The sequence below is a fragment of the Sinohyriopsis cumingii genome, chromosome 14 (genome assembly GCF_028554795.1).
Source record: "Sinohyriopsis cumingii isolate HCF-2022 chromosome 14, ASM2855479v2, whole genome shotgun sequence".
In the NCBI taxonomy this organism is placed as follows: Eukaryota; Metazoa; Mollusca; class Bivalvia; order Unionida; family Unionidae; genus Sinohyriopsis; species Sinohyriopsis cumingii.
This window is the reverse complement of record NC_142974.1, coordinates 107,155,928-107,300,106: the sequence shown is the minus strand read 5'-3', so window position 1 is coordinate 107,300,106 and position 144,179 is coordinate 107,155,928. Positions and strand designations below refer to the sequence as shown.

At 35.0% G+C, this 144,179-nt stretch overlaps 1 protein-coding gene across 1 annotated transcript; it reads right to left on the bottom strand.

Moving 5' to 3' along the window:
- Window positions 1–34,578: 34,578 nt before the first annotated feature.
- LOC149784574 (uncharacterized) lies at window positions 34,579–104,594 on the bottom strand. The gene is made up of 4 exons (XM_089932649.1): window positions 104,539–104,594; window positions 92,558–92,719; window positions 42,392–43,204; window positions 34,579–40,519 (listed from the first exon to the last, which is right to left on the bottom strand). Exons 2-4 carry the CDS (start codon window positions 92,628–92,630, stop codon window positions 40,491–40,493), a joined length of 915 nt encoding a protein of 304 aa, XP_089788775.1. The 5' UTR covers window positions 92,631–92,719; window positions 104,539–104,594; the 3' UTR covers window positions 34,579–40,490.
- Window positions 104,595–144,179: the final 39,585 nt, after the last annotated feature.

The window sequence follows — 144,179 nt, the reverse complement described above, 5'->3', positions numbered from 1 at the left end:
ATATCAAGTTATATATATATATATATATATATATATATATATATATATATATATATATATATAGTCAGAACAGCATAGGATTTTAATTAAAATGTTTGTTAGGATATATTGTTAACATAATATACAGTCAATGTAACAATGGGGTTTTTAACAAAAAGTAACATTTATGTAGTTGAAGATATTAACTCAAACATAAGAAAAAGTTTTTATTTTAACTAAATTTGATATTACTTACTTTCTGGAGAATATCAGCATGGGCCCTATAGACTCCACATAATTTGGAGCACAGGTCACCTATGGAATTCTTATCATGTTTGGAAAAATATGTTTGAGAAATTTACAAATATGTTCCTTGAATTTTTTAAAACATTTTTAGTTGAACAGTATTCAGATTGTTAGATTTGCAATTGTAGTTGCACTGGAATTTTGTATCACTACAGTGATACATTTATGTAGACTTGAAATTCTAGGGCTCTTTTCCCTCTAATAAAGAAAAAAATAAACTCCAAGCTGGAAATGTTGAATACATGTACCATTTCAGTGATACAATATACAGTGTAACTGCAATCTTAAGTGTAAATATATGTATCGCTGTACTGATACAATATACACTACAACTACAGTTACAAGTCTAAATATACCGGTCCGGTTGCCTAGTTTTTAGAGTGTCAGCCTCAGAAGTGGAAGGTCATGGGTTAGAACCCCAGACTAGTCATACCAAAGACTTTTAAGAATGGTGCTGGCAGCTACCTCCCTTGCCAATCAGCATTAAGAGGTTAGTGTTAGTATTGGTCAGCCTGGTGTCTGGGTAATGTGTCCATGTGGGAAATGATGCCATATATTTGTGACACCCACCCAGTCACATTATCCTGACACTAGGCTGACCAGTCATAACACTAGCCTCCAGTTTATGTTTTGCGGTTTAGTTGAGGGAGAAAAAATAAGCCAAATGAAAGCCAAAAAGATTGTCTCTGTGTAAAATATAAATCATTTTGTTTCAAACATGCCAAAGTAAATTTCTTTGATTAAATTTGCTAATTTCTCCATCAAATACATTATTCAATTTACATTGATGTTAGGGAATTACTTCTAGTACCTCCAGAATTCATCCCTCGCATAGACTTGAAAAGTCTTGGTCTCTCTCTCTCTCTGTCTCTCTGCAGTTGTATACACAAAGGGAAGTAAATCTTACCGATTACTTTCCCTTAACCCACTAGTTGGCTATCTGTATACAGAATATAATCAGTTTGAACATTTGCTGCCAACAGTCAACAAGCCTCTGAACCATCCAATATTCTTTTTGTTGGTACAGTAAGTAAAACAATCATACTGCATTGTATAACTTAGTGAAATTTAAGACATTTTATATGAATTTGTTATTGTTTCATAAGACATGTTTATATGGGTAATGTGCTTTAAAGCTATGTGGTGATGCAATGCCACTCTTCTTGTGCAAATTTTGCCTGGTGACAAATATATTTCAAATCTGCGCATCTAGTAATTCTACGCAACATTACGTCATTTCTGTAAACTTTTGATCACGTGCTATTCTGGGTCAAATATCCATTTCGTATCAAGAAAGCACAATCGTGCTTTAACTAAGAAGTGTGATACTCATAAAGTGTGCAAAAATATCCCATATTTCGACTTGAAAGGCACATGCAAAAATATGATTTCTAAATGTCAACATGAAGACCCACTCCATGACCTTCTTAAACCTCTAACCCAGAAAATCATATTGAATATGTTTCTTGAGAATCATTCAAATAAATAGATTATATAAAAGATGGAAATGTATACCTTAAAAAGTTTTGCATGTTAATCCAAGTTTCCAATTTGCAAGAAGTTTGTCCAACACGTACAAAATCGTCTGCTACACAATGTGTCAACTTGCCGCTAGAACGGCATTCCCAAGAAATTTCCCAACGTATAGTCTGTTTTTAAATTCTTCAGTAATTCTTCCCCATAAACAAGACGTTGTAAACACATTACATCCTATTCATTGTTGTTTTTCTTCCACATAATAGCTGATTTTTTAAAACTTTACTAATTTTTTGACAAGATCGGTTTAGTTTGCTTAATTTATCTTGCCATTTATTGGCATTTTTACGTTTAATTTTGTAAAACTAGCTATAAACCTGACCTTTCCTCTACTGAAATGCTAACAAAAACAGTAGAAAGTAATGTATTTCATTTCTAAAGCCCGATAGATAAACATTACGTCTTTTCAAAGCTGTGCGCATAATAGGCTGACATAACTCGAGTCATGAAAACATAGGGGTGATATCCTGTGTGTCCCAAATTAATATTATTCTGAAGAGAATATTCTGGTGACAATTGCCACTTTTCAAATAGTAAGCATACAGTATTTTATTTTCCTCAATCGGTTGAATTCGGTAAACATTTTGCTTCAATATTGGAGACAGAAACCTTAGGTGCACAGAAATGCCTGACAGCATATATATATATATATATATATATATATATATATATATATATATATATATATATATATATATATATATATATATATATATATATATATGATCAGTATATATTTAATTATCATTTCATTTTATCCTTGTAATTTGATCAGTAACTGTTTTCTTTATCCTTTGACCAACTATTTCTGATTTAGGACATCCAATGGAAATATACATTCATATTTTAAAATTCCATTGCAACTGGAATCTAGAAATGAGGGTGATTAATATCACAAAGCTTTGTCAGCAAGAATGTTGACATGCAAATATGATGAAGTTGGGTGTAAATCCAACTCTGCACCCAGACATGATATAGGCTATTAATGACTTATTTCTCACTCCAGTTGTTAACCAACCCATGGAACCAACTGGACAACAACCTGACCACAGCAATATATGTTCAGCCCCAACTACTGACATAATCATAAAGTCATTCAGAGATGATAGATATGATACAGGTTCAGTGAGCATTTTGTTCTCTGTAGTGGCCAAGTCAGCGTGCCAACACTTCAGCTGTCCTTTTTGTCATAAAACCAATGAAGCCACACCCATAATACTGTTCCATGCAAGGTGGAAAGGTGATAAGTTATGGGTCACTGATCTGTTCAGTTGGACAACAGATGTGCCCAAGAAAAATCATAGTGACCCCAAAGCATCAAAAGCAGTTGTGGTGTCTAATGTTTTTGCCCATGTCTGGAGAACTTTCACTTGATGCATATATCTTGTTTAGCAGACTATGTGCAGAAAAACTCAAATGTTTTCAGTTGTTTCAAGGATCACATCAGTTTGATAGTGATCCACATTTAAAGAATAAAATATGAAATTATCATACAAGACATCCTTTCTGATATTAAACTTGACTTCGACATAAAGAGCATTTGATCTGCATGCTCTGAATGTTGGCCTTAACTACTGACATATTTATTCAGAAGGTTCATAGGTTTCATGACATAACCACTGTTATCACTGTGAACCGGTTTCCGTCTACTTGCAACCATAAAATAATGTTATGACCCATCTCATATATCCGTCATTCGATAGAGGCAAGGACCTGATACATGCTCTCCAAAGAGCCTGAATTGTATCTGGTTTGAATACCAAAGGTTTTTCTTCCCCCTGAAAACATGGAAAAATGATGTAATCCCACAAGCATTATCATCCTAGCTAAAGGGAGTCGCCCAATCATAATGTTTCCAACATATTCAAATTTCTCACAGAAATAGGTACATATAATGAGCATTTTGGCTCACAAAATAAAAGCTATTTCTATGGTGTCATGCCTTTCAACTCATTGTCTCATTAAATACATAGTAGAATCAGACATTTGGCATGACTTACCGTCACAATACACGGAGTTGAATCTACCGTGTCCCTTGATGGCTGCCGAGATAGTCGTCACACCACACCACTCCTACCAAAGACTTATAAAAATGGTGTTGACAGCTGCCATGCTTGATGCTTAGCATTAAGAGATTGGCGTTAGGACTGTTTGGCCTGGTGTCAGGATAATGTCATTGGGTGGGACATCATTTTACATGTCTGTCATGATGCCCCAGTGCTAAACATCACTATAAACATCCGCACTATAGACACTATAGTGATAGGACTGAAAAATTGTTAAAGCGATGTTAAAAACCCAAATCACACACAAAAACAATACACTACAAGCATTCTGTCTGAGACAGTACTTGAAGTAAAAAAGGGCAGATAGTCTGTAAGAGTTACTTCCCTTTTTGTCTTTACATGGCATTGACAGATACTTCAATTCTGTGGGAGGGCCTGGTTCTGGAAGTAGTAAAAGTAATTTCCTTCCTTTAATATGATGTAAGCATTTGGGGGAAAACATAATTTACTACAAAATTTGTTATTTATCCACACTAAAATAATTCTTTTTTTGGTATTTCTTTTGGCAGACTTGAATAATAGATTTTAGGTTTATTTGTATAATCATGTCAGCATCCTTCAGTTCCAGAAGAGTATGGAACTGTTCTCTGAAGTAGTCTGTCAGTTGACAACAAGCGTCCTGGATGGAGAGACTCACTCAGTAGTTTCAATCTCTGTTGAATGTTGCCCTTGAATCTGATGTCTTTGGTTTCCTCTTCTGCTCAGCTAATTTACATATAATGGAACTGAGTAAAGTATTTGGAGCAAATACATTTTATAGTAAATTCTTTTTCTCTAACAATATTTCCCAGTCACATGATAGGGCTATGCTGTTGATAACATGCTTCAGTAGCTCCAGTTTTTGATTGGCACTTGTGTCAAGTCTGCTGAAGTAGACAGCAGGTTAAGGTTATCACTGTACAGTTGTGGCTGCCATTCATCAGCTTGGGTGATGACATTGATACAGGGATTCCCTTATGTTTCAAACAATTCAATTTCTTTGAAGTGTGACCTTACTACATACCAAGGAATGATCCATGATGCAGTGCTATTGTAGTTGCAAGAGATAAGGATGCTGGTGAGGCTGGTGCACTTGGTATTGATCAAGCTGATTCTTGTGGCCAGATGTGAATGTCTCCACGATATACTGTGCTGAGGCTTTGTCTGAAAGTTCACATTTGTGATGCAGATAGTCATGATAGAAACAATGTTCAAGTAGTTTCTGTCCATATTTGATCATCTTCCCAGTGCCATGATTCAATGTCCTAGACAAGTGGGCAATGAGTCTCGACCAGCATGTAATTATGCACTAAAATCTCATAACGGGAACAGGTGCAGACATGCTCGCAGGGTACATGATCGTGTGATTCATGCAAAATTTGTACAAATTTGTGCACTTGGAAAACAGATATGTGAGAACTCTCACAAATTAATTTCAAGCCAAGCATATGAAAATGTTTTCTGCCCGGGATATACCTTTATTGAGTCATTTACCCTTTCAGTGGTTATAGAAATGGTAAAAAAATATTGTAGAACTTGTTGTGATATGTAGTTTAGGTTTACACTTCTGGTTTCTTCACTGTGACATGAATGGTTGTTAAACTAAATTGATTGGTACATTGGGGTCTGGAACAAGCATTGTGCGGTAGGTTGAACCTTCCATCAAGGACGTTTTACAGCTACGTGTTTATAATACAGGCTATCGAGCAGACACAAAATGGCCAAATTCCACAATTGTTCTCCTTGAGATGATGCGTTTGTTAGGCAAATAATGGTTGATCATAATAATGAAGACAATTTATTTTTAAAGTTAGGAAATATATCAGCTTGTAGGAACTATAAATGTCTTTATGGAAATACCAGTGAGTGATTTTGAACTCAAAAATGTCACTAAATATGAAACCAGCATAAACACTAGATGGGCAAAAATAGATTGCATGCCAGTCAACCCTCAATTCAGTTGGTTTTCCAAATCAAATGTAGAAAAGGCAGATAAACAAGCCAAATTAAAAAACCGACAATTTAAAAGTACATGTTTTCTTTCTTTTCTCGTCAGAATCTAGCCCAGCAGGATTGTGTGCAACAAAACCATATAGCCCTGGCATAACAGTTAGGATAAATCTAATAAATGATAATCTAAACTGAAATTAAAATGTAAATGGATGTATTAGATCAGAATACCTTTGTTTGAACAAGTAGACTGGCATTGATGGGCTTCATAAATCATAATACAGCATTATGGAATAGTAAATCTAGCATGGTACTTTAGTGGTCAGTCGGGTGTTTACAAAATGCAAATACAACATTATGGAATAGTAAATCTGGCATGGTACTTTAGTAGTCAGTTGTTGTTTTAACGCCATTTTTCAGCACATGATAGGCTATACATGGCAGCCAGTATTAATGGTGGAGGAAGAACCCGGGAAAACCCTGGAAAGAACCACCGACCCACAAGAAGCTACTGGCAAGCTTTCTCACATACCCATATTAGCGGAATCCAAGACTCGAACCCACGCAGACAGAGGTGAGATGGCAGTGATCGTTAACAGAGAGCGCATTAGACCACTCGGCCACTCTGGGCCACTTAGTAGCCAGTAGAGTACGTACAAAATCCTAATACAGCATTATGGAATAGTAAATCCAGCATAGTACTTTATTTGTCAGTAGATTGCTTACAAAATCGTAATACAGAATTATGGAATAGTTAGTCTAGCATGGTGCTTTAGTACTCAGTAGAGTGCTTACAAAATCCTAATACAGCATTATGGAATAGTAAATCTAGAATGGTTATTTAGCAATAATATTAATAATAATGAAGACTTTCTATCGCGCCTAATCTTTAGAAGCTCTAAGCGCTTTACAACATTAAACACCTATAACATAAAATGAATATATAATGATATGATTACAAAAAACAAACACCAAGAAATTAGAAAACAAAAAACATGCTAACTATATTTAAGGTAGGAAACATTATTAGGTCTATAAGTTTGTTCTTGCAGTCGAAATAAGTGTGTTTTAAGAGCACTCTTAAATGGGATCACTGTCTTTGTGTCACAGTTCAGTGGGCAATTCATTCCACGTTGTTGGTCCTGGTATGCAAAAGATCGTTGTCCATATGACTTCGTTTTCATGGTGGGAATAATGAGTATACGATTGTCAGAAGAGGAGTAATAGTATCTTGCTGGAGTGTACACATGGATAAGGTCGGATAGGTATGTTTTCACTGGAGTCGGTCAGTGAAACGTAGCACAGAGAACAAATTTTGTGTTTGATTCTGAATCGAATGATAGCCAGTGTAAGGTACAGAGCAGCGGGGAGGTGAACTCTGATCGTGGTACTCTAAGTATGATCCGAGCAGCTGCGTTTTGAACTGTTTGAAGTTCCTGGAGTAGATATTAAGATGAACTCGACAGAATTGAGTTACAGTAGTCCAGTCTTAAAAGTACAATGAACACACCAGTGTTTTTGTGGCATCAACTGAAACATATTTGCGAATGGAGCTGATGCGTCTCTGCACAAGATATGCAGCCTTGCATATGTTCATGACATGTTGGTGCAGTGTGAGAGTATTCTCCAGCGTAACACCTAGGTTTCATACTGACTGTGTGAATTTAATGTTGGTGTTGCTGATATTTATTGTATGAGGTAAAGGATGTGAATGAGAAAGTCTTTTTGTTGTGATCAGAAGAGTCTCAGTTTTATCGTTATTCGTCTGCAGCTTGGTACATGTCATCCATGATTTTACATCAGAAATGCACTTCTCTACACCTTGGATGGTAGCATCAACTTCATTTGGGTGGCTATATTTGTATATTTGGGTGTTATCAGCGTACAGTTGGTGAGATACTGTATGATGATTTATAACACTTGAGAGCGGCTGAGTGTAGAGAATGAAGAAAACAGGTCCAATAACAGACCCCTATGGAACTCCACAACATAGATTAACTGCGCTGGAGTGTATTCCATTTGAAGACACAATTTGTGTCCTGTTGACCAAGTAGGACTTGAACCACAGTAAGGCTGTATCATGAATGTCAAATTCATGCTGGAGACGGTGAAGTAATATATCAATGCTAATAGTCAGTAGATTGCTTACAAAATCCTAATACAGCATTATGGAATGGTACTTTAGTAGTCAGTGGATTGCTAATTCAAGAAAGTTAAATTTTGCAGGGCATATGTTAGTGAAAAATCTTATTTTATAGCAGATTTATCCAAAAAACAGTACATGTGAGCTGTCAGAGGGGGTTCTCAGTACATAATGATTCATACACAGATAAGGAACTAATTAAGTCGAGAAACAAGGTACGAATTAATGATTATACAGCAAAAGGCAGCATGTTTTTTTTTAAAGAGATTTATTTCAGTAGGTATCTCACATAATGGAACATAAACAAAGAGATATGGATATTAAAGTGTTATAGAAATACTGAACTATGATTCTTTCCTCCTTCCCCTCATTTGTGTTCTACTCCTCCATTATTTTTGTGACATGGGGGGAGACCCCATATACAATCCTGGCATCATCTCTACAAGTGTTAATGTTTTAGTATTTCGTTGATGGTAGTTTCATCATAGAACTGATCCTTTATTTTGGAGGACAAGTGACATGTTGGGCCATACATACTTAAAATATTTATGGGAACCTTTGAAAGTTAATGAGTGCAATACCATAATTCTGTCTGAACCACTTGTGTGTAGGTTTATCATCCATTAAGTATGTTTTACATTGCAAATCCTATTCTCTTGAGTCATCTGGACCTTTTATTTGCCAGAAGAAGGTGTAGTCTTTATAAGTGACCTAGTCAATGTGAGGCATGTTTCTTGAATAGTTGCAATGTCATTGTTGTGTTTTCAACTCATCATGATCACGGCAGATTTATGTGTGTCATTGATCCGTTTAATGTCTTCAGATTGTCCAGTTGTCATGTCCATGACATTCCAACATCCTAATCTTAGGGCTGGTTTCTTCTTTCTATTCATCTTTACCTTGCCTGGTACAATAATTTCAGTCTGTTTGTCTAGTATAGCCTCTATCCTCCAAGCAGCCATTGAAGCTGTTGGGAAATGGTGGGACAATGCCTTATTGTCTCGGGACTAACCAGCTTTGTGGCTGACAGAACCTGTCCATTGAACTGAAATGAACTCTCCTCTCATGCCCATTCTCTATGCCAATCAAGTTAACTGCTGCCTCTAGTGTTATGTCAATGGTCTGAAACTAGGCCTGAGTGACTTTTCCAGGGCACATGCTTCAGCAGATTAAAATGGTTGTCCAAGTATCATGAACATCTCTCAGAAGTGTGGGTGTTTCCCAATAAAATGGGGAAACCAATACAATTTGAAACAAGTGCAAGTGCTGGAGTTGCCAGCAAGATGTCTATAATGACACCAGACTGTCTTTGCGGCTCCTCTCCAGATTATCTTGTCAGGGCTTACTCTCTTATTTATTTATATAGTTACATTTGTATATATAGACTATAAGTGTATTTGTTTAATAGATTTTAGGTGCATTTGTACATTATAATAAGGCTTAATAGACAATAGGTATATTTGTATACTAGACAGTAGTTATATTTGTATAATAGGCTTTAGGTATAATAGTAGAAAATGGGTATATTGGTATAATAGATTATATGTATATTTGCATAATAGACAATAGAAGTGGTTGTATAATAGTAGAACATGCTATATTTGTATAATAAATTTAAGGTGTTTTTGTTTAACAGGCTTTACGTATATTTTTATACTAGAATTTATTTATGTTTGTACCACAATACCAAGTGAGTTTATGGTATGGCCCTGAATCTTTTGTCTATCTGTCACAAATTGTTTGTCATCATCACAGGTATATTCATTATTTTATGACATTTAATTTAATTATACAAATAATGTATATGTGTATCAAACTGTCATGTTGTTGAGTGATACTGAGATTGTATTCTCAAAATGGAATACAGTTGGGTCTTGCAATCATTATTCACTTTTGGTAAATCGAGTGCGATAAGCAGGTTTATAAGATCTTATTCTGACCAACCAATATGTGTATGTCTTCAACATGAAACTGGAAACACTCATTTTGTGTTATGTATAATAAAGGTTGTGGTCACTAAGGGTTCAAAACAGTATTCCACCCCATGATTTCACTACATATTTGGATATGCTTTCACAAGTTTATATTTGCCAGTCACCTAGGTGAGTGATGTCAGGCTCACTTGGGCATCTTGTTCCAAGATGATTTGCTCATTTGTTTGGACCGATACAGAAAGGAAATAAAATATTCGGTAAGCAGGATGCTATATACCACTACTACACGTTGGATTGTTTACCATTGTATGGAGAATGAGAGGTTCCGTTGCATATGGTTATACATCATTAATATCAGTTGGATTTTCTTTTTCTGGTCATTTGTCAGGCACTATCTGTTGGATTTTCTACTACTGATATATATTTGTCATTTATCCATTCGATATCACATTCCATATGGTTGTTGTTTCTACCACTTATTTCTACATTCAGTGAGAGATTATGCAAAAGGCTGTAAAACTCAATGTCTAAACAAAACATGCGCAGCTGTTTTTTCTTTATGTTTAGGAAACTGCAATGCTCTTAAATGATAAAGCTTCATGACACTTCTTGACATTTTTATTCCTAAACTAAAAGGTTCATCAGTTACTTGATGTTAAATACAAACACGTAGTTGTATCATCATCTTAGTTTTCATGATAAAATGAAGAAAAACGTAAAAGAAAAGAAAATAAAGAAACGAAGATTATACAATTTAGAACTTTAATTATGATTGGAGATTTATGCCTACAATATTTTGTACAGGATACAAATCTATAGTCACAGCTGATGATTCACATTCACTGCAGTCATCATCATTATCATTGGTATTATTTAAATAATTTTGGTTGTTGCTGTTGCTTATGATTGGTCCTTGTATAGTATACTGGAATAAAACGAGGAAATTATTTTTTCAAACTAGAGTAATGCTGCCAGGTATACTCAGCCACCATCTTCACAGTTGTTATAGGGAATAATACTGAATTTTCATTAGTAGTAGTATTAGTAATAGTAGTTAAGGATTGTTTCATTGACCATCATCAGCTGAATATATATTAGAAGATTAAAGAAGTTGCATAATGAGATCTTCTGACATTTTGTTATTACATTAATCATTACAAATAACACATCCTGCTTTAGCTGCAAGGATTCTACTAAGTGCACACAATAACACTATGGGCATCAGTGGGAATTAATATCACTGCTGAAATGTTGTGCCCGTAATATTTTGTCAAGAAATGACGCATGCAAAGGAAATGTTGCATTTGCTTGTAATGGTACAACCTGAATACAAAATTAACAGAACATTTCCAGCTGGTCTTCAACTAATAGTGGACAAACATTTTTTCATTCTTTCTTGAAAAGGGTAGACAAATGTCACAACGGGCACAGAGGAACGCTAATATTTAAAATACCAATTGGTTGACCAGTACTCACACTGACCTATACTAACATCTACTGACCAACACATGCCTAATGACCAGTGCCTACAATAAGTCCTGAGGTAATAGATGGTGTAAGGCTGAAAGAGATATAAAACCCATAGAAGCAGAATTAAACTACTCCAATACAATCCCCATATAAACAAAATTAACTATTCTCTGCTATCTCTATAACCAATATAACCAAAGACAGCTGACGTTAGATGTAATGAATGAGAACAGTAGACATATTTACACACAAACATGCCATCACTGATATGTACCTATTCAAATATGGAGTAAAGAGGAAAAGGGTGGAATTATTAACATGCAAATATACCACCACTCTCTTGCACCTATGCAGAAATGAAGTGATGGGGTAAATGGTGAGAATGTTCACACATGCTTACATAAGCATGTGAGTGATAGAGTATAGGTGTTGTGTAAGGAAAGAAAAGGATAAAAATGTACACTTACATATAACTGTATTTATGAACTGTCACGTGTGGTGTAACATACATACATACATACATACATACATACAATGGAGTGAAAGGGACAAAATGGTATAGATGATCATGCACCAAATAACAACCTTGGACCAATGCAAAAGGACGTTTTTTGTCAGTTTTGTTGTCACTAAAATGATCCTCAGTAAATAATTTACTTGCAAAACTGCAAATAAATATTGCATAGAAGAAGACATATTGAAATAAATCATTTTTAAGACATTTTACTGTCCGGTTTAAAATGAATTAGGCTCATTTAGATGCACTTAAAGTTTTAAAAAAAATGAAAACTCTGTGACAAGCTTACATAATACATTTTTGAACTAGAATGGGTGTTTTGCGTTTATAATACCATGTACGTGAGTTATTTCTGAACAGAATAAAACTATGGCGAGGATTTTGGTTTTAATTAAAAATATTGATGACTTTATTATATTCGGCCTAACATATGTACTTTTGAAAGTTTGAAAGCACCTTATATCACGATGTATTCTAGAACATTTCTGTTCAGCTTTTTTATCGGAGGGGAATGCATGGAGAAAAAAACATTTTGTCTGATTATTTGTGGAATTGGTTGTCAAATGTATTGCTGTATCGTATTATTTTTAGATAAACTTACACATTCTTCATGATTTGATACCTTCTGTGGATTAAGTAAAATTTGATTCAACGGTGTTAAAAAGTTACAGGTTTCTACTTTAGCAAAACGTCGGCATTTGTGAAAACGTTTTTGTTGTTATTTATGGCAGCCATATTTGATAACACATCTACTGGAGTTGTACAAATTCGAAAGCTCTCAATGCCAAGATGTATTTCTACAATTTGATCAATTTCTATTATGCGAATTTTATATGTTGGGGTGGGTTAGTTTGTGTGGTTTTAACAATAGGATCTTATTTTGAATGCTGTTCATTATTATTTGTATGTTAAGATACATGCCAGGATGATGTATGTCCATTCGTCAAACTCTGCTCAGTAGTATACTTTTCAAACTTTTGTGTAACGACTGCCATAGGAAGATCGGCTAATTTTTTTACAAAAAACTCTTAAGGTTTCCGTGCCAGGATGCTTTCTGTCAATTTGGTCAAATTCTTTTTCATCAGTTTTGGAAAAGAAATCACTGATGGGTTCATTATAGAGTGGTTTCTCATGACGAAGACAATTTGAATTTCGGATACAAAGCATCTGTCCCGCTATTTAGCTACACATTGTTTGGTTGCGACAGTCACTTATATATCAATACTGTTTTAGAAAATGACATAAATAAGGTGGCAAAAGTCGTACCTAACAAAGATGCAAAATATTTGTTCATTCAGCAACAATTTCATTCTTGATAGGGGCATACAAGATGGTAAGGACGTTACTGTGTAAGGACATTACTGTGTAAGGACTTGACTGTGTAAGGACATATCTGTGTAAGGACATGACTGTGTAAGGACATAACTGTGTAAGGACATAAATGTGTAAGGACATTGATCTGAAAAGAAAAATTTGATTTATGGATTCCATCAGGAATTTGGACCAACATGCCTAAGAATCATTTCAAAATATGTCAATTAGAGGTAGGGGATGGGGTAGAATAAAACAGGTGAAATATTCCCATCGGCATAACGTTGTGGCCCCCGAGTCACAAATTATAAATGAACTGAAAGCCCCTCGCTATAGCATTGCATGCACATACTGGGCCTGAACACGCGAAATACGACGTGCAACTGACTTTGTACCATAGAATACAAAGAGGTGACACACGAACAATTTAACCACATACATTCCTACTGATTATGAAAAACGAATTTAAATATGCAGCTAAAATGGCCTCTGCCCATTTGATATTGTTTATTTATTATTTTTATTTTCTTGGACGACGGTGTGACCAAGTTAGGGAGCGAACTACAAACATTCTAATTTTAAATGGGGTTTGTGCTGTGGCTCATGCCCATCATTATGAACGATTCTTCCCTTCCTTGTACCATTACTTGGCAATAATATTAGTCATAGATATTCTCCAAATCATCATACACTATAATAATAATAATAATAATAATAATAATAATAATAATAATAATAGTATTATTATTATTATTATTGTTGCTGTTGTTGTTAGATGGCAATGATGATGGTGGTATTGCTGCTGTTGATAACTGTATTGGCAGTGGTGGTAATAATAATAGTGATGGTGGCGGTATAATAATTTGTTCTGGTTTTGTTGTGTTGTTGTAGTTATATTTTTTAGTGTATTTCTTGCTGAGGTATCCATTTTCAAGAACTTACCTATTTTTTCTTCTTCTTTATATCCGCATCATGAAGAATAAAGTCCACGGTTAATTGTGTTAAATACCTTTATAAGTACGAATGACATAATGAATAGTAACTCTGAACATTACATTACAAGGAGTATCAATAACGTCATACATGTGACGTCATGACGTTCATAACGGCAACGTCCCTAGTTACTGTTATCATTTCCTATTTACCATTCGCAGCGAAGGAACGTGCATTTTTAGTTCCGATAATTTGTGCTGATGTTATTGAACATAATTCATAAATGGACACAGTTCTAGTACAGAAGATTACACCATGCCGTTCAAATACCTTCATAAATGGATACATTTCTAGTATAGAATATTGCACCATGCTGTTTGAATACCTTTATAAATGGACACAGTTCTAGTACAGAATATTGCACCATTCTGTTTGAATACCTTCATAAATGGATACAGTTCTGTTACTTAGTATTACACCACGCTGCCGGGAGAGAAATGCGTAAGTTTTTAACGTTTTCTTCAATTTCTTTCGAAAATATTCAGAAGTACACAAAAATCTAATTATTATATGTAAACTAACATATTGTAATGAGGCGGGTTGGGGGCGTTAATTGACGATATAACTTGGGTAAGGATATATAACTATGTATAGGGTTCACAATACGAAAACGCCAGCACAATGCTGGAGATACAGAAATGAATACAATTAAAAAGGCATACATAAAGAATAGTAACATACTTCAAGTAAAAGGAACCCTTACATGTAAATAAAAACCTGTAAACAATCTAAAAATGTGAGCAAGATACGAAGCAAATAGGCAAAAAAAAAATATCCGTAAAGGGTATATCAAATAAAAGATAAAGGCCCAAGTTATAAAATCTTAAACATACACCGTATTGGTCAAGTTTCTATGGCTGCATATAGATTTCAAGTTATCGTATGGAATATTCAATCACACCCTTCAGCCGTGCATTCTAATTTAAATTCACGATGTTACATCGAAATATACAACGAAATAATAGGTCCTAGAAGGCCCAACTACTGCAGACTTTGTAAGTAATCAAATGTTGGCCGATCAGCAAGGGTTGTATAAAAATTAAACCTCTCGTTGTTATTGTACTCTTTGTCTAGTACTCGCGAACTCGAATCAGCGATTGACGAGAAAAAGCCGTTTCAAACGCTCTATATCTGAGTAACGTCAGCCATATTGGATGGCGGATGATCATCATTTATAACAACTTGAGAAGTATCTATGCCAGATTGTTTTCCCTCTCAAGTTTGGTAAAATTCAACTCAGCAGTTTTGGACGAAGAAGCTGAAAAAAATATTTTACTTCCATTTTTTTTTGTAACAGGGGCTTTCCAATTTTGTAACAGCGGTCATACTTTAAGGTTTTTAATGTTCTGGGGATTGACACCATTTTTCAAAATATGATAGGCTATCATGACGGCCGATATAACTTGTGGCTGAATAACTTTGGGAAGAACCATGGACCTATGGGAAGCTACTGGCAAACTTGCGCATGTACTCATATCGGCTGAGCCCGAGACTCGAACCCACGCAGACAGATGTAAGAAGCAGGGACATCATTTTTTAAGGGGGGATTTGCAGCCCCACCCCCTTTTGAATTTGCATGTGCAGTAAAATGTAAAATTGTTATTGCCAAGTTTTGCCCCACCCACCCACGAAAAAAGCTGAAATGACGTGCCTGGTAAAAAGTCAGTGATTCGTAACGGTGAGCGCTTTAGATCCGTCGGCATCCCGTGGCCCCTACTTTAAGGCGGTGAGGCATCTTTTATATAAACTGATGCTTTCTGTCAAAATATGTGTTGCGTATTTGAGAATAATGCGTTTAAAGTAATTTGATAACTTTTAGTAACGGCATATGTATTTGACGACGGATCGATAATTGTGACAATGTTGCCCTTCTTGTTCAGGATTATATGTACCAAACTGGATTACAATACCACGTGGTTTTGAAGACGTTTAAAATAGCAATTTAAACATTTTAATAATAAGAATACTTGATGTATGAGAGAGAAAAAATATTAAGACAAACAAGCCATCATTTCTTAACAGACAAGTATAGAGGTGATCATAAAAATAATTATTTGATTTGCTGATAATTTCGGTTGATGGGCTTGTCTCGACGATAGTTGAATACAAATGTTAAGGTCAAGCTTGGGCGAATTTTCAAAATAAAGTTTGTTATAAAATACCATTAAGCGGATATTTTTAAAGAATCCAGGTGTCCATTATGTAAATGAAACCTCATACTTGCAAGGAAATCCAAGTTTACAATGCATTAAGCTCAAGTAGTGTATCGTGTATATGCACCGAACTTGATTGTATGAAACCTGCACTTTTTAAAAAGAACATCTACCTACACGAATATATGTGATTTGTGATTTTTATTTTTAACGTAGCTTTAACAATTGTTCAGTCGTATCGCTTCGATGTCTGCAATGTGGCAGTTTATAGTGATTTCTAGCACTGGGGCATCATGCCGCAGACATGTAGCATGATGTCCCACCCAGTCAAATTATCCTGACACCAGGCCGACCAATCCTAACACTAACCTTTTAATGCTGAATGCCAAGCGAGGCAGCTGCTAGTACCATTTTTTAAGTCTCTGATATGACTCGGCCGGGGATCGAACCCACGACCTCCCGCATCCGAGGCGGATGCTCTATCCACTAAGCCAACGGAGCGGCCTACACGAATATAAGGATCGCTACAATCGATCCGTGAATCATATATACCACCAAAAGAAAATATTTTCTTATCCATTCATGATTCAAACTTAACAAATTGTCATTACAAGATCATGTATGTATTTGTGTATGTATGTATGTATGTATGTATGTATGTATGTATGTATGTATGTATGTATGTATGCATGCATGTATGTATGTGTTTATATATATATATATATATATATATATATATATATATATATATATATATAGAGAGAGAGAGAGAGAGAGAGAGAGAGAGAGAGAGAGAGAGAGAGATCTAAAGATCTTAAATACAGCAGGGTTTGTTTAAGACCAGTTTTCAGTTAGACAAGATACATTTTTCATCAAGGCAAAGTCATTATACGAGACTAAAGTCATCTGGTGTAGAATTAGAACTGTTGATATATCGTGACATATCTGAGCAGTGAATTCATAACGAGAATAGTATAATGCCTTTGTTGTGTACGTACATTAAGGACCATGACAACCACCAGATCACAAAAAACATACAGTAGCGAAAGTTAAATATCTTTACAAGATGAAGGTTTACTGAGGATCTGAAGATACATGGTAGATTTACGATATTCATTATCTGATTTTTTGTTGAAGAGATAAAGGGTATGTAATGTAATTTATCAACCAGTTATAATTGTACGGGTCTTTAATCTAGGGGATGATCTGACTGCGAGGCACACGCTCTATATGGAATGAGACTCAGGACTTTATCCTATATACCCGTTGATCGGGACGCTTTATATATCGCCCTCACGATCTCATCGATTTTCTTTTGACTGTTTCATTTTAGCAACGCTGGTCGATAATAAACCTTGCATCAACTGTAAATAATGTTACATATATAACCTTTTATATGCGGCTGAAAAGCCCTACAGTGCTGGTGAGCCGTAAACCACAATCAATCAAGCATCTTATATAAATAAAAGAATAGCGCTCAAGATATTATACTAACATTTTCCAACCTATCTGGCTTGTCCGGATCCTTTAGTGTAGTGGTATGTGTGACTTAATACTAAAAATAAAATACTTGGTTCGATAGCTATAGAATATACAATCTCAAGGTCGTGATAGATTGTATTTGTTGATCTTGTAAAACTTAGTAAGTCCAATGAATATTTAAATAAATAATTCTTCTCGAATTATACCTGAACACATCTGTAAATTCTGATAACAAATGGATCTTAAAGATAGGAAGGAATATTTATCTTACTCAGCCCCTACATATACACATATCCAATTGACTTAGAAACGAGTCGTGCTAATGGTAAATTCTATCAAATTTTATACAAATCTGTTACGACCTCAGAAAAATATGTTAGCATCTCATTTACAAGTTATAATCATTGTACAACGTTAGCTATGCAAACATGTTGTTTAGAAAGGACCATTACTATAAAGTGCAATATACAGTCAAGGGCAAAAGTTAAACATACAGTACATATATACATAAAAACGTATACATTCTAACACTTTCTTGTTCGCTCTTGTCAAATTTGCAGTTTTTGATTTTCAAATAGATCTTAAAAGTTTCATAAGTAAACTCTGTCTGTCTGTCTGTCTGTCTGTCTGTCTCTCTCTCTCTCTCTCTCTCAATGGACAGAGTACCCTGCCAGGTATTATTATTTGCAAGTACCTGGTGATCTACCTGCTTACCATATCCATGTTGAGGTAAATTTCGTACTTTGTTCAATATAGAATAAACAATTTAAATATCTTAATAACTTAAAACGTGTTTAAACGCGTCATTCATTTATTAAACTCCTATTAAAGTAGCACAAGAACAGATCCGTCTTCCTTGTTTTTCCTTATATCTGAATCACTGTTTACAACATGTTTATTATGCAATAAGGATGCACGTGCCTTTTGTATTATACAGTTACAGAAAATATCGTGTTATGACAACCTTTGAAACGTGTACATTTTCTCAACAAAAACAACATTCCTGTGTCTCTTTATAATATACTGACCAATTTACGCTGAAGATATATGTGTGTGTATATATATATATATATATATATATATATATATATATATATATATATATATATATATATATATATATATATATATATATATATATATATATATATATATATATATATACACACACATAATTATATATATATATATATATATATATATATATATATATATATATATATATATATATATATATATATATATATATATAAGCTATCGATATATGCTACACGTAATCTTCTGATGAAATAGTGTTGATTCAACAATAAAAAACATTTTTCTTTGCAATTATCTCAAGCTTCTTATATAATAATCTGAGTAGTGACGTGTCTATATTTGTTTGAGTAGTGACGTATCTATATTGATCTGATTAGTAACGTGTATATATTGATCTGAGTAGTGAGTTATCTAAATTGATCTGAATAGTGAAGTGTCTATGTTGATTTCAATAGTGACGTGTCTTTATTGATCTGATTAGTGACGTATTTAATTTGATCTGAGTAATGACGTGTCTATATTGATCTGAATTGTGTCGTGTCTATATTCATCTGAATAATGACATCTCTATATTGATCTGATTAGTGCTGTATCTATATTGATCTGAATACTGACGTGTGTGTATTGAACTGAATATTAACGCGTCTATATTGATCTGATTAGTGACGTATCTGTATTGATGTGAGTAATTACGTGTCTATATTGATCTGAGTAGTGAGGTGTCTATATTTGTCTGAGTAGTGACGTGTCTATATTTGTCTGAGTATTAACGTGTCTATATTGATCTGAACAGTGACGTATTTATATTGATCTGATTAGTGACGTGTATATTTTATCTGAGTAATCACGTGCCCATATTGATCTGAATAGTGACGCGTTTATATTCATCTGAATAGTGACGTCTCTATATTCATCTGATTATTGACGTATCTATATCTGAATAGTGACGTGTCTATATTGGTTTAAGTAATTATGTGTCTATATTGATCTGAGTAGTGACGTGTGTATATTGATCTGAGTAGTGACGTGTCTAAATGATAAGAATAGTGACGTGTCTATATTGATCTTAAAAGTGACGTGTTTTTATTGATGTGATTAGTGACGTATCTATATTGATATGAGTAATACAGTATCTATATTGATCTGAATAGTGACGTGTCTATATTCAATTGAATAGTGACGTATCTATATTGATCTGATTACTGACGTATCTATATTGATCTGAATAATGACGTGACTATACTGATTTCTATAGTGACGTTTCTATATTGATGTCAATTGTGACGTAACTTGTCTTACAGCTTACTTTCTATTATTGTATCAGCTCAAGTTTCTTGTTTGTATGTTCACCTGAATTGATGCGTTTATTTATTTCATCCTTCTATCATTGCATCAATTAAACTTAATTATAGACCTGAATAGTCATATTTCTTTATCTATCATTTTCTATTCTTCTGTCAGTAAAATTCCGTTGTCTAAATATTAACCGGAATAATTCCACGTCTTTTTATCTTTCGTGATATCCTTACATTAACTAAAGTCAATCGTTAGGCCTTGACCTAAATAGTAATATTTCTTTATCTACAACCTTCTAATCGTTTTTAAGCAATAGGCAGTTGTCTAAATATTAACAGGAATATTTCATTTATTTTGTCTTTCTTTCTATCCTTGTAATAGCCAAAGTCAAGTGTCTTAGTTTTGACCGGTATAGATACATTTCTTCTTCTCTTACCTTATAACCATGTAATAGCCAAAATTGGATGTCTAAAAATTTACCGGTATGGATACATTTTTATCCAACTTTCTATCATTGTAATAACCAAAGCAAATTCTTTAAATATTGACCTAAATAATTACATTTCTTAAACCCTTTTTTTATCTCTCATTAAAACAACTAATGCCATTTTCTTAAATATTCACATGAATAATTAAAGTTTTTTTTTGCCTCCTTCTTATATTTATTTACTGTTCCATTTATATGCTTCCATGGTTGACGTACACTCGGCATTTGTTAAATGAAATTAAAACATTGGATTCGAGAAACAAAAACACATTATCATGGTTTACAATGTCTAAATACATTGTCAGGATAAACAAAATACAGTAAGTAGTACATCATGGTTCATGGAATGTGAGGATTCTTTGTCAGCGACAAGGCAGACATTAGGTATTACATTATCGTTCATGGCATGTGAGAACTTAGGATCAAAACAGAATAGGTATTATCTCATGGTTCATAGAATGTGAGAACTTTTGATTAAAACAGATAGTAGGTAGTATATCATGGTTCATGGAGTGTGAGAACTTAGCATTAAAACAGAATAGGTATTATCTCATGGTTCATAGAATGTGAGAACTTTTGATTAAAACAGATAGTAGGTAGTATATCATGGTTCATGGAGTGTGAGAACTTAGGATTAAAACAAACGATTTGCACATAATTGAACCCCTGACAAATGTGTGGATTAAGAAAGCCAAGTTTCGTTGCTCTGAAAAACGTCAGGGTGCTTTTGATAAGTTAATGGCCATACTTGAGAGTGCACCAATTATTTCAGCTCAAAATTTCAGTCTGTCATTTAAATTGTATGTTCATGCAAGTGACGCGGGAGTTGGTATAGTATTGATTGAAGAAGAGAAAAAAGGTGTAGATCATCCAATGTGCTACTTTTTTTCAGAATTAAACAAACTCCAGAAAAAAATATTCAAATATCGGCAAGGAATGTTTGGCTTTGATATTGGTTTTGCACGACTTTGAAGTGTATATTAGTTGAGTTCCTTCTCTGTGTATTGTGCTTAGTGATAGCAACCCTCTTACCTTCATTGGCAACATAAAAAATAAAAATTAGAGATTATTAGTGTTAAGTTTGATATTGCAGGAATACCACATAGCCATCGGGCACGTCAGTGGAAAATACAACGTGATGGTAGATGCAGCTTTTCTTGTATATACATATTATATTATTCATGTTTAATTAGTGCCATTCATAAGATTGCATCTGATGTAAATTTCTGATACATGTACATTTGCTTAAATCTTCTTTCCTTTATGAAGGGAGGTGGTATGTATAATAAATTTGCATCGTTTGTTTTTCATGATAGGCTTTGGGTTATGTAAAGTTGTATCTTGTAGCTGACCTTGTCTAAAATTAAGTTCATTGTGTACACGACCAACACCATTGAATTTTCAAACTCTGTAAACAACTAGCACAGCTAATATTGTATCTAAGGGTTTAATATTATGATAATTAGTAATATAAGTAAACATTTATCTTGGTCTAATTCAATCCGCTTGCTTTGTTTCTTATACCTCTAGTAACATACCTTCTACTTTTAAATAAGATTGTATCTTGTAAACTTCTTCTCTCTCTCAATCTCTCTCTGAAAATTGCAAAGACCTTATATATTTATTGTTAGGTATATTGTATTTATATTGTCTGCTTGAGTTTTCCGTGATTGACGGTGGTGAATGAAGATTTTGCCTACTTGACTTTTGCCATGGTTGAATATTGAAACTGAATTTATTTGACCGTGTGCGACGTAAGTGATAAGCAACATGTTGACTAGAATCTGCCTTCTAAGTTTAGCCTAGTTTACGAGTTCGTGTAATTACACATTGAAATTGCACAACATTCTATTGCATCATAGACTAAATGGGGATGTGTATACATAAATCAAACTAATAACAAAATTAATTCATTCATTATCAGACCAATCTCTGAGTTTACAGTTGTGTTCAATCGCAAATCATTTATCTAATTTATTATATGTACTAAATTGCTCATTGACATTCTCGGATTATTCCATTGCTTTAGAGATTTGTGAATTTATTGAAAAATATTCTGGACTACATTTTTAATATGTCAGGACGTTCATTGAACTGGAATTGATTCAAATAGTTTATATTCTTGGACATTGTTTAAGGAAATTTCAGTTATTTTAATTAATAACCGTGTATTTTGAATTTTTAATTTGTATTCTGCTGAAAGAGATCATTTGTTGAATGTTTTTTAAATTGATTGTTTCACTTCCTTCTTGTTTTATATTTAAGGCACAGAAAGTGTAGGGTTATCTGGACAATAATTTCTTTAAAACATTTCGGAGATAATAAAAGTTGGTTTTTAAAATTGATGCTGACATTGTTTTGGTATTTTCATTGTCCCTGGTAAATATTGTAATCTCAAATATTTGAGCAATCTCATGTGAAACAATAAAACATTCACAATGTCATCTATATCGAGAACACTGTTTTAACTCCTACCCAATAAAGACTAGAGTCTATAGAAAAGAAAGAGCTACTTGCGGTTGTCAGACATTAAGATATTTCTGAAGCGGAAACATCTTGGACAAAACAGATAATACATATATTTTCATTCCGTATGTGGTATCTGGTGGAACAAATATTTGGATAATAATCTGTGGGTGTGATAAGTTAGTCTGTATCTGCTTTCGATGGGAAATTAAACGAATTACAACTAAACAAATAAAAGGAATGAGAACTATAATAAAATTGAGCTTCAAAGGAAATGTAAATCTAAATGCAGAGAGAGAGAGAGGAAAAGGCAGCGAGAGGAGATTCCATAAATGAATGCTGTTACAGGGTACGCGCGCTCATAATATGGTTTATCAATCGCAGTCAGCACTCCTGGTTTGGAATGTTTACTCAGCATGACAGCTTTTCCATTAGCAAGGACAGGGTCGCGTTTGTCAGGGTAATCCATTTATCTGTTTCTGTTAGCACGATAAATTGTACTCTGAAAAAATATTTTTGATCAAGGGGGAGGTAGTCGATAATCGTTTTCGCTAGTGCATCGTTCATTGTAGCGTCCTTGACATCGTCGTCGCTTATAATTTTGAATGTAGACCACATGTGAGATGCTCCATCATCACGAAATTTTTTTTGTTGCATCTCTGATAATATCAATCAGATCAGTCAAGGCTCGCCTAAGCGAGTCAGGGGTTAGTCTGTCAAAATCAAATCTAGAAGCTTTCCAGGGCTTGATTTTGTATAATCTCTCAAACGCATCCATATATAATTAAGACAAACATTTAAATACAACATATTATACATACAATGTCTCAAAGAAGAGATCGGTGAAAGTGGCTTAAAGTAGGATATGTGACTCCGTGTGGCAAATCCTGTGTAAACAAATTATGCGGGCAACATTCACACTGTGTTCGTAATGGAATCTTAGGTCCAATACCCTGCTTACCATGTGGTGTCGGAGTTAGAGGAAAAACACAGTTGTGTTGCGTGGAACGGTGGTAAGCGATACAGGTAACTCAAAAGACATTATGATAAACAAAACAGACTCTGTCCCTGACAAAATCAGTGGTAGAGTTATAGCGTGTGAAGAGGATTATTTAAATAAGTTTTCAGACAAATTACAATTTAAACAAATTCGATATTGTATTAATGAATCAAAAATTTGTCAGACACCCCATCGTCAAGGATTATGAATCGTCTCGTGATGGAATAGTTAGACATTGTAGGCTGAAGAAACCAGTTGGTGTTGCTGATAATGCTGGTTATCTTAGACTGACCGTTGGGAAGAAAAGTTATTACTGTCATCGTTTCATATTCGAATGTTTCTTTGGGAAGATCAGGGATGGTCTTGTGATCGATCATATTGACAGAGACAAACTTATTTACTCTTTACAGAATCATCGGGACATCACGCCGAGAGAAAATTCTGTACGAGGTAACGCTAAAAGAGCATTGGAAATAAAGCAGTTAAAACTTTAAATATAGCGACCGGTTAAGACAGAATGTTTCAATCAATGTACGCGGCTGGCAAGTATTTCGATATTCATTCGATGTCAGTCCGACGTGCTGCAGATAATATAATCAAATCAACGTTTTCATACCAAGCTGGAAGCTGGGTTTCGTTTTCCTATGTAGATGCAGATAACGGAGATAACTCTGCAGCGATTGTGTAAAAGTAAATGATACAATTACCTCCCTGAGATTGCGCAGTACTCCTTGAGATTGTGCAACACACAGTATTACCTATTTTACAGATAATCCAGCGCGGCAGAACTGTATATAGTTATTTTTTTTACAGCCATTTAATTTCGTGGTGTAACCGTGCATACACACTGCACCAGTAAGGTTAACACTTCCCTGTTGAAAAAATCAAGAATTGTAAAGGCAGATTTTTACGGCTAATGTTTAGAATTAAAATCCAGTTCAGAAATAAAATTCAGCTGCAAATTGTTAACTGTCTGTAAACAGTTAACTATATAATAATTTTCAAATCCTATATCTGTAGATTAGAGCCATTGACGCTAGTGGTAGAGCGGCTCACTTTCTTTCCTTGGCGTTGTCAAGGGGTCGGCGGTTCGAGTCTCGTAACGGGCATATTGTCGACGGTACCGATTTATAGGTTGTTTCCTATATAAGTGTGGCGTCAGCAACAGCAATCTCACGTAAACACCCCTCTCATCACGTCAAACCTTGGTGAGTGCGTCTTCTGCACTTGCCCCGGGATTTGATCTTGGGGGGTACGCGCACAGACATTTCGTTTCGCTGGCGCCCAAAATAAACAGTAGCGTGGATGCATAAGCTCAAAGTCACATTGGTACCCTACAGAACGAATATTTGGCCCTTGACAGGGTCAAGGAAGAAACGGTCATGGGAGCCAAGAAGATCAGAAAAAAGATCTCAAACAAAGACACAAGTCTCAAACAAATGACTCCCGTGAAAGACACACAGGACCCAAGACTGATAACCGCTCATCATAGCTACTGTTCATTTTTGGTCTAAACTATTTTTCTTTTAAATATATAATATTCGGTATAATGAATTACGAAAATATCAATGATATAATTGTTGCTATTAAAAAATTAGAAGAATAATGGTATACATTTATCCGATGAACTAAATCCTGAAAAAATCAGAAATGATTTTGAAACACTACAACAAAGAAAAGAATACGGAACATACATATTGCCGGCTCAGTATATATTTTTAAAGAAAAGTACTCATCACAATAAGCAAATCAGTCGATTTCCATGATTTTGACTAGTAAATACCCTATCAGAATTAGCATATCAGTCGATGTACACAATATATATATATATATATATATATATATATATATATATATATATATATATATATATATATATATAGATATATATCATATTTTTACGGCTGCCCATGCACAAAAAATAAAATTATTATACTCGCCTATGAAATCAGTCGATGTACACGATTTTTACTAGTAAATACCCTATCAGAATTAGCAAATCGGACGATTTGTACGGTTTTGACTAGTAATTACCCCTTCAGAATTAACTAATCAGTCGATGTGCATGATTTTGACTAATAATTACCCCTTCAGAATTCACAAACCAGTCGATGTGCATGATTTTGACTACCTAAACACACTTCAGAATTAAACGAAATCGTGTGATGCGCAGTTAAAAATAGATTTCTTATAGTGCACTTGCAGATTTCAATATTTACTTGTATCAATCTGATGAGTTAGATAATAGTTTCTTAAGTCGATCAGATTTAATGCAAGAATCTGATCTTTATTACACAAGACCATAGAAATATGTTCTCGCTGTAGTTTATCCAACTGCGATTGTGTCAATAAAAAAATCTTCGTTACCGTATACATCAATAACCAGATCAATTGGGCCGACTAGAAACTGTGTACACACTTTCTTGATGTAGTTTTCAAGTACTTGCTTGTCGTGTATGAAAACATTCGCGTGTTGGTACATTATATGATACTTGCTTGATTAAATTAAGGTATAAATCAAGGTCTGTCAGGAAAAAAATAAATTTCTTTCAGATATTAACTGATTTTTAGTGCCACGTTCAGGGTAGCAGACGGGACATCCGTGAAATAAGCAACCGTTAAACTCGTACACGATCTTGGGTTTTTCTAAGTCCCAGCCGCCCACCGAATACGTTCCAATGGTCTGTTAGCCCCCTACGTTGCGGGCATGCTGAATCCATTTGTCTTCCTTGTCGCACAAATAATGTAACCAGCGTAGGGCTTTGACCGAGTATTGACGTTTGAAAACGTTGGTCGTTCGAGGACTGAATACATCCAGGGTCCTTTCAGGCATGAATCGTTGTGGGTACACTAAGGAACACGCTTTGACAATGGTGCAGGCTTCTTTCAAAGGATCGACCCCTCCGTGTTCCATGAACAGTTCCCGACATTTTCCACAACAATACTTTAACATTTCTTTCTGATAGTCGAAAGGGTCCGAAGCGTAAGCCTGGTACCAAACGTAGAAATCTTCTTGGTGTTTTGGTGCGCATGTTGACGGGGTCGTAGTCTTTAGCCTCAGGCAAATGGGGTAGAACGGCATGTTGATTGGCTTCCGTATTGGAACAGTGTGGAAAGTAACCTTTGTCCATTTCTGTCATTCCAAACGTTTTAGGCATTCGAATCAAAGGCATGGCCAAGTAACTCATCGAATCTTTAAACTGCACTTGTCCCACTTGCATGGAAATGATTTTGGCTCCTTTCAAAGTGACTTTAGGACGTTCGGTGCCTTGTTCCGTATAGTACCTCAAAATAAACTGTCCATCCTATCCCGAAATATTGTGCGTCATCAACGTGGCATGGCGATGACAATCTCCATAACGTTCGATATCCTCTTGGCTCCACGTCTCGTCGATGGAGTCTAAAATCCATCGGGCGAAATTGGCCAGCGTGTTCGGTCCTCGAAATATTTTTTTCACGTCCTCCAGGAATCTTTCTGCACTGAGGGCAATGACTAAAGATAGGTTCTTGGATGCACTTCTCGCACGCTCGATGAGCCACACAGAAATTCGGAATGTGAATACCAGTCTCTTGCATGCATTCTAAATCGAACAAGATGAAATTGCCTTTCTTCTTGTGGTAATCTTCCTCTTCCTCTTGTTGGGGCTGGTATTTTTTAATGTAGTATTGGTGTTCCAAGTCCACGATTTTGTGACAAATGTAACATTTTTTCTTGCCTGAACATATGTGTTCCTTGGCACTGTTGCTAAGTATGCCTTGTCCACACGTAGGGCACAATCTCAGCAGTTGACAAGCACATTTCTGCTGTGAACCTTGCGTCTTTAGATGTTACTGGTTACAGGCAGGGCTGACAAAAGTGCGCTGACAAGCTGGACATTGCACTCATTCTTGTCCTTCTTCCAGACAGGGTTGAGAGGCCAAACATTTCGATGCACAATGTTTGTGTTGCTCTCGATTTTTATAGTCATAGTCACATGTCTCACAGTAATATCTGTATCCCAAGAATCCGGTGCTACTGGTAATGGCATCGAAATGTTCATGGTGATGATAAACGTGAATGTATTTTCCATCTTTAAAATCTTGGCATCGAAACAACAAAGGTCCGCGCACTTGTTTAGGGTGCACTTTCATGTGTAGCGTGAAGCTACGACATCTAGCAACTTTTGCATTTCAGGAATGCCACAGGGTATGTTTTTGGACAGGCCCGCTTGTTGTAACAGGAGTTCTGCTTCACTTCGTTGTTTGGCCCGGTTCGATTTTTGAATGTTCTCCCACGCTCTTTTCCATTCTGCCGTGTCGTTCTTGTTGACATACGTTCATCCAACCACGATGGCTCGGACTAAACACATCTGGTAATGACGGTTATTAATTCGGACGAGGCTTGTTTTCTTGTTACGAAGGTCGTCCACCAATAAGACCTTTTTGCGTTCAGTCCCTTGAGGAGGAGATACGTGGGTCATAAGCAGTGTCACTCTTCCATCGGTGATGTGAAATTGGTCATTGGATTGTTGTACCTGTTGCATATTGTCCACGAATTTGGAAGGTGTCAATTCTGCGGGGCTGCTAAACTCGATCCAAACAGGGAATTTCAAGCTGTCGTGATGTATGGATTGTCTCAAGCGATCGTCTTCTTTGGCTTGATATTGGTGTTTCAGTATGGTTAACAAAGAATCCCACACCTCGGTGATGAACCCTTCTGCTTTCTCCAATGGTATGTCGGACTTGAAATCTTTAAACTTCACCCAGTAAGTATAAGCCGTAGTTCTATATTTTCTAGAGGAGCGCTTTTCCGTCTCTCGACGGTTTACTGGTGAACTTTGGCTAGGTGCAGACTCTCTGGGCCTTGATTCTGGTTCACTCATGTCATCTTCAAAATCACTGGCATGAATTTGTGCCAAGACTTCAGCTATTGCACGAGGTGATGGATCACGTTTCTGCCTTTTACTTTCTTCTCCTTTCTTCACGAATGGATGCGATCGTTTCATCTTGACTGCAAAATGTCAGATGACTACTTGTTAAACACCATGGGTCACTTTATATACATGACAGACCAGCTGTTATAAAGGGTGTATGTATTGCCCTTCCACTATTAATTTCACTCTCAAACTGAGCAGAACAATGTAAGAGCCTACACAGATCGAACGTTTGATCAGAGTTTTGCGAGGGGTCATAAACTTTTCTCAGACAAGCCAACGGACTACTTATCCTCCTTTCGAGATAAAAGTCGATACTTGCTAGATCTGAAAGAAGAAAGGGAATTGATCTTCAGAGTGTCCCAACCATCAAAAAAGCAAAACAGGGGCTAGAAGAGACCAAAGTTAAATTTATCCAATTCTTCTTTCTGTTTGAAATGATCAGCGAGTGGTAAAGAAGGAGAAGGTACTGGCAAATGTACTGGTACCGGAACAAATTCTTGCGAGGTAAGAAAATCCACAAAATTCCAATTAAAATTAGCCTTTTCTTGACGTAGGTCCGTGTTCACTACGATAGTCGCTGCTATTCCATTGCTTCTCGTCTCCAAGACCGGTGCACCCCAATTCATCGTGTTTTTAGCCTTCTTTATGATTGAAAACGGTGTCTTATGGACTGATTGCGCACAGACGCTGGCGCCTCTATATAGGGGATGTGACGTCACAGACTGCTTTCTTCAGATTAATTGGACGTGGGGTGACTGAATTTTGTAACGCGTGTTTGGATTGGTCAACCAACTCAATCCGTTTCGATCCTCCCTTCTCCAATAAATAACCGCAGTTCACTGCATTCCTTCACCTGTTCTCGTCACCAACATGTGGACCGACGTAGAATCCTCTATTCTCGTATCGTCAATGTTGTTCCGTACGGATATAACCCATGTATGTCTGATCATCGTGGATCATTGTCAGGAGGACAGATACAAGCGTTTGAAAAGAATATTTTATGTAGAGAGACAAGGCTGTTTAAAGAGAGTTATGATCTACGGATCAGAAGTCAGACAAAGTCGGTGGAAAAGAAGGAGACATATGCCATGACCTCTGTGTCAACGAAATGATGTTAACATAAGGTCCTTTTCAGTGCCTTCATACGCTTCGTAAAGAAATTGCTTTCTTGCCTCCCCCACACAAAAGAATTGTTTCATGTTGTATCAGTGTTAGGCTCTTGTCTGTGTTACCTCTGTCTTATCTCTACTGTAATGTATTTTCCCCATTGTCTCTAGACAGACCCAATACCTTTTGTCCCTCTAAAGTCCCACCTATGCTAAAAGTCCCATTGTCCCTAGACAAGCACACCATGTTAAAGTCCCATTGTCCCTGGAATTAATATACCCTTTTTAAATATTTAAGTCCCATTGTCCGTAGACAAGCCCACCGTGTTAAATTCCCATTGTCCCAAGAGTGCATGGCCCGTTTTTGCATGGTAGGTCCCATTGTCCCTAGGGTGGCCCCATTCACCACTCAAAATGAGCTTATGATGAAGAGAGGTTGGAAAGACAGCTCAACGGGCGTATATTATACAATGCCGTTCATTCTTGCCATTGTATATTCTGATGTGCTGTCACACAACGCATTCCTACATACATTAATACATAGCCTTCAAACCTTAGGGTATAATTTGATTTATGTCGTTTGTTTGTTTTTTGTTTAAAACAATTTTACGCACATCATAAGATATAGATGGGGGACAGTATATGTGGTGGAGGAAAACCGGAGAAACCCCAAGAAGAACCACTGACCCACAGAAGCCACTGAGAAGTTTCCCACATATTCACGTTGGCCGAGCTGAGAATGAAGCCCACGTGTACAGAGGTGGAATGTCTGTTATCTGAAGAGGCTAGCAACTTAGATCACTCGCTTAACGGGTGCTTGGATATTAATGAGGTAGTCTACATATACGCACAGTGGTGTTTAAACGTTGATGCAGCGCATTCGAGTTGGGATGTGGTTTTGCATACTTTTTTAATAACTCGCAAATTTTGAGATAAACATGTTTGAGAAATGGTGTCTGTAATTAACGACCTATGTCTGAATACATGTCGAAAGTGAGTATAGAATGATGCCCAGGTGCCAGGTGTCAAAAACCACTGACATCCCCTCCATATAACGATATATATATATAACTATACATATAACTATATATATATATATATATATATATATATATATATATATATATATATAACTACACGGCGAAACATCCCCTCTCAAATCTTCGAATGTGGCAAGGCAAGCTTTTCAATTGTGAAGGTAACTAAATCTTGCTTTTCTTCTGCGCCTGTATCATTCCGAAATAGAAGTGATCCATTTGGAACAATTATAACATACTGTTGTTTATAGACAGGTATTGTTTTATAGCACTCCTTCCTGACTGAAGTATTGTTAATATCCATTCTCTGTTAATTTCGCCATTTGATTTATCTTATTTATGTCATATTCATTAAGAACCAAACCCAAGGACAACTATACTAGTGCAAGTATTACAAAGGAAATGAATTCTAAAACGTATCACTAAAAATAAAACAGTATGTGTAATTGTGCGAAATGTGTTCACAAGTACGAATTATAAAAAGAACAGTAACACTACACAATCCGTTACGATGGGCGTCATTAAAATCATTAACACCAAAATGAGCAATAAGATAAATGAATCTAAACAGCATAATTAAAAATATAAAACCAAGGCTAAATGTGTGTTAGACAAAACAATAAAGTTGAACAGTACCTTACGATCAGCATCTTTAACATGATAAAAAGCCAACGTCATAAAGTTGCTAAAGGCGATGTTCTCGGACACCGTTATTATTTCCTATGCTTTATTCACAGCAAACAGCCAGAAGGGCATGTGCGTTGGGTTTATTCCTGCACCGCGGGATGCTAAATGTTCCTGGGGGAAGGAATTAGTGCCAAATCCCCCAGGCGTTTATGTGCTCAAAGACCACTGCTAATTTTCCCGTCAGGTCGTAAGACTACATGTCTATAACGGCCTGAATGAACGGCTTTCGTGAGTGGGAATGGGCCGATAACACACTCATGTTAGCAATGAATTTATCTCAGTCCGCATTTTCTGTACTAGGTGTCGACCCAATCAGTATGTAACGCCCGTTGCGATTGGTCGCAACGATGACGTCACATCCGGACACCTAGCTTTCGGCGGGTGTAAACTGTTACACATCTCCGCCGTTATACGATGTCCGAAAGAGGCAAGAGGGCAAGGAACTCGCTAAGCCAGCCCGTACTTAGTCGAATTTACTCTAATTGTACTAATGGATAACAAAACACTAATATGTTAGCCACCGGTGCAACTGGGTCAAATCAAAATAAGTTGTACAATTTTCCTATGTCCTTACAATCGTATAAATTCTAGTACATAGTGTACCGTGTAGAAGCCCTACAACATTTTTTATAACTAATATGTCTGAGCGACATATAACAGGTTTGATCTCTGTTAGGCCATAAAAGATTTGAATTTTGAACCGGTGGATTGACCGATTAGGTTAGTGTACATAATAGTTTTATCGAAATGGGATACCAATCCAAAATGATTTCCTGGATAAGAGGCAGTATTGGTAGCCCTATAAGCATACGTTTCCAGTTTTTCTTCCGCTTCTTTACATTTCAGCACAGTCCTTTTTCATCTCAATTAATTTCTGGATAATGGTAGGTGTGTAGCATAAAACTGTAGTTATCTGCTTCTGCTAGCTGCTTGACTGGGTAGTTTTTGTAGGCATCTTGATATAATTGTGTAAAGATTCTGACACCCTAGTGCCACTCGCTATTCATTTATTTTTGCTTTATTTATGTTAGGTGTTTCATGCGCGCGTTGCACGCTTATTTGTGTCGTACTGAGGCAAGGGAGGTAGTGACCAGGAAGCAGGCGACCATCTGCAGGCAAGAGTCCGCTCATGGGTACTGGTCTAAATGGATGTACTTGCACGAATGTTTTGGTTCCTGTGTCTGAATTTTTTCTAAACATGAGATAGGTTGCATTGGATGGAAAATTGTGCTGCTTTAGTGTTAGTATGGTCTATATAACAGAATTAGGCCGCATTATTACTTTGGCTGTCTTTCATGTTATCGCAAGGAGGAGAGCAGGTAAATATGATTTTGTTTTAAAAATTGTTTTGTTTAATTGTAAGGATATATTTGGGATTTAAGAGCACGGGAACCTTTGCTGAGTACTGAGGTCCCTAAGGACGTATAAAAAGCACCCGTATGTCTATGTATAATTATCTAGTTTTAGATAGTATTTGGGCGGGTTGCGTATGTTTTACAGGTTGTTATTTTTAAGTTCTAGGGACACCCTTTTTGAGAACTCAAGTCCCCCATGACCTCTCAAAGGTGCCCATCTGTTGGTGGAAATTTATTTTTAAGTGAGGTCGGGTTGTTTATTTTATGATTTTAGGGCGTCTTATATTTTTTCCTTTAGCTTGCATGTGTCTAGGAATTTAAGTATGTTTTGGTAGCTCATATTTATGTTGGGATTGTTCTTTTTAAGGAAATCTAAGTGGTAGAGGATCGTTTTTAGCTTCCTCATATTCTGAGTAGCTATTGAATATATGTGGCAGGTCTTCAATGGTTTTGCAGTGATAGCAATTTATATTAGCAGGCTTGGGTCCTAGATGTTTGCCAAAACTTCCTGCTAATTTTGTTTTTCCGGTTACGATGCGATTGTTAATGTTTTCGCCCAGGCGGTTCGCTTTGGGTGGTTTGATGGACCTATTGTTTCTTTTATAATGGAGCAGAGTATACTGACTTTGGTTGTGGAGTTCCAGTGCTCCTGCCATTTCTGGTTAACATAGTTTCTTGTTATGTTGTTGGCTTCTGTTATGCTATATCTGAGTGCGGCAGGGTTAGGGTTCCCTAACATGTTTTTTTGTGACTTTGTCGGCTAGCTCATTACCCAGAATTCCTATATGCGAGGGTATCCACATGAATTCAACTATCTGATCTGTGGTGGATAATTCCTTAAGCATATAGAAAGCTCTAGCCATGAACAGTTATCTTGATTTGGTGCTGTGAGATTTGATGGATTCTATTACACTAGGTGAGTCGCTGATGATAACTGCTTTTGGAACCTTTTAGTCTTTAATCCATTTTAATGATTATAGTATTGCCCAGAACTATGTGGTGAACGTAGAGCAGTGGTCTGGTAATCTGGATCTCTTTTGTATGTTGAATTCGGGAATAACCACTGCAGCTGCTGTTCGGGGGGGGGGGGGTCGGCTGTTTTGGATCCGTCAGTGAAAATTATTACGAATTTAGAGTTTGTGTGTTGTATTTCCATTGCTACGATGGTTTTAAGTTTAGATTATTTTTCCAATTTGTTTTCATAATTGGTGACCCTAGTGTTGATTCTAGGGGCGGGGTCAGTCAGGGGAGTGAGTGTACTCTTTTTGTAGAGCAAGTGTTGGCAGCTTTTCCCTGAATTCTAGGATTTGTTTGCCACCGGATGGTTTAGGAACTAGTTGGCGAAGAAATGGTTTGTTGCATTTGCTAATGGTTACTTTTGTAGCATGCGAGTCGGGGTGATTTGCAAACATCACATCTGTCATAGCTCTCATAACTTTTGCCACTTTTATTCAACATACTTCATAAACGAATACAATTATAGCACAGGGTATTGGGCCAAGCTGACTGGAGTAAGTAATTTGAAGTTTGTTTGAATTCCTACTGAAAAATATTGAGCATGAAAAATGTCATAGAAGCACTATCGCATTGTAATAGGATGATTGTGTGAGTGACGACACAACGTTGGGAAAGGTTCATATCTAAATATAGCACAATACTGGCTATATAGTGCCACCCAAAAGTATAGTTACAAAAATACAACGATAAATAATTGCAATAGAACATTCCGAAAATGTATGCTTCAAAGTATATGTAAATATGAAGTAAAATAGATAAAGGCAAGGTAATTATGTCAAATATATGTTAGAAAAAGAATATAAAACTAGTAGATAGAAGTACAAATGCAAATTCTTTCGTTTGCAGCTGTTGGAAAATGTTACATAGATAAACTATGCATTCATAGTCATGTTATCGATAAATAATTATAGCAGATCATTAAACAAGATAGTAATTTCTTAAATAATTTCTTAAATAATAGTTAAATAATCCACTAATAAATCCAAGTTCTCGATCGCTCTTATTCATACTACAAACATGCTTGAAAATACAAGCCAGCAGTATGTTTTTTTTTTAAAAAAAATAACAAGCCTGTATAGAATAGGGTTATAAGATAATTATCAGCTTTATTCTAGCAATCTTTCGCTACAAATACAATGTATCTTCTTTCTGTCCATCCAGTAAAAGTTGTAGAGATTGCACATTTAAGTAACAGCTATAAAGTGAATGAATTGTTCCCACCTGCCAATCTAAAAGGGCGCATTAATTATTTTGATCACTAAAAATTTGGCATCAAATTCGCTGTGTAGTTAAGCGTTTCTTTTCGCCATATTTGCTCACTAGCACAAGACCATGCTGGATTACTTTCTATACATGTACTTCACTCCTGATAATATTGGAACGAGAAAAAATATGAAAAAATATTTCGTCAGTAAGTTTATATATCTGACGCGTTGGTATAAAATAAATTAATTAGTACCATAGTTCATATATAAATACACAAAGATGTTTCACAATAATGACATCCACTGTGCTTGTGAAATGTTTTAATGCAATTAAATGCCAATTTAATGCATATATTCGAATTGTTTATCCTGGACATCATTTTCAAAATTTTAAATTGAATTTTATTAAAATAATTTTGCTGTGTAGTATTATGTGTATTATTTGGAGAAAACGAAGAAAATGAAAGGAAAATTCAAAATGTCAATGATGCTGTTTTTGAAGATGAAGATGCCGATGAAAATGTGCTATTCTTTTCGCACAAGTCGCAAGTAGAACAATTGTCAAATGTACAAGAAATAAGGTATTTATGCGCAAAGCAGATCCAAGTTTGGAACTCTTAATAAAAGTGTCTTCAAAGGAAGAATGAAATAAACACTCGGTATCACAGGTCTTAAGGATACTGATAAAACTTTTATATGGAAGAAAAAAATGAATGGTCGATTACCTGAACGTTTACATAGAACAAATAATGTTCATGTGGCAGAAATGTTGTCGGAAGACATCTATACTATATACCCGTTTCCGCCTCGCAGCAATGTTACTAATATAACATACAAATTTACTTTCTTTTCGATTCTATAAGGACCATACGACTTAGACAGAACATGGTGATTAGGCACGGGCAAGAGAGCCGGAACTCAGGCTGAAAACTCTCTTCCTTTTTATTTATGTCATACCATACCTTCAATTTTGACTGAGTAAAGGTGAGATTAGTTATTGCATCTTCAGATGACATCGACAACTTGCATTTGAAATCAGAGACACACTCGAGAAGATTAATCTTTAAATCTCCAATGGTCCACGGACTGTCATTCCAAAACCCAGTTCGAAATTACTGAAACCCAAAGAATTTTGAACTGCTTCGTAGCAGAAACCACTAGTAAACGAACACTCCCATCCCAATCGTTTCTAGTATCAAGGCAATATGACCGAATCTTCGTCAAAGCTGGCTGAAATCTTTCTAAACCCCTTGACTTTCAGAGTGATGGGCAGATATTAAATACTGCATATATTAGCTTATCGATTTTGCTGCAATGACCTGTTGTCTGGAACATATTGCTTGTTCTATTGTAAAATAAATTTCGGATGTCTATCATTAATCTTTTTCATAACTCTTTCAGGCGGTAGAAAATTTGTCCTTTCTTGCTGAACAATGGTTGGAACATAATTCATAAGAGTTTCAATTTTCTGGATGTGTATCCGCAGTACAGTTCTAAGGAAGGTAGTCCTGTGTTATGTATATCAATATTGCACGTTTACATCTTGCCAATGATTTTAGATTGCAAGTTTCATTTGCAAAACACCATATTGAGTAGCTAACTTTTGGCAATGATTGTCGATCATAGTTCAAGATAATGGAAAGATGTTGACGTGGTCTTTGACGTTACATGGTTCCAGAATGCGTTCTTGTTTTTTTTTTTGCTTGCTTTATAAATTATGAGTTTGTTTTACTGATATTTAAGTTCAAAGCCTAGTATGATACTGTTCTTGACAAGAACGTGTTTACAAGTTTGATCAGAAAATTACTCACATTCAGGTTATCTTTTTATGTCTTTTTATATAAGGTTTTGAAGTAAACAAAAGTCTTAATCCATGCTTTAAGGTGAGCAATACAATCATTGTTAGTTGTGTTGAGATGTAGTTTGAGACGAATCAATTATGACCTTCACAGTTGTATTTATTCGACAGAAGCACTGTCATTGTAAAAAGGTAGGATACTTGATTTGGTTGGTTACTTCAGATGGGATACATGATAATAAGTTAGTAGAAGAGCTATATCTGATGATGTCATGGATTTAGAGACAAACATAATAGAAAACGAACTGATGAGCTGTGAAAACCCATTATGAAGAAAGCATATGAAGATTTGAAATCAAAGTCACGTTAACATATATCAACGACTAAATCACGCAGCAATTTATTGATATTTCAAAATGTTATACAGGATGATGCTAAAGAATATTTAAGTTTCAAGACTGGACCACCATACAAAGAAACATGCAATGTAGATAAATCGTACAGGAGTACTTAGACAATGATAGGCCACCAACTGTATTTGGAATATAAGTAACGATGGTAGCAATGCTTGAAACTCATTATGCCAAACCAATCTGGTATGTGAATATGTGTGGGTGTACAATAGCATTACTAGCTACACAATATTCTAAATGAGAGTTTATACGATATGTATGTCAAGTTGTAAATTACTCCCTATATATAATCAACGATAAGTCAGATTAAAAAATATGGACTTGATAATTTAGAGAGCGTAATCTGAGTTTTCATTGTATATCATTTTGATTCATGTCATTAGATGTCTCAACATTTATAAATCCTTTGCCAATAAAACTCACCATATGCAATGTATTAGTGTTCACAAATAAGAAAATAAATTGCAAATGATAAATCTAAATCGCAATAAAATATAGATCTACTGATATGTACACCGTAGTAGGCTCGACAGGCACTAATAAGATTTCTACAGTTAATATGTGCTTCTGAAAAAGGGGCAGGTATTTAAGTGAAATAAATTCTATCTGCAACGTGCATAATGGGGACAAATGTTGGCATACCTTTATGCTACTTTCCTGTGGCTATATTTTATTTACATGTGGTAATACTGAAAATCAAGCACCATCTAAGGCAACAGCTGGTCAAAAATTGTACAATTAGATCAAAGTGCACCTCATTTGACTAGTTTCAAAATAAGGACAGTGAAATACATATATATATATACTATTTTTAAAACAAATTCATGTTTTTTTTAAATTAATTAAATTAATTTCCAAATTACCTTTGCTGTCTTGGACGAGAACACGACAAAACCGAGCAAGCACAGCCAATCTGTATCTTGTCCATCACAAATTATACCCATGACTCACAGATCAAAATTAAGGGAATTAAATTTAAATTATTTAAAGTTTAATTAAATAATTCCTACATTATACAATGTCTTTTGTAATAGCTAGGATTACATTATCTTTAACAATCAAACTCTATATACATTACAAAACTGAAGAGTCAAACCTGAAGATTCCTGTTTCTGTCCAAGTTTGAAATTCTTGGTATATTGTGGTTTTAGTAACCTATAGACAGACAGGCACAAATAAAGGTTCCTGGCCTGCCAATATTTAGGATATACAGGTCTCTCTGATCAGTTCATAGTAAAACTATCAGAATAAGCAATGCATTCTATATAAAAGAAATTAATGTTACCATGCCAAATTAACTTTTTCAGTCCCATAGATTTGAAAGTGCTGATTTGTTAATTAAAAATGCAACAGAACATGGCCTCATATCAATGTCTGTCAGATGCATAAAACTGTAGATGCAACAATGAGCAAAGTAATCAAGTAAAATATTACTCAGTTCGCAAAGATTATAACCTTCAAATTTCTTAAGTACGTGAGACAAATCAATAATACATAAAAATTATAATATATAAAACATTTGTTGCAAACACAGTCACATGCATGCATATCCCTACACCTGTAACATGTTTTTCTTAATAGGTTAAAAATTGCTGGCAATCAAACCTACATAATCACTCCGTCTCACATTTGGAATAGGAACTCTAAGAATATCCTCTGCAGATCAATTAAAAAGATGTGATACATCTTTATCTTCATTGAATTGTTGATTTCCTCTCAAATGGTCTAAAAAGAAACAAAAGCTGATCATTTATTGGGGACTGGTTATTTTTTAGGCCCTCATACAATTAAATTATCCTGGAGTCAGTCCCAAAGTTAAAACTTTGCTTCAAATCAACAAGAAGCACATATCTACCCTTCACATATAAAACAATTTAAATTCTCCAAGGATTGATTTGTCACAGAAGGATGGATATATGAAGACTGATAAATTCCGTCTGGGTATATCACATGCTAGACAAAATTATATGTTGGGGAAGTCAATTGTTATAAAAAGCTTAAAAGTATGTTAAAAAATGTATGAAATTTGTTCTATACAGATACCAACAGGGCTTTGTAAGTTGCTTACAGTTTACATATAAATCACATACCAACTATTGATATCATGCCGTTATGTAATAAATGTAATGAATCAGTACACGTATAATTTATGGGAAAATTGTAAGCAACTATATCAACCCTTTTGGCAGTATCCCCGCTTTGTGAGCAGGTACTATACTGTTCCTACATGTGTTAATCATGTACAGAACAGTCTTCACCATATAACTTACATTTCAATGACCTATATCATGACAGCAACTGAAGAAAGAGTCAAATCGATTTTACAAATTTAAACAATTGCCAAGTATAGATGTAAATGTGTGACATAATAGAAATAACTTATTTCAACATGCAACTTCTTCATTTTAATAAAAATGTTGGCCGTTATTTTACTATATTACTCTACAATAGTATTTCTATAATTATCTGCCATATTCTTTCATCTGAGTACTAACTCCATTTTCAGCCTCCTCTTTTCGGTTTGGGATATTTGACACACGGTACTAATGATATGGAAGAATGGGAAACGGACCGGAAATGGGTAAACCTGAAATAGAGTATATATGGGATTGGCTGATCAGGATTTGTTCAGAATGTAAATTATGTTTTAGGAAAAACAATCCGTTGAGAGCTTAGCTTAGTTGTAAGTGAAAAAAGTAGACATTGTTTTATAAATGGTTTTTCAGTCCTTTAACATTCTTGAGTTCGGAACACTCATTCCTAACATTAGCTCCCGACTCTTAGATTCGGAATCGAAAGCACGTTACAAACACATGAAGGTCCAAACAATCCTGATGCTCATCCTTTCTTCTACACAGAAGCTGACACCCAGGCTTCATCTATAATGATAAATATAGGTTTGATCATGAGCAGTCAAAGTTTAAGTTATTGATTTTTTGTTATGGCGTTTGCATAGGTTTACTATGGGGACTGAATTATTACCGTGAGTCCTATATTAGCTATGCGCAAGCAAGGAGAGGATAACTAATTTACTTTTGAAATATAACGTTCGGCCCGGAGATTAGAATAGGTCTCTTTGTACCATACCACGTGTTAAAGTGAAAAAATCTTGAATGGCATTATTGGTTTTTATCTTCATTAATAAACCCAGACCTTGCTTATTTGGCATTATTTTATTTTTAGATAGCGTTTTAAGGCGAGCAAGGGCACTAATAAATGTTTAAGTTTCATTTTATCCTCTTATTCAGACTAATACGCTCTCTACTCATACATTTGTAGAGATAGCAAGGATTTTACTATTTGATGATGTTTTTAAAACTTTTAGCTGGTGCACTTTGCGTGTAGTAACGGTACTTAGTGACGTCATTCTCAAGCGCGAAAATGTCACACTGAATTTGTATTGACCACTGAAATCGGCACACCAGATGGCAGATTCAAAACCTTTTACACACTAGATTCAACATATCACCAGTTTACAAACTGGACAGAGTTTGTCGACTTTCAGCACCAACCTACTTTCTTATAAATACGACTTAAACCTTCGCAATCTTGCCGAAGTGCTGTTAAGTAGTCAATTTTTAATTTGCTACTCAGTATTTAGGAACATATATTTGTGAAATTAAAGCAATATATAGTATCACGCATTTTTCATTTTTGATTCACTTGGATTGTGCTTAATATTTTGTAATAAATCAAAGCGATGTGAATCTTAATACATAATTAGCAGCAATTTTCTTAAATTACCGTACGTTGAAAAATATTTGAATACATGTTTTTAATGTCTTTTTTTTAGTCATAAATTTATAAATATCTTTCCTTTGATTCTTTTAAAAAGTCTTTACATTTTTGCAAATTCAGATTGCTGAAGAAACGATGTGACTGCCAGTTATTTTTAGATTTCAATTTTTTAACAGCTGTATGCATAATATAGGGGTGTAGGGGTGTTTATGAGCGGAAAAATATAAATATGTAATAATGAGACCACCTTAAATCCATAGAATTTTACAGCTTGAAAACGTATTTCACAATATCTTGCACAGCGCTACATATTAGGACATTGCAGCCTTTAACGAAAACCTGAACAGATCGTAGTAAATATAGCGCGCGTTGAATGACATTCGGTAGAATATCCAAAATGGTATTAAAGAAAGACCTTAATTGTCAAAGTAATTACTGCCAATATCTTGTTATGCGATTAGTGTTTTGTTCGTTGATATTTCCGAACTGCGAAATCATCCAAGAACAGCTTCATCATCATGAATGTTATAACAATAGGTGTGAATTTCAGATGCTGCTAACCCATGAATGAGATCCGGTCGCAGGCATGTCGCATTCAACGACATGTCGTGTGCACAGATTTATCAATGAAAGCGCGACCTTCTGGGAAAAAAAATAGGTTTATCCCTGAACAGGTGATTATGCGAGGTTTATACCCAGCCGAAATTGTGATGTGACCATCAATCAGCAATGACAAGAACTAGTTATAGCCATATTTGTATTAAATTTTAAAACAAAAATATTTTACTTATACTATAAATCGATAAATATGTACATGCACGACGACAACATTTACATACACTCAGAATACAAAATTTATTCCATTTTTATTTTATTTTACATCTATCATACAATAAGGTTATGACTAATCCTCATACTTCATATTCTGGGTGAATTAGGAAATGTGAATAAATGAAGTATACATTTTTTATTGTCGTGTGAAGTCAAAGTTGATGTGAAAAAAATAGAATTACCTTGTTGATGTAAATACTCCAGTCTGTATACAGTTATCACATTACTGTCCAGGCTTGTGCTGTATAGACATCCATGTTGGCAGTCATAGAATATTTCACGGAGCATTGATGATACCGTGTGTATGGTCACTAGTTGACCGTTGTCTGTCAGCTGATGAATTCTGTTAGAGTTGTAGTCACTCACAAAAATGGAATCCCTTTCAGCCATTATTGACCCCGGGTATCCTAATTCCTTATGTTGATACAGAAACTTCTGTGCGTGTGGATTGCAAATATCATATGCATACACACCATTCGTAGTGGAGTTATAAGTCAGACAAGAAATGTAAACTGTATTGTCTTTTATAGCCACGTGACTACGCATCCAAAGAATACTCTTTTTACAGATGTAGTGAGTTGAGACAAGAGATCTATCTGTAATCGATACAACACCCCAACACAACATCCTACATTTGCAAAATTTTGTCCGATGAACTTTTGTCCAGCCACTGACAACGAGTTTTTCACTTGAATTCCATGTCGCTACTGAATAACATTCTTTAAATTCCGTGCTTACATTTAATGTTTCGACCCGTTTTACGTCATCTATAGATTTAATTGACATGATTACGATCGTACCGTCTAACAGACATACAGCAACTTCCGTCTTGCTAATAAGACAGACACCCATGGGTCTGGACTTCAGTCCATGTGGTGTATGCAGAAGTTTGCCGTCATGACGACTGTAAAGCTGGAGATTCCACGCATTGTAGTCTATGACCAGCAACGTGTCTTCGATCAGCACAACGCCATTGTAGACTGGTTTACGGCCTGCTGTGGATAAAAATGACTTTCATCAGGATATGGAAAACAGACAAATATACTTTTAGTAAACAATGCAAAACATCTATATATCATTTTTTGACGTAAGGCAGTGGTACACTATTGAAATTTAGCCACGGACACCATGGTCGTAATTATTTTTATTACTATTACTACTAGTACATTTGCTATTTCATAACGTTTTGCAAGAACTAATAATAAAAAGTATTAAAATAATATTTTCTTGTATGGTATAGTTGCTACTTTGTACTGTTTTATAACTACTGTTACTAACAAGAATGTTTAAAAAATAAAACTAAATTGCACAGAATAAAGTAGGGCTGATGGGGTGGCGGTGACTTTAAATAATTTCAAGTAACTCACGAGAATAGCTATTATGTGATCAGTGGATCAAATAATAAAAACCACGTGCGGTGATAGCCGGGGTCTATCCCCACCCTCAAATAAACTTATTCCCTGGGTTATATAGAAACTTGAGATGAGCACCTTACAACCATAACACAGACCTTCTGGACATGCAAAGATGCATGGTATTAAATAACTGCCCTGTATCACAATTTTGAAACTTTTGAGAATATCACTCTATAACCGTATAAACAATTGTTGGCCCGAAAAGACAAATTAATTAATGTATGCGACTTCTTATCACCACAGGAAACACCCCAACTCCAATGAGATTCCAGCCAATAATATATACGCCTACCGTCCAAGAAAAGACTAATATATGCAAATGAAACAGGCCCTGGGGTTAAATTTTAGCCCAAATTGATCAATCTAGCGAGTCATTGAAAACGATCGATTTCTGCTCCCTATAACTACATACTTCTGACATGTGAAAATGAGAAATGAACATATAACAGCTGCTTTTTGCCTCTAAGCAGTCCTTATCGACAGGACCGGTACCTACCCAAATTAAGCTCAAGTTTCAGTGAAAACGGGAAGATAAGATATATGTTTATTCAAGTAAAAACAATCGAATCAGATGATGCACATGGTACGACAGTAAATATAAATTCGTTTTCTAATTATATGTAAACAAGAATCCCATCAGCTTCCTTTTGAAAATATAAATGACTTATAAAGTTCCATTACAGTGGCAACAAAAACAAGGATGAAGAAAGAGATAGAAAATAAAGCCTAACCAGTCAGTATTCGGTGCGAGCACTCATTTATATCCGTAAAAAGAGTTATTGGAAACCTACCTCTCCTTCTAAAATTAGACAATTTGTGTTCTGTAAAATTTAACAGGGGAGTGGATGTTGCCGAACTTTTCATTTCACTAGCGGAAACAAGGATGCTTACTGTACCCTTGACATTTAAAAATAAATATTTTCAAAACAAATGATAAAGAGATATATCGTCATCCAATATTTTGTATCTGATATTCAAAATCACATGTATGCACTACCCTGATGATTTCGTTGAAAAGTCCTGTCTCCCATGTAAATTTCTGCACTCCAGTTTTTGTCGTCTGCTACCGAATCAAACACCAGTTACAAATTTTTCGAACTCATTCGGAATAGAGTAGAGAGTATTTGCGCATTAATACACACCCACGTTCAGATTTAATCGTGAGACCTACTGTTCTACAGGAACAATAACCAAGAACCAGACTATTGGTTTTCGGTCTGTCCGAAGGTTCACTATTGGGGTAGTAAAACATTTATGGGACTCACGGTACTAATTCAACTCCAATAGTAAACATTAGGAAATACCATCATATTCGAGATTCAATAACTGAAAATGCATGGGTGCTGATAATGAGACCTATAATTATCCATGCACAACTAAGATTGGTGCAAGCTTGTGCGGAGAACGCCATACGACCCGCGTCATTTTGTTTATCTACATGTGCATGAAACATGTCATTGATCTGCATCAACTGAATCAAGTGCTACTTTCATTATCGAGTACTCCTGAGTCAAGCCTGTAAGAACATTAAAATTGCAACAGAATTTTTTCTATATTTTTTAAAAATTACATATAGAATAAGCTCTCGAACGATTTTTACTAAAATTTTAATTTTCTTTATTAAATAAGTATGGACCACCAAACCCGTAAATACTATTTCTTCACCCATTTCTAGACTGGTTCACAGTTCTTCCACAAAACAAACATTGTATAAATATACTACACAAGTATAACCATGTTCTGAAAAGTTTTGACTTTTTTAATTTATGAAGCCCTTACACTAAAATAAATTGGCATGGTTACACTAACATCATCCAGTCCACCATGACAGATAACGCGAGACTCTCGCCGTTACCTTTTATTCTACGCAAGGCTTGTCAGATCATATTTGGATATTCTACACTATTATCAATGAAGTGGCGAATAATCGCTGCTTGGTGAAATTTCAAAGTTGTAGATAAAGCGTATTTACTTTTAAACGCAGAATTTCTGACCCAAACGGCACCACATTTTTACTACGATTTGTTTACGTTTCCAAATGAGGCGTCAATGTCCTTATATGGCACACAAACAAACGAGGCTGAGAACGGAAGTTATTATTTGTACTAATATGGCGGAAGATCTAAACGAAAATATCGGCTAAAGATGGCAAACGAGATTTTACAATTATTTCTACAATGATTTAAAATATTTCTGGTATTATATAAGAGGACTACAATTTATTGGATTATATGCAAGGAATATGTTTAAAGTGTTATTATTAGGATAAAAGAGCGCCGGGTGTGAATCACACCCGGCTTGCTCCATTGGCGCTTATATCCTATGTTAGTACCCTGTCCACGAAGTATGAGTAAGGGAACTATATTAGTACTAGCAGCACCCTTGTATTGTCTACGTCTACGTTCGTGGCTCCACCACGTGTACAGACAAGTATGCACATACGTATAGACAGCATGCAGCACAAAACATCTAGTCAGCTCTATACAGCTACAGTCAGTTCTAGTCCTACATGTAAGACATACGACATGTTGATTTTGTTTAGGTGCTATGTCTTACTGTCCAAATAACGCCCTTGTATAGTGTGTTCCGATGTCGTTGACATCAGAATGGGTAATCAAAGCTTCAGGAACACCTTACATACTTGGCAGCCTATATCGACACTCTTCACTAATTTAAGTGTAATTAATATACTTAGCATTGTCTTTATCCTGGTGGAATCAATATCTGACACTTGCAAATGGACGCATTTTCCTGTTCAGTTGACATACATCTGAATTTATTGAAATGCGACGTTAGTCGAGATATGCCTAAGTATGTTGACAAAACGAAACTTTGCTTGCTGTTCAAATAGGCACTTTAGAAATAACCATACCGAAGAAAGGTATGTGTGTCGTTAAACATGCATTTGTTTATTTTAATTATATATACAGTTTTCAGTGCTATAATCGAGAATGATCCCGTGTGTCGTTAAAGTTTCAAACTTGGAAAAAAGGCTATGATGAAAATGATACTTGGACAAACGAAACTACTGATCAGGATAAACTCGTCACTATTAATTTTGAGCCCTTTTTGCATATACTCACTTTCACTAATTGAAAACATATTCCAAGTTTTAACATTCATTGACATAAAATACTCACTCGCATGATAGGAAATTACGCACAGAGAAATTGGTGCACTCAAAACGGGCATTTTTCAATACACACGCAACAGCATTTACATGAACTACATTTACACAGTACATCCTCACATCCGTTGCGTAGTGGTACTGGCTTATTTGTATCTATGTGTACTAGAGACATATTGCAAGATTTGCTTTCTAATGCACTTCCTTTCGACATTGGTGACTATTGCCCCGATCTTTGTTGGTTGTTTTAAAAGTTGTACATTTGTTATACAAAATAACACTAATGCCATTTCTACCATCCCCAGCACAACGTCCCGCTTCCTGCCAGTAGGTCACGATAGATTTCGGACACCCAAAATGCATGACAAGATCACGTCCCATATCCATAATCATATCTAATGCAACCGCTGCAGCAATGCAACAAATGTTGTCATCCTCCCGTCTAAAATTAAGAATTCGTTCCATGGATAATTGATGGGTACTTCTGTGAAACATTTATATTAGTAGATGTTGTGAATCTTCCTTTTGATCGATATATGCATAAGGACCAATATACTTCGGCCACAGTGTCGATAGTTCTGCAATAAATGATTGCTTTCTTTGATCAAGCCCTTTTCCTTTTATATGTCCCAAAAGCCATAACAGGTTTTTCTTGTAATCACGATTCTCCATTTTATGATTTCGTTGAAAATGTTTGGACGATCGGGAGATTCGAACACAAATCTCTGTATCTTCATGGAGCTGTAGGAAGTTTAAGATGTGTTCACCTTTGCCGTACTTGCTGCAGTAAGTACTATAACGGGAACTTACAGTATGCATGTTAGTTCCACACAATCGCCGGTACAAGACCCTGATTTATTCTCCCCACTCTGATATACAATTGGCTTCATCAATAGCAAGCAGAATGCATTTCACCTGCCATACAGTTGAACCAAATACATCTTTCCAATATGTTTTCAACCAAGCTGCTGGAGAGCAAAAGACAAACTGATATTTTCCGTTTCTGATTCTTAACAAATAAATGAAAATGGGAATTATGAGTTTTAATAATATATGAATTGACAAATCCTTTTGATGTAACCCGTTTCTTTATGTCAGTTATCATTCTTATTGTAAGTATATATGTCAAATTACAAAAGTATTAACATAATGAACATTAATACATTTATTTGTATTATGTATTTAATAACAAGATATGCATTTGATTACAAAAGTATATTGATATCCAACACAAAAGATAAAGTAAAATTTAATTCGCGTACCTGTAACCACATTTTGATCCACGTTTCCAATGCTTTCAATTCTGCAACAATAAAACTTCCACTGCTGAAGAGATGCAATTTGTTCATCTGCTAGCAATGTCAGTGGCGAAATAACCAGTGTGATAGGGCCATCCTTTTCCTTTATCTTAGTAGGTATTACTGTACATAGAGTTCTTCCAAATCCAGTCGAAGAAGTCCAAGAACTTTCTTGCGATTTAGTACGGCCGTTGCAATCAACAGCTGTTCATCTTTAATGTCCATATAACATTCCGAGCTATCTTTAATTCGTCAAACGTTGCCTTCAACACGTGTGGATCCCTTGTATGTGCACACTCTTATTTTGTCCCGTTCTGAATTCACTCCGCAGTTGGAAAAGTTACAATGTGTCGTCTGTAGCTTATACATTGTTGAAATGAAAAAGGACATGGATGCTTGCTGCTATCAAGAGTTTTGAAAAGAAACTGATGACAGGGTACTATAGAAATTCGATGGAGAACACCCTTACAAAATTGAAAATGCTCGCGAGGTTCTTGTGAAGATAACTGGCTACAAATTCACCCCAGTGTCATAAAAACGCAGAGGAAACGTTTGTGTACTAAGTGCAGGAGCGCCTTAAATGAGACTAAAATACAAAATTCTTTAAAGGAATTTTGGGGTAGGACATATTCATATTCCTATATTGGGAAGAAAAGAGAACAGTACGGACCGCCTGTTGCAAAGAAATCAGGTTATACCAGTGCACCTGTAAAAGTAAGTATACACATAATATTCCAATCGGTTATCATATTGGCATAATTGACAACTGTCAAAATTGTAGTTCAAAGTTCATAAATATAATTATATTTCTAATATTCAAAATTCATTTTTGACATTTGCGTGTTTTTTTGTTGTTTCTAAATGAAAATGGAAAACATGCTATTATTAAAGTAGCATAAATTTTTCAGAGAGTTCCGTACATGGTTTCGTAGGTAAATTACATATTGACAAAATTAGCACCAAGTTCAAGAAAATGGGATCCCATAGTGACAGCCATACGAACTAAACAGTATAGAAGGGCCATAAGATGATACTACGTCCGGAACTAAAAGCTTTTGTCAAGATGGTACAACAAGCTGAACAAGTTCTAAAGCACGAATCTCCATTTTGCAAAGAGGCTACCATTCCCAATGCAAACAGTTTTCAGTGGGATTTCACTCTCAACGGATTAGAACAAGCACCCATACTGTATGCAGCATAAGAAACGCAGTAAAATTAAAGGCCACATATGAAACACTACAGAAGGACGGCTCATCACTGAAGTCATACACAGGCACAGCTGTAGAATGCCCTCTTATATGAATGGGCCCCTAGAACGGAAATTATCCAGAAAATATTTTCCTTACAATTTTGGCGGGGTGGTTTGAAAACGGAAACGATGCGACAGATGTCACATACAGGTGTTTGTCTAGGATACAAAGGGACACTGAGTGCAGTTGATAAAATAACGAAGTGATTTGATAGTGCGGCACTACAATGCAAACGAGCTTTCAGACAACCATACCGACAGAATATTGAGAAACGCAGAGGAAGATCTGAGTATCCATTGCAATGTCGGTGACAATTCCAAACATCCACGAAAGTATCGATTACGAAGTGGAACAGGAGGGTGAAGAAAAAGAAGAGAAGGAGATATAAGAGGAATACGAAGATGATTTCGAACGATCAGACCTAACGGATAATGAAGAAGATGTAATGGATACAGCAGAAGATGAAATTAAAGGGGATGATAAAGTGCATCAAACTAAGAGCTACATGCTGGATGTACAGCATGCTGGGACAACGTAGGGAAAAAGGTATCAAAATGAGATCCGAGGCCAGATGCATCCAACAGTTACATTTCTATGGCGCTTGTATATATAGCTGTATATCGTGTCCCTACGACCCATCTGTCACGAAATTGTATATGATTTATATCAATATGTATACGTGATCAAAAATGTATTCTGGTTTCATTGCTGCGTACAGCGTCACCCGAGGGTAGTTTATTTTCTTTTTAGGTTCTAGTTATTTCAAAATACTGAGCGCAACTCAATCCATGTTGCATGTGCAAATAGTCTGCAGTGAAAACCTAAGTACCCAGCTGCGCATATCTGTCACAGCTAGTATACATATAGAGCAAATACTTTAAACAAATTACACTACGACGAGTCTTGTCAGAAGGCTTACCTCTTTAGGGAGCATATCTTTAGCTAGAGAGGTATCGGGATTTAAGATTGCTGTATTTTTCACTATTTGTTTTATATGACAATTGTCTCATATATTATGTTTCAGAATGTATTATAAATTCTACAAATAGTCAAAACCTAGATTATACAACGCCATGATATTAGAAATACTATAGTCTGGTTCGAGTTAGCTATTTATTGTAACTGAACAGATTTAATTTAATTATACGCTCTATGCATTGAAAAGATTAATCAAATGGGTAAGATTAATCAAATGGGTAAAAAATTAATGTCTGCGCATGCGCAACATATATCAATGCAGAAGTACTTAACCGTGTCATACACTGTTTAGTTGCTATACTTTTAGCTGCCTTATATATGGTTTGGTGATGTGGAGTCACATAACTGGGTTTTATGTGACGTGTACGCTAGGTCTGGTGACGTTGGTTCGGAAGAGTACTGGTGTTCTGAATGCGAGGGACACGCTTAGCGACCATCGGGTCTGTGTTAAATGTGAGGGCTCTCAACGGATCCTTAAAAACACAGGGAGAAGTGGAACCGGACATGCATCTTGGACGTCAAATGGGCGCCACGATAGTTATATCGTGTTCCATGTTATTATTTTCACTATTGCTATCGGAGCAACATTACATACATCCCCATTCCAATATCGTTATATGAACGATAGGTTCATAATTTCATGCATTTCTAGTTCATTATCGTTATAAGATAAATTCATACATATTCCAATATCGCTTGATGAATTGATAAATTGATGAGTTGATAGATTGAACCCTTGGTGTTTAAAAAGTCTGGTTTATTTCTACTTAAGATGTAATGTTTTTAATTTCAGTTGATCTTTTGTGTTCAGCAATGCAAATAACCAAGGAAGTTAGTTTTTCGGACGCCATTTATCTGGAAAACATGTTATCCGGACATGATTCAACTGGAACGAATTCCTGAACGTTAATTTGATCCGCTAATCCAGAAATCGGCGATCCAAATGTTGAAATCAAAATCGGGAAGCAAGGCGTAAACTAATTACAAAACTTGATCTTGACAATCCTAAAAGAATCTGTTCAAAATAAAATTCGAGGAATCGTACATGAAAATGAAATCACTAATATCACAATTTCCTTACGCAAATTTGGCGACGTGTCAATGTACATGTATCAATCTCTGTTAAAATTCCACTCAAACGTTAAAGTTATAACTTTATCATGCTCATGTACGAAAAGCTTTAAAAATTAGTGTCACATCATTAATCCAGACCTTCATTCCAAGTGAATATGTCCGGAAGTTTTATTTTAAGCTGTCATCATACACTATGCATGTATTTCCTACCTTAGAATCAAAAATGGCGGCAATACAATACTGAATTAGACTTGTAGTTGGTTCACATTACTATAAAGGATGGTACTTGTTAATACTCCCCACCAGATTTTCGGCATTTTGGGAAAACCACAAATCTTTATGATGTCCGGTATCTCTACTCAATATGCTTAATTTGTCGCCAATTTAATAGAAACAGTACAACAATACAACCATTATCACAAGCTTTATATAGTAAACTGTTTAAAAAGTAAACTAACAAACATCAGCTGTTTTTATATCATATTTCACAACTGTTACGTCTGCAAATAAACCGATACTTGACGTTGCTAATCGTTCTGAAATGAATCCCTGTGCTATCGATCAACTCTATTTGTACAGCCATTCAAAAACTTTGTTGAATATATTTGTAAAACAGAATTAATGACACACTTAAGTTATTGAACCATATGTCATGTCAAAAAATGTATTTACTAACACAATAGTCTGCGACTAGCAATTACATACAATTGCTGTTTATAATGTGGTCACTCTGGCTCCAATACTACCTACTGTAGTTGATTCTGTCGGCTGAAGTACAAATACACTATTTTTTGTTTCAGTTTTGCAAACAACTGAAATGTATGTCAAAGGAACATAAAAATGCTTTCACTTGCTACTGTCAGATTTTGAGTCGATCACGATCAAGACACCAAAGTAAGTGTATCAATAACTCTTAAATATGTGGATGAATGTTGATATTTATTGCCAAGTATTGTGATAATCATGAAAATTTCACCACTTTTTCTCCTGTCAGTATAAGTGAAAACACTACACGGTGCTGTTTGTTAGGCAGTAAGACCTGACGCCCACAACATAAATATCAGCGTCTGGTCTTACATGTAGGACTACAGTCAACTCTAAATAGCCGTTAACAGCTACAATGAAACCAAATTGGTCATAATAATGGGTTCGGAATAAAAATCTTTATATATATGCTAAAAAATATAACTCTAATAGCAATGTGTAAGTCAAAGTTCACACAGTTTCATATCTGAATAGTAGTAAATGCATCATTACACGATATGACATTAAAGCCTGAATAAGCTTCACATGTCAAATAAAATATGAAATTGGCACTTACCCTTATGGATGAAGAACAAAATGGAGAACGTTCACTCCTCGACAAGATCAAAACGACCAGAGTTGTTAGAAATGGAATCTATCTTAAATCCATAGGAGAGTGAGTAACAGTCAGGGTAAAATATCCGTGCATATTGTGATTTTAATGTCTCTCGTCACAAGTAATGTTCGACGAGATACATGCTAGTACAGTCGCTTAACTGGAACAACAATTATTCACCCTAGGTAACGTTGTACGCATGTACAACGAGAAATGGTCAAATTGTTCTAAGGCAAAACTAAGTTAATTTTTGCCTTATTCTGTGACTTATACCCCATTTTATGTTCACCTATTTCCGGGCTAGTTCCTAGTTTATCATAACATTAGTACAGTGTGTCTTATACATCCAGTGTCTCTGGTTTGAAAGTGATGACAAATGCAGTCGAAAAGGGTAGACACGCTAAGTCTAGCAGATTACAAGATCATTATTGATACGGATATAGTGTAATACCATTTTACTGTTGGCTAGTGAAAATGTTCTGGCTGTTTCGCTATGTGTTGATCAGCTGATCCATGGGTGATTCGTACCGTCAAGCATAGGCATTACAGTAATGGGCACTCGTGTATGTCTGGCATGCACATCTTAGTGAAAGTGGTCATAATAATACAGATCCTTCCATGGTAAGTGGGTCAACCGATAGCGAAACAATGGAGGTCCCCAAAGTGGAATAAGAAATCAGAGAAAAAAAACAAATGCTTGTTGATATAGAACACCCCAAAACAAAATCAAAACAAAGTTTGAAAGTGTCACTGAATGGGAAGTTAGATAGGATAGACCAAAAATTCCCGAATCTGATTCCTGACATAAAAAATGAACTAGAGGATGTCATAGTAACTTCCAATATTGATGAGTTGGAAAGTAAACTACTATTTTAGAGGCACATGGAGAGCAAATAAAACATCAAATGGAAGAAACGCAAGCCTCAGGAAAAAACAGAAAAATTTTAAGAAAGGCTATTGAAATAAAAAATGCACAGCAAAAAGGTGAATATTTTGTTTTGTGAAGGACCTTCCTATGACTTAGAGAATATATTTATTTACAAAGTTGTTAGATCTTTCTTTTTTAAATCAATCCATTTAGATTATGAATATGTTGAAAATACGTGTCTTGTACTTGCTTATAGAATATCCTGCTAGAAACAAGGACAAAAACCAATATTAGTGAAATTTGCATATTTTGAGGACAAGGAAGTAGTGTTGAGCATGGCTAACAATTTGATGAAAGGCCTTGAGTGATTACAGATTTATCTCTGGTTATAAAAATGTAGCAAATGTTTGACACCGGGGTCATGTGCTAACAAAGCCATCCAGTGTTCCAAGGCTGAAAACAAGAATTGGCAATAAAGGTGTTCCCTTATCTTAGATCCAAGAAAGACACCACTTCTGCATGGCAGAAGAAAAATTATGTGGATATTCTGAAAATAGCTGTACATAATAAAGAGTAAATTTAAAAATGATTTTCAGGTATTGTTTTATTTATTTTGTGGAATTTCTCTGAACGAAAATATGACTCTTGAATCTTGAAACTGCACCATCTGGACAAAAAAAAAACAACTACTTTTGTTCTCATGTTTCTTCATATGGAAAAAGTCAAAGTGACAAAATAATATTCATAGAAGTATAAATTTAGAATGCTTACATCTGTGGATCAATGTAAAGTGGACATCATCTTATGTGATAACATTCATTTGTCAGTAATTTTAGATTTGTTTGCTGTATAGATGTGGCTAGATTTGTATAATTATTATACTTTTTTGCATGTATTCAATGCCTCTAGCAATTGAGTGAATAGGTTGAACACAACTTTGGCAATATGTTCAAGCCATATGCAATTTTCTGATAATTGTACGAGCCGCTGTGTTGAATACTCGTTTTAGAAACCTTGCCAATATTGAACTGTGAATTTGTTAGATTTTTATTCCAGAGGAGATATCCAGTCTGTTAGAATGAAAGAGGAAAGTATTGTTATATTCCTGACATTAAATCCTCAACATTAACATCTCACTGAGGGAATTTACGGTTGTGTCCGCTGTTTTGTCTACAGCATTGGACTAAATTACCACATATTTTAGCAAAGAAGGGCACATTCTAATGACCCCCACCCCAAGTCCATACTGTACTAAAAGTATCTTACAGTTCCAGGTAACATGCGCTAAATACAATTTCATTGCAAGCTTTAATCTAACTATAGGAAATGCTACTTTCATCTATAAATATTTCTTCTTTATTCTTGTCCCAGTCAATACAATAATTTTTTACCACTTCCTTTTGTCCAAAACAAAGAAATTTGTTTAACATCCTATAATTATAAACATAACCTTCCCAATCCAGGAAATATGTAACAAGCTTGTTAAAAATAAATATAATTGAAGGGGGATAACTTGTGTTCCTATTTTGATACATTGACCCTGAGGAACCTGTATAAGTTTTAACAATACTAGTCCTATGTTGTTTTTTTTTCTCCATAAAATGAACATTTAATTACAAAGATTGGATTTGGTACATGTAACTGACCTTATTTTACAATTATTTGTACATAGTTTTTTATTTCTTTGTCTCATTTTTGCAAAAACCTTGTAAGCAATATTACGAAAATCACTTCAGACTGACAAATATAATTTGATAGGCAAATTATCTATATATTGTCATAACCCGAACAGACTGTCATACCCATTTGGTAAGTTTTCATTGTTTACATTTTTGCAGACATTAGGGATTTGGAATCGTATAACATAAACCTTTTAATGCAGATTAAGCTAAAATCATTTGAAGTAGACAATCGAAATTTCGTAGACATATTTACAGAGGATCAGATTAAAAATCAGGCCATTATAGTATTGTCTTCCATTTTTAAAACATATCTTGAACATTATGATGAAAACCCTGTTTACATTTACTTTTCATTGTACTGACTTTTAACGACTATGTGATTTTCCAAGGATTGAATAGAGTGCTGATTTATTGTAATGTGCCCCACCTTCCCAATGAATAGGATTGTACCACTAATATGGTCATGTTTCCTAAAATGAAACATGCATTGACTTCTAATGCCTCTGTGACTGTTCGAATCGAGAGATGTTCCACTGTAGTATGATCTCCACTTCACGGAATATAAATATGTGACTGTTTAAATGGAGTCCGGTTACATTTTAGTACGCACCCTCCCCCCTTCACAGGCAATATAACTATGACTGTTTGAATAGAGTACAGTTGCACTGTAGCTTGCCCTCCCCCCTTCAAGGGGAAAAAACTGTTTGAATAGCGACCTGTTACATTGTAGTATGCAACTGAAACCCACCCCAACCCCTTCACATGGAATAAAACTATGTTTAAATATAGCACTTTTGCACTGTAGTATGCTTCCCCCATTACAATTAATAGAACTGCACCATCACTAGGGTCTGCATTTCATGTACCATGCTTGTCTATCTTTTTGCGCCAGCTGTATCTCATAAAGGTGGTCGAATGTCTACTTACAGTAAATAAAAACAAATAAAACACTTTTAGCTACTTTTCGTAATTTGTGATTTGTTAAAGCTTCCATTTATTTGTAAGTCAAATTTTGCAAATGATTTAAGACATAAAAATGATTAAGCCTTCATCTTGAAATCCATATCATAATAATTCATGCAAATTATTATCAATATCTGTTTGCACATCAAAACCAAGCAAAGGCAAGATGGACTGTTACACTTGAATATCATATTGTAAATCAACTGTGTCAGGGCAACTTTGGAATAACATTTACTGTACATAACAGTAACAAAATGTGTGGACCAGCCTTTCCTTTTTTCTTTATCTTGAGACTGCAAAATATTTTTGCAAACTGTAAATGTCTCTTCGTACAAGTCATTGTATATGTTCATTGCTTGCGGATTTGTGGGTGGGTGGTTGCATAAAACAAAAGGAAGTTATTTGGCAAAGTAGTTTGTCTGTTGTAATACAAAACGGTATAAATTGTGCACTTCAATTTGTTGACAAGCTATTGTCATTATATAAGTATCACATGACCATTTCATTTCCACCCCAAAAGCCATTACTTGTATACAGTGTTCCAGCGCTGCATGCCTTTTTAAACACATTCTCTAAGAAAACAGTTAAAACATTTAACTGTTCAATATTAGATTTTAAGTCTCTGATAATGTTTCCAATAAAATATAATTGATTTAAATCAGTGCATAGAAAATCCGATGGCGCTGCGCACATTGGCCATTTTGTTTACATTACTTATATTATCTGTGACCGTTTTGAATTTGGAACGGTCACGATTTCGTTGAGTTCGTAACATAATGTAAATGTACGACTGGGACCATTCTATGTTTCGACTTCATTGTGACGTCATCTGTGTATAGTGAATTGTGAAGGTTCAAAACTATAACATATTAAGGCCCTTGTTCCATCTTGACAAGAAAAGAAAAGAATTCGTGGCTTATGCAGCTAATTTATTTTGGAAAATCTTCTATTTATGCAAAAGACGCCACGGTATGCACCAAACGCGATTTAAAGTTCTAACCTGAGTGTTGCATTTATCAAAGGTGTGATTTTGTCTAGTGGCATAGTACTGCTTTACTGTGTTATTCTCAGTACAATCGACGGCCAAGGCCATGGGGTCGTCAGGTGTAACTTACAGTAACTGTTTATTCATAGGATGGATTGATTGTACATTCTAACAAGAACAAATACTTAGAATTTTAGATTTACGTGTATGTATCTAAATATGGTTTTGATCCTTTTAAATAAGTCACATCATCATCGTCGTTTTCATCATCATGTTATTCATGAACATAATCGTGGTTTCTGGTTGAAAACCCATTAATGACGCTTCGATTGCAAAAAATGAACCAATTCGTTGTCGTCGTCATTCAATGCTGCGATGAATTAAAACATTTTGTTATTGATAATGGCCAACATTGGAAAAGCATATACAACTAGATTAGCTCGAAGGCGACTAGAAGCAATCACAAAATTTCTTCCTGTGAGAGATTATGTAAGACAAAAATTACAAGCGCTGCAGGAAGCACAAGTTGAATTTGCTGCAGTCACAGAACAATTATTTAAACCCAATACAACAGCTACTGAAAAAGCTGCGGCGGTCACTGAAAGAGCTTTATTGGGAGATCCTAATAATAATATTAAGGAGGAAGAGGAACGAAAAACAGTATTCTTCCAATATTAAAACAAACCGCTGAGCAATCTGAAAAAACAAAAAAGATTTTACGAGATCTTCCAACTGATACAGCTGCAGCTCAACCTCCACCTGTCGGCGACGAAATACTTGAAGGTAATGATAAAATTCGTACTGAAGTTGCCGATTTAATAGAAAAGGGTTCTGCGCCCTAAACCCAAACCAGCCCCCCAAAAAGTCGCACTGATTGCAAAATTTAACGAAGGTGTTATTAAGCAACTCAAAGAAATAAATGAAGAAGATTTACCCGCTGCAGTACTACTCGATCTGGGTCAAAAGGACACAATTTTAAAGCCAAGATATGCTACCGTGAATGACGATAGTTTCATCAAGTGGATATATCGTGTGTATTACAACAAAACAAAAATCAGAGATGATGATCGAGAATTTATAAATGTTATAGATGAAATGAGGAGACTTGATAGACAACCCCAACAACCACAGCCTCCCTATTCACCTTCTGACCAAGAGTTTTATCAACTTCCTATGCCACTGCAACAAATTGAACAACAAGAATCTCAACCCAAATCTCAGCCCGGGGTTTGCCGCCAATGCCTGCAGTGATATTTACCGGTAATGCTCTTTAAATACTTTTACTGACCGGGAAAAATTAATCAGTGTTGCTGCACGTAGTTATGAGTCTAGAATAAATGAAACCTGAATACATTGAAAAAATATCACTTGCAAGTTGGTGTCCTGCATTATATTTTGCCTCCAAAAAATGGAAGATTAATCTAAAGGATCCCGGGTAAACAAGATGTGGTAACCGAGAGACGACTATCGCAAAAAGAACTACCCGGTGCTACTGGCAGTGGTTTGGGAATTGGTTTTATTGCCTGCCCTAACAGTGTATTCAATGATGCGCAACGGCTTGAAGTCCTCATATGAGGAAAGCGAGCTGGGGATAACTCACCGGAAATAATTAATGAAGCAGCTGATATTTACTGACGATTATTTCAAGGTGGTATAATGGATATCGATATTTACCGAGGGTTTATTAATGAGCTCGTTGATGACTATCGCAGTGATTAGTTGTTAGATAAATAAATAAATAAATAAATAAATAAATAAATAAATAAATAAATAAAATGATCATACACAATTCTCATCGTAGACCTGTACCTGTCAGGGTGATAAATTCACCGTGAACCCGTACCGGTCAGGATGACAAACTCGCGATTACCAATCTATAAAGCAACTTACGGAGATGGACTCGGTGATATTGTTCAGGGTTTATTAGCGAGGATAGCTCCTAAAGCAATATCGATCGCAAAACAATTATCGATGAAAACTATTGATGTTGTTCGTGACAAAGCTACTGCTGCTGTTGGTAGCGCTTCCAGTAAAGCATTCATTGCAATCAAGGACAGACTAGCACGACTAATACGCAGACCAAAACCACCACCGCCAGTGAAACTGGCAAGCACTGAAGTGATGCATACAGATGTTAGCAAAGTAATAAATCAAGCCGCAAATTAAAAATTAGCAGCTCTAATAAATCAAGGAGCTGAATAAATAAATACAAGTCTGATGTCAGGAAGCGGTCTTCGTTTTAGAAGATAACAAATTATAATAAAATGTTTAAACGTACACCTGACCCAGCGTTCGACATGGATGCATCAGTGCTCAGGGATGATTATGTGCATGATTATCAATATAATTCTTATGAGGCTGTATCGCCAAATCAACGTGGAAAACTTGAATTACGAGTTCAGGATACAAGTAGACATTTCATGCCCGCTGAAGCATTTATTGAAGTCACAGGTGAATTTGTATCAAATGTTGTCACTAATACACCATAAGGAGCTAATGTCAGAGTTGGCTTTGTTGATAATATCATCATGGCTTTATTCAAAAGCGCTATATATGTGATTGATGGAAAAGAAATTGAGACAATCCAATATAACGTTGACGTTGCTACAACGATTATAGGCCTAGCAAAATATTCAGATGATTATAATAGATCAGCTGGCCTGACTATGATATCTGCTAAGGATAATTCTGACCATCCTCTTACGAGACCTAATATTGTGAGACAACCAAGAAACGCTGCCAACACCGCTGACGCTGATTTATGGCCGGTGGTTCATGACAATCCAGATTACAACTTAGGATTTAGAACACGTCAATAAATGTTAAAAGGTGATCGTAGATGATTTTCATGTGCAATTCCGCTGTCCCACATCTTTGGATTCTTCAGAAATATCAGAAAGGTCATCTTTGGAGATAAACACACAATCGTTCTTCAATGAAAAAATGACGATAATGTTGCTATCTGACGAGAAAATGTCGCTGCTGACGGTAAAGTAATACTATTCAGGCTCGCGTTGTGGATGCCGGTATTGACTCCATCAATTGCTGAAAAACAGCGGCTACCTTCTTTTGTGGATCAAGGTGGTAAATCGCTATTGTAGTGGTTAACAACAACTACCGATATTAATCGAAATCCTGTCAAAGAAACATTTTCTTGGCATATATCATCACAGCAAGGTGTTTCTGCACCACGACATATCTTTGTTGCTTTTCAAAATGATGCGCGATTAAACAATCAAGAAAGAAATCCAATGGTATTTGACAAACTTGGTGTGTCTGAGGTATCTTTAAGAATAAACGGACATCAATAACCATCTGAGGATACAAAAAAGGACGGGGTCTAAGCCTCCCATGAACTACTTCTTCATGGTACGGACGCGGCCTAAGTCTTCCAGGAACTCATCCTTCATGGTACCCAAAACGGTTTTAACGGACGCAACGCGTATCACACCAATGTCAAATTTTGACTTACTCGATGCTACTAAACAATTCAATATAAAATATTTCAGTGGCGTCCTCATGCGAGACGACTTACCGAGCCAACCAAATAATCCAGAAACTGAATATATCAAAACTGCCCTGGAACTCATTTGGTTGCTTACTCGATACATCCACGTTGAATTGTTTATTTCCAGTCGTACGGGTTAGAACCGCCAATTGAATTTCTAAAATATGTTGATGGATTTCACATTCCGGTCTGTTACTCAAAGCTACCAACACAAACACTAACTGATCCTCCGATATCTGGCCGTGATGCATTACATGTTCTTGACGCGATATCGAGATCAACCAAACCATTTCATAAAGTCCTGCACGAGTATACCGTCATTTTAAACAACCGCGTAAAGAATAATAGTTGATATTTACGGAAGATCTCTCAGTAGCGTAAAGGGTAAAAAATGCGTTGATGTAGATTGATCAAAATATGCGACCAAAGATGACGTTGATAATCTTTTACATTTGACGGGGATAGACCCAGATGAGGTTGTTATTTTTCAGGATCTATACAGTACATTCAGAACAAGCAATATCAGATACACTGATATAATTCGCAGAGTTCTTGGAACTGCCTCGGGTAACATTTCCGAGTTTACTGACGGCGGTAGAATCAGAGATTCAAGTATGTCGTCGTTAACCATCAGAAATGAAATCGCAAAAAATGTCACCGATCGTTTAAAAACTACCGGTGGCACAATGACAGGTGAAGTCAACATGAACGGAAATAAAATAGTAGTGTTACAAGATCCAACATCCGATGAGGACGCGGAAACAAGAAAAATATGTTGACACCGTAGACAATAAATTATCCACGTTGCGGGCTGAGTATGACGTTCACGTAAACGCGTTTGCAAATCTCCGTAGAAACTTTAGAAAAATTAATGAAACTGCAGAGGATTTCTTTGGTGATCCACTCACCGTCGACACAAAACTTTCTGATAAAAGACCAACATCGATACGATCAAACGTACCCAAAAAGACATCGTAGGTGGGATTCCTCAAATTGTTAGCAAAAATAATCTGATTAAAATTCCAACCGGAGTAACTCCCGGGCATATTTCCAATCTCGTATATACGGTATCATCTGGGCTCGCAGCCTGGTGAAAACAAATTAATACTATCAAATACACCACAACAGTCAATGGTATATATAGACTGTCTGTGTTTAGTGCTGCTAAATTTGAGATGTTTACAACATATCCCTGGAGACATTCCACAGACAAGTTTTCTTGAGTTGTGACTTATCTTAAACAGCGGAACCGAAGAAACATTTATACTGAAAACCGACGACAAGAAATTAACCGCAACATCTTATTGGTGGTGTTTGGAATTTGTGGCTGAAACGCTTCAATTGGTAACTACGTTAAAATAATATCGGCGTTAACGGAGTCAGCAACAACATTCTTTACAGAGTTAAGAGCTCAACAATATAGATACGATCAAGTGCTCGAATGGCAATCAGATTTAAAAAATGCTGTCAACGCGTATTCAACTCGAGCAGAGAAATACAAACGGCGAGCGGTCATTCTTGATGCTGCAGTATAATCGTTATCCGCGTTAGTTGCGTCCACCGGAATAATATTATCAGAGATGACCCCAGTAACAACTGCAATCGAGATAACAATTACCGTATCATCATCATTGGCAATCGCAGGAGTTTTTAATATCATCGCGAAAAAATATTAACATGCACGAATACGAAATTACAAAATTGTATCACGCGTTTAAACTCAGCCGCGGCCTCATATTATACATTATCGTCGTTGATATCATCAAGCCTCAGTAATGCAACGATATCAGCTTCTGAATTTGCGCAGATGTCTAACGTATACGACGACTATAAACAATCCGAGTCTCGCCATTTAAAAACAACAAAGATAAATGATGACGGAATTACTTCAACAGATAGCCGAAAATACAAGCCCCAAGAAAACTTCGTTGATAAGAGTAAGCTCGACTAACCCAGAATTCAGTATTAATTTTCCAACTGCGATTCCGGTAAGTGAAATCGCACTAGCACAATTACGAGTATATCACAGTTGGCCAAATATCAGATCAAAATCATTTGGTGGGTTGCCAGCGAATAATTCGCTTGTGTTTGCAAATAAAAATAAACCAGATGGCACTTCCGACTGGAACGTCATTGGGTTACCAACCGGGTCTTATCAAATCGAAGAAATCAATAAGGAATTGCAACGTCGAATAAAAAATATCACTGGGAAAAAAGCAAAACTAGAAATAAGCGATCACAAACCAACGTTGTCTTCTGCGATCGAAATAAGCACCCCCGACTACGCCGTTGACATATATCTATCTTCCATCAGAACAGTATTAGGATGGCCTGAAATTCCATCACCAACGCCACCAATACCACCAGAACCTAAAATGTCTGATTTCGCTATGTTTGATAAGAATTACGATACAAAGCATATCGATACTATTATATCTGAAACAATATATCATCCGATATTTGATTTAATGTTTATAAATAATTTTCAACTAACAGTTGAATCAGGATATGACAGCATAACCGGACGCCCTTCAGTTGAAACTCTATTTTGGAAATATGACAAATAGAGACTTTCAGTGCTTGGCGTGGAAAATGTACTAAATGATATGGAAGAAGATTATAAAAGAACAACTATTTAAGCCGCTAAGTGATAAAGTCACAGAATATCTTTCCGATATAACATCAGATCGTAGTGGAATTATTACTTTACTTCGTTATCTATATCACATGAAGCTTTGTTATGAGCTCATTATTTAAAAATGTAAAATAGCGTTAATTAACGCTGCAAGTGGCATCGTTAAAAACAGTTTCTTAATTTTTACTGGATAACAGAGGCTCATCTGCCGAATTTTAAATTCCCTAACGATAGCTCAGACGAACTAAAAGAATCAGCCAATTATATCAGTGATTAGTTCTTCGATGACATACTTGAACAATATAATAAAAAAAATACCACCACCGACAACTATTCTCCGACAAAACAATAGCTCCGAAGGGACAGGACGACATGTATCTCAGGAAATCGTAAATATAACCTCCGTGGTCGCGGTCAATCTTTTGTGTGATGTGATCAATGACAGCTATAGCATGGACACGACATTATCAAATCAAGCCCAGTAGGGATTTGTTCTTTATTCATTCACACCAAAAGATCCACCAGGATTTCTGATCGTGCAAGAGCCGATCAATCCGCTCTGTGTACGATGTCATAATCCACTGTTATCAAGAATACATTTCAAACTAACTGACTAGTCCAGTCACCTTCTGGATTTGAGGAATGAAATAGTTAGTATTAACTTACTTGTAAGATCCTAAGGGCCTGCCATCCTAAAAATCTACGACTTGATTTTTTCAGGTATATGTTACATTTTACACGATTCGGAACGTAATTACTAGTCAAAACCGCGTAGAAACGAAAATAAAAAATATAATATTGAAATCTGCAAGTGCGCACAAATATTTTTTTTTTACCGACAGACCCTGATTTCTAATTAATCATGCTAGTCTTATATAATGTACCAACTCGTGAATGTTTTCATACACGACAAGCAAGTACTTTTAAACTACATGAAAAACATTTTTACACAGTTTCTAGTCGGTCAAGTTGATCTGATTATTGATGCATACAGTAACGAGGATTTTTTATTGACAAAATTGCAGCTGGATAGACTAGAGGGAGAACTTATTTCTATGATCACGTGTGATAAAGATCAGTTTCTAAATTATGCGCACTCTTGCATTATATTTGATCGACTTAAGGAATTATTATCTAGTTCATCCGATAGATGCAGGTGAAATTGATACAAGTGAGAAAGAAAAAACTCATCAGATTGATACATGTCAGATTGATATAAGTAAACAAATTATTATTTAACTCATCAGATTGATACAAGTAAAAAATATTTTTTTTTTACTTTCGATTTCATTTCCACGTAATTGATTTCATTTCCATGTATCCTTGATGAAATCACTTTGATCAAATCAAGGGGTCTAACTTTCGATCGCTTCACAATCTGACATAAATTGTTATAGTTACCTTACGTGTGTATTAATTATTTTTTTATTCGTATTCTTGAGATAACTGTGATCTAATTTTTTCAATTGCACGAAACAACGAAACAAATTCATTTATTTGTAATTCTTCTAGCGTCGCTAGCAATGGATACATAGCCGTCTGAATCTTTTTTTTTATAAATTTGTAATTAGATGGCAGAATATATCGCCCTTCGCATTTAGCCTCTTGCAGTGTTTCAAAATCATAAATGATTTTTTCAGGATTTAATTCATCAGATATATTAATTCCGTTTTATTCTAATTTTTTAATAGCAACAATCACATCATAGATATTTTCGGAATTCATATATACCGATATTATATATTTAAAAGAAAAATATTTTAGACCAAAAATAAACAGTAGCATGATGAGTGGTTATCATTTCATGGGCCCCTGCATTGGCCTATGTGCCTCCACGAGAATCCTTTGTTTGAGACCTTTCTATTTGGCCGCATTCTTTCTGAATGTTTTGTTTTGTGGGGTACCCATGTGACTGGAGCTTATGCATCCACGCTTACAGTTTCTTTTTGGAGGCTGTCTGTGTATTGCATTCATGTACATCACCCACAAGATTAAATCCCGGGGTGAAACCCCCCCCCCACGATTTAATGTGGGAGAGAGATGTACATGAACGGCTTCGGCTGGCGCCAACCAATTATAAATCCTATTGATCGATACCGTTAACACTATGCCTGTTACGAGACTCGAACAGCTGCCTGTTGACTCTACCGGAATGAGAATCATCCCCGCTACTGCTTGCGCCACGGTCCTAATCTACTAGTATACGCTTCAGAACTTATCATATACGTAACTGTTTACAGACAGTTAACAATTGTCAGCTGAATTTAAGTTCTGAACTGGAGTTTAATTCTAAACATTACCCGTGAAAAAATAACACCTACCTGTCCTGACAATTTTTGATTTTATCAACGCGGAAATGTTAACGCGTTGAAATAGACTGTGGTGCAGTTTGCATACAATAAGACGGTTACGGCGCAAAACTGTATGGCTGTGAAAAAAAATAACTGTATACAGTTCTGCCGCGCTGGATAATATATTACCTGTAAAATAGGTAATGACATGTGCTGCACAATCTCCTTGATGAAATCAAGGGCGAGTGTTGCGCAATCTAAGGGAGGTAAGTGCATCATTGACTTTTAAACAATCGTTGCGGAGATATCTCCGTTATCTGCATCTACATAACGAACTAAAATCCAACTATTAAACTTGTAAGAAAACGATGATTTGATTATATTTTCTGCAACACGTTGGACTGATATTGAGCGAGTACCGAAATACTTGGCAGCTGCGCTCATGCACCGAAATATTTTCTCTTCGCCGGTCGCCATATTTAAAGATTGAACCACCTTAGGCTTTATGTTTCCCCCAGTATCCCCTCTTGCAGAATTTTCGCTAGGTGTGATAGCGTATAAATTTTGAAAAGAGTTATCGAGTTTGTCGTTGTTGATGTGATCGATCACATCATCGTATTTGTTCTCTCCAAAGAAACATTCGAACACGAAACGATGATTGTTTTTTCCCCAGCAGTAAATTGGAGATAGCCAGCATTAGTATCAAACCAGCTGTTTTTCAACCTGCAATTTCTAATTTCATCATTACCAGACTCTTCATAATTCTTGATGATAGGATGTGGGACAAATTCTTGATTCATTTATACAATAATGTCATATGTCTAATTTAATATTTGTCTGAAAGCTTAGTTATATAATCGCGCTCACATTTCAGCTCATTGTTATTTTTTAAAATCATAATATCTTTTAAGTTCACGATATCTTTTCTCGCATCAACTGGCGCACAGCTGTATGTTGCCACTGACTCCAACACCACATCGCAGACACGGTATTGGTCCTAAACTCCCCCTCAAGAACTTTGTAAATGTTCCCCGCATAATTCTTTTCTGTAGAACTTGTTACAAGGAGTTACAGATCCCACTTTAAACCACTTGTACTGAATTCTTGTTTGAGATATCAATATAAAATATTTTTTATTTAAATGTTTGTCTTAAATATAATAGTTAGGAGTTGGAGAGATTATACAAAATAAAGCCTTGGAAACCTTCTAGATTCGATCTTGACAGACTAACCCTAGACTCGCGTAAGCGAGCTCTGGCTGATCTGATTGATATTATCAGGGATGCCAAAAAAGAATTTCGTGATGATGAAGCATCTCACGTGTGGTCTACATTCAAAATTATAAGCGACGACAGAGACAAGGACGCTAAAATGAGCGTTACAAGAGCGAAAACAATTATCGATTACCGCCCCCTTGATGAAGATCAAGGTGATCAAAAATATTTTTTCAGAGTAAAATTAATCGTGCTAGCAGAAACAGGTAATTGGATTATCCGTGACAAAGGTGACCCTGTCCATCATAATGGGGAAACTGTCATGCTGAGTAAAGATTCCAAACCAGGAGAGCTGACTGGGATTGACAGACAATATTATAAGCAAGCGTATCCTGTAACAACATTCATTTATGGAATCTATCCGATAAAAAAATCCGACATTAATGATCTTGCCCAAATGCGATTATTAAAAATAAATTGTGCAGCTCAACGAGTAACATAACATTTTACAAATCCGATGCGTGGAAACGGTCTAACGGCGTTACGACGTGAAAAAATAAACAATGGGCTGAACGGGTCAAGGATACCGGAGCTAGAATAAACGACGTTTCCGTGTTAGAAAAAAAAACACTAAGATTCCCAATAACTGTAAAAACAATAACAGGGGAAGTATTATACGAATCGAAATATAATCGGAACGGAGCTCCAGTAAATAAAATTTATCATAACCCTCACGCTTGGCCCAGCGAAGTCACAATATTCCCACGAGATCGAACTGTAAGATTTTACCCCCCGGAGTTTTCCGGGGAGAACTCTGGGAGAAACATGTTTGATTTTATCAGTGAGATAGATAAAAACGATCCTGTGTCAGTGTAGCTATTTTCGAGTTCAGATGCTGAAAAATATGGTAAATTTGTGCGCGTTAAAAGTGAAATATACCGTAAAGAATCTCTGCATGAAACAATGAGAAAACGTGCACAGATATACTCAGAAGGTACTGACCGATTTCTAACTAATTGTTTCACTGTCCATTCAGTTGCAGCCCATGTTGCCAGAGAAAATAATTCGTGGAAGCCAACCCGGAGTGAGTTTCTCGAAAATATACAATTAAGTTGTTGTGAATACGGACACGGCGGATTGTGGAATACCAACTATAATTACAAGGAAATGATATCAGTTGATATGGTTGCGTGTTATCCAGGATGTTTTCTCCGGATGGGAGAGTGTTCTGGATATTTTAAAAGATTTGACACCCAACGAACTCGATGACGCAAGGGGCAATTAATGGACCATTACACGATTTTGACCTGACAGAATTCGCTCGTGTAGTGACATTTGACTTCGCTAAGGGTCTTCATGTTGCTTGTTATGTTTGGTTTGGTCTGCATTTTAGTAAAGAACTCTGGGTACCAATAGTGTTGTTACGATATATGCTTGATGGTAAAATACTGATATCGCTACCGGTCAGTGAGGCATTTATATCATATCGGGCACAGACTGAATTGTGGTTACCAACACCTGAACTGGTTGATGGCGGCAGCGATGATCACAGTACATTAATCGCCAACCTCAGAGAGAAACGAACCGCGAATGATCTTGTTAGAAGAATAATTGGCAAATTTACTCAGGGTGGTGCATATGATCATAAACGGCATCACGCAAGACTGATTATGGACGATGCTGAATACTATTTTATAATCGCTGATGCAACTGCGAGAGGTGTATTTACCAGTCGAGAAAACGCTTATTTATCCGACGGAAAAAAGGTACAATTGTTAGTTAAATTGATGGCTAGTCACCTCGGTATACTCATTTAAGATCTTCAATGCTAGCTTATGTTTCTATAAATGTATTATCGATGATAAATAAATTCCCTGACACCACTGTTAGAGTTGCAACAGATTCGTTCTACATCAACAAGAAATACCTGAATTTCGTTACTCGTTTTACAACTGATGATGCATCATGGGTTTTGTGGAGAATAAAATAAGAAATGATATATGATTATTGTGAGTCCGCAGATGTTGAGATCAAATACAATTATTATAAATCAGAATTATCGGAGATGTCAAGTGCACCGTCTGTGTACGATCCAGTATCCAGACACAATCAATACCGTTTATCTCAATGGGCGGGGGGAGGTGGGTTTGGTAAGACCACTCGAGCGATTGAATTAATTCGGAATTCAGATATGATCGTGCTAACACCTACACACAGACTAGCGCGAGAGATGAAACAACGAGGGGTTATCTCATGCACTTATCACATCTTTTTCAGATATAAATGCGACACATGGACTCCTGATCGAATGGGAGAGAAATATATTCCAAGAATTACAATTTGAGATGAAATATGTACGGTGCCGTTAGAAATATTAAAAATATTTTCGATTGGTCATTAACAAAAGATACAGCTGTGATAATGTGTGGCTATTATTGCCAGCCGCCACCGTTTGTTGGGCCATCTCCAGATTTATGGTTAAAATATTGTATTGATTATTACGAGGAGATAACTGATGATTACAGAGCGCTTGATGCAGAATTATACGAGTTCAATAAATTAATTAGACCACGAACGAATAAAATTCAATGCGAAATAATGCCCGAAATAATTTCAGACACTTCAATGAGCGACTTTCGGAAAGCGTGGAGACCAAACGACCTGCTAGTGGTAAGTAGAAAGATAGTCAGAGACACACTTCAACAGCGGTTGTTTCAGTTATAACGAGAAAAGTTCCCGACGCTGCCAGTACCGTTGTGTTATAGACCAGCTGATACACGACGACAAAATATTGACGTTGATATACCAGGACAGACCGAGAAACAAAATCTCGTATTAAATAATATTGTTACAGTTGATGTCAATGTTGTTGAAGATGCACTGCGCGCTGATAAATCCCCGCAGAGGCTAGGATACGCAATGACGATTCATTCATATCAAGGATTGCTTTGATTGTTGACGATCGAATCGAGTCGTCAAACTTAGATTACTTGGCGGTGTCCAGATTCAGAAGAATATCTCAGCTGTTGAGGATTGTCTTGGACTCGCCAGTGATCAATAATGATGATATTGGCAACGATCTAACAAGAAAAAGATTAGCTGGTTATAAACAAAGTGATAAAAAATAAACGCGACTTTGATCTTCATGTTGAATTTATCATGACACTGAAGCAACAGAAGAATAATCATTGTGCAAGCTGTAATTGTATAATGTTGTGGCAATATTCGGATAAGCATCCAAAACAATTCACCGTAGATATAAAGGATAACAGCCGTGGTCATACACGCGAGAATGTGATGCTGACCTGTCTTGAGTGTAATCGGCGTATGGTGCTAGCACCCTTGGCGCTAGTTAAGTGATCTGGGAGGTAATTGTGTATCCTCGGGAATTGCTTGTAGTTGCTCACGTGTAAATCCACGCTGAGGAGCAGTTGAATCCAGTCTGTAGATTGCAGGTCTACCAGTAGATCTAGTTATACTAGATATCTCGTGTGTAGGATAGGATCTGTCGCTCTATTTTTACCACCTTCAAGTTCACCTGGTTCATATAAATATCTCACAGTGACATTGCCCAGTACTGGTTGTGCTGAAAAATCACGTCGTTGTACGGGTATATTTTTTGGTAATTGCGGTAATAGGTTTCATGTTCCTTATTCGAGTTATTTCATTATTGGACGCAGCTATCACACCTGGTAATCTTGCAATCCAATCGCGTGATCTCTTGTCCTGAATGAATTCCTTCGCGTACTGATATCCAAATAATCGCTCAGCAAGTGTTCCATTAAATCGCTCAACAATTGCTGGATCACGATGAAATGCAGTTTCTGATCGTCTGATGGTGACATTATGTCGCTTCATCAACGATGATACTGGACCTTGAAATTCCTTGCCAGGAACAACTTGTAGAAGCTGTTGCCATCGTAGAATACCTCGTTGATAAATTCGTTAAAACGCAGAATCTACGTCAGGTGCTGTTTTAGTTGTTAACGGTGCTGCATCTTTGTATCTACTTGCAACATCAACTACAGTTACCACATACTTGTATGTAATTTGACGTCTTTGTATTTTAACGGTATCATGAGGCAAAAATAAAATATCAGCCTGTGAACTTCATTAGGAACACTAACATCAAAATGTGGAAAGTGAATTTGTTTAGGCGGTGGTTGGTAAATTTGCCATATTGCTCGTTTGAATAACCAATTTTTAGAAGTAACACGTGTAACGTTTGCTGCTTCAGCGAATTCACTAAATGCTGCGCTACCCCTCCAGTATCCTCTTGGAGAATAATAAATTGATACTATTTATAATTAATTACCGGCACCTAGCGCTAATTTACCTTTCATTGCGGATGTAACCAACCAATTAGCTAATGATACTTTGAAAGATTTATTTGTAATATAATTTAGCGCGTGAATTAATTTCACATCTGCGATATGCCTATGTTGTAGATTTTTACTTTTATAAGCTACATCATGGGTATAACACGCTTTATCAATAGCGTTTATTGGATATTCGCCTGGTTTTTGGTTGATCTTGATTGTCAAGTCTGAGATCAAGTCGGGTACCGGGTCCACAGTAATTATATCCTGGAAGATGTTTTTCTCTTTTGTATTTAGCCCACAGAGTTCCAGGTACTTTTGTTAATTTTGCTGCAATATCACCTCCTCGTTTTTCTTACTTGACTTGTCGCCAGGAATAATTTTTTTTATTTTATAGCGCATTGTTTACACTTGCGTGTGAGTGCTTGTCGGTTGTTTTTTTGTTGTTGTAGCTGTTAAGTCTGCTGTTGGGGTACGTGTCCTGCGTTTCACACAATACAAATCCATATTTATTTTATATTATTCTAATGAAAATAACTGACTTTTCTGCTACAAAATGATGTGAACCGATTAAGCATCACTCAGCGCTACCAATTATGTTCGTATGATTATAATTGGTCCATTTTGGTTGGGTAAAACGTAGTTGTTACTTAAACTAATAATGAAGTGGTTAAAATGGGATAAGTTGTATTTGGTAGCACAAACAATTGATATCATCGGTGCAATGATGTAGTAAAGGATTTTAATGATAGTGCACAATCGTTAAATGAGCGCGGGGACGATGTTGTTGAATTTATGATTGACATTAATGAAGCATCAAATATTGATGATATTGATGCGAGTATTAACAATTTAGTCGTGTACGATGATGTGGTGTTGGATAAGCAAACAAATCCCGCTAGAATATTTTCACGCGGAAGGCATACAAACACTGATATAATTTATGTCACTCAAAGATATGTACAGATTCCAAAAGTGATCAGGGATAACTGTAATCTTCTGGCAGTGTTTAACGGAGTTGATACTCACACGTTACGAAATATTCATCATACCTGGGGTAGCGGTGATATGGATATAAATAAGTTTAGAAATTTATTTAGACAGGCTCAATTAACTCCACGGATTTATCAGGATAAATTTACACGATCCTCGGACACGATATCGAGTTGGTCTTGATAATTTTTTTGTGTGGATAAGATCAGCAGGAATGGCGACGACAACGAATTGGTTCATTTTTTGTAATTAAAGCGCCATTAATGGGTTTTCAACCAGAAACTACATCTGGACTAATTTAGGAGGACCTCCCAAAGAGGCTTATCTCTCCGAGAGTTCCTCATGAAGGGTAGTTGACGTTATTTCTGGTTGAAACCCCACCTTGTGGATATCTTATTTCAGTATTTGGAGCCTTTTAAGATTTGTAGGATCCGCAATTCCTGCTGCTTGATGTGGACGATAGTTCCAGGTGTTTTTCTTGCAGATTTTATTTTGTGTAGTTTTTGTTTTTGTTACGGTTAGACCTTCCTGTCGTTTCTGTTTTGTTTCGTAAGAGAGATGGCTTTTTCAATTAACTGAAATTGTATTTATTATGACGTTGAAAAGTGTTTTCAGGTATGTCCGGTGAGCAAACAGCATGATTCATGCTTTCCATTGTTATAAATATCAAATGTGTGTGAAAAACAACGTTTCTCTCATTCATCTTTATTATATTAAGCTTATTTGTTAACCTATATAAAATGATAGTATGTAGCGAATAAAAGGCCAGTACACTTTCTGTTTACAAAACCATTTGCACAGTTTTCTAAATACTTGGTTTGGTTTGATTTGGTGTTATACGTGTATAAAGCACAACAAATACAAATAAAACAAACCATCGGCTGTATTGTGAACGTCAGTCGCGTGTTATTGTAACCTAAAATTATAAAATAGTTAAGAGAAGATGGGGGTGAGAGTGAGGGTATGTAATCTAAATTCCACATACACCTACCGATTGTGGTTATTTAATCCTCGGATAACGCTTTAGACCTGTCAACATTTTTGTATGCAAACTTGCGCTGATATGTGAAATGGAGAAAAATGGTTTAAGGTATGTGGCTACAGAACTCATTACATACAACTCTTGGATACTCCATACACGTTCCCGACAGTCAATAATTGACTAGTTTTCTCTCCAGTACACTTTTTCTCATTTTGTTTCTTTTGCAACGGTATGTAATGTTTCTTTTTTCTTTCTATCTTCACTTAAAAGCAAGATATTAGAATATTCTCCCTAATTAAAATATATGCTGACGTTGCAAATAATTGGAAAGTTTCTTGTCATTTCCTTGTACTAATTGCAGTTCCTCTGCCATTTACTTTCATTTACCAGTCATCAAATATGCGTGTAATTTTTAATTTATGTTATCACAAATTGAATTTTTTTATGATGCCACTCATTGGAATTTTAAATTTTCTTATATTCAGCATTATTTGCTGTAAAATAGTTTCACTAACGACATATGAAACTTCGATATTTACTCCTAACCTGTAAATTACAGGCACGCCGATTAAATTGCTAATATGTGTAACCGTAGATGTTTTGTATCTACATTGACCTGTTCCTTTGATTTAAAGGTGCTAAACGCCCCCATTTTCATATTAAAAGGATTGTACCTGGAACCTCTGTGATGATTGCAGTTCCTAAAATATATTCATCTAAATCATTGTCGTCACCCAGAGCTCCGCCGGATATTAAGCAAAGAGTGGAAAGGAATATGTAGGAAATTAGTTGTCCATTTAAGTTTTTTGAAAAATATATACTACTTTTTTTAAAGCGAGGTTTAGTCCATAGGCAAATTTGAAATACACCGATGCAGTGTCTAGAAATTATCTCGGGAAAGTAATCAACAAAATGCAACTGAAAAATTCTGTCTTTCAGCTTTGTTATATGTGACACTTTTTAATTCCATGGATTCCGGCTTACGTGTATATGGAGAGGTAGTGACTACGTACTCCGTGGCATTTTTATGTTCAATCTTTCCACTTTCACTCAAGGTTCTTCTCCGAATCTTCCTCATTACTGTCGCTGATAAAATAATTGAAGTAAACTTATTTTATCCGCAGAGTAAATATCAGCATTGCTGACAACTACTTCTGAAGCGATCATAACTAACATTTGTCGTTTAAACTGACAGAGACAGCTCATTCGTTAGCGTAATTGTTTCGCTTTAAACGCAATATCCCACGTGGACATTACTTTTCTGTATAACGTAAAGAATCATTCCTGTGATTTGATCGGTTCAATAAGGAAACCAACGCTAACGTTGGCAAAGTTCCTTTTATTAATTTAATTACACTTACTCGCTGAATTAAAATCAGAGTGAGTCGTAATATTGTGAGGATCAAGTCTGAATAAACACAATACAACAATACCACTTAAAACGCTACTAATTAATCATATCGGCTGTGGTTTGTTTGGTGGCTTTGCCCAGAAACACAGACAAACGGTAATGGGCCGACCATTTAGTAGATACTCATGGAGTGGGAGGTAGACTTAACCCAAATGCATACGCTTGCGTATGGGGAGTCTACTGATAAATATGTACGCATAGGAAAGGGGGCGGGTTGAAACTTCGATAATCATTTATCTAATACGCAACCTGTTCGACTGGGTTCGGTCGGCGTATGAATTTTAGCGTACACTAGAGAAACGTTTTAAAGTTACACAGCTTTTCTCTTCAATGCAGCCAGACGTTCAACATCGGCGGACTGTTTTATTAAACAAAACAATATTATAAATCCTTGATTGCTTCTGAGTGGTTTAACAAAAATCCGTTCTAAAAGATTCGGTGATGGTGGTGCCTGAAACGTACGTACGTAGGTGGGAGGGTATAAAAATGTACGCATGTGTACAGGAAGGGGGTCAAGCTTTGCCAGATTGTTGCGTACTTACTACATGGATGGGCCCTAATAGAATGTGCGCACACATACTAGTTACATGAACTAGTTAACAATGATTTGCCCTGACACATTACATTCAGTGATGACACTACTGAAATAAGGAGCGTCAATCATGAAAGCAAGATTGTTGATACTGACTAAGCAGCGTCAACCTCGAAAGTACGATTGCCAACATTGAAATAAGCAGCGTCAATACCGATATTACGATTGTAGACATGGAAATAAGCAACCTCAAATATGATAGGGAGATTGTTTGCCTTGAAATAAACAGCGTCAACCTTGTAAAACTATTGTCAATACTGAAATAATCAGTGCCAAACCGATAGCTTCGGTGGCCTAAGTGGTAAGAGCGTCCGCCTCGAATGCAGAAGTTTACGGATTTGAACCGCGGCCGAGTCATACCAAAGACTTATACAAAATGGTACTAGCAGTTAGCTTGCTTGCCATTTAGGATTTAAGAGGTTAGTGTTAGGACTGGTCGGCCGGGTGTCAGGTTAATGTAATTGAGTGTTACATGATAATTTTACCAGATCGAGTTAGAACCGGCTCGCCACCCAGAAGAAAACATCATTCCTTTAAAATAAATTGCGGCAAAAAATTATATGGGTAGCGGTAATAAGGACCTAGATTTTGAAACATAACGTTTTTCTAAAGAGGAAAGACGTAAAATAAAATGATGTAACAATATTCAGGTCAGGACATTTGTATTGATCACAAAGCTAAATAGAAAACAAAAGGTAAACCCAAGTTTCAAGATTATAATTGTGGCGGTCATATTAGGAAACAGATAAGCACCATTTCTTAAATTTCAAACAGACATCATAAGAAGTCGCATGATACAAATCACACCGTGGATAAGACCACCTGTTAAAGAGGTGTTTGTGGTCTTGTAAGTTTAACGCCCTTTTCCTTCAGCACATATCAGGCTATATATGGTGGCCTGTATATTTAGTGGAGGAATGACCTAAGAAGACCAAGGGAAGGACAACCGACCCAAAGGAAGGTGCTGACAATCCGTCTCACGTACACATGTTGGCCTATCCGAAAATATGATCCACCCAAACAGCGGTAAGATATGATTTATTTTAAATGCGAGTACCTTAGACCACTTGGACACCATGGGCCATGATAAAAAAAAAGTGACGATAGCAATATTTTTTATGATGGTTGCTGAGGTCGTCATTCTGTATATGCAAGCGGAACTGTTTTATTTCAGGACCAGCAAGACAGTAAAAAGTCTTCTTAACTCAGAAGGAGTGGCAGTAAAAAAGATATATTGAATATCATATCGATACATCTTTAATCTAGAACCAGCTAGATTCAAGAAGAAGTCTTCCAGTGAAAACCACATGCTGATATGACCAATATTGTTTAAATGGCAGCTGGTGATAACAATTTTTTTTTAAACGACAGCAGGTGCGGCCATATTCGAAAATATATTGCTAATTTTAATTTGAGACCATCCAGACTCCATTTAAGAATTGCTCTTCCAGAGAATTAGCATTTGAAGTCGGCTGCAGGGGATAAAGGTATGTACCACACATAAAATCTATACTTGCCACCCCAACTCGCTGTGAAAAATAATAAACAAGAAAATGAAAACAACAACGGCAAAGGACATGTTTTTAAGTATCCGCGCAAGATGGCAGTATACACGAGAGGACGAGATCACTAGTTGCAGAAAAGTGATCCAGCATTCATTTAATAATGCATTAAAGAAGTGGCATTTGAAATAATGATTGCATATTTTCATTTAGTTTGATGTGTGTTCTATTTTATATTACACTGGTGGTCTCGTCCTCTCAAATATTACCTAATCACAAATAATAAGCTCAAATCTTAGATCAGGTAAACTGAATACAGACGTTCCATATATGGTATAAGTTTCTGGTCTGATCATTTTGAGCACGAGATTTAAAATGTAATTAAATTTATGAAAACGGTTTCGGTAGTTGACTGAAAAGGCGATTTGGTAAAATAATTTGCAGTGGAGTTGAACAATAATTTGCAGAACTTTAACTAAGTAAAAAGGAAACGCTGGAATGTTTAGTTTTTCTTCAGAACATGGTTCATCTGCATCGCGTCTTTTTTGTGCATTTTATTTTTTAAAGGCATGCAATAGGCAAATAATAAAGCTATTTCGAAGACATAATAAACTCGTCTAATCCATGAAGTTCTTTGCTCTGATTATGCGCCTTGCGGGATATTATGTACTGGATAGGCACTAAATCCGACATTTACATTTTAGGAAAATTGTTTTAGATTTGTATTTAAAAAATAAGTTGTAGTTGCATGCATGTATTCTGGATATAGTTTATTTTTTCATGTAGTGAAACTTAACTTTAGTGAAATGTAATGGGAATCGCACTTCCCACCTTTCTCGCTGCGACGTTTACGAAGGAGGGGCCTAAAGTTGGAATTGGAAAAATGTAATGTATAATATCAAAAATGGAATATATTTATAGCTGTACGAGTGGAGTTTCCCATGCATAATCATTATCCATTCAGTGTAATAAGATATTTGGATAACAGAAAGAAAAATTCTCACCACTTTCGCTGCGGCATTCATAAAGGACGAGTTTAAATTTAGAACTGGAAAAATATGTGATGTATATTATGATAAATTCAACACTATATGTGATATAATTAACTGAAATTTAAAAAAGTAAAGATATTTCATGTCAGATTATATGTGACTTTAATTAATGGATTCCTTTGTTGTGAGAATGATCACGTAAAACGGTTTATTCAAGGATTCTTTTAAAGGTTTATCAGTTTTTATGTATTTACATCCAACATAAATATTTTATTACAAACCCTTACTGTACATATATGTACCACTAATCCACGGTTAGGAAATTCAGTTACTATAGTTTGCGCACATATCCGTGTCACGCTGTTGTTAAATAATGTGAACAATGAATTTTAGCACAATAATTCGATCGTCTAGCAAACAAGACATTAAAGACATATTTATTTGAGATCGTTGATACAGATGTGTAGATCATATTCTGTTGCGTAAAATTAATATGGTAACTACACTTTTTACTATCCATTCATAAATAATGATAATAATGATGAAAAGTGTTGTTGTAGACGTCAACACCAGCACCATCATCAGCAACATTACATAGATTATGTATATATGACATCATGATTGCTGGTTTTACTACGCTGCTTTTTGTTATGGCCTTAAGCTTGAATTTCAGCAATAATAGAACACGATGATTATTTTTCCTTCTTGTCTTACTTTTAGTTATTGATTGCTTAATTTCGACATGTCCACTATGTACTTCTTAAACTGTGTCGCTTCTGAATAAGTTCACAAAACCTAGAACATGACGGATAGCTTTCTTCTCATCTAAAAGTTAACATATGCTATTTACTCTGTGTTTGAGCATATGTGTGTGTGTGTGTGTGTGTGTGTGTGTGTTAGAAGTCTGGATCACGTGCCCTAATACAATCAATTCACAGGCTTGGAGGGGTAGAAACATTAAATGTCTTGTGCACCAAAGAGTTAATAACCATTTTTGTCAAATCAATATAACGAAAAATGTTTGTGCAAACATGTAACAATGTTTTAAAAAAATATTAATTAGTGATTATTATGGAATGGGGAATTATTGTTTATACAAATACACTCATAAATATTAGTGAATATTTTACAAAGTACTGATTTTCGCATGCAAGGCAGTGGGAGATATAATGCTAAAAGGTGAGGATTGTGTGATATACTGAGAGGTGTGGTTTACAAGTGCCTTCATTTATAAAGCCCTTGAAACTGACGCTGTATACTCTGTTCTAAAGCCCCTGTCACTGACAGTTATAAAGTCCACATCGCTGACACTGCATGCACAGTTCTGAAGTCCACGTCACGGATACTGTATGCACAGATATAAAGTCCATGTCACAGACACTGTATCCATAGTTATAAAGTCCATGATTCGGACACAGTACGCACACATCTAAAGTCCATATCATAGACACTGCATGCACAGTTATAAAGTCCATGTCACGGACATTGTATTTATAGTTCTAAAGTCCATGTCTCGGACACTGTATACACAGATTTAAAGGACATGTCACGGACACCGTATGCATAGCATTATAATTTTCGCAAGTTTAATTGCAGAACGTAAATAGGTTAGCCAAATTCTTAATCGGTTAATCGAGAGATTTTGAAATTCAAGTTGTAAATTTGGTTTGGATTTTTCCGTCAACTCATATCAACAAACCTGTAGATATGCTGTCTTAACATATTTTGAGAGTATTACAGAAATTACAAAACTCTGCATTTTTTGTAATGTATGCAGTCATTGTGACTTCTATTTAGTAAGTCAAAATAGAAGAATGATCAATGTCATATTTTTTACACAACACTCATTTTTCCTGCACTCAACATCGCTTGAACATCAGCAAGCTCGGTCTTTAAAACAGGCAGACGATAATTTTCACTCCTTTGTAGACATCAGACAGCACAGTCCTTATTAGACATTAAACATTATGCAACATAAACAGGGCACAATGTAATTTTGAGGCAGTAGTGGAAACATCAGACAACAGTCTTCTAAACAGGACACACGGTAAGTATCGATCATTTTTAGAAACGTCAGACAACACTGTTTTTTAAACAAGGAACACTGCATTTATCGCTCACATTTAGAAACATGAGGCTTCACCTTTTTTATAAAAAGAAACATGTCACACAGTAAGTTTTACTATTTCAAACAAAACTGTCTTTAAAACAAAGCACGCAATAGTCAACACAGACTTTTAAACAGGGCACAAATTAATTTTCACTCATATTTGAAGACACTAGAAAACATAATCTTTTGAGCAGGGCACACAATAATTTTCGCAACATTTTTTTTAAACGATCAGATAACACGGTACTTTAAACAGCGCGCTATATAATTCTCATCCTGTCTAAAACAACACATTAAAAAATATCAGACAACACGGTCTTTTTGAGCAGGACACATTAATGTTCACTCATTCTTGGAAACAACAGATACCATTAGTAGCGTACTAACGGCTTGGGTATTTGTGGGGCGGCGGCCTCTGGCGTTAGACCTCTTGAGACACCGAAACCCCCTTGGGTCTTTTTCGTCGCCCGATCATCGTTTACCCTTAGTACGCCACTGGCCTAGACAGTATTTTAAACAGGGCTCACTGGCTTTTAAAACATCAGAAAAAGCAATGTTGACGCGGCACAGAGTTGTTTTCACTTATTATTAGAAACCTCAGATATCAACGTCTTTTGAACACGGCTTCCAAGTGGTTACTGAAAATATGAACAAAGAGATGGCCTATTATTCTAGACAGATTTTGTAGGAATGTACACAAGGCTTCGTTGAGGCGGATTTTTGTACTTTATAATAGTGCTTCCAATATTTGGGATCCTATAGTCAGGATGATGGGTAAAATCACATAAAGAAACATCGCGAGTCAAATTGTTTCACGAAATAAGTGTAGTTAAACAGGAATGAAATGATATGTTTCTACTTCATACTTCATATTATCAAACATAAAAACATATCATGGAGTATAGAGTCTCCAAACTCTTAGAAATTTTATGTATATGAAAATAAAGCGCAGATGCTAGTAATATATTATGTACTTCATGAGCAAATTTAGATACGTGTTGTCTATAATTTCTGTATTACAGTATGCATAATATGTTTATATTTTTGAACATGTCATGTTTTTGATTATGTGCCTGACTTGTTATTACTTTTCTAGCTAATTTCCTAATTTTACTTAATTGTAAAATTTAATTTTGTCCCTATTGTATCATCTCCAGTAGGATTGAGAAGACACATGTGAGTATATTTGTTTTTATTATTATGGAAACACCTTCGTTTGTTTCGTTCTTTTGTACAAACTGTATAATTTCAATGTGCGTTGTTATAAAGGAACTGGTTGTAAAATAAAAGGTTCCTTCTAAATGATACTGCATTGAGGCTACCCATTAGAGTGGACCTTCTTATCCGAATCTAACCATTATATGCTGATCATTATATATATATATATATATATATATATATATATATATATATATATATATAGTCCATCATCACCATTTTCATTCTGCATCCCTATTATTATCGATGCCTCAACACTGTAATTTACAAAATAACGCTACACAACGTCCCCTATACAAATGAACAATAACACTTTGTTTGGATTTCACGCAATTTCTCAGAGCTAAATAGGCTATACAATGGAGACCAGCATAATTGGTGAAGGAAAAATCTGGGAACATCGCCCTACGGCAGCCAAATGGCAAGCTTTCGCACATACCAACATAGGCCGAGCCCGAGACTCGAACGACCACGATTCTATAACATATCCGTTTTATACTCAAAATGCGTCTTTTCGTACCCAGTCATATAATTGTTTCATAGCCAATGCTGTGGTGGTTTTGTACCCAATGATATAGTCGTTTATTGTACATAATGAAGAACAAATGTAGCAACCAAGATCATATAAAAATATATCCTACGTATTTGAAAAAGAACAAGATGGTCTCTATCGATTAACCGGCTTGAAGCAGCTGTTCCGTCTTTTAGTGCCGTTTTCATGATATTTCTGCTTGTGGCCTTTTTTCATCTTCGTTATTGTGTTCATTATGTATTGGCTGTTAAATTCGTATGTGTTTCTTCATCTCCTTGTTTTTGGAAACGAGAATATATAGACTTTTTCTCAGCTGTCTTGCTCCACTGTTTTTGAACAAACCTCCATCACGTGATACTTGCCAGTCAAACCGTTTATGCTACGATGGACCCTCATTAATTGCTTTAAATGTTCACTTCTTGGCTCTCCACACTACACTGTACTCTAGACTAAATGAACTGGGACTACATTCATCATTACCTAAATGCAAACAGAAGCGAGAAAAGAAACGTCGTTTCAAAGCTGGCAGGCGTAGAACAGGAAGAAGAATTGCAGTTATCTCCTTTTTTCGACACAACCATTTTTATAAATATTCGACAGTTAACTTATATAACCTAATTCAAATCCCAATTAATTCGTTATCCGGGAAAACGTAGAAAAATAGTAAATTTTATCAACGACGAAAATGTTGTCATATTATTCTTGACAGAAACATGGCTAATAACATCAGGCGATGAGCCCAAGTGTGCGGATCTAACACCCACTGGTTACTTCATCAAGTCGTTCCCTCGTAATTCTCGCGGAGGTGGAATTGCTGTCGTCACAAAGAACTCCATGATAAAACGTCTGAATTAAACCACAACATTCAGTTTCGACCACACATCGTTTGAACTAGTCCAAACCACACTCACACTGGAGCAAAGGTCAGTACATTTTTTCTGCCTATATCGCCCTCCTCCTAGTGGCTGACTCTCTCTTTTTGGAGCAGTTTCCAAATCTCCTGGAGTATGGAAATTGGATAGGTGGCAACCTAATTGTTCCTGGAGATTTCAACTTTCACTTTGACTGTCCCGGGAAACTCAAATAAATCAAAACTCCTAGATTCCATTAATGTTTTCAGCCTCAAACAGTCAGTTAATCAACCCACCCATAAACTTGGTCACATTTTAGACTGGATTCTTCATCGACCTGATGATAACATTCTACGGTCCTTCCTGGTATCCCATGACCTTGCATCAGATTACCTCTGCATTATATGCCATCTTGACGTATCAGTCCCTAACCCTCCACTATTTTCTGCTACTAAGACAAACCTCCGTATGATAAATATAACCAAATTAATGCACGACATCCAAGCTAACCTAACGACATGCTTACCTCCTACCGCAGAACAACTCGATAACTGTCTGCGTTCATTACTTGACAAACATGCCCCAGCTAACAAGTGCAGAGTATCAATTAAAACGTGTTCTCCGTGGTATAGCAGTGTTAGGGACCAGCTTCGCACTGCTAAAAGAGACCGTCGTACAGCTGAGAGGCTCTGGCTTTCCACCAGACTCACTATTCATAAGCAAATATATCAAAATCGCTAAGAAAAACATCACAAATATAGTCTATGCATCGGAATCAGCCCACTACACTACTAAGATCATGGAAAGTTCCAGCATCAAAGAGCTCTTCCAGATTACTAACAAGCTAATGTCAAGAAACAAACACAACTTCCAACTACCTTTCCTCCAGTCGACCTTCCGGACATGTTTGCAATTTTTTTTCCGTGACAAAGTACAAACCATTAGAGATAAGCTTGACATCACAATTTCAATTGACTCGTCATCACCATACAGTTGGGATGCAGAATTTGAGCGGCAACCATTAGCAGCATTTGAACCTGTCTCTATGAATTTCGTACGTACAATCTTCTTGAAGAGTGCACCAAAGTCATGTGAACTTGATCCAATTCCAACACCACTGCTGCTTGAGTGCTTAGATCTAGTATTGCCTTCACTAACTGATGTTATTAATACCTCTCTCTCATCCAGTGGAATTCCCATCATTTTCCAAAACTGCCATTGTGAAGCCTCTGCTGAAAAAACCAACACCAGACCATAAAGATTTAAAGAATTAGCGCCAAGTTTCTAATCTCCTATTCATTTCAAAAAATTTAGAAAAGGTTGTTCTATCCCAGCTTGTATCTCATCTAAATTCAAACAGTCTTTTTAGCAATGTACAATCTGCATATCACACTTGCAACAGTACTGAAACTACTCTTCTAAAAGTTGCTAATGACATTCTCTCTGCATTGGATAGGGGAAAGATTACAGTCCTGACCCTCCTTGATTTGTCTGCAGCATTTGACACAATAGACCATGATATATTTCTTCACGGTCTCCAGCATGTATTTGGCATTCATGATACAGCCTTACTGTGATTCAAGTACTACTTGGTCAACAGGACACAAATTATATCTGCAAATGGAATACACTCCAACCTAGTTGATCAATGTTGTGGTGTTCCACAGGGGTCTGTACTTGGACCTGTTCTCTTCATTATTATGTACACTCAGTAGCTCTCAAGTGTCATAGATCATTATCCAGTGTATCAACACGCAGACACGAAGATATACAAAATTATCCACCCAACTTAAGTTGATGCTACCATCCAATGTGTAGAGAGGTGTATTTCTGATGTGAAATCATTAATGACTTGTAATAAGCTGCAGATGAATGATGATAAAACTGAGGCCATTCTGATCACAATACAAAGACCTTATCATTCACGTCCTTTACCTAAAATAATAGATATCAGCACCGCCAACATTAAATTCACACAATCAGTACTAAAACTAGGTGTTACTCTGGACGGTACTCTCACATTGCACGAACATGTCATGATCATATGCAACGCTGCAAATCTTGAACTGAGACTCATCAGCTCAATTCGCAAATATCTTTCAGTTGATGCCACTAAAACACTTGTGTGTTCATTAATAATTTCATGACTGGACTATTGTAACTCAATTATGACTGGTTCATCTCAATATCTACTCCAGAAACTTCCAAAAGTTCAAAACACAGCTGCTCGGATCATACTTAGAGTACCACGATCAGAGCACACCTCCCCGCTGCTCTGTACCCTACACTGGCTATCCATTCGATCCAAAATCAAACACAAAATTTGTTCTCTGTGCTACATTTCACTGTCAGACTCTAGTCCAACATACCTATTTAACCTCACCCATGTGTATACACCAGCAAGATACTTACGCTTCTCTTCTGACAAGCGTAAACTCATTATTCCCACTATGAAAACAAAGTCATATGGACAGCGTTTTTTTGCATAAAAGGGCCCAGCAACGTGGACTGAATTGCCCACTGAACTTAGACACAAAGACACAGTGATCACATTCAAGAGGGCTCTCAAAACTCACTTATTTCGACAGCAAGAAGAAACTTAAAGACCTAATAATGTTTCCTACCTGAAATATTCTCTGCATGTTATTTTGTATAATGTTTTTTTAATTTCATATTGTTTGTTTTTGTAGTAATATTATTATGTTTCTTATCTTATAGGTGTTGTCTAAAGTTGTAAGGTGCTTAGAGCTTCTAAAGATTAGGCGCAATACAAAGTCCTTATTATTATTATTATTATTATTATTATTTCAAACTGTTATATATTTCAAACGGTTTGATTTTAGGTATTGCCATGGTGACACTGACTGTCGTTGGATAAATCGCCGATAACACGTGATTGTGTACACTAGTTTATTAATTTGTATTTGCATGAAAAAATATGGCGCTTTATAGCAAACGTTCAACTGTAACTATATTAAAATATTTTGCTAACTGTTGATGGTTTGTCATTTTGCTTAATTTATATTCCACACTAAATTCCATGCGCGTGTACGCAAATGTCTAAAATGTGAGTGTTCAAGAAGGCAACGATGTGTTTGTGGTACTCTACTTTCTTGATTAACACCACCTTTCAGGTACAAATCATAAGTGTGTGTTATATTGATTTTATCAATGTGGATACAAATAGAAACTCAAAAAAGAAAACAATAAATTTATCAGTATGCAAAGGTAATTGTTAATAGTCACAAAAATCATAGAACCAGATTCTATAGCGAGCCCACTGGGCAGGGATGTGAGTTCATTCAGTCGGTCAATACACAATTGCCAGTAGTTAGTCTTAACTCTTACAAGGCAAACATGTGTATTTGTATGTTATATAAAAATATATGCATCGTATCTACGCTGTATCAATGATACACAAATCGTAGTATAAATGTTTCATTGAAAGGAAAATTGTCAAGCCTCGCTTCCTTTTGATGAGCAATTTATACATCTCATGGTTTATCTTTCACACCGCATAAAGGAACGATCTATCTATCTATTATACATATATATATCTATATATATATATATATATATATATATATATATATATATATATATATATATATATATATATATATATATATATTCGCTTTGATGTCTAAGTACTGTTGATGAATGCCAGGATGGTCTTCCTTTTAACAATAACCTACATGTCTAAAAAAATCCATTAAGTCTACCCTACCATATTTTATAAGAGCTGTCCCCTCATGTGGAAAATAAACGTAGCCACTGACACGTACGTTGATTGAGTTTACATCCTGTCCATGTTTGTGATATTTTTCACAATAACTGGAAAACATCGTTCCGTCTAAGTTAATAAATTGATGTTAGGCATAACAATCAATACAATACCGCTGAAAATGTCTGTCATTCAATCATTTTATATTGGACACATTTTGATGACACAGATTCAGGCTTAAATGTCTTTAGAGAAATTGGTACCTCGTACTCCGTAACAGTCTTACACTTTATCATTATACTTTCACATGAATTCTTTTCTTTAAATCGTTTTTATGCGAACCCTACGCCAGCCTCCAACTTTATAAGAAGGCAAACGTTGAAGATTTGATAGATTTATAGTAGCCTCATAGTCTGTTGTAGTGTACTTTTGAAAAAACAAAGGCAAATTTCGACAAATGTTGATAGAGTTTAAATCAAGGTTTTTTCTTCTCTAAAGTGCATATGTTACAAAGAAGCTTGTATCCTGGATGGTTTCCTTCCCTTCGTAGTGACCCTTGCTAGGATCAGTAAGGCTTGTACACCCCATGCTGGTTACCTTGCCTTTGTACTTTTATTAGTGATTTTTGCCAGGGATAAGTAAGAGGCCAATGTTTTCTATATGTTTCGTGCGTTAAAATTTTAAACTAATGTATCAGTTGTGCGTATGTGTGTTTGGACTGGCTTGAAGGATCAATTTTGTTAAGGGTCATTTTTATTAATGTAGTGACGTATAATAGAAAAATTAAATAAACTTAGGTAGGGGAGCCTTGTATTGACATGTGGCGGTGCCGGTAGCATCACTGTTGGCCGTTAATGTACACGCACACACCAGTTTCCCTCACAATGGTCTCCTCATCCTTACCCATGTTATTGCTTCCTATAAAAATGAAACCATTGTTGCAAAGAAAATAGGGAAATGAAACGTTTAAATAAAATACAATGTTTGTTATAAACAATCGTCTATTGTTGATTACCATTGCCTTCACAAAGTTGCTTGTATAGTGATTTATTTTACCCCGTGTTTTTGTTCTGTAATGTTCCTGTCTTGTTGGTCTACATTTGAGGAGGTCAGGTTGGACCCAAACTGCCTCATGTTAGCCATGTAGCTAAGGCGTCACACCTTTATTGGCCCCTAAATCTCAATTTTGTTAAAATTTATGTTAGTCACTACTGGTTGGCAGGATAGTTGATTATTGTTTGTACTATTCTATGTGTTAATTATGTATTCTACTTATCATCACGACCCTTCTCTCTTAGAAAGGACATTCAGGATTCCCGATCCAGGCGCGGCAGGAACAGTCGTTTTAAGGAGCCATCACTTGATGACCTACCGATCATGTCCCACTTCGACCAAGATCATTCTCCCCAGTTCAGAAATAACATAATATAGCACGACTCCATCAACGTTCGGTGTCTTATCACATTTTGTTTATAACATTGGTTATATATATGATTATATCCGTATATGTCACGTTATATGTGATATTGTTGGTATATAATAGCTTGTTTTATGTAAATAAACCATATTTGTTTTGTATTTTCTCATTAATTTCCATTTCTTTCTTTCTCTGCATTCTTACATTCTAGTATAAAATGGTATTTAGTAAAGATTAGTCATTTCCATTGTAGGCATGTCCTTTGTTCATTTGTGATGTTTCCTTGTAGGACTATTTCGTCTACTGGCCATATATGATGTATGTATTTAAAGATATCGCTTTGTATGCTGGACCTGGAAATTTTGCTCCACCTTTGCTTTTTTTCATTTCAATGCAAAGGTGGATTTTTTCAATTCGATTCTTTAATATTTTCTTTTTGTAATTTGTTGTCAGCTTGTCTATTTAAAAATAACATTCATTATATTTGTTGGTTTTAGAATTTTTATTAAAGTGCTATTCCTATATATTTATGTTGTATTCATCATCAAATACCCAAACAAAAACATGTTTAAAGCTCACCATGTGTACTTCCTTGGCTGTCTTATGGTTTCAATTCTAGTTATAATAGTATTTATTTGTACATATTGTATTTAGGATTCCCTCCCCTGCCAGTTATTTAGGTTTGTAAAGGTACCTTGTAATCATAAGACATAATTTCTCTCCCCATGTATAGGTCATAACTTTTTTATACGCTGCAAAATGATTTTTGCAAACTGATCTTTGTTAATTCATAAGTTCTATTTGTATGGCATATTTGGCTGTATGCGTAAGTCTTTGCCACGTGGACACTTTCCATTAGGTCTATTCTCAAATATTTCCAAATTTCAGTTTGTTTCCTAACTGTATATGTTAGTTAAACGTTCTTCCCAGTCGCATTCTTCCCATAATGAACACCCAATACTATAACATTTCTCTTAATTAGTTATGGTGTAAACCGGTGATTACTCCTCCAAGTCCCAATCGGTAGTATTTCCGTCTGTGCATGATTCAGTCTGGATCCTGATGCTTTACCCAAGTTATTCAACTTCTTTATCTAGATGCTTAAATGAGTATCAATCTACTATAGAATTCTTGCAATTTTCTGCCCGTTGTAGCATTTTTATTCAAATTTGATATCATTATGCCTTGAATAGTCCTGTTATTATTTACTTCATTGCTTAGGACTTAAATGTCTAATATATAAAACAGAATCTAGAGTGGACTGCCCTGCCTAGCTGATATTTCAATTGTGATTTTGATTTTTTTTCTGCCCTGTTAACTATTACCTTATAAGTGGCAATGTTAAATATAATGTTAATCAATGTTTGAAAATATACCACAATGCATATTTAAACGTAATGTTTTCGATGGACCCATGTTCAATCCTATCGAATTGTTTTCCTGACCGACTAGAAATAGTACCCCTTTTCATTCTATATTCTAAATAATCTATCATATTTTTGATTGGCAAGATGTTTTTTTTTATATCCTTCCTCCTTTGCCCACAGCTTTGTTTAATGTTAATAATATTCCCCATGAAATGTTTAATTATATTGAATAATATCTTGCTCAGAATTTGGTAATCCGTTTGATAATGGTACAGGACTTCAAATATTTTAGTTCCGTTTTATCGACTTTATCTTTAAAGATTTAGGTTATTATTCCTTTTAATATGTTTTTGTAATTCTGTTTGCGAAATATATATTAATGTACACATATTATAAACCTATTTTTGAGCTGCTCATGAAATGTTATGTAACAGGTGACTTAACAGTATTGAGTTGTTGCATTGCAACCTTAAGTTCTACCCCACCAATTAGGCAATTTTTGTATTTTAGAACCATTCGATATTTGTTCAAAGTTTATGCTATTACAATATTCGTCAATCTCATTTTGTTTAGTGCATTGTGAAACATATACGGATGGATTTGTCTCATTATTGAGACTTTTTCCCTGATTATGTTATTATCTTTCTGTAGGGTCTGCAAATTATTTTATGTCGCTGCTTTATCTATAATCTCATAGAAATCCCTTCGGCTGTTGTGCATAAGTGCAAGAAATGTCCTGCCCTTAACATTGCTCGCATTGTTTAATATATAAGCATTAGTTGTTATTTAGCATATTACGTATCTTCGTTGCTGGTGTTGATGTCAATCAATTTATTCCTCGTATTTTCGTTTTTAGCCCCCTTTGAAGGCTTCAATTTTTCCCAAACTCTTTCTTATTCATCTTTTATCTTTCTTAAATTTAACCCACTTCTCTTCAAATCTGTGAGCTCTTTCATCATTTCATTTTTTTTGCTTCATATTGCTGATCTTCTAACAGTGAGTTATTAAGAATCAAGTAACACCCCTCCCCATTTTATTACTTTGCCCATAGCTAAATTTACTACAAATGAAAAATGATTGAACATTGTCATGTAATGTATGTTATTGCTTCGGATTTATAGTATCCCTTCTTTAGTATTGTATAACCTGTCGAAAGTATACTCCCTTTCGTTAGTCTATATTGATAGGAATATTCTCCTTTTTTGTTTATCAATCGATATATATCATCACAATTTTTTCGTTTAATTAGTTCTGCTACTGTAGAGGATATAGCTTTATCCCTTTCAAATACCCCATTAATCTGATTCCGTGTCTATGATGTTAAAGTATCTTCCTATCAAATATGTCTTTAATGAATATTTGTCTACGAAGTTTATAGTTTTCTCATTATCTTTTCCCGGGACAAAGGTATTAATGACATGCCATCTTATATAACCGGTGCCAACTCTAATAGCACGAGTGTTAACATTGAATTAGCCATCGTTAATCTAGATAGCCATGCCCCGGTTTCACTAAACATCTTAAGTTTGAGGAAATTCTATACCTCAGATCCGTTGAGTTTTTGCCGAGCTGAGAGTTTTGTCAAGTACCGTTTCAATATGCTTCCTCATATTAATACTTGAGGATCCTCTACTAAGGACACAGTTTGAGAGAGGTTATTACAATCTTAAGCGACCACACGGGAAGACTCTCTACCTTGGAAGTTAAGCATATAATCATCACCATGGATTAGCGTGCGAACTCCTGCTAACTGTAAGTATTGTTGTCGTCTGGTTTGAGTTTTCTTTTTCTAGGTACATGTCAGTTATGGAGCACAAAGAAAATATCAAAAGACCAGGGAATTGGAATGAAAAGGAAATTGTTTTACTTGTTCAGGATGTTTTAGAAAGGGGAAAGGTTATTTTTGGAAAACTAAAAGGTTGTGGTGGGGTGGGTGGAGTTACACACTATGACAAGGAAAGGGCCTGGGTTGAAGTTGCAGAGGCTGTTAATGCGTATAGATTATTCCAACATTTTAAAAACTCAGCATAATTTATCACTTATTGAAACTTACTATAATTGACTAAATTATGATATTACCATATCTATGTGTAGACTCGAAAATGGGTATCAGTTATGTACGTCAATTACTAAAATTATCAGTGTAATTGCTTCCTGTGATATCGCGGGTTCTACGGTATCGCCGTATTCATCTTTTTCGCTATTTGTCCTGGATAGGGACACATATCATCAACTTAAATTTAAAGAAACAAGGTGTTATAATGAAAAGTACATGTAATATTGATTTTAAGGATATACAGATTGTATGTGAGCACATGGGTATTGCCTTGTTTTGAAATAGTGCAATTCATCTGTGCATTGTTAACTTAGCATCCCAGTAGCAATTCCAACATTTACAATAATTAAAACTAGTAATGCTAAATTAGTAACTCATGGCCCTCCAGTGTACATATGATAAGCATACAATAGTTGACAATATGCAGAAAATTACATCAAGCCTTGAATAAATCAATACGAATTGACCGGCCATATTGTAGGATGTTGCTATACCATAATTCTTCAATTACCAATAGATCATATTTTTTAAAATGTTATTTTATCTGTACAAGAATTGTCAATATTAATACAGTAGAACCTGTATATTATGACCATTGCTATGTGAGACCGCCTGTCATGGAAAAGAATATTCTTGATGAAAAGATTAAATAATTGTTTAGTAAGTAATAGCCTGTTGAGAGATAACACCTGTCTTGAGTGATCATATTTCATTGGTAGAAGGAATGGACTTTCAAGAGATGTTACTGTATTACTTGAAGCATAAAGTAAAATTGTCTAGAATGTTTAATTTAAAAATTTGCTATTGATTATTATTCATGATTATAAATTTGACTAAAAATTAAATCACTTTATATTTCTGAGTGCCCATGATCAAACCTATATTTATCAGCATAAATACATCCTATATGACAGTTATTGTGTAAAGAAAATAATATGAGCCACTTCATTTTCTGGAATTACATGTGTTTGCAACATACGCGTTCAATTTCACACAGAATTGTCAATGCTACTACTACTAATAATACTACTACTAATGATAATAATAATAATAATATCAACAATGATAATAATAATAATAATAATAATGATAATAATGATAATAATAACAATAATAATAACAATAACGATAATAATAATAATAATAATAATAATAATAATAATAATAAAAATAATAATAATAATGATAATAATGACAATTGTAACTTTAGACATCAACACCATCATCAACATCGTCATCATTATCACCATTATCTACGTTTTCTGTATCTTACACCATGCACGTTTGGGTTTATTACGCAGCTCATTTTTTATCGACTGAAGATTGCATTTGAGAAACCATAGAAAGCCGTTGGTTTTCTTTATTTATTTTTGTCTTCTTTGTCGCTATGTTTGATATCGGTGATGTAATTATGGAATGGGATTAATGGGATTTCGCTGAAAGATTTCATTATGTAGATTAGATCCAATGTAGAAAATCAAATAGAACTATGTCATCTAGTTTTAGGATTATTACAATGTTTACGATGTAATGTTATTTCCACCTGATATGTTTAGTACATTTCGGAACAGGTATAAGTATTGATGTATCACTAAACAATCAAGGTTGTTACATATGACTTAAGTATTACATACCTTCCGTTTCTAGTATCAGAGTCCTATCTTTGACCAGGCTGCACATAGCTTCTTGTGATCTTGATGTGGCCATCGAGTTGTTTTAACGGACTGTCAACCATAACATATTGACCTTATCAAAGTGACTTCTCAACCTAATGTATTGACGATGATCGGATCGGGCTGCAAAATATAGAGAGAACACTTCCAGCCAAAATCCATGTACATAACTACTGTTAGATACTTTCAAGATACCAGCAGCTTCTGGGTAAAAGAACAATATATTTGGCGTCAAGTAAGTATGTATTATTAAGCAATACAAACAAATTCTAGAGTACATGAATGATGCATACACAAATATAAGTACTGTTTAGTATTGTTTTGAAAACAAATTGGGAAAGAGTATTCATGCACTTGTTCTAGTTCATCTTGTCGAAAGAAAGTAATGTCATGCTATGGCACTGCATATGTCGTCGTCCTTTGCGCGGCTTTTCAATCAATCTAGTGGGTTCATTTATGAACGGTGTGTGCTTTAAATTGGTGCAAGATTGGATGATTAATCTTATATCATGCAAAGATTCGAAGAGTTTTAAGAACGACGAATATAAGATAATTGCATGTAATTGACCGTTATGTGCTCGCCACAGTATTGCAGAAACAAACATTACCTGAACTTTATATAATAATTCTGAAATGGTTAGCTTTTGATTCGACTTAGTGCTCGTACTCCCTTTCTGTTTCTCACTGTCTCTCTTTCTCTCTCACACACAGTCACACACAAACGTACTTACGTACACGGTTATGTAAACGCCTTGAATTGAACCAACCTTCACCGCTAGTAGTTAGAGTGTCTGCCTTGGATGTGGGAGGTTGTGGGTCCGAACGCCGGAACGATTCGTACAAAAGGCTAACAAAAATGGGCCTAATAGCTGTCTCGCTAGGCGCTCAGCATTAAGAAGTTAGTGTTAGGACTTGTCGGTCTGGTGACTGGGTGGGACATCATGTTAGATGTCTGCGGCATGTTGCCTCAGTGCTAGACCGCAATATCGCACTGCTGACATCGTAGCGATATGACTGCAATATTGTTAAAGTTACGTTAAAACTCCAAAGCACACACATACACACACAATCAGCCAACCTTCAACATGTGTTTGTCAAGGTGCAGTCACAGGATGGTTGATTCTTTACTCAACTGACTGTAGTTGTTGTGGCGAGTAGTGGTAATGTTTGTGGTGGTAACCATATCATCACCTGCAATAATGCAGTTAATACTAGTCCGCTATTTATACCATTTTGTAGATGTTGAGGGTAAAATGTACTGTTGACTAATATTTTGAAATAAGATCTTGCAATTATATTCACCAATAAACATCCCTCATTCCAAAGAAGGCTGCGATCCTCGTACAGGATGTAAGGGTGGGATAAATTATTATTATGATGCTTTCTCGCAACAAGTAACAAAGGGTGCTACTTAAAACTGTACTGAAACGTAATCAAAAAGCTGCAAAGGAGGCATTTTGAAATTGCAATGTGTTTAAAACAGTTTCAATGCTTGATTCTTAAAATTGTACACAAAGGTGTTTAAAAGAGTAACAATAGAACGTAGGCAAAATTGTCTAGAATGTTGTTTAAAAAGTATCAAAGGAAACTATTTGAAATTTTACGCAGATGTGCTTTAACAAGAACCGAAGGGGCTATTTAAAGGTTGCACAAGAGTTTTTAACAATGTAACGAAAAATGCTATTAAAAATAATAAAATAAAAGAATATCAAATACCACTGCCACAAAAAATAATGAATATTGATGTAACAAATGAAAACAAAACACCTCCAAATAAATTATCAAACAAACAGTCATGCAATGATTCAATAAAAGTCAAATACATAAATAATTATAAAATAATTAATAAAATGATGTTAGTACAAATGAATAGTCAAAAAGGAAAACCATAAACTTATTAACAAAGTGATGCTATATTGTCAGAAATAATCATAAATCAGTTAATACAAATTCGCCTACAAGATACATTATCGAAAAGGCAATATAGGAGTTTAGACGGAGACTCCGGACCAAATAAATTAGCAATTATCATTAACAGAATGTCTTTCAAACAAATAAATTAGCAATACTAAAAATGAACATTAATAAAATCTCCAGGACACAAAGAAATGGACAAACGTTCTATCAGATAGATTATTTAAAACATATCCTTCTCCCTCACTCAGATTATTTAAATAAATATAAAAATGTTATACACTCAAATAAGTGATTTGATATTCAACTAGCCACTAATAAATAAATGTCATACATAACAGTCTTAAATTGAATATTGAACCATTCCGCTAAATAATAATTTTTAAATAAACGTACATGATTGCAATAAATAATCACATAAACATAAAATTAAACCCAAATATATATTATAGAATGTACGTTTTTGTTCAACTATTTTATTTATTAATTTTCTTTTAGGTTTATCCGGATGATTTATTAAAATAATCTACCTATAAGATTAGAAGGCTGATATATTAGCATGATCTAATTTTGCGATTAATAACATTCTTTATCAGACTGATTTACTTTTACACTTAACAGACATATGTTTAGCATGATCTACTTTTATTCTGAACAGAAATGGAATCAAATGCATATACTTTTGTTAAAATGATTGACATATGCTATAAAGGGACCTATATTAGAATGGTTCACTTATTTGTTTATTAGGTTTATTTATAAGAATAATTTAATTACTCACAATAATTTAATTCTATGCTTAACAGAGGTGTTTACGAGAATGATTCAATCGTATATTTGATATTTATTAGAATTAGTTGCTTTTTCTTCAACTAGTCTATCGTGTTTAGATGTTTTATGTTTAAGATGACATGATTATGTATTATAAGGATTTACTTTTCTGTGCACAGGTATGTTTGCTGGCATGGCTGGCATATGTGCTCATGCGGTTTATTTGTTATAATGATTTACTGTTATATCTGAGAGGATTATTACGAAACAGATCTTGATAAATGTCTTGATGTTTTGTGCGTATTAGGCTAGTTTTTTATCATTTCTTATTTCTATGTTTGGAAAGTTTATAAATTAGAATAATTTACTTTCATGCTGAACTAGATGATTTACTGTAATAATCTGATTATGTTTAACAGGATGATATAGTCCATTTTATTTCTTATGATTAAACTGTTTTGTTTAAAAGATTATGTAAGAGTATGTAGGTCTTATGTGTTTCACAGAATTAATTCCTAGAATGATTTAGTTTAATAACCGTATTTACCAGAATGAACAAATTTCATGTGTATTGTGATAATTGGTTCAAAAACATTTACTTTTACTTTTAGCAAGATTACTTAGGAGAATGATTTGCTTTATGTGTCATATGAATGTGTTTGTCGGAAGCATGTGCTTTCATATTTAACAGAATTACCTATTTCAATGGTATAAGTATATGTTTACATGATGATTTATTATAATTATTTACTTTAAGTTAAGACCGCTCCGGTGGCCTAGTGGTTAGAGCGTCCGCCTCGGATGCGGGAGGTCGTGGGTTAGATCCCCGGCCGAGTCATACCAGAGACTTTAAAAATGGTACTAACAACTGCCTCGCTTGGCGTTCAGCATTAAGAGGTTAGTGTTAGGACTAGTCGGCCTGGTGTCAGGATAATGTGATTGGGTGGGACACCATGCTACATGTCTGCGGCATGATGCCCCAGTGCTAGACATCACTATAAACTGCCACACTGTAGACATCATAGCGATATGACTGAAAAATTGTTAAAAGCTACGTTAAAAATCAAAATCACAAAATCACTTTAAGTTAATTATCATCTTTCATAAGGATGATCATTTTGTCATTGTTGGACAGATTTAATAAGATGACCAACTTTCACGTTCAATGGCATTTACGGTTATGCTTCTTTGGATTATTTATTGAAATGTTTTATTTTTATGTTGAAAAGGACTACTTAAATATTTTTTTCGTTCAACATCAACGGTATTATTTATTATAATGATTTAATTTTATCTTCATTAGGTATTTTTCGTAAATAATTTTCCGTTTTATGTTCAACATAATTATTAATTAGGATGACTTGTAATTTTTCGTGAGCTTTTTAAAAAATAATCATGTTAATTTGTTATACTTTCAACGTTCTGATTTACTTTATGTTTAACATGATTATTTATTAGAATCATTTACATTTATGTTGAGCAGGATTATTTATTAGAGTGATTTAGTTTTATTTTTCTTTGGTACGTTTGTATCGGAATGATATGATTTACTCTATAGTTAACATGACTATGTATTCGAATCATTTACCTTTCTGTTCAGCAGGATTATTGATTAGAATGATTTATATTTGTAGTCATGGGATAATATATTCCAGTGATTTAGTTTTATGTCAAACGTGATTAGTTTTTAAAACTATTTATTTTTGAATGTTACCGGGACTATTTTGATGATTCATTTTTATGTATAGTGTTGCAAATACGAATTATATGTTGACAATAATATTTATTAGACTATTTTGCATTTATCTTAGAAAGACTCTACTTTTACGTTTATTGGGCTTAGCTATTATCATTATTTGATTTTATATCGGGTATAATTGTTTGTTACAACGAAATACTTCCATGATTATTATCTACTGGCAGGATCAGCCTTGATCTTTAACATGATTATTTACGAGAATTGTCTCATTTTATGTTCATAAGGATTACTTAATAATATATTTTCATTTTATATATTGCTGGATTATTTTTTGCACCATATACTCTGATGTTTAATGGATGATTAATTTATCAAATGATTTATTTGAGTTTGTTACTTATGATTAATTACTTTTATTATATGTTTCCTTGCTTGGTTTGTAATTAACATTTTGGTATGGATTTGAATAATCTCTTAAGAGAGTTACACTATAATAAATATATTATGACCATCTGAATAATTTATCTAAGGGATTGAGTTTTTTAAATTTCATTCCTTGCTTAAAATTATCTAGTTTTTCAATGTTCGTTTACTCTGTTACATCTGTAAGCATTTCTATATTTCTTTTGATTATTTCCTTGACATAGTGACTTTTGAATCTATTTGTACCAATTATTCTCATATTATTTTTTTCAGAATGAGACTTTCTTTTCATATCGATATTTAAGCATTCAGTATTTGTTATAGAGGTAAATCATTTTATGTTGATCGTTTGTTTGCTGTTTTACTTTAGTTGAATGGTCGTGTTTTATTAATTACGTTATGTTTAATTTTGACAACTCGTTTGAGTAAGCAAACTTATGTTAATTTTTATTTGTGATAATGTGTTTCAAAAAGTCTTCTTTATAAAGAAAATAAGATTAGTTTATTCTCTTATTCGCACTGGTGATTCATAGTTAATTGTTTTACGACTATTTGAAAATGATTTTCATAAGAATCTTGCTACTAATGGCTTTGTGAATATCTTTGACAATTTGTTTTCGCTGCATTTTTTTGGCGTTATAATTATTTTTTTTAACATTTATTTTCATTTTTGGTAGTATATTTTGGTGATAGTCTTTTTATTGCGTATGTTTTGGTTCCATTGATTATTTCTATGAGACAGTGATATTTTATTAGTCACATTATTATTTTTATATAATTTATTTGTGTGGGTAAACCTTTGGTAATTAATATAAGTTTATTATATATATTTAATTTTTGAATAAGCGTCTTTCTTCTATGAATTTGAATTTGAATTTTGATCATATTCAGAGACAAATTGTGATTTATACAATCATGACATTCAAAAGAAAATAATTTCGAATTAATTCTGTTTTTATGGAATCGTTTTTCCATATAGGAGATCTTTCTTTAATAAAGTTGAAAGGTTATATATAACACTCTCACTCATCCCCGTTATTGACAACATTATTTTGCTTTGTTTTTTAATATGTAGAGTAGTGAATGTGGATGGAATATAAATGGAATAACAATATTTACAAGAAGGTCTCACTAGAAAAGCAAGCCTAAATCCAAATCTATCCCCGGCTAGATTTACTAAGTGCCTTTGCAATCTGAACACCGTAATGTTTTGAAAACAGCTACTTCAGCTTTATTTGTCACTTTATACTAATAAGGATGGAGCGTTGTGTACTTCATATCAGGCACACCCCACCCGATTATGACAAGGGATGTAGCAGGTGTCATCATCAGAATAATATAAGGCCTACTGTGATTATATGAAATACACCTCACGCACTTCTACATACTTAAATATAAAAATTGATACAAATAATACATTTCCAACGTCCTCCAATATTTTAACAGCAATATTCAATTTAATGATAAACTTGTGTAATATCCATACTTATTAATTTCAACACGCGATTAATCTCAGAAATAATGGAAACAGGGAGGGGAGAGAGACTCAGTATAAATACTACAAAAAAGTTACAGATTAGGAAAATAAAAGAAATACACCTGTATTATTAAAGGTGGAAAGCAATACTGTTTCGTTAATGGAATTTCTCGTTTTGAACCATATTTACAAAGTGTCTTTCACATAAAGATGGCCTGAATAATGCCACCTCAGCGATCTAGGATGCAGTTATTTCCTATTCCCTGTCGGTGGTCGTCTCTAGATTATCCGTTTTCTACACTGCGTTAGTGTAGTATATTCATCCTCAACATGAAACCTATGACTATACCCATGTTATATGAGCGACGGTGCTATAATATATTTCTACCTCTATTAGAATTTATATGACAATACCCGTTGTTATACGATTGATCGATTGATATTACTATATCGAGGCGTAGGATAACAAAAGCCGCTGTATCAATGTAATATATATATATATATATATATATATATATATATATATATATATATATATATATATATATATATATATATATATATATATGGGAAGAAGTGTAACACAGAGGTAAATTAAATTACTATCACGGTGCTAAAATTTAATACTGTATCACGATGCTAAAAATGTACACAGTATTATCATGCTTAAATATGGCATTAAAGATTTTCTTTAACTGAATTTATTGTTTATAGAACTATATTAACGTTACAGAACTGTTGCCTGGACTTCTTCTATAGGTCGAAAAATATGAATAAGAATAGGATAGGGCACGTGGTTAAAATATTTACCAATTAAATTGTCCGTATCATTATAGTCGGTTGGGATCTTAAATTTATGTTTGACTGGTAGTCAAAGGGTCCCCCGGAATGAAACTGGAATTATCTTTTCATTTTGTATGCTTTCTATTAATTATTGTATAAGTATCAATAATTATCCTTACTCAATTACTCAATACTAATTTACTGATTTTAACTGACCGCAAAACTTCTTTCCATTCATGAAAAATTAAAGCAAAACAAATAGTTTTAATCAGTTTAACATATGTAACAAATAGTGGTATCACACATTGGCTGACTTTAGGGTAAATCAAATTAATGACACGAAAAGTCTTAATGCAAGGAACAAAACGTACGTTTGACTCTGATATGTTTAAATTAGTCTACCGTACTCATTCAACTCCTTAAAGGATACCTGGTTTTTGTTTAAAGAGAATTATACATTGTTTACAGAGTTATAATATAAATGTTGCAGGATAGGAACGGTAAATGTTTAACCTGCAAAAAATGTTGTCATTAAAACTCGAGATTTGCAGCATTCTGACATAATTTAATATCATTATTAAACAAACAACTTCCAGCTGCAAATAACGAGTATAATAGACCTCTTGCACATTACGTGGTCTTTCAGAACATCTGGTTCATCTTACCTTTTCAAACAGTACTATTGGGTTTACAAAACCAGCAGTCTGAAGTGTACTTATTGATATTTGTTTAAAAAATAATAATAATTATTGAATCTTGGAATAAAAACATAAATAAACTTTAAATAAATTTAAAACATTGAATAAATCATAGACGTAAATGTTGGTTAAAAATGGTATTGACTATCCGGCCTTTGGACCATTTTCATTTCTACGTATATGCCTTAACAAACAGTTAAATTTTATGCATCAACTTATTCAAAGTACCCTATAATGTTTCTAATTATAAAAGCTACTCAGAAAGTTGGATCATTTCAATGTGTGACCTTTACGTCTTTCCACTTTACTACCAGATCTTGAAAGAGTTTACACCTGTCTACACACTCTAATGAACCCCTATGTGTGCAAGATGTGTTAAGTTTACCCCCTTCAACAAAGTAAAGACATACTCGACCCCTAATGACTTTGAAGTGTTTTCATGTTATTTTGAATTCCTTTCAGACTTCCATGTACTTTAATAAATGCATCTTTAAAAGTCTTCCACATAAATAAATATTCCTATTAAATGAATAATGGAGACAGATATACATGCATGGCAAAGGAAATACGACATGCTGCAGACTTATAAACAAAAGATTCTACGTGGAAAGTTTACAGACGCTGATAGTTCAGTCACTGTATCATTATTATCCGAATAACGATAACTTGATCCGTAAGATTATGCACTATGCTAAATATAACGATCACATGATCTGTACACTCTGCTAATTATAACGATCACATGACCCGTACCGTCTGCTAAATATAACAATCACCTGATCCGTAAGAATACCCACTCTACTAAATAAAACGATCACATCATTCGCACCATTTGCTAAATATAACGATCATATGATCCGTACACTCTTATAAATACAACGATCACCTGATCTGTAAGAGTATACACTCTGCTAAATTTAACGATCACATGATCCGTACTCCCTGCTAAATTTAACGATCACTTGATCCGTATACTCTGCTAAACATAACGATCACCTGATCCATAAGATTATACACTCTGCTAAATATAACGATCACCATGATTCGTAAGAGTATACACTCTTCTAAACATAACGATAACATTACCCGTAAGGACATATACTTTGTTAAACATAATGATAACATTATCCGTAAGACTATAACGATCATCTGGTTCGTAAGGTTATACACTCTGCTAATTCTAAGATATGCATGAGTTCTGGTCAATGATTACTAAACTACTAGAACGTTTATGCACAACAATATACCTTCCATTAATTTACAGGGCAACCAGAAGAATCTCCGGTATAACCATGTTTTCAGAGATAAGTACCTAGGAAAAACATGGATATTCTAACTTTTTTGTATACCTGCACGCATATTGAAATTAATAATAGAAAGAGTAGAGAAAATAAGAGCTTCAATGGATCAAGTGGTTTATATTATTATCATTATTATTATTATTATTATTATTATTATTAAATATTATTATTTTCTTAAATGGGTCCTATAGAAAATTGCGAAAATTCAAGGAAATATATGACATACGAATGGAATTTATGTTTTATTTAGTTTGAAAGAAAACGTCAGAATATGCGTGAGAACAAAGCAGGACGATTATCACAGAGTGTACTGTGGTATTGTGAATTAAATAATAAGTTTCTATCATGGATGGTTTGTTGTACTCTATTTTCTTCCTGTACGATGACAATTGATTTGCTTACAACCTTTTGGGATCCTGTGATAAAGCAGACTTAGCAATCTATGGTTTTAGTCATAATTATTTTATTGGGATCCTGTAATAAATTTTACTCAGTAAATATATGATTTCAGTCATGGTTATTTTGTTTGGAGAAACTGTGTATTTCATCTTTTCAACGACTTACAATATAATAACAATAATAATAATAATAATAATAATAATATTAATAATAATAATAATAGCAGTCCCCGAGCGCAGAAGCCGGTCGTCCGTTCGATGTAAATTTAGATTTTCCCACTTCCTTCAATGAAAAACCATCCTATCGCGCTATCCCAGATTTATGGAAGTCAGTCATTGTATGTAAATCCATATTTCCGTGATTCCCGAGATAAATGAAAGTCGGCTATTGCATGTAAATCCATATCATTAAGTTTATCCGGATGAACTGGAGTCGACCATTGTACGTATAACCATATTCGCGTGATTACACAGCTTTATGAAAGTTTGAAATTGTATGTAAATACTTATGTCCGTGATCCCCGGATAAAGTCGCCTGTGTATGTAAATCCATATCACTGTGCTTCTCCGATTTAAGCAAACTAACACTATTATATTCATTATAATATAGAATTCCATTTGGCTATCACATTGGCATACGAGACAAACGCCAAGCGTGATTAAAAGAACCATACAGTACACATGTAATTATAATTGTCATATTTAAATTAATTTCTGGCAAATGTAACTGTTTTGTAAAAACACAATAACTTTTAAATATGTTGTCATGTAAAATGAATACATGATGTCAATATCATTGAATTCGTAACAAGATTGCTTGGGATAGTGTACTTCAATTACGGGTATTATCTGAAAGCACCAGTCTCAAATATAGTGTACGCCAATTACGGGTATGTTTTGAAAAAGCAAATTTCACAGGGTATGCAAATTACCGGTATTATCTGACAGCACCAATATCTCAGATATTGTATGCTAATTACGGGTGTATTCTGACAGCACCAATATCTCAGATATTGTATGCTAATTACGGGTATAATCTGAAAGATGCAATATCTGAGGTTGTGTATGTCAATAACGTGTATTTTTGAAAGCACAAATCTCTCCAATAACGTTTGTCAGTTACGGTGATTATCTAAAGGCACAAATCTCTCTGTGTATGCCAGTTACTGCTATTGTCTGTATGAATAAGTCTCTCGGATAACGTATGCCATCTAATGGCATTATTTGAAACCATCAGTCTATCGTATAATGTATGCCGCCAGTTAGTAGTAGTATCTGCAAGCACCAATCTTTCAGATGGAGTATGTCAGTTATGGATATTTTCTGAAAGCACCATTCCCTCAGACGTTGTACATCAAATACAGGTATTAGCTGAAATATGTTTTACTAGAGATGGAAACAATCATAAATATCCTTATATTTTACTTTTGCATATACACGTGTATCATTATAAAAAAATTGATCTTTGTCGCACGACTTCTCCTTTTCCTGCTGGCTACACCCAGGGTCAGATCCCCACGGGCTACATCCAGATCCTGAAACAATCTTTGTCACCTTCACATCCTCGTAAAACTTGATTCTTAATCAGTGTAGACAGAATTAAGGACACAATGAAAACAAAGACAAAAGACGGATTGAAATAACGTATATCAGTATATTACCAATAGTTTGGATAAGAGGCAAGGACAAAAACGAGGATTTTAAAAAAAAAATAATTTAATTTCTCATTGGGAAATCAAAGGATTTGCCATGATCAAAATTGATATTCCTATGTACATGCAGTATGCGTTACAATAGATTTTTAGATACAAATGCGTGATTTTGTCAACTGCCACACAACTACTTGGAGAAACATTCAAGTGGTTAAAAGTTCAATCTATTTTGAATAAAGTGAATGTATATAATATGTTCTTGATATTACCCTTTCTTTAAGTCTAAAATGGCAATGGGTAAAACAAGTTAGTGTCATTATCCTAACTTTGAGTCTTAAACTGTAACAAGTTCTTACCATTATTTTTTCTTTGAATAAAAAGGAAGCAGGAGTCAATTTCAAAGACTGATATTTAAAATATATGCACGTAACTATATTTATTAATACTTATTTTCACAAAGAAAATCTCTTAAAACGTTTAATTTTGTTTCAAGTAGTGACGAGTTTGTTTTGCCTAATCCGACAATCCTACCGAATGGTTTGATATTTTGCAGTTAGGCTTCAAAACACCAAACATTGTTTTACGATTGCCTGAATTAAATCGAATTCATTGGTGTTTAACAACAAATCAGTACATGATATAATATTTATAAACACGCGACGTCGGCCGTCTCGGCATGATCTGGAAATGATTCTCATTCGCATCTTTGACCCCATAGAAACTCACAATTTTTTTTCGCACGGGTAATGTTGATCATAAGTGTAAAAATTACAATATCAAAAGCATTTACATTTTCATAAATCATCTACAGAAATCTGATACTTACTCAGTTTCTATGAATCCCTTTAAAACAAACTTCTCGAACTAACATGTTCACTCGAGTTAACTTATAAACTACCGTCAGTAATTAGTATATATACTAGTCTAACTTCCAAAGACAACGCCTAGTTGTTATAAACAAAATGACCAATCACTGAATAATATTTTGCTAGTACATAGTAACGAGCAATGTTGACCCAACCCAGGCAGCAAGTCTTATCGGTGGAGGAATCTTATATTCAATTATAAGTCTGAACCAGGAAAAGGTGTATCTCGTTCAAGAAGATTTGTCCCATACCATATACGGTAGATATTATACGATAGTGACAGACATAAAATAATCCAATACCGTGACGGTAAATCACAAGGCTGGTATAAATATCTTCCAAATTATGCATCGTTCGGTTCCTTTGTGAATGTAGATGACCAGTGGAATAAAGCGCTCGCCTTTAAGATCATTTAACATCTCTACTCTGACCGCGTCATTTATATATATATATATATATATATATATATATATATATATATATATATATATATATTTATAGAGAGAGAGAGAGAGAGAGAGAGAGAGAGACTTTGATATGGTGAATTTGTTACTCCATTTTGCGTCAATGCGTTTAATGGACGCATTAATAATAGATCGATTAAAGAAGTTCCTAAATTTTACAATAATTTTAGGACAGCGACATTTGCATAGATTATGCACATAACGCTATAACTTGTGTACATGCTGCTCTAAGATAGGGTATATATAAGTGTTGCTTAACGTAATGAGCATAACACATACTATCCTATGCATGTACATACTACTTTAAAACAAAATATAGACCCACTATCTTTTAATATTTCCAATTTTACAGCCTAATGTTTCATTTCGTGGCAACTTGAGTCTATAAGCACTTCTAACTTTCTCCTTAGATAATATGTTGGAATGTAATCAAAAAAGCGGCTCTTGGATAGTAGCGTGTGTATTAGATAAGATCTCAGTTACGAGTGTTGCATAAGACCTAAAACGACTAACATTACATTTCCCGTTATGAACCAATACTTTCTTTAAACAGGAAACGGCCTATAATGAGCCAAAAGTTAATATTTCATTTCGCGTTGTAACCCTATGTTTCCCTTCCCATGTTAAACTCCCGTTATGACCTCATGTATTTATGTCCCTATATTACCATGCCAACGTTAACTTATGGTCATTTTCATACCGGCCCCCAATGTAAACCTAAAGACGCTTAAATAATTATCATATTACCTTCAGTCGCCTCATATAACTATACATGCTGTTGCAAACTTTATACCCACAAACACACCAACCCGATCCATATATATATATATATATATATATATATATATATATATATATATATATATATATTTACCGATACTCTTAATTTCATTAGTAACTATCCCGGTCCGTATTATTCAAGTGATCACTAAATACAAAATACAAGGATTATTTTATAAACGAACCTATTTAGATAATAAATGCATGATATGTATCGTGAGCAGTGTTACGCTTAAAAAATTAAATATATAAATCTGTATGAAACTCTTTCTTACATAGAGTTAGTTAAAGCAAATAACTCATAAATCTAACTAGCGTACCAGTTCATTCTTAACGTTTTACATACATACATACATACATACATACATACATACACACACACACATATATACATATATATAAGGTATTTGTGGGGTAGGTAAAGTTGAATTCATCTGGTGTCAAGATGAAGTAGTTTTATTGAAGTAGGCCTAGTACGAGTAAGGACCCTTTACGACGCTAACTTCAGTCTTGCGTCTCTCCACCACTTGATTTACAGCTTAAGTTTATTTAATCTTCTTGAAAACATGCAATCCGAAATCGAAATCTTTGCGAGAAACATATTTATGACTTAGAAACTGTCGAGTAAGTTATCGGTCAGCGAAGTAATCTAACAGAGGTATGGCTCATTACGTACTTTTCTTTTCAATATTTTATTATTTTATCTTACACGTTAGTCCGTTCGTGATTTACCTCATTTCTTTAATGTTCTGATCAACGTTTTAATCGAAACGTGGCAATGAAATATTTTACAGTAATACATATTATATTTTCTCTTGATATCAAATTCCAGTATACATTATACAACAAAACCTGATTCTGGTTAGTTTGGTGTCTTATTAAAAATGATTGCTACACACAAAAGGTAGATTGTACATTCCGCTGCCAAAGGACCACCTCTAAAGCTGGTCCATCCTGCCCTTATGGTCGATATCAAACCAGTACCCGTCTAGCCCTAAGTGTAACTTCTTAACCATTGATCAGACACTGCTCATCCAGCTGTATTTGAAATACTTGTGATTCCTTACACCGAATAAAGGAAAATATATCAATTAATTTTAATCTCCACACGTCGTTCAGATACTTTAAAATCACAATTAAATATATAAAATTAGAAACGTATTTTGTTCGGCACATTCAAAACTGCACACATACATATAACAAGTGTAGACTATTGACAAAATACCTGTAGAACATTGGTTAATAATACTTCGACTCGCTTTGATCACTACATATATTGCTTGTATGTAAAATATTTAAAAAAAATTGCAATATCGGTAGTGTAAGACCCAACATAACGCAGCATCTGTGGTGTACAATCCAAAATAACGCAGTATATGTGGTGTACTATATCAAAATTGCACAGTATCTGTTGTGAAAATCCAAAATAACGCAGTATCTATGGTGTAAATGCAACATAACGCAATAACTATTGTGTACTATCCAAAATAAAGCAGTCTATGTGAAGTACAATACATAATAAAGCAGGTTCTGTGGATACAGTTCAAAATAAGGCAGTATCTGTGGTACACAATGCAAATAAAATGCAGTATCTGTGGTGTATAATCGATAGTTGCCCAGGGCAGTAATACAAACATATATTTATTCTGTAGGTATCAGTCGGGTAGTGTGACAAAAACTTTCTCCGTAATTATTCCTGTCACAAAGGCAATCTTTCATGAATTAATCGAATGGCTAAATAATTTCTACACGTATCAAGTTACAAGGAAACGCCTTTGTCGATTGCTGGTTGATTTATATCCAGCTCTGACTGTTTTCTTCCACAACATTAAATCCAATTATTTTTACTTGGAGGGTGTCAAATATTGGCTGTAGATCTGTATTGTTGGTACTAGATGTTTTTCTCATGGGCCTAATACAATCAGTTATGGGCTGTATGTAGATGCCATATCTTTTTGAAGCTGGGCAATGGTTTAAACCATTCAATACCTGACAAAATCGGGTTGAGCTGATGCAATGCGTTTTTGTTTCTTCTTCTTCTTTTACAGGAATAGAGCTATACAGGAGTCATATTTTAGAACAGTCTGCGGTGGAAGGTCTATTTGGGTCTGACAAAGCCAACAGCGCCACATAATGGCGTCTGAAACGACATTTATCATCTTCATACCATAACGTTATCTTAATAAGTATGTGGTTCTTGAATAATAGTGGAGATCTTTCTTTTCATAGCTGAGTGGATATAGATTTAACATTATCAACAGCGAAGGAAATTGCGGCTGATTTGTTGGTGAACTGTACTCAATCATTCAAAACAATCCATAAGCGTTTTTCTGCCTGAATCGTTATTTCATGACCGAGTGAATAAGTGTTTTAACGTGCTAATGCAATTATTTCAAGCAGGCATCGAGTTGGTATCGTCTGTATCCCGTCAATCATTTTCTGTAAAGGTGTTCATAAACTATAGCCTACTGGGAAAGCATTATATTAATACTGAAAGTGTTATAGTACCTGTGGTCTTCGTTATCGGTTAAGAGTACTAAGTGTATTGTTATTCAGATACCCTAACTGACTTCGGCAGCTTGACGTGTTCTTGTAAAATATTAAATACTAATTTTTCTCACAAATATTAAATTAAGCGCAATATAATATAATTCCTAAGTCAATTACTTGGTTAATAAATATCCGGATACGTATGTGAATAGGCATACATATTGTTTGCATATTTGACAAATCTTTAAGGTTTTAAGCGAAATAGTAATTTAATATATTGCTACATCAGAAGCACTCCATTGGTTCATTACTGTAATGCAAGCATTATATACGATCGTGAATACTTTCAAAATATTTTCCACATTTCTCAATTATATTATATACACCAGTAATTGTTTAATATTAAAGAAAACATATCTGCTCAGGTTGTACTTGTAGCCTGGCATCACTGCGATTATAGGCACACTGCCGACTGTAAGCTGTTGCATGTGAAGTTCTTAGGGTCAATACAACCCCTAATAATACCCTGGCGTGCTAAGCGACATACTAGAAGGTCATTAAAGGGATGTAAGCAGCAAAGATTGATCAGCGGCTCGAACGTGTAAATGACATGAACCTATCATCATCAGGCGCTTTCGTCACTTTCATTTGTCATAAATAACCAACACAAGCATCGAAGTCTCCTTAGTTATTAAGAACAGTATTAGTTTCCGCTAGTAGAGTCGAACTGGTAATATTATTATCAGCAGTATAACGCGAACACTAAATATGCTAAAGTAATCAAAGTTAATGAAAAGCTCATGCTTGAAGTAAAGAGGCTAGTGTAAACAATGTGCGCGAACTCTTCATAAGTCAATATGAAAGCTGAGTCATTTTGAAATACTGTTATGCCTTATTATACACATATCCATGCAAGGTTTCGTATTATGGTCAACACACAGTCTTTGAATAATCATTTTAGGTTTCTCAAACATTTGTAAGCACCTATGCAATAATACAGTAGCTTTCATATTGGCTAGTGTCAGTTTGGCTGGCTATTGTATACAGACATCACACCTATCATGCTTCCTTGCCTAATGTCGCTCTAGAATTGTGCATATCTTTATTGGGTCTATTCTTTTTAGTATAGATTTAAATGGCATGATAAAAGGAGAATTTGATGCATCGATTTACAAGAACCAGTTGATATACTAAGATTCAATACAGCTCTTGTATGCAACTATTCATCGGATTGCAACTATTCATCAATCTGCAACTATGCATCAGTCTGCACTAAAAACAACACATGTGTTCAAAGATTTTTTATGTGATAGATTTCCTCAGCCATGTTGATGAAATGTGACCGACGCCAGCCTTGATTCAGATAATGTATGTACTTATCAAGATCGTGAACCTTGTGGTACATGTGGGCCGTGTACGTTGTGGATTTAAATACATTAAACATATTTCCATTTTGAAACATAAAGATGCATTTCAATCCTTAGAAAGCATACAGAACCTACACATGATATTGCCGCGAAATTACAACGTCTGCATTGCTGCAAAAGAAGTGAAACAAACGTATTGAATCAGCTCAGCCAGATACTCAAATATTGCCCAACTAAATAAACATCTGTCATAACCTAAAACTTGCAATTGATACTATCTCCTTATTTTTAAAAAAGAACAAACCTGTTATGGACAAGAGATATCTGTAACCAATATTTGATGTTCTCCAAATAGAAATGGATGGATCCAACATTATGGAAGAGGAGATAATGGAGTTGGATAAGAATAAATTAAAAAATATTAAACTTATTATTAAAAGGTATCAGTAACGGACGAAAATATTATGATACCATTATAAAAGCTACTAATACTTGCAATGCTTTAATCAGAAGCCGGACTCTCTACTGCAAAAGTCATAGAGCATGTTATATAATCACGATGGCTAAAAGGAGGAAAACGTTCGGCACATGACTTGTTAAGTAATGTCATATAAGACATTTAGGAAACAATGGTGGGATAACCGTATGTTCAACCCACTAGGTTTCTTTGCCAAGCTTTCGTCGATGAAAATCATGTATATTCCCTTATGTTTCAAGGTACATATTAGCATTTGGGTATACACTCAAATCATTTCGATGGTTAATGTTAATCATGCATGCACTTATCGTATTTTTAGAGCCGTGGTCACAAATCTTGTGGTCCGTGCACCTATTAGTGTTACATTAATTGTGTCGATTACTGATCAAGGTTGATGTTTTCTGCTCCAAATGACGTTCCTCATGCAGAAGCAATAGTGGACATGTGCGTATAATATGCGGGTAAAATCATGTGGCAACGTAGAAGGCTGTAGCTAAGACTGGCAATAAAAATCCAAAAACTGCATTTAAATCATTACTTGACCTATAACAACTCTAACGTCACTTGTGTAAATTGTAGTGTATTGATCATACTGTATATTAATAATTAATTACGAAGCACGCAAGTTACAGTGTGACAGACCACATGTATCGATTGATTAGTGTAATAAGAAAGTTTATGTTGTTTATCTCGTTCTGCTACATTATTTACGATTTAATTTATTTTTATTATTTTGGGAATATATACCAAATTGTGAAGATAATTGGTAATTGTGACATGCATAGTTGTTTCCGTTTATATTCGTAATGAGTGGTAATTTCAGTAAAACATTTTGTGAATAAGACCTTCTATTGACAACAAACGAGTAACATTTATGTAAGCAGAGAATTTGGGCTAACGACGTTGACATCCCGCTGCAATTCACTCATGTAATCCAGTATAAGAACCGAAATATAATTCTGAAAACGTGATTTGCTTATATTATCATAAAGCCAGGCAGCTTGGCTTATGAATCTGAAGGTCATATAGTTCAACATGTGTTTTTATTCATTCTTATAACATTCAACAGTCTTGGCAAAGAACATAAGATCGAGCTGAGTATCTGTACATTCCGAAATTCCTCAGTATTCTAAGAACCAAAATATCAGACCGTAGAAACACGACTTTGAGAAGTCTTGCTGCTTAACTTACTAAAATGGCCACAAAGTGGTCTCAGATTGTAAAAGCGTTGAAAGTAAATTGAAGAATAATCCATTTTCTTCACGTCAATGTGAGCAAGCAAAATTTAGGAGGTATCGACGCTTGTACGAGAGAAGGATAAATAGTATCCCTGTATTAACTCTATTATAGGAAAACAAAACTACACATGAATTTAAAAAAATGGGCTGAGGAGATAGTTGAACTCTTGAAACCAGTGAAAACTGAATAGTATCAATTCGGAATATAACATGGTGATATGGAAATTCTTCGACATTTCATGCAGTCAGATATATCATCATATATCAAATATTACATGTCTGATAGCTGCAAACGTTTAGAAGAAGAACGATGTTATTTAAATACAGGTTATATATATATATATATATATATATATATATATATATATATATATATATATATATATATATATATATATATATATATTGATGTTTTGAGATAATTGAAGAACATTGTTTAGAGTAAACCCAACTAACCGCATTTGCAATATTAGACTCTAAAGAGAAAGCGGTATTCTCTTATGTTTTATTTATTTATATTGCTTCACAATTTGGTCATTGCCAGATGCCTGGATGGAATAACTACCAGTAGTCTTCCTATGAATTTTCAGAGTTTCTCTCTGAATATTTTTTTAAATTGGTGGTGTGTGAGAAAACATGGTGTTAAATAAATTATCACGTACATTCAATTGGCGGACATGATAATAAACTTGCATAGCTTGTATTGATCTCTAAAAATATGTTTCTTTAATGCATCATGCCTTGAGTAGCACACCAAATTAGTTTCAGAAAGACAAGCTGCAAGCATAATGAAAAGGACACATAACTGCCACAGTACTGCCGATGTAAGAAGTTTGTTATTTTATTTTTGTCTCGGGATTGAAAGCACTTTTATCATTTTTATCACTTCCTCGCCTTTTAAGATCGGTGTTGTAATAGTTTCGGCCTTTATTACGGCCACTTCTTTGAAACAGATTCCATGCTCATACTTATCATGATTTTCTTTCCTATATCAAGCAACTACTTTATATAGCTAATATTTTTCTGTCATTAAAGTCCGTACTTTCCATCTAGATCTAATTACCACTCGTTTATACTGCAGGTACAATTTTACCTACTACGTCCTACGGAGCTCCAGTTTTGCTCCTCCACATCTGTCATGCATTTTAGTCCGAAATTTACGAAAACATGTTTTCATTTTGAATCAGTGTGAAATTAGGCATAGGAAATTTGCTAACAGACAAGCACATGGAGAGAGAGAGAGAGAGAGAGAGAGAGAGAGAGAGAGAGAGAGAGGAAAAGGAAGAGAATAAGAAAATATGAAGTGCGGGAGATAGAGATATAGACAGAGTGAGATTGACATGTGCCTGATGTCATTGTTTCCAGTGACAAAGAACGCATCAATATCGGTTAGATTTAGTAGTTTCTTTAACTTGAAATGTTACAAACCTAATTGTAGTAGTAGACATGGTTTACAATTATAGAAATGGCTCATAATATGAACGCGCCCATAATGCCGTCTTATTTGACTTTCTACCGTACATAATGTTAAATACTTCATTCAAACATTCCTGTTATTTTTTACATTAGTAATTGGGGCAGTCAATGAATACTTTTAATATATTTGCGTGAACTTATAGCAAGAAGTCAGTGTACATATACTCTGGTCTTGTGCTCCCTCCCAAATAAAGTAACACTTTTAAGTTCATATCGAACAGTGTGCATCGTTTGGTAGCCCAATATTCCTTACATTCAAAATATGTTAAAATATTAAACAAACCTTTTCCAAACAAATAATGTTTCATTATACAAGACTCTCTTCTTACCAACCCCAAAAATTAAAGGCTCTTAAATGATGTGCGAACATAATTCTGTAATAAATCTGAAATTATATGGTGATTGGCAAGTTAAATTAAATTTACATGGTGATGTTAGAAAAAGATTTAGATGGTGACATGAGGAATACAGCAGTTAATATAATACAATTGCCATCGTAAGTTGCTTAACCCGATTGATGACATGAGGGATACAACAGTTTATATAATACAATTGCCATCGTAAGTTGCTTAACCCGATTGATGACATGAGGAATACAACAGTTAATATAATAAAATTGCCATCGTATGTTGCTTAACCCGATTGATGACATGAGGGATACAAGAGTTTATATAATACAATTGCCATCGTTAAGTTGCTTAACCCGATTGATGACATGAGGAATACAACAGTTTATATAATACAGTTGCCATCGTAAGTTGCTTAACCCGATTGATGACATGAGGGATACAACAATTTATATAATACAGCTGCCATCGTAAGTTGCTTAACCCGACTGATGGCATGACCCTGGTTGATATTCCTTTCATTAGTTATTTCCAAACAGTTATATTAAACATTTCTTGTGACCAGATTCCATATCAATGGATGATATTCCATGATTAGAAATGTCATCACTATTATTTTACACATTTCTTGCGTTTGTTATATTTATTAACTTAATACATGATGATAAATGTAATACAACATATATATATATATATATATATATATATATATATATATATATATATATATATATATATATATATATTGTGTTTATGAATCAGTTTAGCACTGTCCTGATAATTATGCTTTAGAAACGTATGTCAGCACGTAATGGAGAAGTAATTAAAAATAAGATACAAATACTAATTCAAGGCAATAAAACACATTATGGCATTCAGTTCATGGATAGTTTAGTTACTCATTCTAATGATTTAGGAGTAGAGTGAAAAATGAAACTAAATATAGTCTTCCTATTGTCCCCCAATGTCCAGTCCTCAGTAAGACATACTACCTGAACGACAAGTAAATATTTAATTTTATCTACACCAGTATTATGTGGCGACTGTCAAACAAATTACGTTACCATAGCGATGCTGGAAGAAGTATTATAATAATGTGGCACCATTTATATAATACAAACGTTTGCTTCTTGGTAATAAATGTTGGTCATTTATATTTTGTATTTCTAAATGATATTTCTTTCTCATAGACTGTAGTAGAGTAAATATACTACAAAACATTTTAGCTGTTGGCAATTCATTTCATTTGTTTTTCTGTACTTGTGAATCCACTTAATCTATTCCAACATATTCTACAATAAACGAGTTTCCTTTCAGACAATTAATACAATCGTAATAAATCTTTACAAGTAGAAGTACATACGGAAAAGATATATGTTTTTTAAACTGTATAGAAATAAACCTTTAAATATGTGTAGTTTCTCAACCTTTCCACTTGAAATCGTTGCTTATTTGGAGCTATTATTTGCTCAGGTACAAAAGACAAGAACACGGTGTGATTATTGATCCAATATATCAACAAATACGTCTATAAGGACACCAAAGGTTTAAAGATTTACTCTTCAATATTCTGGTAATATAATGAATATTCTGTAACCCTATTTCCTAAGGAAAGTAACATGTAGATAACGGGGACGATAGGATCATCTATATATTCATTTATTAGGAATATGATATATCCAAAGAATTTGTAGTTCACACAAGTCATACACTGTTTCTGAAACTTAAGACATAAATGACTAAATTAGTGTTATGGTAAAGCTAATTTGTCTTTTGTATCGATCGATATATTACAAGACATATAAATCTCACCTGCTGCAAATTTATTGGGGGACAGTTTTTGACTTCAACTGATATTAAAATTTTGATAAAATAGGCCTTGTATGATAGATGGCTCCTTTCCGTCATTAATTATAGTCTTTTTTATATTACTACCTTTTATAATTACCAGTGTCAATATTAAATCATCACGGAAAAAAATTTATTGTTACTTCAAAATTCCTATCAGCGGTTAGAGAGACACTTGACGAAGTTGGTAAAAGGCAATTTGGCAGGACAAGCACGTCTTTTCGGTTCATTCCTTGCCTCACAAATTTTGCAATGTAATGTAGATTTCACAATTGCTGTTCATGAGAGTTCTCTGGTACCAGATGTATATGTATTTTTAAAGGTATATCTATCATTCCGCCCTTGTAAAGTTTGTTTCCATTTCGCCTGTATTCGGTGACTTGTATGCATGACCATGAATATAGCAGATCAATATATATTTTGCTAATGCATATTTGGCTTTGCGTGTGATCTGAAATCCATCAACAATGGAAGCAGACATGGAAAGACAGGTATAATGGAAATAAAACTAGAAAGACAGGTGTAATCGCAGTTCACCTGGAAAGACAGCTGTAATGGGCGTACATCTGGAAATACAGCTATTATGGGTCTCTAGCAACAGTAGTAAAGCAAATGGAAAGAAACGTATAATTGGTTTCCAGAAACAATGTGAATACAACTGGAAAGTCCAGTATAATGGTCCTGTTGCAAGACCAAAGAAAACGCGAATTTCCAATGGTTTATTTTCTCCTGGCACTTCAGATAACAAACGAGTTTCCGCCCATTATTTGTTTTTCTTGACACTTCAGATAAAATATATATAGAGAGAAAGGGAGAGAGAGATAGAGATACTACTGAACCTATACTTTACAGGAAAATTGACTCGTCGAGGACGGAATGTCAAGCAGTTACGGCGTATGAAAGAATCCAATGCACCGCTCGCTAATCCGATCGTCAACGATATGGGGAACGTTAAATAATCAGGTGACTAGGGATAAGCTTCCCATCCGAGTATTGCTAATAGAGACAATTTAATATAAAAACGTAACTATAACACATGTACTAAGTCATCTAGAGATACTGACCACCACCAAACCTGCCGATTTAAAAGACAAGCATATGCAAAATGAGAGAGGGGTGCATTTTCCATATTTTCTAAGGTCAGTTTGAGAAAACTATTGTGTCGCATTATATCAATTGCATATGGTGATTTGGTCGATGTAGAGTGCATAACCCAATTTTTGGGGTAGCAAACCATGGCCTCTTGTACCAGTAGATTATTTCTGTGAAAATTACAAAGCTCCTTATCTAAAAAGTATAAGTATTGTGAAAACGCAATTCAGAAGCTATTATACATCTAAGCTTCTTGCATCTTCCCATGAAAATTATTAACATCTTTTTTTCTCAAAGTCGATCATAAATTTCTGAAATGCTATTAAACCTACAGCTCTGTAAATTTGAAATATTTTCTAATGAACTTCATTAGTATCTACTTAACAAATGGAATCGAAACAATATTACCTATATCGTTGATGGGAAAGAAATTAATAATATAAACTTTATAAAAAGAGAGACGATCATTACGGCCATCTTACGGACCAATGACATCATACTGTCAACATTCATAAGGAAGCTATACTGCATTCACATTCGTCCATATTTAGTGCCAATAGTATAATAATAATAATAATACTAATAATAATAGCACACTTGTGATACTTGAAAAGTTGACTTAAGATATTTAAAATACCAAATAACAGGAAATAATATCCTTATTATGCAATTCTATTATACGTTCACGATACCATAGCAATTGTACAAATATTTAAACATATGAAAATATACTGTACTAGAAACAGCTATTTTACACCTAAACCAGTAAACAGTTTGGATAATTGTACCTCAATATTGACAATGATGATTCAATGAACAGTCACTAAACGAGATGCTTTATGACATTCTTGTAGAATCAGTTTGATGGAGTAGTGTAGTTGACTATAGAATATTTTAATGACATAAAAATAATACTGTACCACAACTAATACAATATATATGCAGGCTTAATGCCATCTAACAGATCGTACTGTATCACTGCTAATCAAATTAATATGCATGTTTGAGGCATATAACATGTCATAATGTATCACAACTGATAAAATCAGCACGCATAATTAATGGTTTCAAACAGATCATACTCTATCCTAGCTAATACAACCAATATGCAGAATGAATGGCATATAACGGATCATACTGTGTCACAGCTAATATCGATATGCATGCTTAGTTGTACAAAACAATCATGCTGTACCACAACTAATACAGTCGATATCCACTTTTCGCCTTCACTTTCTGATACAAAACTGTTTTGCTCACTCTCATGGCATGATGAACAAACTCTAAATGCAATTACTACAGCATAAACCAGATATAAGTTAACATAGTTTGTACCACCTTTGATACTGTACAGTTGTATTGCATCATTAGCTACTATTTGGTAACACAATATTTTTTGTCAATTTTGAAACGATGTCTGATTGATTAATATCGTGCTTCATCACATATAGATTATGTACGACAAATTATTTTTAGTCGTCAACTTCATCTTGGATCTTTGTTGCCCAGCTGTAAAACCCTCATTTGATAAATAGTTGTTAAACAAGTCTTCAGAGACTGTACCATAAATCATCTCCATTGTAAACACGATTATCAAACAACGGACCAGTACGTCTTTAAACTTATTTCATGCACACTTTAAGTGGATCAAAACCTACTTGAGAAAGAATTGAACTTCATATATAATACAACAGCAGTAGTCTTATTTACCTTGAAACTGAAGAATTCAAAACACAGAAATTGATGGAAAATATGTACAAGACGCATTGTAATCGATAGATCTGCCTCCGGCTACTATACTACAACTCTTATCATTACTGGAGAGTATATCTCTTAATTAGCTGAATCATTATGGTTTTGTACAAATTAACCACTTACCTTAAACGCCAATACATGATACACCGAACAGTCGCAACGCTGAATACCATATTATGCTTTGATTCGATGCCATGGAGCTCTAATTCTTGCAAAATAAAATATTCTGTGATTTGTTGGCCGACTTGTTATTTAAAAAATAATAGATGTACGTGATCTCTATTCTATTTTTCTCTTTTTGCGGTAACCATAACCGTTACTAAACACAGTCATTAGATAACCAGACAAAATAACCTAGCAAATACCATACTGTTACATTTTATAGCACCCTTGAATAAAACCAACTAAAACCAAACTAATTACACTGATTTGAATAACTGAATCTACGAGAGCAAGCAGCTATGCTCCATTAATAATTTTGTGCAGGCCCATGGCAGGAATCGAACATAAGTTTCTGGAGTAGTCGGGATGTAAAGGTGACGTGTTATGCATATACAACTATGACGCAGTTAGATGTTGAATTAATTTACATCTACAATAGTGACACAGTTCAAATTCAGATTTCACATAAATAAAATAAGATATTTAATCTAATTTAGTTTTCATTGTAATTACATATTAATAGCACATAATTAACTATGTCCGTTATTTTACTTTAACGTTTAAATATCTCAGTCAAAATGTCAAAATGTTAAAAACATTGCATAACTTGTACTTAAACCACGCCGTACTCAGACACATGAAATACATAAACACCCAAATCAAATAAATACATTTCTCAGTACTTAAAAAAAGAATTTAAACGCAAAGAACATGCCTTTCAAAAATTATGGAAATGGAAATATTATTTACTGTGCACGAAAACAAATGTAAAATCAGAGCTGAAAAGTGTGATGTCCTTTGACACGTGTATATACGTCATAAACTATTGCTTAAAAAATAGATTCCAGAAATTTTAGATAAATTCCTTTAATTATCTATATTATGTATTCCACATTAGAATATTCACGTTACAAATTAGAGACACTTACAATGTGGACAAAATAATACCAATTCACGCTAAAAAATTAAAGTTTTTAAAATCATTTGTATAAACTGAAAGACTAAAGTGAATTAATTTGCCTTGCCTGATAGCAATAGTACGGCCAGAGTACAGTAGGCGTGTAAAAGGCTATGTGGAACAATTGTCGGGTTTTCAATTCACAAATTAATAATGAACTTTGATTTTCTTGCTTACTTTTTCATATTTGTATGGACTTTATTCCCAATAATTTTGGTACACCGTGTTTGTCCACCGATGTTCTCTCTATCTATTTAAATGAAAAGGCCGATGAGGGTAAAGTATGTTGACGTGTAATTTCAGTAAAACTCATTCTGATATGGTCAGCATTAAATGTCCTGGTACTATTATAAAGTATATCATGTCTTTATCATTAAACCAGAAGAAGTGTTAATGCATTATGAAATATGGTTATCTTTCAAATAACACCATTACCATCCTTCCTTCGTTATCAGTTACAATTTTAATGTTTGAAGAAAATGTGTTTTTTTCCATTATATACATGAATAATCATATAGCGATGAAATTTTAAAATTCCATAACCATAATCATTTCAAGATTTCATAAAGCTATGGCAAACTTAATGAGGAAAGATGTCTAGACTTAAATATGAAAATTAATATACTCATTTAACCGTGGAGGGGTGCCATTTAATCGTGGAGGGGTGGACATTTGCTCGTTTGATGAGGATCGGCACGTTATGAACAATATCACTCCACTGCTCTTGTAAAATGGCCGATACCACAGTCAATTGTCATTGTATTACAGTTGCTGAACAAGTACCTGTCACTGCAGACCAACACTTTCTGCCCGTACCTAAGCTGCGTCCACACCTAGTGTCTAAATTGGTCGGTTGTAAAAAACATTATTTCGCACTTGTGTTTGGTACGAAAGAGGTAAGAAAGTACTGGGAATTGGAACAATTTTAAAAAAAAAAACCTAAATGCACTTCTTTCGTTTGCGTATGTTTAATATAAATCATGTCAAACTGCTTTTTGATCGTATAATCGATAATCAGGTACTCTGTATCTCTAGGCACGTGTTGATAGATCGTTGATATTGCAGGTCAAAGTTTCTTTATTCACAAGCAAGATTAGTATAGACTCTATAGAGGTCTTTATAACTTTCGTATGGCAGGTCGATATTCTTAGTCAAAAAGCAGTCTTGTTTTTTTTCGTGTAGGTACGGGCAATGTGGAATGTTCAAGTTGAAGCTCAATATTTGTTATTAACATGCAAGATTTTCCGTATCCCTGTAGGTACGTGATCTGTACAACTGTCATATCACATGCTAACAATTGTTGTTATCAAGCAAGATTGTTTTGTATCTTTAGGTACAAGATTGTTTAGAACATTTTATGGTAGGTCAAAATTTGCTGTCAACAAGCAAGAATTTGTTGGCAGGATCTCAAGTCTTTTGAATGGAAGTGAAAAATGGATAAATGTTTCCCAGTATGTATGTCATATATCCTGTTGCTTGTTATTATTTCTGGTACGAACGACTGAACAAGACAAGGATATGGGACACTATCGGGGCAAGGTTCTTCGCTTGGCATTTTTGAGACAGATAAAGCATTTCTACTCTCCACACCGCTACCAATGATAAATCCACGTGTTTTATATGTGTGCTGCCAGCATTTTGTGGTTTTATAAACGGGCATCATTAGTGGCATCCATTAGCTATGAAAAATTACGAACATTTCTCCTAAATAACTGTTTAAAAATTCAGAATGAAATTTTCTATACGATGTCTCACGTTTGTTGTGGAGATTGCGAACATTACGTTCTTTCATCTACTTCTTTGAAAGTTTAATTTTTGACTCAGTAAACTCGTTAACATCGTAACTTTATCATATTTACTTTCAAATAGACGAAACAGCTGCATTAGTTCATTCACAAACAAATGTAATGAACTACGACCTAAAGCGCCACTACATCAGTTTACATGGTTCGTTTACAAAGTGGTTCCTAATACAATATAGCATTATTAGGCACACGTGGCCTGCACGTGGTATGCACGTCTCCTGCAGTATCGGTGTTATGTATTGTAAAACACTGCACAATTCTGGTAATGTGAAGATAACGGAGAAAATAATACATATATATATATGTGTGTGTGTGTGTGTGTGTGTGTGTGTGTGTGTGTGATATCTGAGTGTCTGTGTGTTTGTGATTACTGGTATAATGGTATGAATGATCATAACAGTGTTATACAAGGGAATGTTACAAACTATAATGCTTTAAAATGTGTGACCATTTTGTATGCAGCCTAACATGTGATAAGCATATACAGCGACGACACGCTCAATCATTCAGACGTATGCTATTTGTGATTTCATTTTAAAAGTACATGTTTGTGTGTGCATGAATATATGGACTAACCACTGTCAAAGAGTGTATATTTATATAGATTCAGTATAGTTTACTAACCTCTATAAATACTCAGAATAAATAGTTTAACAGAATAAAATTAAGCTGACAAAATAGAACGGTCACTTGAACGATTAACACATTACTATTCTTGATAGTACGAACGCGCCATTCAAAATCAATCTTTCAACACCGAGTGTTCATCACAGAGAAAACTAAGCAAGCAATTTCAAGCCAGCGGTGTTTAAAGCATATGCATATAATCTTTAACCGAAGTCACTGTCCACAAAACTACCCCATGATGATGTTAATAGTGGTCACTTTGACACTGAAGATACTGAAGAAACTAGAAATTTTAGCCAAATCCGCGGAATCAAAAATCAGAGGTCAGAAAGCCAATGTCTTAGTGGGATGAAGAGTAACTTCAAAAGAGTGGATGTGAAGAGAGATATCTCTGTTGGGACTGAAAACTGCATTGTACCAGAACACTTACAAGATTTGTATACGAGTATTGTTGCAACAAAAGGCCCACAAGAATCAAACGTGATAGCAAATTTACTTAATAAGTTTGCAAATACATTCTCCAGAGATGAAAACGATTTAGGATTGACAACACTAATTGAGCACAGCATTGACACTAAAGATGCAAAACCAGTCGAGCAACCCCCAAGACGAGTGCCATTGAACTTCGCTGCAGAAGAAAAGAAAGCAATGCAAGAACTGGAGGACAAAGGCGTAATACAGAAATCAACTTCACCTTGGGCATCACCCATTGTGCTGGTTAGAAAGAAGAATGGGCAGGTTAGACCTTGCGTTGATTACAGACGACTGAATGCAGTAACTGTTAAAGATGTTTTTCCTTTACCCCGTGTGCAAGATTGCCTGGATTCTGTCACTGGAGCAGAGTCCTTCCCAACACTGTATCTTACCTCAGGGTATCACCAAATTCCAATAAGGGGTGAAGACATTCCAAAGACAACTTTTGTCACCAAGTATGGACTTTTTGAATACAAGACTATGCCCATGAGACTTACACGAGCACCAGGTACTTTTCAACGCCTAGTTGAGTTAGTTCTTCAAGGACTTCAATGGCAAACCTGTCTCATTTACATTGATGACATCATTGCTTTTGGGGAAAACTTTGAGGAACACATGTCACGACTTGAAGAAGTGTTGCAAAGAATACGAAATGCTGGATTAAAATTGAAGCCAGATAAATGTTATTTACAACAAAAGGAGGTGGAATTTTTGGGTCATATTGTTAGCAAGGAAGGAGTAAAGCCATGCCCTAGGAAAATCATGAAAATACTAGAATGGCCGATACCAGCAAATGCAACATAGGTACGACAAATATTAGGGATGGGAAGTTATTATAGCCGTTTTGTGAAAAAATTTTCCAAGATTGTATGCCCTTTGGTGGAATTGACACGCAAGGGAAAATCTTTTCAGTGGACACCATTATGTGATGAAGCATTTGAACATCTAAAGACAGCACTTACAAGTCCAGATATCATGGTTTATCCTTTATCTACTTGTGAGTTTATTCTCGACACCGATGCCAGTGATGTGGGAATAGGTGCTGTTCACAGTCAATACGAAGATGGGAAGGAAAGAGTGATAGCCTTTGCCAGTCGATCTTTAAACAGAGCAGAGAAAGACTACTGTGCTACGGACAAGGAACTATTAGCAGTACGTTATTTTGTTGAATATTTTAGACAATACCTTTTGGGCAAAACCTTCAAAATCAGGACAGACCATCAAGCTTTAGTTTGGCTGTTCAAACTGAAAGAACCGAAGGGACGGATAGCTAGATGGATTGAGATCCTATCAGCATATAACTTTACAGTGGAATACCGTGTGGCACCAAGCATGGCAATGCAGATGCTCTCAGCAGGTTTCATAATCCACGTGATTGCAACTGTGATGATGTTGATATGATGGAACCTTTGCGCTATGGACCATGTAGGAAATGTAGGAAAAGAGAAGACAACATAATGGGATATTTCTCAGCAACAAACAGATTGGGTTCTAAGCAGTCAGAGGGTCTTCAGATTGTTAATATAAAAGAAACTACAGATGATCATCAGGTAGCTGACAGCCTGTTCTTTAATGATGCAGAACAAGTGATGGGTTCCAATCAGTTTGAGGGTCCCACTGTCAGGACTGAACAAGAGAGTGAGAATCTAAGAAATGTGAAAGAGAGATCAATACAGAAAGGATTCACAGGCAAAGTTAGTCCCTGGAAAGGAGGAAGAAGTTCATTGCAGAAAAGAGAATAAGTCAGATAGTTGGGTACCTTGGGCTGAAAACTACAGCATGGTGAAACTTCAACAGCTACAAGAAGAAGATGAAGATATAGGTCCTATCATGAAGGCAAAACAAGGAAATAAACAACATTCGAGTGCAGCAATTACTGCTTTGAGTCCAGCAACTCGTCATTTATTGGTTAGTATGGGATATCTTAGAACTGCAGGATGGGGTTCTGTTTAAGAAGTTCATGAGAAAACCCTTCAAAGATTCTACTGGTTTGAAATGCGGGAAGACATTAAGAACTGGGTAATGAAATATTTGATATTTGTGCTGCAAATAAGAAACCCAACAAGAACCCAAGAGCACCATTGGGTAACATGGCAGGTGGAGCATCCGTGGATAGGTTGGCAACATATATTTTGGGGCCTTTACCTCAGACACCTAGGAGAAACCAGTACATTTTGGTTGCAACTGATCATTTTACAAAATGGGTCGAAATATTTGCGGTACCTGACCAGACTGTTGAAACATGTGCAGAGAAAATACTGGAGGAGGTTATTAGCGGATTTGGATGCCCTTTGACCATACATTCTGATCAAGGTCGGAACTATGAAAGTGAAATTTTCATAAAGTTATGCCAGATGTTAGAAATACGGAAAACTAGAACAAGTGTTAGAAATCCAAGATGTAATGGACTAGTAGAGAGGTTCAACCGTACTCTTCTAAGGATGATCAAAGCCTATTTAAAGGGAGAGCAAGATAACTGGGATTTGCACCTAGGTTGTTTAGCGGCTGCTTATCGAGCAACACCACTAAAGTCCACAGGTTTAACACCAAACTTACTGATGTCAGGAAGAGAAGTAAGGTTGCCTGTAGAACTTGGATTTGGATATGTGCAGAACCAGACAAGAGGAAATTTCACAAGTTATGGTGAGTATGTTGATCTGATTAGAGATAGGATGCATCATGTTCATCAGGTTTCCTGAAAACATTTACAGTCTGCAGCAAAACACCAGAATGACTTATATGATAACAAGGTGTCTCAGAGTTCTTACCAGCAGGAGATTTAGTGTTGTTAATAGCTGACAATAGGAAGATAGATGTGTCACCAAAATTGCAGAACATGTATGATGGACCATATGTTGTCAAGCGGACAATAAGTTGTTTAAATTACCTGATACAGCTGGATCCATTTGGGAAAGAAAAACTTGTTCATCACAACAAACTGAAGAAATATACAGGTGAAAACCCCCCAAGATGGACGATAAAGGCTTCCAGAATGGCGGTCCTGGAATCAAGAACTGGAAAAGAACATTAGTTGTTTAAAACACAGTTCATAAATATTGACAGCTGGTTGTTAAGTAGTAGTATGATGTCAAGTTCGAAGAGTTAGTGCAAGGACTATAAAGTTAAACTAAACATGGTTGGAAAAACAAGAATAATAATAGTGGTAATAATAATAATACTGATTATAATGTTAAGGCAAAAGATATGCACAGACGGCCTATTACAATGACTGCATCGCAGATTTGTTTTAGTAAGTCTTCTTGTTTTGTATGGTGAAATGTGTATCTTGCAGAAATAGTCTCCTTTGTCAACAAATGGCTTCAAGGGTCATCAAGATCAAGAAATATACGCACACAAGAGGCCGTGCCTATCAGTGCTTGAGATGTAAAGGAGTGGTTGGGGACAAGGGACGGATTGTGGCCCATTGCTACAAATACCATGTCTCTTTAGATAAAGTTCCATACTATTGCAATTTGTGCAACTTCCGATGCACTCAGCAGAGGGATCTAGAGCATCATGTCAGACACTATCCAGACCATAAAGTGGCTGTACAAAAATTAGTGGAGAGGGGACAAAGAATTGATCAAGCATATGAGGAGTCAAGTTTAATCGAAAACACAGAACCCTACCAATGGACAGAGAAAGGTATTGTAATTTTAACGAAAGAGGAGTTATAACTGGTTTGGAGAGAAAGGTCAGGAAGTAGAATGAAGATGGAGGGTGGTCACCAGTGGTTATGCAGCCTAACGTGACAGTGATTGGTTCTGTCACCAATAAAGCAGCAACAGCCACCATAACACCTGCAGTTTTTTGCAAACCTGTAACTAATATATTACCAAATGCAATGGGTGCTAAGGTTCCAGAAAATCCGGAGCCTATACACATGTTAGCATCAGCAAATTTGAACGCTCAAGCAAGAACAATGAATAAATGCAGTGAACGACCAGCATCTATTTTACAAACATCTGCAGAACCTGCTGAATTATGAGGATGACCCCTTTCTATCTGAATTTCCCACCCAGGAGATGAAAATGCCATCCAGTGTGGAGGTAACAGCATGCTACAATAATGAGCCAACACCTGCCTTTAGTGTCATGCCATCTCCTGTTACAGAGCCAATGATGAATAGGGACTATGTAAGATCACCCAAGAGCCTGTCAATTTCGGCCTCATCTACCTGTACCTGTTGTGAAGAACACAAACAGCATAGCTAGAGGTTGGTGGAAATGTTTACAGTTGCAGTAGATGCCATGAACCATCAATAAGACTAGCGGCCCAGGCAGTCAGAAGGGCTCTGAATGTCTCCTTAGATGCTCTGAATAATGTGACGAAGGCATTACAAGAGCAGACGGTGGCATTTCAACAATATCAGAAAATCACAAACGATTTAATAAAATTCATAAATGAGCGCACCTTCGCAAATTCAACTGAAACCATTGGAAACCAGCCGGTCTTGAGGAAGAACAAAGGAAGGAATGAAGAGAGAACATATAGCAAGGAGAAAAGAAGAGTGATACAAGGAGGGAGAACAGCGGTGAACAGGAGCGTATACATCACCCATACTAGTATACCATGATATTTGTTACAAGCTGTAATCTATGCTGCATTACTTTAAAGGCTACTATGCATTTAGGACACTTTGGTTAGATGATGGGTGTCGCTTTTGGTGTTGAGGCTATAATTCTTATTATGATATTAGCTTTTAAAGGTCACAGTCAAATGGCAATAGTCCATCACCTACACCCACCCAAATTTGGTTAAATAAAAATTCTTACCTTGTTATTGGAAGTCTATATTCTTATGGCATTTTTTATCTTTTCCTGGGTTCACCTAAGTGATGATGCATTATCTGTTGGCATGTCAAACGTCATGCCATATACAATTATTTTTGGCCAGTACAGACATACAACAAATGTGTTTCAGGTAGATGTGTGCTATTAAGAGCTATTTTTTTCTTTCATTTTTTTTCTTCCTATCTATAGTCATGCATTGCATTCTATTGGCATATATATTATTGCTATAAACTATACTGAGATTTGATTTTCAAATGTCATGAATGCATACGTGATTTGGCTCACTGCTCTGAAGTTTGCCAATTGTATATTTAACTACTCTGAAATATCATGCATTGTAAACTTTAATTTTAACAGTAAATTATCAGCCAGTAAATTTAATACATTATATACATAATCAGCTTTTCTAGAATTGCTTATATCAGGATAGCGACATGAGTTTTTATATTAACACATTTGCTGTTTAAGGGACAGCTGAACACTTCCAAATACGTTACTTCATGCAGATGTAAAATATATTTGTTTCTTCTGCAATATGTAGTCTGAAATGGGTTCATTGATTACAATAGGTATGCAAGTTTGTGTTCTTTTAACAGTCATATGCAGTTTAATATTGAATAATGAATAATTTCATTTACTATTGTCACATGTACTAAAATTACTGAATTTTCTTACTGTGCAATTTATACTTTATACTATTTAGAATAGGGAAACAAAAATTGTACCCAGAATTGCTCTCAAGCCAAATTAGTGTACATATGTTCTTAAACATTTCATTGTTAACATAGTACTTGTGCTTGAAACCTGTGACATATGTAGGCTCGGAATTTGGAATTTAAGATATTAATAAATATTATTGATATCGGTGTTGAATTACAGTATCTACTGTTTATAGTTAATCTGAGTAATTTAATTCCATGTTCTTGTTCTTGAAGATGTTGAGTTTTCTGTGTAAATTATAACCATTATATTTCAACTGCTCCTACCATTACTACAGTACTTTCTATAAAATGTAAAGCATCAATTTTGCGTATACAAGTGCCTTCAGTGTAAATTTTTAGAGTGTTGTGAGGACACTCTTGGCAGAGGGTATTGTAATAACCTGCATTTAGGGAGTGAGGTATGCATGCGCGTATACGGTAAACACTATTCATACAAGCCGTCCAATTCGGTATAGACTTTTTTTTAAATTATAAATCTGTGCATTAGCAGTGAATTGCTCAAATCAGTTGACATTACTATTTTCTAGGATCCTGTGTTTTGTTTACTTGTCGATTAATAGTTAACTGGTATAGTCTACGTGATTTTGTGATAGCGAAAATAGGGAGTATCATGCCGGCGGCTGACATCCTTCATAATTCGATTAATGCCTATTTCTAGTTAACTGCTTAATAATGTACACTACATACTCAGTGTGTTTATAGTCCCATGAACTGACTTTTTCGCTGTTTCTTAATAAATGAATCATCTTGTGTTATGGTTGAAAATAAATCAAGAGTTCGAGTTTACTCCTCCCCCTCCTTTAGTCAGCTGATAAGAAGCACACTCATCCCTGGTGCGATACTCCAAGATAGTATTATCAGGACCTAGCTTGGCCGTTACAATACGGTGATTGAAGCCCGGGTCCGCTGGGAAACGGAACTCATGACTTTGCCTGTAAATAGAAACTCCTATACCATCTCGATCTCACATTACCTAAAAACTGTTGCATTGTCTATGATATAGGCATCCGTACGTAGCAGTCTCACCCACATATCTACCTATTTAATTTTCATCCGGACAAAGTAATTCCTGGATTCGTAAGACACAAGTCAAGGTGTGTAGAAATAACTCTATAGACCTTGGCTTAGCTTCGTTTTGTTACATAGTTTCAGACCTAAATTCGTAACAATATGCTGTGACAAAGTTATCCTCCGAGTCATACCAAATAAATATAAAAATGGTACTAACCATTACCTCTCATTAAGAGGATAGTTTTAGAACTGGTCGGCATGGTGTCAGGATAATGCGACTGGATGGGAAATGATGCTACTTGTCTGCGGCATGATGCCCCAGTACTAGATATCACTATAAACTGCTACTCTGCAGACATCGTAGCAATATAACTGAAAAATTGTTAAAAATTGCGTTAAAAATTCCAAAACCGGCTCACACAACCACACTCACCTTATTCCAGGTGTAATTTCAGCACCTAAAATGTTAACCTATAATTTTTTTTGCTTTTGACCAATCATAGTTATGTTCATTGCAAATCACTCACAAATGATTCCCTTTGTTACAATTTTATTAAAATTTTGAAACATGTGTTTTTATCAATCGTCGCAATCATACGTCCAGCTTACTGTGTACACTTCTATGGGGTTCACTGGCAAGCTACTGTTGTAAAGTACAAATAAAACACTTAAATGATCAAGGTTTGTGTTTTTGAGTTTTAGATATGTTTTGGAGATAGTATGACGTTTCACAGCTTACAACCGTTAAGTTCCCACTTATATCAACCAGATACTGCGACAGTTGTTACTTTTGATCGCACGAATATTTTCCCTATTTTCTTATTGCATTTATAAGTTGTAACCAATATGCATGTTCCAAAAATTTCAAAAATGTTTTTCGCAAATCACTTAAGCCTTGTCTGGCATATACAGAGACAGAACGTCTACTGAAAGGCACACTGAATAGAATTGTTTCTTATGTTCTGCGTTATTATTCATATTTCTTTATGCCTCACATTTTCATTATCTAAGGTCCGATGATTATTTTAAATCTTTCTCACAGTCCTAGAATAAGAAATGAACAAGCTTCGTTAAAGTGTTCTTCTCTGCTGAACCTCATTGTCTGGAACTTAACAATCCTCCTAAACGTATGCCAAAGAGAGAGAGAGAGAGAAGGGAGAGAGATATCACAGACACACATGCACACAATCACACTTAGTTTCCAATTTTGCGGAACGCAAGCATGTATACAATTTATTTATGATGCTTTAGACCAGAGTTCACCATTTTTATTTTAGCGGTTTCATTTGTTTCCGCTGGTGGCCTGATTTTCATTTCAGAAAAAAATGGGTTGTACTCCCACAATCGGGCATTACACGTTATGTCTTGTTCCCTATCCCGTTTTGATTATTTTGTGACACTTGCCAGAGATCAATATTTGTTCGTCCATTTTATGTGTGCATTGTTGTCTTATGGATCATGTGTTTCTTGTTTGGGACTGGCCTGTATGTATCAAATTCTTTATACATCGTTTTATTTTTACTACCATTTTATTAAAACTAAAATATGAAGATTATTTTTTTTAAAATTGTGATTACTCAGTATCTTTGGATGGTGTGATGTGATGTGATTTTGATTTTTAACGTAGCTTTAACAATTTTTCAGTCATATCGCTACGATGTCTGCAATGTGGCAGTTTATAGTGATGTCTAGCACTGGGGCATCATGCCGCAGACATGTAGCATGATGTCCCACCCAGTCACATTATCCTGACACCGGGCCGACCAGTCCTAACACTAACCTCTTAATGCTGAGCACCAAGCGAGGCAGCTGTTAGTACCATTTATGTTAGTCTTTGGTATGACTCAGCCGGGGATCGAACCCACGACCTCCCGCATCTGAGGCGGACGCTCTAACCACTAGGCCACCGGAGCGGTATATCTTTGGATGGAAGGGAAGGACAGAAAAGTTATAGAATGTGTGGTGGTTGGTGGGCCTGTATACGTAATGCAACTTGTGCATGTTGGGGTTAGATATAAAAGAATGGGAGAAAAAAAAAGTATCGTATAGCATAATATGTAGTTTTTCTTGTGTTGCTGAGTATATGCATGTTTTGTGTCTTTGATAGTAAGCAAAAATTCAGTTATTAGTAAATGTCTTTCTGTATTCTCCACGCGGGTTTGTGTTTTATTGGGTAAATGTTATGTCATGGCCTTGTTTTTGTATGATCCCGAGAGTAAGAATAGATCATGCATGTGTCTATATAAGCCATATATATGCATATATAGTTATGCGATGGGGATTTTTGTGGGTTTTAATTTTATGCCCCAGGGGACACAACTGTATGCTATATCGCACGACGCACAGGCCGCACTCTAAACTACAATTCGACATGTATTGATAGGTGGTGGTTCGTTGATCGCAAGCACCAATTCTCAGACATGACATCTTAGGTCATGCAAAATCACCGCCCAATTTGCATCCGCTGCATTAAGTTGTAAACCCACGTTCTTCACAAATCACTGACATCTCACATCTGTCCGCGTGGGTTCGATTATATGTTCGGCCAGCGTGGATATGCGAGAAAGCTTGCTAATAGCTTCCCGTGGGTAGGTGTTTTTCTCCGGGGTTTCCCTATTTTCTTTTACCAACCATACTTGCCCCCATGTACAGCCTATGGTGTGCTTGAATCTGGCGCTAAACTCACAAAACCAAAAACCCTATTGTATTCTATGGTTTGAAATCTATACGTGTGTATAAGACGTTGCGCAAAAGGTACATCAGCATGCACGCGCCCAAGTACGAACGGCATTCTATAATATATTCTCATTGCGCCAAAAACTTAGGGTTTACTTATTCTTCAGCCTATAAACAATGGTTAATTTTAAAATACTCTGTTGTGCTCTCTCAGTTTCATTGCTTCTTAACCAACGCATATTTTAGAGTCTGTTTTATATCTTGAAGCAAAAGAGTTCGCCATTTTGGAAGGCTCTTCTTTTCGCAGTCGCGAAATATGTAATAGAAAAACCATAGTTTACTCGGCACGTGTGTTCTAAACAGTATGGTGTGTCCATCAATACTGAACTGTTTTTCCAACCTGTTTGCAAGATAAATCATGTTTAAAAAGAAGAAAGGTGTCTGATTTTTTACAAACCTGATGACTTATATCTAGGCATTATGGGATTGCTGTGTGCTTACTTTTCTTATCTCCGGAATTGAATAATTTGACGTACAAATCTTAGCACTATTAAAATATAAAGTGTGGTAACGGAATCGCTTCAATAAACATAGACGATTTTACATCATGGAAAGCACATGTTAACACATTTTTATGAAGAAATTTACTTAGTTTAAATTACAGTCAAGACATATATAAGATTGACTTTAGCAAGTCATGAAAATTAACAACGTGAAAGGGCGGGGAGTGTTCAGTATTGTTGTGTAACTTTAAAAATAAATACACGTTCAACTAGCTGAGCAGAGTGGAAATTATATACCACATTTTATTGTAAATCACCAGATAACTGAGGCACTTACTTAGTGGTACAGAATGTGTAAACAAGAAAACAGATTTACAATGACGATATCATACCCATTTACCGAGTCCTTACAATCATAAATCTGAAAAAAAAGTTGAAAATAGCAGTTTTAAAACAAAAATCACGTCATTAAACCAAAGTAATATAAAGACTTTTACCATACGGTATTTTATCTCTGATACCTTTTAATACAATATTAGACATTACTTCTACTTTATTTTTTAAATACATCGTATGCAATAAACTGATTCAAAAGTATGATAGTTAGACCTTTGTATGCATACCATGCAAGTTTATTCAACATGCAAAATTACAGTTAATTCTACAGCAATAAATCAAACAATCAACAATCATCTAGATTCATTAGAATAATTCATGATGGGGGAGATATGAACTTCGAGTTCGGGTCTGACGTTTGCTTTTTGGTGTTTAAGATTAGATTAAGCATCATGCATAAGTAATGGATTCTGCCTATGGTGATGACATTGCTAAATTGGCTGATGGGGTATTAGACAGGCTGAACAGTGATGATAACATTGATAAAAGTTTCGTTCCATTTGTCGACAAATATTGGTTCAAAACTATTATCAGACCCTCTTAAACACTCCACTCAAATACAGCGTTTGCAAAGGCCAAATAGGATTAGACAGTTAGAACACCCTAATGTACCACTAGCAACTCCTTAGAGATCTTGGGATACTTGCATTCGCACGTGACAACGCTCTATCGATGGCTGCACCACAAGGTGCCAAAATATTCAGGGATTGTTTCTACAAATAGGAAATGGAATTCATCGCTGAATCCACGACGGTTACATTTGCGAATAAATATGTTACACAAATGTACTAGGCTCCCAGAACGAACAATTGCCGTAAATGCAAATATTCCCCTGTAGATACTGTCTTTAATTTTATTTCAATTGCCCTAGATAAAAGTTAATGGTTAGAAATGAGTGTGCGTGTTGCACATGATTAATGTCGGCCTGTTGAGGACTTATACTACGGAATTACATTATTAATAGAACCAAGACAGACCCTCAAAGTTATAGACGCGAAACAATAAATAATAGACGAGGAAAGACAACTACAACATGAAATTAATAAGAAAATCGCGTTGATCATAAAATACAAATGCCCGTGTGTGGTCGGTGATGCTTATTTTTCGGGCTTGCCGTGCCGACACTGTTGATCTTGATGTGACTAGAATAATGGTAACAACATGCATCATAGGTACACCAATCGGAATTATTGTTAGATCTTTATCGATAATAATCAGTATCTCTGGTGGTGCTAGCAGAATAATTTCGATACGATTAATTTGGTGAATCCGTGTTATTTGAGAAATACTAACGACAGCACAAAGTAGTCTCAGTACGGATTGTAAATCGTGGTGGGTGGCTATGGAAGAGAAATTAATTAGCATGGACCGGAAACAGAAAATCACCGTCAATTCAGAGCACAGATAAGGACCCGGGGAGAAGAAGATTTACCGACAGCAAAATTCGAGCTATATCCTTTATAAACAAATATATATATATATATATATATATATATATATATATATATATATATATATATATATATATACACATATACACCCAAAAACTACCATGATATATGTCGCCTCATAAAATCAAAGACATGTATATCAAGGTAGTGTAATAATGGTGTTTATGTTTGTTGCGTGTTTATCATAGTAGTGTGTCTATGATGCTTTATTTTGTTACGTGTCTATGATAGTAGTGTGTCAGTGATGATTTATTCTTTTACGTGTGTATGATAGTAGTTTGTTAATGATGGTTTTGCCTGTTATGTGCGTATCATAGTAGTGTATTAACGGTGCTTTTGTCTGCAATACCATTATATACACCATGACTTATCTCTTATAAGATCGCATACTGATAACATTCACAGATTGCAATCCGCACTAAAACGGTGCGTACACATGTAATTTATTGTAGTATAAACCAAATCATCGGAGATAGAAGACATTGACCTATATAATAACAATATGTGGTCCAAACCCTCTATTACCATACTACTAATCGGATAACTTTTGGGTAGTACTACCTGTAGTAAAAGTAATAGATGTTGTTGCAATACTTATTAAGATGTCGACGACGACATTGTTGCTTATGAAAATTATGAAATATGAATGCGGTCAATAATGATGACGAAAATACTGTGACGATGACAGTTTGTACAGACCAACGCATGTGGCTTTTATTGACCCTACCGTTGTTCCAATATATAGCATAAATTTGTAATATACGACAGGTCTTCGACTATCGAACCAGGAATATAATCATAGTATCCAGTCACACACATCACGACACTAAAGGATCCGGATATGCTAGATTGTTAGTAAGTAGTCACATAATACCTCAAGCACTATTCTTCTCCGTTAACGTATAATATAGTCCTCTCTCTCTCTCTCTCTCTCTCTCTCTCTCTCTCTCTCTCTCTCTCTCTCTCTCTCTCTCGCCCTATGTCCAGTGTTAAACATGGGGTTTCTTCCTTGCAGTTTGACCTTCCACTTGATTAAAGATCCATACAAGCATGGTTGATTAATAAGTGACATTATATACCCCTGATCAATACATTGAATAAACATAACCTCGTTCTGGTGCACTATAACAGTTATCATTGTCACAACTGTACATCATACATCAAAAATATACATCTTATCTTTAAATTCGTATCTTGACCTCGTCCTTGTGCAGTTTAACAGTACTCTGTGCCTAACAAATAACTGAAACATGCGATATTACTGGTGCACTCTAATAGTGCTCAGAGTCTAACGTATACTTGATATATTTAACCTCGTGTCAGTCTAATAGTATTCAGTGTCTATTTTATAGTCAGCCGCACATACTTTCCTACATTGTTAAAATATTTCACAACACACAGAGAGAAGAATATTCCATACCAAGGTTGTACGGTTTCCAAGATATGTAGAATATAAGAAAATGAGCATGTCAATAGCGCGTGATATCATTAAAAGACCTTAATAGGAACTACAAAATTCGGAGAAAAAAATCTTAGAACACGAAAATAAGAGTCGTGGGCTACCTGTATTCATCAATTCATTATCTGACTGGGTCAGCTTTGTACAACTCTTTCTGACCAGCCATCACTTACTTACTTAGTTGGCCGAGTGGTCTAAAGCGGTCTCCGTTACGGATCACTGCCATCTCACCTCTCTCTGCGTGGGTTCGAGCCTCGGATTCAGCCAATGTGGGCATGTGAGAAAGTATGCCAGTAGCTTCTCGTGGGTCCGTGGTCTTTTCCGGGGTTTTCCCGGGTTCTTCCTACACCATTAATGCTGGCCAGCATGTATGGCCTGTCTTGTGCTGAAAAATGGCGCTAAACCGTACAGCAACAACTACAACAACCTACTTAGTTGCTTAGTTACTTATTTTCTCCTATGTCGGAGCTTTTATGACCTCCTATTTATACATTGTAACATTACTGATTTTAAATGAATGCATGTAGGAGGAACGTTTATATTTGAAGCTTTTTATGATTTAGACATTTGTCTTTTTGTATACCTTTTAAAGAACTTTAACATGGATGCCTATTTGTCGTTTATCTTGTTGACATTTTAGCATTGACCATTAGTAGACATTTATTTAGAAATTTTTGTCTTCCAAAATGTATGATGTAAATCTTTATCTTTGCCTTATTCGAATTTAACTTTTACCATTGCTACATATCCAGTACTGTGCTGGCGTGTCATTGACCCTTTACATAAAGACGTACCTTTACCAGCGTTATGTCGCCACTTCCATTTACCCCTCCCTTCACAGTACGTGAGTTTATATATGCAAATGTTTCATTCTCAATATTTTCAGTAGGAACGGAAACAAACAGCGCAAGATGTTGACAGTTCTCTCCAAACAATCTGGTGCACTATTCGGTACCTTAATTGTATCCATCTTGAAGTTTGGTCAATGCAATCGGAAAAACGTATCAGAGCTGAAACGATACATCTGCGTGCTGTGAATGACACATAACAACGTTTACCATTAAGCAACGTCATGACGTTGTATGTTTATGATGTTAATCATGCTCTTTGTAAGGTGATGTTTACAGTTACTGTTATTTTTGTCATTCATTCATGGAAAGAAATTTAATACAAGCATCGGTGGTTTTTATTCTTAATGATAATGGTCAGAGTTACTGTTCTTTCTATTTCTCGAACGTAACACAGGGCGCGCTCTACAGATATTATGAACTTCTGAGAGAGTGACAGGTGTAAGATGAGGATGTTTGTACTGTGCTTACTGGAGAGAATGTTGGCATACCTCTATGGCACTCTCATTACTGTGGCTGAAATTGCTTTGGATATTGTACTTATGGAAACCACTGTAAGGCCCTTTTGGGTCCTTACGGGTGCTACATATTTTTGTACATAGGAACTGATAGTGTTATGGAAGAAAAGATCAAAAGCTTGGGGTTGGGGCGATGGAAGAGGGGCTATATATAATCAACATAAAATCGAGAACAATTTGACAATGTTTAATGAATTGTGAAAATAAATAAATAATAAATAAGAGCTATAGTTATTGTGTACAACAGATTATGTAATTCTAATATAACAAACTGGAAGGGGGGGGGGCTGTCAGGTGTGGCGGAAGACAACTGTTACAATCTGTTTTTTGTTGGAATAAATATATTATTCTTGTTTATTCGATATTGTAAAACGTACTACTTATAAAGATCCGAAATATACTCACTTGACACTTTGCTTTTTCTTTTTGTCACTTTGGATTTTGACGCCGACTGTACTCGTCAGTTGTCTGACCAACAATGACAGTGCTCCCCCTAGTGACACCAGTGACACCACATGACACAATTCAACCAATCGATGAATGCACGGCAACCCATGCAACCAATCAGTGTCTTGTATGGTGTGCCGTGTATTGCATTGTAAACAATACAGTTTTGCATGGTATACCATGTCAACATTACAAATAAGTAAATTACATAAAAAGAAGTATTTCAATACTGTATGACTTGTCTATGAAATGAATAAGAACATTTCATTAGATCAAGTTTATGTGAAATTAAACTTTATGATGATAACTTAAGTCTTGAATAATTTAATCGATTCGTGTAGACGCGGGTTCTGCACTTGATGCAGACGACCGGTACTGTCACATCAAAACATGAAATGCATACATCAATACAACTGTATTACAATGAGTTATCATTAAAACATACAAATTACCTTCTTACAGTACCCTACTATCATTAGAGAGAATAACTGCGAATGCGAAAGTATAGAATCTCTAAATACGAAACACTCATGATAATCCAAAATGGCGGACATCGTGATACAAGGATATACATGGACTTTTCTAGTCATGATTTTGCAGTTATTTTACATAGATTACAAATGGTAATAGCATAAGAGCATACTATTTGTAGCAGATAAGCTAAACAGTACACTCTGAAAACTTTATGACAGACTTTCAAAGACGTTTTACCGAAAGAACCTCTACCTCGAAAATAGGTTACACATGTTAAGATCGGTTGCCAGGATTGGCTGCTAGTTTGACAGTCGATAGATATTAGAGATAATTATAATTGATATGCTTTGTTAGTGAACATTCTAATTCATATTTATATTCACCATATTTATAAAAACAAACTTAATAGAAGCAAAGACTGAAAATATTATCCAAGTCATTGTGACTCTAGCGATGGTCAGTACACTATACAGGATTTAAGCACACAGCTCATGAGAATGACTGTTCCCATTTGCTCAGAAAATCAGTACGAATTAGTTTGAAATACACTCCAACAGTTATCAAAATAGGGAAAATGAATTTTTCCAGACTAGACAGTACCAGTTTCCGAAAGTGCAATGAATGAACTACTAAATATATATAATGTAAAATTATCGGCTCTTTATCTTACAATTTACCTCTTAAGTCCAGGATGTGAAAATGACCATAGGAAGCAAGCAGTTAATTGATAGACACACATCTGAAGCTTGGCCACTTTGTATACTCTATGACCCCAAAACATTGATCTACAAACACCAAATTAAAGTAAATAAAAGTCTTTAAAATGCCTAAGATATAGAAGGTCATTTTAGATAATATGTGTAGCCATTGGGGAAAACTTGGGAAATTTCTTTTCACTAAAAATGTAAACCTATACCGAATACAAAACTGTAGAGCGCCATCATATTATCCGTGGTTTAATTCTTAACGATGTTAATTACCCGTCCTAGGGCGGGAATAAAAAAAAGTATTTATATAACAAATTGGTATGAGTGAGCTTGAAAGAAAGTTGTAACATGAAAATACCAAAAAAGTATATAAAAATTGGGGTGCCTCCGCGAGTTTCGATAATGCGACCCATGTTTGGGTAGCCGCGACACAGAAAAACAAATGTGAGTATTTATTAGATGATAACATATTTAATGGGTTTTTTTATTACTCGGATGCAACTGTGGATTTTATTTTTAATGATAATGCCATGATTGGTTTAATGTTGGCGTTATGTGTTTTAATGCATTTTTCTGTACATGATACATGGCGGCCAGTATATTTGTTGGATGAAGATTAAAGTAAGAACAACTGACAAGCTTTCTCACATACCAAACTTGATCGAGCCGAGACTCGAACTCATGCCAACCAAAGTGTTGTGTGAGTGATCACTACCAAGAAATTTATCAGCAGCAACAGCATGTTATATATCTCACCCATAATAATGAAAACAAAGATTTTCAGTACATGATAGGAAATACGTGGCTGCCAGTATAACAAGTGGAGTAAATCATATACATATCATATACCACCTACATAATAAATCGGGTAATTGACGGCAAGACATATTTTTGTTCTTCCTTATTTTAAACTGCTACATTTGTATTTGGAATATATATAATCATATTTTTTATAGGTCATGTATTTAAAAAGATAAAAAATAAATTTCTCTATGATTGCAAATTTGCATTTTAAAGATGAGTTATTCTTGTATAGTGCGTAGATGCATTCAAAAAGCTCCAAAGTTGAGTTGAACTTTTAATCCACGTAAGCATCATGTAATCTGATTTCATGACACCAGAACTAAAAATGTTCAGGCTAACTTAATTTCTGAATTGTTAACATCTGACCTTTCTTAAAGAGTTTTTATCCCTCTAGACAGATTGCATGTGTTCAGTTGTTTATGAAATCGTCTTAGCTTAAGAGATGTTTACTGGATAATCGGACATTCGCACGACTAAACACCAGACTCGGAAGATAGTCTATTGTATTTAATTGAAATGATCAATTTATTTAATTCAGTCATTCAGTGGAATTACGAAGTGGTCGAACTGTTCAGCCTATTTGGAATTACTGTGGATTCATGAAAAGACATTTTGGGACTATATCAGTATTATACATTCATTACTAATGGTACAATCAATAGTAATCTAATAAACATGATTATGAATACCAGTGGAACTCATTTGAAAAAATCTAGACTTTTGTACCTGATAGAATATTTAGGGCTGTTTAGGATTTCGATCACCATGGTTATTTTCACGTTTTTACTTTGTATATTAGGGACATAAATTATATTTTCAGTTGTACAAAAGTTGTTGTCTTAGCTCTTTCATGGTACATGGTTTGAGACCATAGAGTCGTAACAAAGCTCGTCATATCCATACAGCCAAACAAAGGAAAATTTACTGTGTATATGCTAACTGTATATCCTTAATTTAAATGAAATAGTACTCAGAAAAATTAATGTTGTTAGCCTTTAGTTTACCGACCTTTTACAGCACAGGATAGGCTATACATGGCTGCCAATATATCTAGTGGATGACATCATATACATATCATATAGTACCTTCATAATAAAGCTAGGAATTAACGACAAGAAATATTTTGGGCTCCTTCATTTTTTAAACTGCTACATATATATATATATATATATATATATATATATATATATATATATATATATATATATATATATATCCAGCCGAATGTGACTGGGTAGTTGTATGTTATTTTCATTGAATTTAATACAAATTGTTTTGTTGTATGTATTATGATACTGTTATATTATTTATTCTTATATTTTTGATCATGTCAGACGAAATAGAAAATGAAACACACTGGTATAACTGTTTTAGGAGTTTTTCAATATTATATTGCCTTAACTTTATATGTGTACTAATATGTTATGGAATATAATGCAAATAAACAATATTTAAAATAGAAAAATAACTTCGAAAACAGCAAGGATACATTGTGCTGACTATGCTGAAGTTAATAATAATAATAATAATAATAATAATAATATGATACTAGTAAACAGATTTTCTATAAATCGCAGTTTGAACACACATTCATCGTTCTTTCCTTTTAAGTCAGATAGATCAATCTTAGTACAACTTAACGAAGTTTACTGTTCTCAAAGGAAATGAAATTTTTTTTAATGCAGATATCGAATGTTTTCCAAGGCCACGTATAATTGTATGGTAACATTCTTTATATGCATGTTATATTTTACCATAAAAAATCAATGGAAAGGAAAATGTTTTCTTGATATAGGCGCCTTTGTGTGCGTTTTCCTTCCTCTGATCTCGTTTTATGGAGCTTTAATGGATAATCTTAACAATTATTTTCAACATTAACTATTTTAGTGTAATGTGGCTTCTATCATTGAGCTTTTTATATATTTTTCAATAATTTAGGACAAATTCGCAATTAAAATTTACTTGTCATGACTTATAACTTCTGAATTCAAATATGACTAAAGATAATTATTGATAAATTACACAGCAGAAAGCTTAACATTGTATACATTACGTCTGTATTTATCATTACAAATATGTTCTGTTATTGTCACATGAAATTCCGACGTTTGGGTACAGTAGTCCCTAAAGTGCGTGACTACGGGAATGTCAGAACTTGTCAAATTGTGTCCATCGTCATATTACTAAATAGTAAGAAACAGATCAGATATAACCGATATCCAGATAAGAATACGACATTTGATTTGATTTATCATTGTTTCAATACATTTCCTTATATCGTGGAATTTTTTCCATTTTCTCCCCATGGGGCAATTTCGAAAAGGATATAATGAATTTACAAGCGGAGAAAGTAATGTGTGTGTGTGTGTGTGTGTGTGTGTGTGTGTGTGTGTCCATGTGTGTGTGTGCTACGACTCTATGTAGGTTTAAAAATATATCTGATAAAGAAAGTGAAGCAAGATTTTAAGTAAGGTTCAAGAATGTCTCGGGTAATCCTCAACGTCCCATCACAGGCCCAAAAGTATCGCTTGTGTCTGAATGCATACCAGTAGTCATGAATGTCATAATGTACCTATGATGCAATGCATAAAATCTTTGAGTAAATACACAACAATCCCCAAAATAATGTGTCAATCTAGTGAATGAGCATTTACTAATTCCAACGAATGAGTTAAATAAATATTTCTCCTAGAATTGTATCTTAACACAACTGTTAATTCTGATCAAACAATTGACCAAAATAGGAATGGAATAAATCCCCGTACATATAGTAATCTGACACAACCTAAGATGCAATGGCATGTTCTGTAAAACTACAATTTCTAATGGAAAATCCGATCAAATTGTAAACACGTTTAGGCCTTGAACACTGGTGTTAGTAAACATCTTTTTACCACTTACAATTATGACAAAAGCCAGGTAGGCAAACTTGACTACTCACAATCACTGGCCCAAATTAAGTACATAAATACATGCTTAACACTAACAAAACAACGTACTTCTAGAATTATTTCAGTATTTTTCAGTATGAAATATAAAATTACATTTAGATTTTTACAGAGAAGATACGTTTCTTTCTGTGCTAGCGGTATTTTTTTTTTTTAAAGTCGGTTATTATTTTATATTTCACTTAATGAAGTACGTAATGGGGAAACGAGAAATGCAAAATGGTAAAGACATCGAGGTTATAAAGAAATAGCGAATATTGTTTTGATTTTTTAATATTTTTTTTTCTCCAAGCTAAGATCAATAAGGCTTCAAAGTATCATTTATACATAACGTAAGAAATCTTTTTTGAAAATAAAGATATTTTGTTAGCAATACGTGACTTAGAAACTTTTGAAGATCCAAGTTATTGGAGATGCCACTATTACATATAAGAAATCTATTCAGTATTAAAATTGTTTTAAATATGATATCTTTATTTCCCGAGATTTTGTACTAAATGTTGCAATTGCTTTATCATTCAGCATAATGGCTGGGTGCATAGAGCATGCCACATAATGAATTCGCTTGCAACCTTTGTAAGAGACAACTATCCACAGGGATGGGGAACGAGATTACTCTACCGAGGCTCGAAGTCCTTTCTAAATTCTCCTCCAAGATAATCTGGAAGTAGGACTCCACAAAGGTGAACATTGTAAAAATGTGTTTTGAATATGGTACAGTATGTTCATTTTGACTCTTTTAAGTTTTAAAATGTAAAATATCTAACCACATTATCAAACTTTGATTTCATATTTACCCATTTGTATTACCTTTTCGACATTTCGCCTTGAGTGTGACGTTGATTTGATATTTACCTACTATTATTACATATTGTAAATCTTGTCTTACATGTGACGTTGATTTGATATTTACCTAGTTTTATTACATACTGCACACTTCATCTTACATATGACGTTGATTTGATATTTACCTACTTTTATTACATATTTTACATTTCGTCTTAGATATGACGTTTGATAAAAGCGTGTCATTAATGTCTTTTTTTATTGTAAGATATGATTAAAACTCATACCTTTACATTTTCAAATTGGAATGTATAATTAAAATGCATGCCATTACATTTTAAAATTAGAATGTATCATGAAAACACATACCATTAGATGTTTGAAATGGGAATGTATAATTAAGACGCATATCTCTACATTGTAATATTCAAATGTATAATTGAAACACACACCATTACATTTTTAAATTGCGATCCACATACCGTTACGATTTAAAGTCGAAAATGTATAATTAAAACATATCTTTACATTTTATAGTTGTAAATTATAATTAAAACACACACCACTACATTTTTAATGCAATATGCAAATATTGTACAGGGACCAATGTTTAAAACAATTAATATAACACATCTTTATATCTGTTTGTTTGAATTTTATTTATGTGGCGAATAGAGAAAAACGGATATAGATATAAAAGCACAGTGCCTAGGGTTTTGTTACAAGACCAAGGTCATATATGAATGCTGTGTTACTTCTCCAGAAAAACACAATTCAAGTGTGGATTTGCATATTGAATGTCATACGTGTTGCTTGTTGTAATGAACTGAAGGGCAGAATTTTGCAGAAATCACACGATATGCATGTACGGTGGCGACCAATTAGGGATGAGAGAAGGTAAATATTTCGGTGGGAGGGGCTTATCCTTTAGGCGGGAAAATGCATAATTTATGTTCGTAAACACACAGATACACGTTAGTGCGCTGCTAGCTATCAAAGAAATAGAGACGTGTTCTCTGAAGCAGAGGAGGAAGCCTATGCTGAACAGGGAATTCCGGCTATAAGCTACTCCAAAACTTAATTCGTAAAAGGAAGAGAATTTGAACTGGGTAAAACAAGCTTTTAAAGGACTCTCCCAGGGTTCTCCTGAGAGATTAACAGGATGAACGTAATGACGATGCCCGAAAAAAGAAGGAAGGAGTAGATAGGAGGACAGAAAGGAAGCTGAGTAAGCTGATCACAAATGGCATGACAGACAGAAAGAGAAAGAGGAAGAAAAACAAATCAATAGCAGATGATTACCAGGGCCAACGAACTGAACAGAGACTCTCTCACGATAGAACATGAACTTTCCTGTGATGCATTAAAGTGCAAAGTGGCATTTGGTTAACCTGACCAGTTATCGTGTCAAGATAGTATTGAACCGAAACTTTAGACTCGAGTTATTATTGAAATCCAAAATTGAAGATTTGTGCTAGGGAAATTATTTGAATTGATTTTATATTGCGTAAAATTGTTAGCTTTCGACCTTGATATGTTTTATGTATTTGGAATGTAGGCATTGCTGACAGGGGGTGAGAGCCGTTCAATTTTAATACACACTGTAGTATTATTTATAATACCGTAGCGGATCTCAAATATTATTTATAATATCGTAGCGGGATTGTGACACTTCTCAGATTGAACATGCTCGAACC

Bases quoted from the DNA above. Each gene is read 5' to 3' on its own strand.
- LOC149784574 (XM_089932649.1), bottom strand. From the start codon at position 92,630: ATGGCCACATCAAGATCACAAGAAGCTATGTGCAGCCTGGTCAAAGAT. The intron at 43,205-92,557 runs GTATGTAATACT...TTTTATCCACAG, and splicing joins TCTGATACTAGAAACGGAAG to CAGGCCGTAAACCAGTCTAC. The intron at 40,520-42,391 runs GTAATTCTATTT...TTATCATTATAG, and splicing joins GGAGTATTTACATCAACAAG to ATGAAGCCTGGGTGTCAGCT.